The following is a 144,179-nucleotide window of genomic DNA, read 5'->3' on the forward strand; positions in this document are numbered from 1 at the left end:
ACAGCATTAGCCCATGGGAAATAGCTTCTGAAATTACCCCATCTCCCTTAAATGATCTCCCGTAATGCCTCGTGCATTCTGTGTGTAATTCAGCCGCAGCATGCTGCTGCTGCTGCTGCTGCTGCTGCTGCTGCTATATTATGCAGTGAGAGCGGTTGGTTCGTGGAGATGGGTAATTGTGAGAGGTTCCCCCCAGAGTGCAGGCCGCAGTGTTGAGTTAATTGAAAGTGTTAACCATCTAATGGAGTGCACTGTGGCTGATGAATGGGAGAGTCCGCCCCGTCATCTATAAATGGCCTCTAAAGAAAAAGTGCGCTTCGGTTTTTTAACACAGCCTCCATCTTTCCATTAGCTCTCCTCTTTGGTAGCGAGCTGTCACACTGGTTTACTCGCCGGGCTCTCTCAAAAATCCCTGATTTGGTCGAAAGAGAATAGTGGGAGGTAAATAAAAGAGTTCAAACCTTTCTGTGTGTGTGTGTGTGTGTGTGTGTGTGTGTGTGTGTGTGTGTGTGTTTGGAAGAGATGAAGGAAAGGAAACCGCCTCAGCAAAAAAAAACAAAAAAAAAAACACACAAAGTCACAGGGAAGGACAGTGAAAGGCAGGCGGGGAAAAGCAACACAGAGAATAAGATGTGTGGAAGAGAGATAGGTAGTGGTGGGAGAAAGGAGTGTGAGGGAATAAAATGAAGGCGGAAAGATAAGAGGAAAACTGGGGAAAAGGCAGAATTTAAAAAAAGAATAGCCGGGATGTGGAGAGCTGAGGAATGCAGGGAGACTCAAGGGTATCTGTTCTTGCACCGGCATGTGGAAATTGACTGGTCGGTGAGCTATTGTGGTCCAGCAGGGTGCAGAGAAGGGATTGAGTGACTCCAGAAGTACACAACCGGCTGAACCTTATCTCAACTTATCTCAACACAATTCACTTAATGGCTCGTGTGCACTTTCATCTTTTAAGGAACTTCGAGTGACTTCCCCGAGGAAGCTGCTGACCTTAAAAACTGTTCAGATATTTCTGTGTTGTTGTGTGGAAACGGTAACGCTGCCCGTTTAGCGGCTATATCACACATCTCTCTGATTTAATATTTCATAAGCTCATTAGGACTACCACACTGCCGTTTGCTTTAGAGATAACCTTAATGTCCAGAGAGTACTTGGTAGTCTGGATCGGTCTGGAGAGAATACGCCGGAGAATGCTGAAAAATGCAGAGAGCGAATTAAAGCAGCCTTTCTGCTGTGTCTTAGATCCTTAAAGTATCAACACTACAGTGCAAATTTGCAAAAATGTCCTAATTTCAAAATTTTATTCAAGCAACTTTGAAATGTCCAGTGTCCGTTTCTGCTCGTTACATGCAAACAGTGCAACAAAACGACTTGATTAGTTTTAGGAAAACCTGGTGTTTAGGATTAAAATAACTGCGGAAGTGGCATTACTCAAGTAAGTTACGCGACAAATAAATCAATGTTACATTTCTGTTAAGATAAGCTGATATGAGGACTACGGTTTCAATGCCTCGAGTTCGGCATTTAGGCCGTTGCCACCTTGGTTCCTGCAACCAGAAGTGACTCGAGAGGGTGGAGTTAATTCAACCAAATGCTGAAGAGGACATAGGCCGACCAAAATGTTACGATTTACTTTCATGAACTGAAAACACACCGTGAAAGGGTTAAAAGTTGTAAGACAAAAACACGGACAACTCCCAGACCGGACAACACCAAGGTAACCTGTCAATCACAAGGTAGCCCCGCCCTAAAGCATCCCCTGCTTTATGGTCTGTTTGACTCTAAATGAATCATAATTTACTAAATGAACATCATGCTGTATTGAAGAAGACTTGAAACTAGAGATTGAGACCATAAACTCATGTTTACAATGTTTACTGAGGTAATAAATCAAGAGAGACGTAGAGTCATTTTCTCATAGACTTCTATACAACCAGAGGAGTCGCCCCCTGGTGGACACTAGAGAGAGTTTAAGGCCCTTCCACCTTGGCTTCACTTTTCAGAACTGGAGGTTGCCTCTTTGGTAAGAAGAGTATAAGTACCTCAAAGTTGTACAGTACTTGGGTAAATCTACTTAGTTACTTGTACTAACAGCAGCTTATTAAAGCCAGATTTCCCGATCGTCAGTCGGGGGCATTTAACAAAACACTGCACAGTGTACACACAGCTGGCAGGGCAGAATGTGAGGGCGACAGTGTATGAAAGACCTGGCTCACGCTGATGTTTGTGCTGGCTTTGCTCCTCAGGTTTGACTCATGCATACAAACACACACACACACACACACACATACATACATACATACACACACACAGACGATTGTAAAAGAAGCTGTTAGTGAGCCGAGGCGGCGCCATCTGCAGCCGTCATTAGGACGGACGTGAATGCAGATTCATGGGTGAAGCTATTCAGCAACCTGGATGCAATAAAGATGAGGAAGATAAACAGGGTTAAGATGCACATCAATCTTTTTTTTCTTCTTAATTTGCATGAACCGCTTGGTGTGCGTGTGTGGAGACAGAGAAAAAGTACCTTTGCCTGCAGCGTCTTATGTTTATGTGCGAGATAAAGACTGGAAGGAGAAGAGAGGCAGAGCGGCTTCGGGGTTAAGTAAGAGACTGTCAGGCGGAAGATGATGCTAAACCCCTTGTTGCTTTTTCATAATCTGTTTGAACTTTGGCAGCGTCATTAGGAGATAATGCAGGATAACACCAGAGATCCCCATTGATTGGCCATGCCTGCTAGATGAGCCATGATATCGACCCGAGAACAAGGTTATGATGAGCAGTCTTTTCATGCTTCTAATTTATCTGCTTATCTCAAAATAACAAGAATCAGGACAAATCTGGAGTATAAATAGTACGTTTTAATCCATTTCATTGGTTATCATGAGAACGTTTTGCAAGAAAGATGCATTGGTATGCTTATATAAGCTTCATAGAAACTCCACTCAGGGGGCACGTGTGCATGCTGGTCCTCGGTGCCAAACATTTCAGGGCTCTGGACATAATAGGGGTTTTCGGACTAGAGGAACCTGGTCTTAGTTCTACAAACCCTCCTTTTTATTGTGTCCGCATCTCAAGAACTAGCAACGGTTATAGTTCTCAGAACGCTGATTTGACAGACTTTTTTTTTGCTCTTTTTGAACAGCGAGTGACTTAGGTGTATGGTGATTGGTCGAGCCAATTTTTCAAAACTCTTCAGCAATGTAAACAACAGACAACACAAAACAAAAACTACAGTTTCTAACGAAAAAAAGGAAGAAAACACGGATAAATGGATCAACACTAAAGTCTAGAAGTGAACTTGTTTAAGAGCACGCTCCCACTGAGCCAATGGACAAGTAAGAGCTGCTGCTCAGCGAGCTAATCAAGTAGCACAAAGGCTAACTTAGTAGCACAAAGGCTAACCCGGTAGCAGAAAGGCTAACTCGGTAGCACAAATGTGGATCCGGTAGCAGAAATCATGCCCACTGAGCCAAAGAATTCTTCAAAGATTCTTATATTACTAAAAAAAGCTTGTAGCAAACTCACTGGAGGGCTTCCTGTCAGTGGTGTGAATGCAAACAGACAAAAAGCCCTTCAGTATGTAGAGGGCAGTTCCTCTCAGGGAGTCCCCAGAACTGTTTGATCCAAAAACGCCTAATGTCACTGATTGTTTGGAGGGTTGCTGCAAGTGGCTTCAACAAATCTGTAACTTCTGCACAGCAACAGAGGAGAGCTGAAGGTCATTTTCAGCTGTGAATTTGAAAATAAACTAATGAGCGCTGTCCTCGGAACTCACCGAGCTGATCGAAAAAACATCACTCAGCCAGCCAGAAAAGAGGATGTAAAAGAGATGCTATATTCAGTGTGATTGATCGTCTACGGAATGCAGAAACCCGGCAGTGTGGCTTCTTCCGGTGTTTCAGAATAATAACGAAATGAGTGAGTCACATATCAAAGGAGATGAGAGGAACGGGGGAGAGAGAGAGAGAGAGAGAGAGAGAGAGAGAGAGAGAGAGAGAGAGGGGGGCAGGGAGAAAGAGAGAGAAAGGAGGTTGTGTTTTTTACAGGAGACAGTGCTGTGAGGCAATGAAACCATCCATTGATAAGAGAGGACTCTCATATTCAGCTCATCAGAGGAAGTTCAGGTGAAGTGAAGGTCTCTGAGGTGAAGCAGTACAACAGTGGGCGTATTCACCAACAGTTTGCTGCCAAAACAGAATCTCTCTCTTTCTTTCTCCCTCCCGTTTCGCCCTCTCCCCTTTGATCCATCGCACTCACTCTGTCTCCTCCTTCCTCTCCCTCTATGCCTCCTACACTCTCTCACTGAGGGATTTGCCCTCGGCGACCTACTCTGTTGCTTAAACTCTGTGCAGCAGATTTTTAAATATATTTTTAAAAAAGTAAAAGAAGATATGAGCAAAATCTTATTCATGTTATTGATATCTCGGCTGTGGAGAAATGTTTTAGCTAATCCAAAGAGATTTGCAAATGCATCTCCTCAACACGTGAAGGTCAGCGAGGCGCAGATTGTTCTCCGGCTACAGAATCAGCAGCTTAGAGCAAAACTGAATATCTCATGAGCGGAGGAGCACGATGAAAGGAAGAAGAGAGGACACTCTTCAACGGCAAGGAGAACACTTTTTCTACATATTTCAAATAGTTGGCCATCTAGTCGCCCCAGGTTTGAAAGTCGGATCAGTGTGTGGAATAGGTTTGAAAACTTTTCAAGGCTCGTCTTTCAAGAGTGAAAGCAGAACACGTTGTACTTTCATAAAGACTCAGTCTCTGTACAAGTAGCTGTAGCTTTGAAGAGGATTGTTCAAGGGTACAAGTCCAGAGTTCACTGAGAAAATCTCATATCTATGCAAATAAAGAGAGAAAAGTGTTCAGAGTACTCGGAGGTTTAAATATATTTAATGAAGGTGCTGTTTGGTTCAGTCAACAATCTATCCCTCTGATCTCACAAATGCAATATCAGTCAAATTAATCGCAAGTCAATATTTATGTCAAAATTGTTCGGTCGTAACTAAGTTTGTTTTTTACAACTTTCATTGTGGCTTATTTGAATATTTAAAGTCATAAAGACACTTTGAAGATTTGATGCGGAGCTTACAGGGGATTTAACGCTCCCTAAAAATCTTGACGTGTGCTTTAACATCTCATTTTGCTGCAGCGATGCAGAAGTGTACTCCAGGATGTGTCAGTACACGGTGATGTCACTGTTGGGCGTGGTTACAGGTGCAGCGGAGCAACCCGAGTCCAAAGAAATGATGTTACTGTTCAGCTAAACTGCCCTTTCAAATACATTTGGATGGAAATGCGTTTTCTCCCGAATTACGGTCAGGGTCTTAAAGACGTGGTTAACGTTATGAATTGAAACAAAAAAAAAAGCCTTTGATCAGATGTCTGTTTCATCTGATTCATGGTTCATGTTAAGATATGCTGGAACAGCCTGCACCTTCTATTGTTAGCGTGTCATGCAGTGTGGGACGAGCACTGGTCTGGTCTTGGTCATGACTTACACTCTGGTCTTGACTGAAACTCTGCGTCGAACTATTGCTTCAGTGCTCATCACCTGTTTTAGGGTGGAACGTCTTATGAGTGCTGACATGTAACCATTATGTAACATATGTACTTCTGGTAAGGTCATACGGCTTTAGAATGTGCATTTTCTTTCCTTCTTGTTGTTTTTTTATATCTCCTGGGTGATATCGTATCATCTCCTCTTACCTTTTAATCTATATCTTAATTGCTGTCCCTAATGTGCTTTGTTGAAGCACTTTGTAGCTGTAAAAGTCATCATGGCATCCAGAATTCCAACACCATTGTCTCATTTTTCTACCAAAAAAAGAACAACAACCGTATGTCATCAGTGTAATTTTAAGGAAGGTTTAATCACATACAAAATGTAACACTTTGAATGAACTGAATGAACACAAATAATGACTCCAACAAAGACAGGTAACGGATCCAAACAAGGGTTTCCTTTAATGATCATTTGTCATGTAAAGAATATAATACAATGACAGGACTGGAATTCATAAGAGCACACATCAATAAATATGGATAAATACTTGTGGACCACATTCACACAGCCGTCAGACGGACTCGGACGCAGTTGTGTTGTTGTATGTGCGTTCACCGTCGTCATGAACACACAGGCAGCTGCAAACTGAAGTGTTGTGCGAGGAGCAGAGCTGAAGAAGTGATATGAAGTATCACCTCGCTTCTGGCTCTCCCGCAGAGAGTGTTTGTGGACCGGAGTGTGTGAGCAGAAAGGAGAAACCGAAAGGAGGGAGATGTGTTTTAGATCCGCTGAGGCTGTATGAACACGGTCCAGAGAGGCTAAGCAACAAAACACACCCAGAGTCTAAATGGATTTTTAAAAAACAGGAAAAGAGAAAAAAAGCACTCAAGAGTATTTACATCCCAAAGGAGAAGAAATGTTTGTCATCGATTTCTGCTCTGACTTCGTCTCTTTCATCCCTCAATCCTCTCACTGTAACATCTCTCCATTCAACCATCCCAACAGACTGCAGCCCAGAGACATTTGTCTCAACTCGACACCAGCGGCTGCACCTGTGCATTAGACGCTGAACCGTGAAGAAGCTGATGTGGAAGTCCACATCTGGAAAAAACAAGTCTGATGAGAAGAAGAATAACGATGCAAATGATGCAGAAACAGCGGCGAGCTATGACAGTCCGTTTTTTCCATGTCGTTTAGAAAACATCCAGCGGTCACTGGGCTGTCGATGCCATCGACAGACTTAATGGGAACCGAAGACAGACGGCCTAATCGTGAAATCAATAGTCTGTCTGTGCGCAACTGAGGACAACAGCCTCGGCCGCTCTTATCGGGTTGTCATTGCTGACGAGCGCTGCGTTTAAATGCATCAGGTTGACAGCCGCCGACTGTCGGTGCATGTAGGGAACAGAGATTCTCTGTTTGCTTTCCGCATGCTCCCACACACAAAACCTGTTCGAGCAGAAGGTTCATAAGTTCATGTTCACCAAACACAATCGTCATCATCCTAAAAGACATAAAACAACAAAGCAAAAATCTGACTTCAGTCTCTCTTGTATGTAAGCTGAGCAGCTGAACAGGGTCACGTTAGAATGAAATAAGAGTCAAGATTCAGATTCCTTATTATACTTCACAATACTACGGCTAAGAGCAATGCAGTTTATTTATCTCCATGTCTTACCATCACCTGGTGAAGCAGCTAACTGTCGTGTAGCTTTAGCCTCAGTCTTTTAGCATGATGTCGCGCATGTAGCAACACGTTCTCACTCCCAACTCGTCAAATACCGCCGCTTGGACAGCGTCTGATACTGACGCACCGAGGCGACATTTAGCGTCTCTATGGGACTCGCCGGGCTTTTTGAACTAACCCCAATGTGAACCCATCCGCGTCATTATTAGACGGTCAGAGCGACTGATTTAGAACAGGTGCTGATGAGAGGGGAGGTTGGATGAGTCAAGACTTTCACCCAGGAGACCTCTGTTTGTGTCCTGTGTGAAACCATTGACTTATTTTAGCGTCCTTTTGTTACATAACTTTCGTAATTACTTATTTACGGCAGTTACGTAACAAGCGTAGTTACGACCAAACCATAATCTTTTCCAAAACACAAAGTAGCAGAGGTGGCTGAGCCTGAGAAAAGACGTCCAACGGTTTGCCTGCTGCTCTCCCCTCGGGCAGCCGAGCCAAGATACAGCTGGCAGCAACCTCTGTTAAGTCGCTCATCCTCACAATTAAGGCTCACAATCATAAGGCTTCATCTGTGTCTCTCTGCCGGCCCTCAGGGCTTCCACTAGAGAAAAAAGACCAACGAGGGGAAGAGAGAGCTGTGTGAGCCGAGGAGATGAAAAGGAGGAGTCAAAAGCAAAGAGAGGCGAGGGTCAATGCGTCTGAAGTTTGAAGAGGAAGAATGTGTGAAAATGCGTTTTTTGCATGAATTCAATACTAAAAGCCGTTTGTGAGAGTGTCGGAGAGAAGCTGTGAGAAAGTTTGGCACCTTCAAAAAAGAGCGCGAGAGAGAGAGAGAGAGAGAGAGAGAGAGAGAGAGAGAGAGAGAGAGAGAGAGAGAGAGAGAGAGAGAGAGAGAGAAAAGACATACCGTCCCAGAGGACGGGCCAAAAGCAAGCTGTCCCCTTACAGAGACAACACACACACTGACACACACACTGACACACACACACCCCAGGAGGCCATTATTACTTTGGACCGCTCGGAAATCAAACTTCAAAAACAGAGCAGAATTAATATCGGAGGCATATCCAACTCATTATGGATAGACGCACAACTAATATCTGTGTTTTTGTGGTCGCCCTAAAAACCTCTGCAGGAGCGAAGAGGACAGGAAAGAAGAGCTTGTTTGTCGAACCTCAACATAGATGATTTATTAGTATGTAGTTTAACTTTCTCCTACGCTGGGACGAGAGTTAAACAAGGCCGGTGTGAACGCGCCATCTTGTCTCCTCGTGCTCTCAGTTCTCCTCACTTCATCATTTTTTAGAAAGTTTTCTAACTCCTGTCACACAGCTGTAATTACACTGTCTCTGGACATCAACTCTGAATTGAATTACTGAACAGAGGGGCTCCTGGTCTGTCTGCCCTTTCATTCAACCACCCGCACTCGATCCATTCTCCCGGACAGATAGAAGAAGAAGAAGAAGAAGGGGCCCGAGATCTAAGATACGACAGGGGTTTGACGGCTGTGACAGCTCTCTGGGTCTCCTGTCCGTCACCCTAAACCTTCCCCTGGCTGCCCGTCAACCTAACCCCTCCCTTGTCATCGCGGCTCCGCCGTTCTGCAGATAATGCAACTTGTTAATTAGGCATGCAGCAGATTAATTAAACTGATACAGAGGTGTAGGTTCACTTTTCTGCACCGTGCGGAGGACTGTTGTCATTGCCAAGGTGAGAAGAGACAAACAAAGGCAGAGAATTAATGTGCTCAGGACGGATTCTCTCCCCTCATGACTTTAAATAACCTGATTGTACTTTAGTGTTCTTCTTTCATAAAATACGTGAAAGGCTGCTGAGAAACAAAACAAAAAAGAGCTGGTTAGTTGAGGTCCTTCAGTACAGTGACGGTGAAAAGAATGTCCAGTGAGGAAGATAAAGGAGAAGCACTGAAGTGAGAGGTGCTGATGGAAGATAAAGTGAGAAACTAGAGGGGGAAACGAAAAGGATAAAAGTGCTGGAGTCAGCGTTTGGGACATAATCCTAGGAGCTCCAACCTCAAGTGCTGGCTTTAAAACAAACAAACACCGCTTTAACCCGGCAGTAAAAGGGAATGAAAAAGAGAGCAAACCGCTCGTTCTGTCCGTCTCAATCCGCTCTTTAAAGCAGGACACGCAGCGGAGCGAGCACAGGTGTGAGAGTCTGCCCCAGAAATAGGACGCTTTAATCTCTGCTGGCCTCAGCCGCTGTCAACATCCTCAATCATGAACACACAAACACGCCAAGAGAGAGAGAGCTCCACACCTCTGTAGCTTCAGCCTTACAGTCGTCGTCATACCCCCGCGGACAGCTTTGACTCACGATCCAACAGGTCATCAACATTAGTCGCTGCTAGTGTTCAAGCCCGTTCCCCAACTCATTTTGATTCAGGGCCCGTTCACGTGGTCCATTGTTGTCGATGGAGACGCACGAAAGGCGAGAGATAAATTACTGCCACTTCATTATCGTCATCGCAGCTACAGGTGGATGAATGGATGAAAGCGGTGCGGCCGTCGTTTTCCACACGTCTTTAGACGCAACATGTGAACGGCCCCTTTGAGGGCTGGTTCTCTCCACAGAGTGCTATACACTTTTATATATTAACAATGGATCAAATAACAATTTGGTTTGTAAAAGATGATGCTTGTCGTGATCTATACCCACAGAAGACCAAACGTCGTAGCCCCGCTTTAGATTGATGGAGCGTTCAAGCCTCTTTCATCTTGTGGTTTTGGTTCTACGGACCCGACCTTTCATTATTTAGATTCACTCTCACCGCTCTCATCAGGCAGTTTGTGATGAACTGAAGTGAATGTACGCTACCTGTCCTTCACTAAAAAGAGACAGAGACAGTATTCTTTGGACATGAATACAGCACATTCAAAATATATGCGTCTCAATTGGGGTTTTGTTTACGACCGGCTGTGTGCGTTGTACACAAACCGACTAGTCAACAGTTTTCAAGGCTGGTGAGAACAAAGAAAAGCCCAAATATGTGATCGGAAGGAAAAAAAACCAGATCTACTTCTAAACATTCTGAATGACTTGGAGACCAACAGGTTTTAGGATGTGTGCAACCTTTTCATAAAGGCTGGTTGAAGGAATAAATGAAAAAGGGAGGCTGTGTTTGTCGAACATTGTAGCACGGCTGCATGGAAACAGGAATATTAGTTGAATCTTCATATTAATCAGCCATGTAAACAGCTTAGTGTCTTATTGTCTTTTTTGGAATAAGGGCAGAAAGTGGAATTACTTGAGCAGGTAAACATGGTCGGTGTTGTGGGGTACGAAGAGGCCGGAGGTCTGAAAAGGTGAAAAATAATCCAACGTTTAGGTGCGATTACGCTTGTTTTCTCCTCATACATGAGCAGCAAAGTTGGTTATTTGTCAGTTAAATCAAGTTGCTCAATATGGCCACGGCAAATTCATTACTTCCAGCTTTGCTAATGAGAGAGGTCAATCATTATACGATGTATTGTCATTTATTAAAAAGGGCGTGTTTGGCGATTGAACAAAACATCAAAGACACAACCTACAAGAAAAAGGCAAAGCAGACGAGGGATCGCTGCGCTGAGACAAACCCACATCAAAGGATTCCATTAACCCTCCACGATGACAGCGACGGGTGTTTGAGACGCTTTGACTGATGTGTGATGTGATGAAACTGTGACGCCGTGTGTTTTACATTACATCTAAAGTAACTGTCTCACAATGACAAGAAGATACAACGCTAACAATCAAATAATTCAATTACATCCGCCTCTGATTCAAAGAGAATCAATCAAATCTGCTTCAGAATAAGTGGCTTAAAGTACAATGTCTTATAAAAAAGCAAACCAAAAGCAGCGGAGTCAAGAAAATAAACACGTGAGTGTTTGTAAAAAATAATGTGTGTTCAACAGACAAAAGGCTCAAGTCAACAACACGGATGTCTTCCTTGACTCGTCTGATTTCGATGCGCCATTTTCAGTGACGTCGTCCCTATTTGTCGTTTGTACTAAACCACTTCTCTCCGAAGAATGTTCGGCGTGGATCTCTCAAAGTTTTTTTTTTTGTGTTTTTTTAAAAAGAGGTCAGCGTAGCCCCGTGTTTCAGGTCGTCGAGTAGCTGGGTGGAGTTAAGAAGGACGGGCGGGAGACAGACAAGTTAAACAGAGAGAGGAAAGTAAAAAGAGTACAAAGGGACTCGCTGTTGTCCCGGTTGACGCCTGGCAGCACTTCAGCAGGCCTCTGCGTTGACACTATGATACAAGCTGACTCGGGGGAGAGCCAGGGGCGGAGCTAAGGGCGGGGCGGGGCGGGGCAGTGCAGGGAGGAGAGGGAGCCTTGGGCAGAGAGTTTTGAGCTGTAACATGTGAAGTGGTGTTTCGGGGGAAACGGGGGCGAGAGGAAGGGACGACGGGGGAGACAGGCAAACCGCAGTCGGCAGCAGAGGAGAAGAAGGGAAAGAAAGGGGAGTGGTTATTTTTTTTGTATTTTTCTTTTGGTTCAGACGTGGGCGTGGTTGTGGCCCGGCTCTCCTCCGTGGCGCCCCCCCGCTCTGTGGCCGTGCCTCTTGTGCTTCCTGCGCTCCCTCCTGCCCTTGTGGTGGTGGCGCCGGTAGCGGTGGGCTCGTCGGGCTGATGGAGCAAACAGAGCGGAGCAGAGAGAGAGAGACAGTGAGATACAAAGGGAAAAACCGTGGGGGAAAGGAGATTTATTAGAGAAGTCAGAGTGGAACACTGATGTATCGACGAATCACCGACGAGCGTCGGGAGCATTCAGACGGCTAGTCGGAGGTTAAACCCAGCTATGAGACGAGATCAGGTCAGAAAGCTGCATGTTCTCTGTAGAAGGTTTAGCATGTTTCCACCACACTGAGGGAGCCTGGGCGCCTTCAGCAGAGCACACTGAGCGAGCCGCCCACTCACTGCCTCAGTGTGAGCTCCTTTCTGGGGCCAAATTAGGCTGCTCTGTCCCTCTCTGGGCTTTGCCAACAAAGACATGTCATCTGCAAAAAAAACAACTCCGTCCAAAGTTGAAAGGAAAATCTTTTTTTTTTTTATCACTTTCAACAGCGGCTACATTATTTCAGTATTTCATCATTACTGTCACATTGTGAGCGGACTGAAATGAAGTACAAGGCACAGTTTGTTGAATATGTAAATATATATCAACCCCTTTATATCGCCTTTGAAGTAGAAAGAAATTAGGCTGAAACGTTAAGACATTTATTCAGTCCGTTTTTAGGGTTTAGTCCGTTTATTTTAAGGCTCAAGGGAGAAAAGGTGTGTGAAAGTTTGCATAATGAAAGACGTTTATCATTGATTTTAGATGTTAAACTGTGTTAACATAAGAGGCGGCTTCAAAGAGGAATGAAAGATTTCGATGTCATAACTTCTAAAAGCGCTGCTGCAGAGCTCCAAGAGCGACCCATGGTGGAATATCACATGTGTTAAGGTGGAATATCACATGTGTTAAGGTGGAATATCACATGTGTTAAGGTGGAATATCACATGTTTTAAGGTGGAATATCACATGTGTTAAGGTGGAATATCACATGTTTTAAGGTGGAATATCACATGTGTTAAGGTGGAATATCACATGTTTTAAGGTGGAATATCACATGTGTTAAGGTGGAATATCACATGTGTTAAGGTGGAATATCACATGTGTTAAGGTGGAATATCACATGTGTTAAGGTGGAATATCACATGTTTTAAGGTGGAATATCACATGTGTTAAGGTGGAATATCACATGTGTTAAGGTGGAATATCACATGTGTTAAGGTGGAATATCACATGTTTTTCAGACGTTACTCTCTTCCACAAGCTCGGGGCCAGAAAGGGTCCCACGGAGGAGGTGGGCCTGAGCCTGGAGCTCTGCAGCGAGACCCTTCTCACGATTTCACCCTCTACGGGAATCATTATGATAATATTTGCTGCGCTTGCAACTGTTTATTATTTATACACTAAAGCTCATGTATGAAACAGAGTCGAAAGGTCGTATTTCACTTTGGTTTTAAGCTTTTAGTATAAATCCTTTGTATCTAATAATTGGTCAACAAAAAAATTGTTTTGAAAAGTCTGAAAAGAAGACCTCCACCTCAAGCATGAAGCACTTCAAAGGAGACCGTGCCACTTCTTAGTAAGCCCAGGAGATTTCATTCAGTCTGCAACCACAGTAATCTTTTTGCTTGCAATTATTAATAATGAGAGCGGGGATGGCGAGGCTGAATGCACGCGGTGACAGCGGCTCCCGGGGGCAGATAATGCAGTAGGTTCGTGTTAGAGACCTACGGTGGTGTGCATGCTAAAAATAACAAAATGTAAATGTGAAAATGACCCAACAGACGGAAATACTGCTCTAAGTCTTGACGTCTGGCGCCCCGCTGCGTGCAAACCCTGTCGTGTAAAACTTACATTTTATGCAGATGATTTTGGGCCGGTCCCACTTGCCGTTGGCGCGACACTTAGCAGTGGGCACGTGGCGCTGCAGGAAGCCGTCGGCGCACTGGTAGCGAGCTACGGAGTGGATGTCGTAGTGGGAGCGCTTCCGACCAATCAGGAAGGCATTATCCACGGTGGGCGGGGCTCCGCAAAGCACTGTAGAGGGAAGGAAAGACAGCACAACACAGAATATCTGTCATCTAATAATAATGACGTTTACCTGGGCTCGCCTTGTTAGTATGCGTGACTAAAACATTTCAATGTCCCGAATGGTTTCTGCTTTCAGCGTGTATTCAGACTTCTGATTGTAAGGCACACACATCTCTTAGGAAACCACTCACAGCACAAACATCAAAATGTGGATCTCGTGTCCGCAGGACAGCGTGTCTGTCCAAGTCTGTGAGCGAGTGGGCGGCTGTCAGAGTAACACAGCGTCTCAGAAAGAAGTAGAATCAGAAAAATGTTTTCCCAAGCTGACGCGGAGCGAGGATTGACACTCCTTGTCGGAGACTGACAGGACGGAGAAGCCTCGGGGACGCACGGCAACAACTCCACCGATGTTTGAACTCTCCTGTCAGAGGGAGCCAGGCCCTCCGGGGGAGGCAGCGGGTGAATGTGGGAGACCCTCCTTTAACTTTATGTGCACCAAAATCATGGGCAAGTTTCCAGTTTCTTAGTCACCGCTTTGAATTGCTGTTTCATACATGATAATATTTGATTTAAAGACGAGTTAGGTGCACAATGTAGCTGTTATCAGTCGTGACAGTGCACGGATGCTTCACCATTTATCAAATAGTCAGAGCTGGAAGAAGCTCTATAGTTCAATGCACTGCTGAGATTCTAACTGAAAGTTAGGCTTGTAACACTGAGGGTTATAACTTTTTCTGTCATCGTTATCACTAAAACCTCTTTGTGCACCTCTGAATTTTTGTAATTTGGCGTGACTGTCACAAATAGTTCCCTGATTAAAGCACTATTCACATGTCTCGGGATTATACAAAGAAGGCCTATTCGTTTTTAGATGCTTTAGAAACAGGAGGTGTTTGAGTAAATATTTTGTAGCCAAATCAAATAGTTTTACAGGTTATTCAACCTTTGTGTCTTTATAATGCATGCACTACTTGACTCCTTCCTTTAAAGGGCTCGTACGAAGGCAATAAAGTAGTCCATGAATACGAGGTACGAGTTTACAGATAATTACAAACCCTCCTCCGCATTGTGGAGGAGGGTTTGTGGCTTCTTGCCGGTTACACTCGTTGTCTTTTTGATTCTTCACAGTTCATTATGCCGGACGCCCTCTGGCGTTTTAGTGAATGATGCAACGATAAACGCCTCCGTGCACCCTCGGAGCTCGCGTGCCATGTGTGAGAGTAAACAAAGCTTAAGAGCTGGCTGGTAGTCTGAAGGCTTAAAGGTTGTGGAAATGTGTTTGAGTTGGAAAATTAGTGTCGCACGTTGAACTGATACTAGAAACGTATCGCGATACCGTTAAAAACGGTACGATACCACATTTTATTAGCACCGGTACATGTTCTGTCATTTATTATTCAATTCCTTTTCCTGACATTTCAGATTTTTGCCGTGGTATCGTTCCAGTTTTGAGATATTTAGGAACAATATCGCAACAGCGACATCACTAACTTCCATGCTGCCCCCGATCTAAGAAACCAGAAACACCACAGATTCCACCCGTGAATGTGATTTACATACTTCAGTGCTGAGAGCGGTCTAGTGGACTTAATCAGCAATCAGAAAATGTTTACAAACCCTGTTAATTCCCTTGTCCTGCTAATACCTCTTAAAGTCTTAATAAGGGAAAAGCAATGCCATTAACTCTGATGAAAGGTTTAATGCCACATTTACAGTTTAATGTGTTGTGGAAGGAAAGGGGGCAAAAAGCACTTTCCTCCTCACTTGAGACGATCACACACTGGACGACACAAATGGCTAAGAGGTAGTTGTTTTTTTTCAGAACGTATCGAATTAGGGATAAAAGAAAATGTCACTGAACTCAGGAAAAGCGAAAGGAGCCGGGGTTTTATGTGAGAAGCTTTAAGTCAGAAAAGGTCTTTTGTAGAATGAAGCCTGAAGGACGTACGGGGCTGCTGCTGCTGAGAGGGGAACCAGGTTTCTTTTTTTTTTTTTTAAGCCATAAAAATCTTTTAAGCAGCAACTCAACCTTTGAAATAAAAGTGCGTTTGGTAAACCTGACTTTTTAAGACTAAACATTCAGCCGCTCCTGACATCCCTGTGTGTCTGAGAGCGCACGAGTCACTCTCAGACAATAACTCTGCTGAAATGATTAGATCGGCTTATAATATAATATAATATCTACACTCTTCTCTGCTGTGACCGGCTTTGTGTGTAAAGACAGATTTAGAAAAGTTCTCAAGACGGTGGCTATTGTCAAAGCTTCAATAATCAATATTTGTGTCTGTTGAATCACAGTGCTGCTGAGAGTGGGAGTAAGGTTGTTAACTCTGTGTTTGCAAAGCTGAGAGAGAGTAACACACACACACACACACACACACACACACACACACACTACTTGACGTTCACAGTCGTCAGATCACTGTACTGTTCACACGTTGCTGTCTTGTAATCAGGAGTCGTTGTGGATTTCACGCTACACGGCTGACCGGCACCAGTGCGCCACACACTACAAGATCCCCGATGAGTCTCCAAACTACGTGAGAAGTGACACAGTAAATACCACGGCTCAGTGTAGAGCGGGCCGTCCTTCAATTTAGAAGATCAGCGGTTCGATCCCCGGCTGTTGACGTGTCCTTCGTCAAGACACTTAACCGCAAATTGCTCCCGATTGCTGTGTATATGGTGCATGTTTGGGTATGAATGGTGAGTTTTGACGGGCAGGTGGAACCTTGCATGGTGGCCCCTGCCATCACTGTATGAATGGGTATGAATGGGTGAATGATGACATGTAGTGTAAAAGCGCTCTGAGTGGTCGGAGGACTAGAAAAGCACCATTTGTTGATCGTTCCACATGTCTCTTCTTGTTTCCTCCAGGTGCAACAACGACTTTGGTATGTTTTGCAAATGCAACACATACGGTAACGTTCCTGCTGTTAGAGGCGACCCCTCAACTCCTGTCTTGCGCTCTCATTGGCTGCAGCTCGCCACCAGACTCCCACACAGGTCCAGGTATATGTAGCCTGCTAAGATATCTCGGATGTGTCTCCGATGCATCGGCGAGTCTCTCCAGCTTCATGAACAGGTCACATGAGCGCTGATTTGTGAGCGCTCTGATATGCGGCTTTTGTCCGGTAGCATGGCGAGTGGGAAATCAAGGCTAAAGCTGTGAAGAACTCGAAATTAGGATCATAACTAGGACGTTTAAAAAAAAGGGAAGGAATGTAGCTGAAGAGGTGGAAAACAAAGGAGATGGAGACTGAAGAGAAAGAGAAAAGAAGACAGGAAGCTGAAGAGGAGAGGTGATATGTATCCTTATTCAGAATCTAGAACAAAGAATGTACAATAATGTAAAGCTCAGAGATGGCAATTTGCAGCAGCTGATTTAAGGTATTTAAGTTTAGCCGGCATTAAAAGGAAGTTACTCCTGCTTGTGTGTGTGTACTTGAAAGCAGCATGTTTCTAGAGGTAGTGTCTGTCGCTGCGTGGCAGGAGGTAGTCAGTGTGAGTTAGCGGCACGGGGAGAGCTGCAGACAGTTAGATGCTGGTTCCTCTCAGCACTCCTCCATGGCCTCAAAGCATCCGCACTCCTACTGACAACGCTGTTAGAATGAACCACAGACACATCAAAGTGTGTGTGTGTGTGTGTGTGTGTGTGTGTGTGCTTTCGTACTGAAACACCACTGGAGCGAGTCTCACATGGAAACTCCGATAACAAGCTGCAGGCGTTGTTTGTGTGGATGTTTGCTGCACAGACCACCTCGCAGATACAAAAGGCAGTAAATGGGGATGTTTTAGATGCGTGTATACCATGCACCACAGAAATACTATAAGACCACAGTGTGTCTTTACCTTCTGAAGTGCATCAGCAAACAAAAGACATCACCGAGCAATTTGTCACAACAACAAACGCACAGGTGTCGCCATTAACGTTAACAATGGCTCAGTTCCTATTAAATAATTCATTGAGGCAACATGAACAATACCAGAGTCCTGCCAAGATTGCAGCAATTATTAAAATAATAGTAAGACGTTTTGTGAAATAGCCCTTTTCTGCATTAGATGAGAAGATAGTAACTCATGCCTGCGTCAACTATGGAGCTGCAGCTAGGACACGTTAGCTTAGCTTAGCATAAAGACTGGGAACAGGGGAAAAGATCCTGATAGAAAAACCACAATTTCAGCCTTCAGAATAAATCCAGCAGTAGGATTGACAAAAGGTTATCTGCTCGTCCAGCACCTCTGAATAGCAACCCAAGGCTCCAGGACGTCACTACTCCTGTTAGTTGTTCGCCAAGAAAAGTCACTCTTGTTTTTAAACGGAATGAACCGACAAGATAAAGCTTTTATATTCTTGAGCTGTAGAGATTTTTGAATCCACCGAGCAGTTTCCCTCTGCTTTCAATCTTAACGCTAAGCTTTAACGCACTCATAAGAGTGGTATTAATAATCTCCAACACGTCCTCATACCTAAAGGGCAGAATAGGGAATTTGCCAAAACGACACACATGACCGTTCTATTTAACACAGTTTTAAACACGTGGTTAACAGAACTTCTTGGTTAGGTTTGTATCTTAACGTTAGCTTTTTAACGTGTAAGTATCATAAACGTTCGTTTGCCACAGATCTGCAAACTTTTCTGCAATAATTTCCCCCAAAAAAAATCTAAATCCAATGTTAACTTCGTGGTTGCAGATTTATGTGAGCCGGTGAGCAGTAGTGCGCTCAGAGAGCAGCTCCTCGGAGGTCTGGTGGGTCGTGTCCCTGCACACATCTCCCTGTGGAGCATGTTCCAATCTGGAGCAGCCATGTCTACAAAATGCCAAGACAGGGTCCCTGTGGGGGAGCGTGAGGCCGCTCAGCTGGGGTCGGTGAAGCGGACCTTTATCTCCTCTTTGTGACTGCAAGGATTCATCTGCAGCACTAAATATAAATCAATTGGGTAATTCATATAGAAATTTAACAAAAATAACTTTTCCCGTCACTTTCAAAATACATTTGACAGTTTAACGCCACACAATGTGCCTCCTACAATGATTACATGACACACCAACGGACTAATCAACTGCTAAAGGCACTGACGACAGCCTATCATCTCCCACAGCACTCGGAGAGCGCGCTGAGTATGTCACGCAAAATTTCCTGTCTCTGTACATAATAACCCATCAAAATAAATGGAACAATTTCTTAATACTTGCATGTCCTGTTGCGGGTAAATTCCCTCTCGTCCTCGCATGATGTTCATTTGGTACATTATGATCCATTTAGAGGCAAATAGATGATAAAGCAGGGTATGCTTTAGGGCGGGGCTACCTTGTGATTGACAGGTCACTACCAGAGCCGTATAGGACGTCTATACAGTCCTCCTCCCCAGTCCAAATATGGTCACTGGTTGCAAAAAACCACAATGGCGACGGCCAAAACGCTGATCTTGAAGCTTCAAAACCGCAGCGCAAAAAAACCAAAGGGTGACGTCATGACTACGTCCACTTCTTATATACAGTCTGTGAGTTTCACAAGGTTCAACACACGTGTGATTAAGGACTAGAGGCTTGTGTGAGTGGGTTGTACAAACAAAATGTGTGATGAGTCCCGCTCTTCTTCCCCACATATCTGACCGTCGTGTCATCAGATGACAGTCTCCCCTCTCGTCAGTTATTTGACAAAAATATCATCACCACCTGCATCACACATCACCCACGACCGGCCCCAGGGCGACTGATTGAGGTGTCCGATAGGCTCACATGGTGCTGTTATTGTCTAATCAAGACTAAACAGATCAGTTGAGCTGTGGGCTTTAGAAGTCTGGATGGAGAATACTGACAGACTCCACTGATAAGACAAGACATTACATGGGGTTACTTAGAGTGAAAGAAGAGGCTGACGGGGAGGCGGCGGGGAAAAGATGAGAAGAAATGGTGATTGTAGCCGACTGATTAAGGTCAGAGGTGGGCTGGATGCTGGGGACTTGTGACGGTGTGAATCGGAGGCGGTGCAACTTCTTGCTTGTGAGGGAAATACCGTTCCTTTGGTACGGGAATAGAAATGGAGAAGTGCTCCTTGCCGGAGGCTTTAGAAGTACGCTCTCTACGCTTGTGGCTTCTGACGACAAAAGCATCTGTTGAAGCACACATCATTTGTTCAACATAACATGAGGCCCATCAGTAAGGCCTGTGAGGCTTTTATGTTAAAGCTCAGTGACGAAGAGGGAAACTATTTGATCAGTTCTACAAACGTTTAAACACCTCCATAGACTTAGAGGTTAAGATGACAACCATGAACCCAAATGTCATAAACCTACCCAGTAAAGGTTTATTTTATTAGCTGACTAATACCCTCATCTACCGTCAACATCCATGTCCAGATCAAGATGGGATTATTTGAAGAATCCCACATTTATCAAAGTCAGAACTGCTTTAAAGAGTTTGGAGTAAACTAGAAATACTGCCTCGTGGTTGTGTGCCTCCGCCAACCAGTCAAGTTGTACTTTAAAATCTCATCCCTTCATTATTTTATCCTTATACATTTGTGCAAAGAAAATCCCTCAAAGCATTCCTGAGATATCACGAGGATGGGAGGGGCGTGAGGTCACGGGGACCTTTCACTACCTCCTCGAGTCCAAACGGACGTTTGTCCCAAATTTGAAGAGATTGCCTCCAGGCGTTCCTAAGATATCGCGTTTACGAAAATGGGACATGGAAACATTCTGCTTCTGAAAGTGAAACTTTGCACAAACTTTACAGCAGAGCAGCTCACAAGTGATCACGTGATTGATGATGTTGTTAACATATCATTCACAAGGATCAATGATGTTTTGTACATTCACTACAAAACATATCCCAAAAGGTGTGTGCTCACCTCTGCTGCTGCGCTGCAGTCATCTGAGGTCTGTGATTTATAGCTTTTCTTTAAAAGCTTGAGAGTAGAAGTGAAGGATTTTAACACGTCTGCACGCCCACAGCCGAAGCACAGAGCTTGTTCCGTCCAAAGCTCGGGGGAAAGCTTTGGGGATGCAGCCACCGTCGGCGTCTTTGTGTCCCAGTATTTCTTTAAACCTGCCAGCTAAACTCCACCTACGCCACTAACGCGGCTGTCTTTCTCGCCACCGGTCGTAAGTCCAACCTGTATGCAAATCTGTGGCAAAAATAAGCTCCTAATGGGCTCTCAGAGGAGCACGCTGGCGGCCTGACTCCGGCTCTGAGAAGGGGCAGCAGCAACAGGGGACGTGAAAGCGGAGGTGGCGGCACATAAAAGGAACTTAACCAACCAACAAGTTTGCTCACCTCGTTTTGCTGAGTTGAAGTTTCCCGAACATAAAGCACAAAAGCACCTTGTGCCCCCAAGACGTGCTTAACGTAACTAAAACAGAACATTAGGCAGAGGACACGGAGCCGTGATACGAGAGAAGTGCACCGAGAAACTTTATTAAAGTCGTGCTGGAGGACGACGAGAGACAGAAGAAGAGCAGAGAAGAGTAATGAGTGTGAACCTGAAGTACGAGGACTGATTGAAGAGGCTCCAATGTGTGTGAAATGTTAAGTATGACATAGCCAGGGATGCTCATGGAGGCACATGTGCTGTCAGAAAGAGGCTGCAACACTTGTGAGCTTGTGAGTAAAACACTTATAAGAACATTTTGTTCGTCTTTTCTCACTTTGGATTCTCGTCATAGGATTTCAGATTGAAGAACTGACAGCTGAGCGAGGTGGTTTCTCCTCTGTCCGACTCCTCATCGTCTCACTTCTTTAAATCCAGTGTTACCTCACAGCCTCTTCCTCTTTTTCAGTGTTGCTATTTTTCATCCGGCTGCTCTCTGTCTCCTCACCTCTCCGTCAGTCATTTTAATCACCTGTAGAAGTCACTCATTACCACTCTCTCCTCTCCTCTCCTCTCCCCCTCTCCTCTCCTCTCTCCTCTCCTCTCCTCTCCTCTCTCCTCTCCTCTCTCCTCTCCTCTCCCCCTCTCCTCTCCTCTCTCCTCTCCTCTCCTCTCTCCTCTCCTCTCTCCTCTCCTCTCCCCCTCTCCTCTCCCCTCTCCTCTCCTCTCCCCCTCTCCTCTCTCCTCTCCTCTCCCCCTCTCCTCTCTCCTCTCCTCTCCCCCTCTCCTCTCCCCCTCTCCTCTCTCCTCTCCCCCTCTCCTCTCTCCTCTCCTCTCCTCTCCCCCTCTCCTCTCCTCTCTCCTCTCCTCTCCCCCTCTCCTCTCCTCTCCTCTCTCCTCTCCTCTCCTCTCTCCTCTCCTCTCCCCCTCTCCTCTCCTCTCCCCCTCGTTGCTCTCACCTGTTCCCTTCTTGCAGACGTAGGGCAGATTGTAGTTGCAGGGCACGTCATTCCATTTGCCATTCTCGTGAGCGATCATAACCACGCAGTCTTCTCCTCCGGCAAAGAAGTTGTCTGGCTGGTTTTCACGCCAGTTCTCATATTGCTGCACACACACACATGCACAAAAGAAAAAACAGTCACACACTCAGACGAACAACTGTGTCTTTTAAAACATAATTTTCTTGACATCAGAGACTTGTTGCTGATCAAACGTCTACTTTTTACCAATGATCAATTCTGTGCAGAACATTTTCTCCCTTAATTTCATGTTCTCTATTTAACGTGATGTTTTTGTATGTTATGATGGGAAATTAGGAAACAACTAAAGATACAAGACAACATATGTTGTTATTATCTGTAGATAACGCTGTATCACAATGAAGCACTGCTGTGACACTGATTGTATTCAGTTTGTCTGGAGCCTAAACAGACACAGCTTGTTCCTCACCAGGTCCATCTTGTCGGTCCATTGAAAGTCGTCCTCCACCGTACGGTCGTTTAACCCGATCCAGGTGTTGTCATGGCTTAGACCTGAGTAGGAGGTAACAGGAAGTGAATACAGAGAAATTAAAAAGGCACACAGTACAGTACACAACACACGAAAGGTAGTCCGAGAAATAGCACCTGACAATATAATACAAACACAGAAGAAATGACAGTTGAGCATTTTTCATTTAATAGACCAACTTTTCCACTTCAGCCAAGTTTAAAACGTTCATCACTTTTAAAAAATGGTTTATTTGCGGCATTTCCTCTTCGGGTTTTTATGTGTAAATTGACAATGTGCATAAAACTGGTGGAAGTAAACACACGAGCTGTTTTGGATTGCAATAGATTTCCTGATACTGAGTCCAACCATTGAACAGTATAAACTGTCCACTGTAACACAAAAGACACCATGGAAAATAGAGGTTTAATTCCCTCCATGCATTAGAAATGTCTAACACACACATTGAATAAAATCATCCACAAAGCAGAACAGGTGATGTCACAGAGATTAGGGTTAAAATAAGTTCTCGTGTGGGTCGATCTCCAGAAACGCTTCTACACTTCTCAGGATGCAATGAATCGATTTTTTGGCAATACGACAAAAACAACCACAGAAAATGTCGGCATTGCACGTTTCTACAAACCACGGATATGTTGAATGTCCACGTTTCTGAACCAAAAAACAAGTTTTATATCGACCTCGTATCCTGCTTGCAGAGAAACACAATGCCTCGATCCTAACAACTACACTCTAAAAATAACAAGCGCTCATTGATGGTTCATATTGTGCCGTGGGTTATTCTATGTGCAACAGGCTTCATGTGTGTTGCACTTGTCCCTGAACTGTGACCAGCAGCAGCTGAGAGATGTCCCCTCTCTGTGTGCAGATATACTGTTACCGTCTGTGATGCACTGCTGATGACAGTTCTGTTTGTGTGAAAGGAAATATCACTGATGGAGTTTTGGGTTAATCTCATCTGTGTGTTTTTGGGGGGGGGGGGCGCCTGTGTGCACGGTCGTACGGGGGCGCGTGCTCGTGCGTACTCGTGTGAAATGGAATTTCAATCATGGTGTATCTGCTTAACATCATTACTGGGCCCATTAATCTCCCTAATGGCCCTGATCCCCTTATTGCAGGGGTGGAGACGACCATTTTCAAGGCAATTAAACACACTTTTTTGGTAACTGTGCGCGTGTGGAAGAAAGATGAGTGCTCGACGGACGGGCGCCGTCCTGGCATCTGTCCGAGACAGAAGGTGGATCCAACATTACAGAGGGATTACTGTTGGTAATCTGGCTGCGGAGCAAGAATGAAACGCCAAAGAAGGACTGTGTGGATATTTGCAACAAAACGAAAAGAATCAAACAGCATTTGAGCATAATAATTCAGGACAACATGCTTAAAATACCAGGTGGGTGGACTTTGCTACACATGACAACCATTGAATCAATGAGTCTTAAAAACGCTTTTTCTTTAAATACAAGCGTCGAATGGGACAATTTGTTATCACTCTATTTAAATAAAATCAAGTGCCACTTCTGTCTTCCTATTGGTCGTATTCAACCCAGTTCAACATCACTGACACTTGCATTTCCTTCACTGGACATTTTTTCACCAGTTTGGAGACAAATCACATCCTTCGAAAGAATAAGATAGTATATTAAATGCTCTGTCACAGACACTTACATCAGAGCCCGCAGCAACTTTTCCTTGCCACGAAAGGTGATGCACATTTATGTGGCTGAACCGACTCGGCTCCTGAGGGTGTTCTTCAGCGGGGAGCTCAATAAAAACCCTTCAGGGGCCGTTCAGAGCAGATCCAGACAGACATTTATCACTGAGTTATGGAATACACACAAGGCAAGAGCTGCCATTGCCAAGTATGGTAATAATAAAGTAGAAGGGAAGATATAAATCAATAGTAAAAGCAGTGTGTAGCTGGCAGACAGGAGGGGGAGAGATTATGAAGGCCAAGTAATTGCCATTATTTAAATTGACTGGTGACTTGTTTGAATGTGATTGGTGGCCGTGAGATATAATTCTTGAGTTATAGAGCTGTGAAGTAGGGAGAGACGCTGGTTCCATGAGCTTTAAATATCAGTTTGAAAGTTTTTGCTTTTACGTCTGTAGGTTCATGATCTGGTGATCCTGTTCAGGGTCTTTGTTTCTGAGTAATCGTGTTCCTGTTTTTCACCATTTGAATATTGAATTTGAATTCTCATGAATCTCAGCTGCTGTTGCTGCTGAGATAAAGTGAGTCACCTCTAGAGTCAAAACTGCAGCAAATTCAATCCCCACAGGATGAACCCAAACCCCAATCCCCGACTTTTCATCCATCATCAGGTCAAAATGAAATGTGTCCAATAGTTACATGAACAACAACATTTTCAGTCCTGATACCGATACCTGGGAAGTGCTCCAACTAGCAGTTACCTCACATTACAGACAACGAGTGGAACTTATCTGCCTAATTTAAAACTTCCCACCAACACACATTTACGCAGGCTACACTGTCTGTCCTCGTCTCCTCGTCTCCTCCCCTCCCCGACCTCCACCCACCTCTGATGAAGTTCTGCTCGGCCAGGCTGTGGATGCTGGCCAGGTGGCCGCTGTGCTCCCTGCAGTCCTTCTCGGCGTCCTCCCAGGTGTGTCTCCGGCTGAAGTACCTGTAGCAGTGGCCGTGGAACTTCCTCCACGTGTGCTCGCAGCCCTCAGTGTCTGGGGGGTGGGGTGGGGGTAGAAGGGGGATATAATTGAAAAAGACAGTGATTAGTCAATCGGAAATCCATGGGAAGAGAAATGTGGGTTTTTTAAAATTGCTAAACCCCCACAGCCGACAGATGCAGAAGAATCATAGCGCTGCACAGGAAAAGAGTAGGAGGATTTAGGACCATTATTTATGTATTTTCTTTTTTGTATCGGATCACAGCAATGTGTTGCAGCACACAAGATCTAAATACTACTCCCCCCCTCTCTCCCTCTCCTTCCTTTCTTTCCTCTGCCCTATCTTTCTTTTCGTGCCCTCTGTGACTCTCCTCTCCTTCTCCATCCCTCCATTCCTCCATCTCTGCCTCCGTGGCTTTTTCTCTTTGATTTTAGTTGGACTTTTAATCCACAGCAGAGGCAAGCCGGCGGTGAGACAGCTTAGACCAGTGAAAGGGCGTTTTAATCTATTCAAATGACAACAATCCTTAGAAATTGCTTCCAGTGCACAGCGCTCGCTCGGTAATTAAGCCCTGTCACAGTGCTGTCAGCACACCGACTCTCCCTCCCTCCCTCCCCCCCCTCTCCCTTCATCTCTCTCAACTATCGTCCCTCATCTGTCTGGGGGTTAGCTGTGTGACTCGGAGCTGTACATTTAAAATGTTATGTGTGTGTGTGTGTGTGTGTGGGGCTTTTGCGTCCATGCTGGGTTTGTTCACAGATGTGGTTTTGCAAATGTGTACCTAAATATGTGGAAATGTATGTAGGGTTGATGTGAATCTGTCAGCAAAGCCACCTCCGGTTCCCTCCTCATCCTCACCCCCTCCCTCCCTGCGGTGTGGGGATCAGGGAAAAGGCCTCAGCTTTTCCTCCAACAAATGTGAAGCGACACCAGCAAATTGCGTGGTGCAAATTGGGCCGTATGGGGCCCTGCTTAGTATGCAGAGAGATGCAGTTTTGGCCACGAAAAGAAGAGGGGACAGAGGAGAGGAGTCCATTATGAAAGCCCTTCTATACTGTAATATGAAATAAGGGCCTCGAAACCTTCTCACTGCATCGAGGAGTGCTTTTCATAGCGTCCGTTCGCTGTTTGGTTCTGGGCTATTTGAGGTACAATGACGCGAAGTGCAACGACACCATTTCACAACATGCAGTGCGCTGGAATCACAGCGAGACTGCCTCAAAGGGAGGTTTTTGCAAAACTCACTCTGCTTTGAATCAATATATTTGCGTATTTAACACATATTTCCATATCTTCTTTCTCGCAGCTCAACGCGTCAGCTCGCTCAGAAGCTGCACGCAAACGTCTCCAGTGAGTGTGAAAGTGACAAAACGCACTGACTGAGAGCGATGATGAGAAAACCCCCAGTGTGTCTAACCTGCAACAGCAGGTTGAAGTATACTTGTACTGTGTATTTGTGCTCAGCAGGTTTTCTTCGTCATGTCTCATGTACAGTCTCGGGTCTCATGCAGCGACATTAAGCTGACAGGTCCACAACCAGACACAGATGAATGTGTAACCTTTTACGGTGGAAACCTTTTACAGTGATCATGTCTGTCCAGATTATTAGAACCATTTTTATTTCCCCTTTCCATATTTATAATGCAGATTACCATCTAGTCTACACCCGTATGTTCATTAGCTATAGATATAAAGTGATATAAAGATAAAGTAATCGTCAGTGCATCAGTTTTCTGTCTCCGTCTCTAGCAGCCATGACTGTTTCTCGTTGTTTGAGTAAACTACACAAGGAAGGCCGAGGAACTTTCTTTTCCCCCGTCATGATCTCAATGTGCACACAGCAAAGCATCATGGGAGTAACGTTTGTTGTCATGTGTGAAAATATCAAACCTGTCTAGAACTAAACTGCTCTTTCAATTACCTTCTGAGGGAAACGTATTTTCTCCCAGAAAGTTTGAAATTGTGGTTTGGTTTAAAATGATCACAAACTTAAAACAAAACAAGACTACTTGGTTATGTTGAGGAACAAAAGTATTTGGGTCTTCTGGGTGAAACTGTATACAGAAACAAGGTTAATGTACTTTCACACTCGTACTAATGTAATTTAAATTTCAAGCAAATATTTGTTTGACTGGACTCGCCTTGAAAACTCTTTTTTTTGTGTTTTCTACTTTTTCTATGTATTTTTCTATAAATACTTTAGTGATTCATGATTCAAATTTCACTCAAACTCTTATGTATTGTATTTAATATCTAGATATAAAGCTGACTTTATTTTTTCTTCTTTTGGGCGAGTTGTTTCCAAGATAATAGTTTTTTTTCCAGATGATTTGTGTGATTTATGATCTGACTACATTCTGATGTTGATGTCATGTTTATTACATGCTCAATGATTAATATTGATCTTGTTTGTTTGTCCCATGAGGGAGCATCAGACTTACATCCTTCATCTTTTTCGGCCCAACTTGAGAGTAGATTGATTCAAACACGCTGATCACAATCACCCGAGTGATGAATGTGTTTCTTTCTATTTCCCGCTCGTTCTGCTTTGTGAAGGCGAGTTGGTGCCTGACGAAGATCTCTTCGTACACAATTTTTTGAGTTGCACAACTCAAACAGCTGTGAGCTTTTAATACAGCGTGTGGATGTTCTGCTGGATTCTTGACTGGGCTTGATGACTAACGGCTTACTCACAACAATTGCGAAAGAGGCTCAAGACGTGGATCAACTGATATTCACAAATACTTCTTTACATATGAAATAGGGTTTATCACGCCAACACAGACATGCTGAGAACATAAACCCACGTCAGTCACAGAGGAATATGACAAAACAAACATTTAAATACGTGCCTGTCGTTCATCTGACGAAACCCAATTTCCTGAGTACTTATGAACATTATTTGACCAGAATCCATCGTACACACAAACCAATCACCCCCTCAAGTGTTTGCCTTGTGTAGTGCTATTAAAGTGCTACTTTTGGGTCTCTAAAATAACAACACTTGATGATTCGCCCTGTATTTCAATCAAAAATACAGCAAGAGAAACACGAGCGCTCATGCTCTCTGCACAACATAAAAGGTTTAGTGCCCGAGTTCCTCTTGAGCCACTTTACTACTGTTCATACCTGATCTAGTCGTGTCTTCTGACGCTTATTGCAAATGTGGAGGATTGCTTCATTACATCTGTTATTACAGGTAACACTTCAAAACATACAGTATCAGGCTGATGTCACTATGCACTTAAAGCCATCCATAAACCAAGCTGTCTAAGTGCTTCCCTTTTTGATTTCTGCTTTATTATAAGCGTAGACTTTTTTCCAAACTAATTAATTTATCATAAAGCATTATGTAGAATTTGCATCTAACAACCCCAGTGCAATGTGCACTAATGCACTGGTTATCAGTGCTGGTTTCCAAATGTTTATTTCAATATGCAGAAAGTTTCAGGATCCCGAGGCCCTGATTAAGAATGAATGAATTCTTTTTTGTTTCTTGTGTTGTAAATTTGTCACAGCTTCAGAGGAGAGCAGCTGCACTAGAGTCGTACTTCTGAACAGAGAGACTTTAATCAGCATTAGGTAGAATGATGTTACTTCTGTTATCTCTCATTTTATGGTCCCAAAAAAATCTGTTTCCCTGCTGCCCGCTAATGTGCTCCCTCCGTCACCAGACCTGGAAGCTATACCTGCTCAATATGTTTTCCCACATGGCAGCGGGTACATTGTGTTAGCATCGGGAGCGGGTCCAGTTTGGCTCATGGAGGTGGACGATGGGTTATTATCTACAGGAACAGGGACAGGAGAGTCGGGCTGGGTGTCACAGAGACACAAATATATCTATAAATGAAACACGCACACCTCCACTGAACCGACTGCAGTGAGGCTGTACTGTGTGTGTGTAACGCTATGCTGACCACATTTAAACCGGAGACTACAAACTACACACACAAACGCAGACTTGGGATTTACATGAAATAATTCCAAGGAAGACAAAAAAAACAACTAATTGCAGACCAACTAAGTGCATCAAACACACTAAGTTACAGAGTGGGAGGACAGAGGAGAGAGAGAGAGAGAGAGAGAATAAGAAAGTAAAAGAGTCACAGAAACGGAAAGAAAAGATAAAAAGTAAACAGCGTGTTTTCTCCCCCTTCAGATCTTCAACCTATCCTCTGCTGATTTCTTCTCCCACTCGCTGACAGTGACGCTCAAAGCCCGACATCACATCAACCTCTTCAAATATTTAGACATTACTCAAGTCGGCTTCTCTTTTTTCTCGCCCGTTTTCTCTCCGTCAGGCGCGGGGAGAGAGGCAGGGGGTATGTTTCAGCGATTAATATTCCCACAGACTTTAGTGAGCGGCAGTTAGGAAATAAAAGGCGCTCACTTCCAGCTGACTGATTGGCTCGTTTATCCACATCACCGAGTGATATTTAGACTGCTCTGCCTCTTTTTTAGATCTCCTGAATGATGAAATGGGCGCGCGCCTGCACGTGTGCGCTTTGTGCGCTGCCATCATGCCTCCTCCCTGTGTGACTCTACGAACAGGCTGACAGCTCAGTGCGCCATTTGCGAGAGGGCAGATGACAGCAGTCCAGAGAGAGGAAAGTAAGAGAGGGAGAGAGAGAGAAGGGGAGAGAGAGAGAGAGAGAGAGAGAGGGGGGGGAGTCAGATGAGAGGGAATCAAAAGGTGAGAATGTGAGGAGAATGTGAGAGCGGCTGTGGAATTATTAATGGTTGTTACGAGTGCAGTATTGATGAATGGAACATCTTAATAGTGTGATTCTCACAATTAGGAGTAATGGATGTTACAGTGAAACAGCTCCGGAGCGCAGCATGAATGACTGATGTCAGTCTGAAGGCTCATTCTGCGTAATTAGCCCACAGACGTGTCCTCGCACACTGATGGAGGAGGCCGAGGTAAAAGGGAGGGCAGCGGGGAGGCCTGTACAGTAAACGGGCAAAAAGACAGTTCAATCAAAACGTAAACAGTGTGTATCGGTGTAGGTTGGAGACGGCACACACAAGCAACATATCTGTGTATTTACTGCAGCAGTATTGTTCTAAAAGGAACGGGCCGGTAACGTAATGCACACCAACCCAGTCGCCATAAAAAAAACAACCTGGGGAACGATGAACGCCGACGTTTCTGAACCAAAAATGAGTTTTGTGTCATCCTGCAGAAACGCACAATGTCACATGAGACGTTAGGATTAGGCAACAAAACTCCTTGTTTATGGTACAAAACAATATCATGGTTTGTGTTCAAATAATAACTAAAGCGCAACTACATCGCAACCAACTTTCGAGCGAAATATAACGTTAAAATAACGTTACGTAATAAGCGTACGGTCGATGTTCACTTTTGGTTTCATAAGGGACCCGAACAGCGGCCTATTAGCCCCGCCCCTAAAGCATATATTGCTTTGTCGTCTAACTGGCTCTATATGGGACCATTATTTACTAAATGAACTTGAAGAAGACTTGAAGCTAGCGATAACCATAAACTCATGCTGACAATGTTCACTGAGGTAATGAATAGAGCTTAAAGCAGAAGTTCAGACTCTCTTTACTCTCCTTTTCATTCATAATCTCTCTACTATTAATCAGCTGATTAACCAACCAGATTCTGCACAGTTTCCTTTAGCCGATCACACCGTTGCTGTCAAACTCTACAAACGTTCTCCTCTCTGCTGCCGTCAGCTGTCATTTCAGCTCAAATGGTAAAACTTCCTGTGGTGGATTCAGCTGTGGGCTGACGGTAAATGAAAGACAAAAGGAAATGCAAAAGTAGGAGCCAGGCTTCGTAACTTGGCCATCACAGCCTGAGAATATCAGAGGGAGGAAGTTAGAGCGGCGTGCTAAACCTCGAGCCCAGCTCACTGTAGTGTTTTACACCGCTCCATCACAAACCTTCATTAGTGCACAGCAGAGGAATACAGACTCTCCTCTCTCCCTCCATCTCTCTCTCTCTTCATCAATTGAAACACCTGCTCTGGTGCTTCCTCTCTTTTCTCTTCCACTTTCTTTCTTTTCTGCCTGAACTTCCCTCCACACAGGAGAAGAGAATGACAGTTGCTTGAGGAACATTGTCTAATTAATCACCTAGAATGAGAATAAATTAGCCCCCGATCCCTCCAGCTTTCCTGTTGGGAGAGAGAACGGCGTCGAACGCAATGATATGGAGTGAGAGTGACGCCTTGCTGTTATTCCACTTGAATAGCCTCAGCCAGGATTAGCCAGAACTTGTGTGTACCTGCCTGTGTTTGTGTCTCACTGTGAGCGAGGTAAACCAAGAAGCTCCAGGTCTCTCTTCTCAGTGTTGGCACGTGTCCCTCTGGACTTGTTATTAGAATGCATGAATATTCATTAGCATTAGTAGCCTCTACAGAACCGGAGGATACACACAAATAAATTTTGAGCTGCCGAGTCGTCAGGGACGGGAAAAAGTTGGCAAACTCAGACGCCTTCCTTCTCGGTCTCTCTGCCAACTCTGAAAAGCTGATGCTGAGTCAGAAACCCCACCCACTCCAAGAACAATGATATATATATAAATAAATAAAAGGAAATAACAAACAAAAACATCAAACAGCAGCCAGTAGATCACAAGTTCAGGCAAAGTGCTCGGTGTACTGAGGCTTAACAAGAGAGTGCAGAGAGGAGATAAGCTTGGAGTGACGTATCTAATTGACCAATGGGAGTTCATGAATGGACACCTCTGGCCCAGAAGCAACGGCACGATAAGGGCGAAGTGACTGACACTGATGACGGAAGAGAACCTGGTCTGAGCCTCTAGAATCAGTTGAGACTTGTAGCTGTACTTGAAACAAGAGTTCAACAAAAGGACGGCTTTAATGTGGTCAGATCATTCACACGTTTACTTTTCTTTAGCACTCTTAAACTAGTGGCCCTTCTGTAGTCACCTAGTGTCCTATGCTTTCTTATATACATCTATGTTATAATGCTCTCGCTAAGCACTTTGTGACTTATGTCTGTGATAAGCGCCAAATAAATCAATTTTACTTACATACTACGACAGTACAAATTCATTACAAAATGCAAAAAACGTGATTATGACATCCTTACCTCTTTTTGTTCTGACTTTGTTCAGATTTAAATCAGTGCACTTCCCCTTTAAGGTCAGTAAACATTCATCATTAAGGCAAATAAACTATGGTTATAGGGTTAGGCACGTAAAAAACTCGGGTACGGTTGGTTAAATGTTGTGGTGACAGTAATTGCAGCGTTTGCAGGTCTGTAAGTGGATGTCAACTCTGTTTTCCTGCAAAGTCAGATATACGCTACATAAATATACACAACGTTATGCATGAGCAATGAACATTGGCACGGGACGTAAACGGTGACTTGTCCAATGTGGAAGCAGTTCCTAGGGATGTGCTGTTTATGCCTTCAATTTATCGAATGTGCAAATCACTGCAAACATTGCCCCGAAGTAAAATACCTTTGAAATATAAAATGTAAGAGCGTGCACACCGGAGAGAGAAGGTAGAAGGTGAGGTCGGATGAGAGGTTGAGAGTGAATGACAGAGGGACTGCATCTGGAGCTTTGGGTAGCACTTCCCACCGCTGTTAGTGAGCTCAGTCTGCTCTCCTGCTCATTAGTCTCAGTGTGCAGGCCACACACTGTCTGCTGCCTGCCTCCAATCTGCAGCACTGCTGTCGGCGTCGACGTACTCAAAAGTCCTCCTATCTGTCTGCCCCAGATTCACCCGCCGTCCTCTTTGGAGGGGAAGTTGTGCTCCACTTTTCTTCAGGGATCCTGTAACGCTGTCTAGTTGTTTGTTTTACTGTCAAATGACTGCTGTGTGTCTGCGCATAAATGTGTATCGTGTGTGCGTTTGTATAAACTGACCTGCGGCCTCATTACAGAGAAATATCCGGCCTGTCCTGTCTTCACTTAAGTTTCAAAGATAGGAAAAATCATATCATCCTAGAAGTGATTCCTAAAGTCGTGTCTGTGTCCTATCCCGTGTCAGACCTCTGTTATCTTTGGTCGGCTACTCGAGATGTATATATATGCATAATATCAACGGCTCTCACTTCTTAAAGGCTAGCTAACGTGCTATCATGGAGAAGAGAAGACAGGCGTTCAATGTGAGCGACGACGAGTCAGCGGCGTTAATCCTGTCGGTGGAGTAATGGAAATCCCGCTTTTAATCATTTATTATTTATTCATGATATTATCAATCGTTATATGCCGGTGTTCATGTTCCCCATCATCATTGTGCACAGTGCTGCTGCAATTTCTGGCAGTTATTTTGAATTTAGGACAGGGTTGATGCCATCCTAGTTTAGGAGTCCTATTTTGGGATATCCTTGAGCTAGGAGGGTTCTGTAATAGCTAGATTCCTATCCTAAGATAAGATAAGATTTTCTCCTAAATGCAGTTCAGAAACGTGTTTCTGTCGTACCAAAAAATCCTAAATGTCACCTTGAACTCTGTCAGTAAACTCTGTATGCTGCTCAACCATTAGTTCCCAGTCACAGTTGCCAGTAACAGCTGTGCAGCCGACTGGGGGATGTAGCACTTTTCTCCCAAAAAGTCAAATAAAAATGAATAAATATGGATGATTTGACATATGGCAGCAGGGCAACGAGACGAGGCGGTGGAGGAGACGACGGATGGAAGTGCTGATCTTGCCCGCGAGGAACACATTCCTCACATAGAACCAAGCAGCAGCCAGACACCGTGGGATTAATTAGCTACACAATCCTTTTAACGCAAGCTTTCTGTTTCCAATTTGTAGATTGTTAGTTAGGAAACGGAGGAAAAGAGAGAGGATTACTGCTTTATTTAGCGTGTTGTTTTGTAGCCATTTGGAAGGGCACATGGGTCGGTAGAGCTCTGTGTGTTTGTGTGGGCAAATAATGTATCAGTAGTAGTATCGGTTAGTGTGCCACCAAAGCAGAAAAGAAACGCAGCAAATGGGAAACGTGAGTTACTGTAGAGTTTTAGACCGTGAGCAGTGAGGGATGTTTGGGAAAGTGCCGACATTTTGGCGGCACCTCGCATCTTACAAGGGCCAGTGTGTGGCATTAACAGAAATGAAATATAGTATTCATAAACAGTTAAAGGGTATATGTCTAGGGGCTTTTATTGTGAAAGGTAAGAACAGAGGGAGTGGATCTGGTATGCGAGGCTTTTGTCCAGGTTGAAAGGAGCAATAAAGTTTGCCATCTTGGCTCGATCGTCCCTGTTGGTGTTCACTGTAGTGTACGTTATGAATCTGTCTGCGGTGCAGAAGATCAGAATATCGACCCTGTTCCACAAAACAATCGGTTTTTTGCCGCTTTTTTGCCGCTTCGAAGAAATATATTGACTCGTGAATTAATCGCACAAAAAAATGCCCCTGGTGCACGTGTAAAGGCCTTAAGGGTCGGGGTTAAGGCCTTTATTTGTGACTACAGAATGCATTATATCAATGAGGGTCCTCACAAGTACAAACACATGCAAATGTGTCGCTGCGTGAACGCCTGTACGCTGAAAGATCTCTAACTTCACAGCTCTAAGAAATGCTAAAGCATCACACAAACACACACACACACACACACACACACACACACACAGTCACAGAGAACCAGCAGATGTGGTCTGTACAGACGCACTCATACAGCGACACACAAACACACTCGCACAGACTGACAAAAACCTCCTGTGGTGCACCGGAGATGAGAGGCACAGAAAGATGCAAGGACTGCAGGGAGTGACAGCAGAGAGGTATGAAGAGGAAAGAGGAGAAGGAAGCCAACATGAAACAGAGGTGTCTACAGTAGTGGAATAGCAAAGTAAGCCCTCCTACACGTGTACATTATGTCGTCTTTTCTCTCTACCGAGGGAGTCTGAGCGAACGACGGATTAAAAGACAGACTGGAGGAAAGAAGCTGATGAGAAGGAACCGGCTAATGCTTCCTCCGTCACTTTTCCCTTCAGTCAGGCTCGGAGAGATTCGGTTTCTGCCTCCGCTGATTAGGCAGCGAGTCAAAGAAACAGCAGGTTAGACTCCAGAGCGAAACAGCTGACTGATGTCTCTGTTCCTCTAATCGCAAATGTGCAACTTTTCAACAGACCTTACTGATACTGAACCGCTGGAAAAATAATAGCAAGAGTTGTTTTGCAAGACGACAGTGAGCTGAATATTAGAATAATATGAAAAATGCTGAAAGTAGAATGAATTTCTAAAACTCTCAAGCGTCTTTGTTACGGACAAAACATGTAAATATGAACGTCGTCCTCTCTCTCGCTGGAGGACTTCTCACAGTTATTGATTCTAAGATGGGATCACCATGGCAACAGGCCAGCAGCAGACCGGATTTACCCAGAATTCAAGGCTGTGAGGTCACAGCACGTGAACCAGAGGGGGGGGGGGGTGAACCAACGACACGCGGTGGACAGAGAGTCGGGCGTTCTGACTCGACCTGCAGCCACAGCCAGAGATAACCACGATGATGGTTATCTACTTGCTTTGTTGAGAGAGGCTTTCTTCTTCTTCTGCACGCTCTCTGCACGCTCTCGCTGGGCGCCATTTGACTCTCCTACCGCACGGAATGGGCCGATAGCGCGCCGCCTCGAAGAATAAAGAAATATTATTACAGCAAATAAGGTCGGAGGGGGAGACGAATGCCGGCAGACTAATTGTGTATATTTGTATGTGAATATATTCGTTTTACCGCTGAATGCACACTCAATGAGACAGGGCTTTAATTCATTTAGCAAAAGAATACTATCAAATTGTTTATTTGAATCAGTATGAAAATGACTTCACGTCTAATAACAAACCAATGACGAATCAATCTTTAAATCTAAAGTTAAAGACTCATTTTACGGCACGGTGAACATCACACGATAAAGAGGTGAAAACTGAGCAGAGAAAGGTGTGGGCACTTTTATTTTGTAGCCAGCAAGGAACGAAAACACAGCATACCCACCAGCACAGTGCAGGAAGACGAGAACGTGTTGTTTATCAGTTAAAGTGCGGTCTTAGTTAGACGCGTGAAGGTATCAGACAGGGAGCATGAATAGGAATACGAATACTTGAGGAACGGCCACGGACTGTTTGACCGCTCTTGTTTATCGTGCCGGTGAAACTGAAGGATTCGTACTTATGGGTTGCTCGTGTTTTACGTACAATTAGCTGAACAACTGATTTGCGTGAGTAAACGTCATACTGGATAATAATATACTGAACTATTATTGTATGGTACCTATTTCTTTAGAGCCTGCAGAGGCAAATGGCCAAGAACAACCTTTGTGAATAAAATGAAACTGTGTTCTTGCTCAGATTTTCCCGGTCAGAACTTCGTCGTTCGGTGTCATTACTAACGCACGGCTCGACAGGTTTGTCGCGTTCCCTCAGCTGAGAATCTGCATCGCTCGAGTAGAATATTGCCAGAAAACACCCTCTCCCTCCGACTAGAACTTCTGATAACTCTGGTACCAAGGGCCCGGTACGTGTTTTAAAGCTGCTCCTGACCAGGTTCAGCGTGCAGCGTAATGCACGATGGCAATCACGCCCGGTTAAGAGAAAAGACTCTGCATAGTGTTAGGCTCAGCGTACTCTCTTCATGGTACACCCCTCTGGACACGCACAAACACGCACATCACATGCACATTCAAGAAGCACACAGCAAATGAGACGCAGAGAACCGGACCACTTTGGTGAGACAGGGACCAATTGCGTGACATTTAAATGGATGAAAGCCTCGGTGGAACGGATGAGTTCATTTCCAGCGTTCATGTCGCGGTTCTGACCCCCCCCCCCTCCCCAGTGAATATCAAACTGAGATCACAGCGAAATGGCAGAGCGACGCCTGGTGCGAAGTGTACTTTTCACAGCAGAATCCAACATTTCTGCAGAGCGCGGAGAAACGTAAGATGCATGAAGACGGAGACTTTAGATTTTCACAATCAGACCCGCTGCTCCCTATTAGGCGTTAAGGCAGCGACGCAGCAGGAGAGGAGACGTACCCACAGCTCCAGTTCATGTCAAATGAGAGGCACATCCTGGAGATGTGTGTGTGTGTGTGTTTGGGAAGGAGGGGAGGGAAAACACACACTTTATAGGGCGCACATGCAACACCGAAGGCTGGTAGTATCAAAACCCGAGAGACGATCAAGCGGCCTTGATGTAAAGAAGCTGTACATTTAAGATTAAAACTGCCTGAAACACAACACTACGTACTAATTCATGTTCTTTTTATTTTCTTGTTTATGTATGTTGTGCACCACAGGAGGGGCATGAATATTTAAAAAGCAGCCATGACCACAGGGAAATTATAGAAAGCAGATACCAAAGTTAAATTCGGTGAAAGATCAGAAAGTTAACGAGCATTTGGAATACTGTAAGATTAAATAGGAACTCGAACAATTTCCTATTTCACTGGTGGACTCTCCCTCTCTCCACTCAATCCTCTTGTGGCCCCTCGTATTCATCTAATCAAGTGAAGTCTATTTTATTCATAGGGCCAAATATTACAAATCAAAGGGAGTCTATGGCTGAAACTTATTTATGAAATCACCTCTTAAAAGCTTATCAATTAAGTCAAATTGATCGTTGAATGATACAAACACACCTGCAGATTAACAGCACTTCAGTTCACTGTGAAGCTACCGCTGCAAAAGTGCAACATGTCATGTTATGGTCCAGCATTGCATTTGAAGAGACGATGCTAGCCGGTGTGTGTCGGTGGCTGCTGCTGCTTTGCCAAACTACTGCAGTTAGCGAACTAGCGAACTAGCTCGGCACACACGGAGCAAAGTGAAAAGATGATTTGGAAGTTCTGTTAGAGCCAAATGTACTGAAGTTTCTGCAGCATTTTAAATGTCCTGCTTCTCTCTGTATTGATTGCTCCGACCCCGGCAGAGCAGTCAAGAGCAGAGGGAGCCACTGGAAGCCAGACACAGAGAAAGAAACTGATATTCAAAGTAGCAACTCTGCTGAGAGTTGAGGTGAAAGGTCGCTCTACATCGGTAATCTGGCTTGGTTTAATGTGATTCAGAGCAGTGCAGAGTCCTCAAATTATCTCCTGTTCTCCCACTCGTTAAAATCTCCCCCTTTCTTTGTCTCTCCAAATTTCTCTCTTACATTTTTAATTGTTATTTTAAATCTTGTGTTTTAAGAGATTATTTAGTAAAGTTAAAAAGGAAACTCTAAACTCCTACATTTATTGAATTTCTATTGTACCCCTTTACCCTTCTTATCACTTATGTGTGTGTGTGTGTGTGTGTGTGTGTGTGTGTGAGTGTGTGTGTGTGAGTGTGTTCTCTATATATCAGCGTCATTTTGTAAGCTAAAAAAAAAGAAATGTAATCATTTTGGTGAAAATTGGATTTTAAAAATACCTTTTTCAGCTCTATCTTGTATTTAAACCAGTCCATCAGACAATCTGGCTCATAATAAGCAGCTTGTGCACTTCCTCATTTCCCCAATGTCTGCTGCTAAATAACATTTTCTCATAATGTCACAAAACCGTGTTTACTTTCGGGACATAAAATCCGGGTGAAATTGTTTTGAATCAATCAACTCCTTTCAAAGATCTGCGTATTCTTCTGATGAAACACCCCATACGATCAACTCTAATGTATACAGCAGCTGTTTGTTCTCCTCACCGCTGTTTTGCACAAACATGTCGGCCATGTTTTCATGTAACATGCAGTTTGTGAAGAGCCTCCCTCGCGGCCCCCTTCTCACAGGGGAATTACCGTAATGAGAGAAGGGCCCAGCTGGACGCAGGTGTCCTGTATAAACCTGACACATTATTCCAAAGGGCTTCCCACTTCCTCTTCCTCCTCTTTGTCTACATTCATGTCCTCTTCCTCCCACTTCTACCACCTCCTCCGTCTCCATTTACACATCCTCGTTATCTCCATCTTCCTCAACCGCATTGTTTTCTCTCCATTTCTGTCTCCACATCCTGCTCTTCAAGCATCATCATCTTCCTCTACTGTGCTTTACCTCCTCCTACGCCCTTCCCCCCCTCTTTATCTTCATCTTCCACTGTCACCTCGCTTCTCCACCTTCTTTGTCTCATCCCTATCTGCCTTCACTGCCTTGTCTTCCTTCTTTGTCCGATTTTGCCACCTCCTCCTCCTACTCTGAATCATTTCCTCCATCTCCTCATCCTCTCCTTCCTCTATCTCCGCTCTCTGCTTTCACAAAACAAAACACGCCTTTTGTCGGGTGAAAAGCGGAGTTCTGGTCCACATCGTTACCTTTCTCACAGGTGGCTCCTCCGTAGCTGGGCAGACAAAGACACACAAAGGAGTTGATCTCGTCGATGCAGGTTCCTCCGTTCTGGCATGGATTAGACTGGCAGTCATCGATGTCTGAAGGGGGAGAAAAGGGGGAGAGAGAAAGACAGGGGGCGAGTCAGGTTAGATGCAAACACACACACACCAAACGGCTACTTTTTTAAACTACCTGCCATAGCTTTTTACTGAACATACCCCTGGCGAGATCAAACTTGTTGGAGAGATTAGAGGAGTTTCTGAGAAAGTTATAATTAAAGCGAAATTGATTGAACTTCATCAGTGAGCGGTTTGGGATGCACTGAAGCACATGGTGCTAATTTCAATGTGTTTGCAGGACGTGCTGCAGTTCTGCAGGAGCGAGCGAGAGTACAGAGTGGTGTGGAAGGTAGAGAGAGAGAGAGAGAGAGAGAGAGAGAGAGAGCGAGAGAGAGAGAGAGAGAGAGAGAGAGAGGTTAGAGGGGGGGGGGGGGTTTCTTCCTCAACAGCGACGCTCACCAGCCGTGTTGCTAGTAACTACAAAAACAGTGTGCAAATCCATCTTAATGTATGTGCAGAAGCGCCCCAATCAATGTCAGACGGCACCTCTTAGATGCAATATCAACATGAAGTCCAAATGTTTGCGCGCAATGTGCACACTCGCATGCATATTCACACATATTCACACATATTTCGCAGAGGCGTCGCAGGGGTGAGAGTTCCCAATCTGTTGAAAAATGGTAACTGTATTTCTCCGGCTGATCTGTGCCTGGGGGCAAAATCATTAAAACTGCAGCTGGTGATCCGCAACCCTCTGCCATCACAACAACGCAGTGAGTCCCTTGGGGGCTTGGAGAGAGGTCATGGGAGAGGAAGGGAGGGGAAAGTGAAGGGAGAGGAGGGAGAGTGAAGAAGGATTTTTGGGATATAGAGATGCTCAAAAACATCCTGAATGAAGGCGAGGTAATGAAAACATGGGGAGAGGTGATGCCGCGACTACGGGAAGTTGGCTAGTTTCAGGGTTGGATTACAGAGGCTTTGCAGGCAGACAGTGTTCGGGGCGGAGGAGTCTGTTTGGATAAAACAGCATGACAGCTTCATTGCTTGTGCTCTGCTCTGGGCCGGCTGATATTAAAGGCTGGATTTGATGCAGGAGGTAGAGACCCAGCCAGAGGAGTCGGAACGAGACGGCATTCGTGTTTGTTCAGCGTATCGTTGTGTATTTGTCTGTCTGACTCATGATAGGGTGGAAAAATAAAATATATATAAAAAGAGAGTTGACAAACACAGCGTGGGATAGCAAGAGAGTCGCACACATGCCCCTCTACAGAAAATGAGTCTTAAGTCTGGTTCAGATGATCCGACATCCAGCGGAGGGCTGATCCAAATTCGTAAGGGCCAGAAAAAAGCAATACACTGAATGAATGAATTGGCTTTATCTCGCAACTTTCATGCACAGAATGCAGCACAAAGTGGTTTACAATTGATCCTTCGCTAAGCCTCGCCCCCCCCCCCCCCGCTGCTACTCCATCAAGCTGTCAGAGCTACCACGGAGCCCACACTGTCACTAACTGCACTCCCTGAATAAATATGATCTTGTTTCTGTCTGATTTCAGAGAGAAGCAGACAGAAGTGTCTACGTCGTGTTTGAAGGATATATCCAGGATGTAATACTGATTCAGCAGTGGAAACAGGTTAAAGATATAAAGATAGAAGCTAAAGTCAGTTACGGTTGTAAAAGTGAACCATCAGCCACAGACAGACTGAAACACTATTGATAAAGCCAGTGGTAACTGAAGGAAAAGGTAGGGACAGGGTGTAATAACAATGACCTGCATGAGGTGTCCTGTGTCAGACACATCATGGGCCTTTATTACAGCGTAACATAAAGTCATTTGAGATCATTGAAGTTTTAATTCACCATTAAGACTCTGCAATCACCACTGAGTGAAAACATTACTCTGCAGGATTATTGGCCAGTTGTGAACGTTAACCGCCATCCAACAAGAGGCCCCACTCTCTAAAGGCGCTTGGCAGTGAAGAGAGGCCACGCTCGGTTAATGGTGTTAAATGGGGTGGTGTTGAAGGTAAAGGACAAACAGCACAACCGGGCTTCAAGTCATAGAAACCTGTCTGAGGAAATGAAGCCGCCTGCAGGACGTTTCTTTTACAATAAATGTGATACGGACCAACGTAAGTGTTTCCGGTGCATATAACATGTATTGGTGGTCGAAACAGACTAATATGACCCAAAACAATCCATATTAAAAATGACTACATGAACACAGAACCCTGAATGAACCTCTGAGGAACTTCATGTAATTAAAAATAGGATGTATGATGAATAATAGACCCTGAAAATGGCTCCCTCTACACTGCGAACCAACAGATGAGCAGGTTGCCAGAACAGCTACCGGGCCCTGATACGAGCCAGCATCTGGCCTCATTAAGCACGACAGCACCGGGCGAAGGAGCGGAGGAACCCCCTGGATTTTAGGAGCACCGGGGTCAATAAAGTACAACTCTGAACATCAGCTATTAGAGGGGCTACAGTAGGCAGGTGGACATCATCTGTCATTGGAACCAACACAGTGATACTCTAGAGACGCTGCCGTAAACTGACCATCTCGTTTACAGATATGAAGAAAGTCAAGCACAAAGGTGGTCAATGGATACCAATGTGGAACACAACTTGGCAATAAATGGTTCTGATGCATTAGTCCATCACAAATCATGGGACTCTCCCTCCGGAGACCAGTGTTTGTTTAAGTTGCATAGCGGACAACGACTGGCCTCTAAACTAAAATCACGCTCACACGAACACACGTCAATCTCAGGTTTAACCCGAGTACCAACAAGCTAAACATTTCTTGAGCGGAGTGGGGATCCATGCTCATAAATCTGTATTGTTACCCTTGTGTACCATATGGCGGAGACAACACATTGTTCCTCAGTGACGGTCGTGTCGACCTCACCTCGACTCAAGCAGAGCGCAGTGGGCCCGTCCACTCAAAGCCCACTCAACCTCCACTCTGCCCAACTGGCTTAATGAGGGAACCATCCAACTTAATAAGCAGGTGGCAGCGTGTGTGTGTGTGTGTGTGTGTCCACGACTCTCTGGCTCGCTCCCCAGCACAACAAAATCAGGCCCGGGCACTAGTTCAGTCTCCAGGGAGTCAAGGAGAGCAGCGCTCCACTTATCTGCTGGCAGAGCATCGGATGGAGGGATAAACAGGTGCCAGCCACCGTGGTGATAGCCGAAGGACAGCTAAAGCACTAGCGACGCTATCCGGCATTATTCATTTGAATCTGTCGGGTCGAAGGCAGTCAATGAGTGTGAAAAAAAGTTGATGTGGCCAACATAATGGCAGAGGAGACACAAATACCAAATTGGGGATTCAATTTGGTTCACCGCTGATTGAAAAATACATAGTTTGGAAAGGCAATGTTTGATTACAGGATAAATATGTAACCTGCTCTTGTTGTTTATCCCCGCCTCGCTATCTGTGTGTGTGTGTGTGTGTGTGTGTGTGTGTATCCGAGGATAGCTGGCGAGTGTGAGGACGGAGGATGGGGAAATGGAGTTAGAGGAATACGGGGGAGGATAGTGAGACGGCAGTCAGACAAACCGGGGGTGGTGTCGGTTGACAGAGTATCCGGAGGCTTACTGCAGGCATGTGTCGAGACCAGGGTATGAATAATTGAAAAGAGACAGAGAGAGAGCGAGAGAGAGACAGAAGGGTGAGAGAAGGCTCTGGGTCAGCCATCCCCCGTTTCCCTTTTGGGATCAATGTCAGTTCAATAGACCAAATAAAATTTCTATTAACTGTGTTCGTCCAGAGCTCCGTTCAGACCAAGATCAACTCTGTCACCTTCCCCGTCCTCCCCGTCCTCCCCGTCCTCCCCGATGCTCTCGTCCTTCCCTTCCTGACTTTGGTCCTTTTTCTACTTTACAACGGTGAGATTTACACTTTCATTTTATGCCCCAGATGACGCGTTTGAGAACGCTCAGGCCAAATGAAAAGTAAACAGCTCTTTCTCCGTTTTATAAACGAGACCTCAACAGCAATCAGCAATTTCATGGCTATGAATCCTTGTGGGTTTAGCCAGGACGAGTCCAGAGAGAGAGAGAGAGAGAGAGAGAGAGAGAGATGAGAGAGGATGAGAGAGAGAGAGAGAGAGAGAGAGAGAGAGAGAGAGAGAGAGAGAGAGAGAGAGAGAGAGAGAGAGAGAGAGAGAGAGAGAGAGAGAGAGAGAGAGAGAGAGTCCACTCAGAGGGTAATAAAAGCTTGGAGAGAAGAATCGATATTTCAGCCAAGGTCTGGCATGCATTAAAACATGGTACATTATCTTAGAGGTCTAATAACTCTGCCATAAAAAGTAGGTCATGGTTATATACCTGCAAGAGAGGGAATGTCCCAATCCTTCTGCTGGTTGTAGGAAGTAGGATGTGATTTTTTTTGAAAAGGACAAACTTTGTCAACTCTCCAAGATAATAACAAACGAATTACCGACAGTCTATCTGCCTTCACACTGAGGAGGTGGAGAACATCCTGTGCCCAAATAATGAGGCAGGATCCGGACAAGTAGTGGAAGGTTTTCTTCCGGAGGATTTAAGAGGCTTCTTCATCTCCAGATAACACGTATTAACTTTAAATCACATATCAGGACTCTAAGTGAGTATTAGAGAATCCTGAGAGGGCTATGGATTAATTAAAAGACACACTTTAGACACAAATGACAACATAAAAGCACAGCTCAATGGATCTGAAGGCTTTTAAGGTGTCAGCTGAGTAGCATGAGACGTGATGAGATTCTGTCTGCCGAAGAATGAACAAATCTTTTCATTAAAGTTACAACGAGCAGAAATCAATAAATTCCGACGTGACACTGGACTATTAAGATTATTAAGTCTACAGTTGACAGTTTGAAGACACACATTGTTCTTGCATGTTAGTGATCAAGTGAGGACTATCTATAAAGATAAGCCTCGAAAACGTCTTCATCAGCTTCTTACTGTGAGTGATCGGGTCGGCTCTGAGGTTACAATCCGTGCTTGGCGGCACAAATAGTCTCTATTCTCCATTTTAGTAGAAGATCATGGTTTGGCTCAAAATAAGTATGTTTGTTACGTAACAAATTCCGTATGTAATGCTCAACTTTACATTAAAATAAGTCAACACCGGCCTTTTGTTTCATATGGGACACGAATGGCGGTGAAACTTTTCTATTATTTATCCTTAAAGGTACAAAAGTACTGTTCTGTCATTGATTACTATGCTTGTTGTTGATCCTTTTTTATACTTTGTATTTATTGTGATATTTAAAAGAAATCTGAACATTATTGTTTCAGTGAAATTAGGTCCGAGGTCACTGTACGTATCCCAGGAACTTGATGCTACTTGAGTATTTATTTGCAGAGAGAAAGGCTCTTTTTATTTCCCTGATGACAGCCCCAGTCTGAATTGTCTGTGTCCTTATCGGTCCTCCGCAGCTCATTACAATGAACTGAACAACGTCTGACTTCTTTTGGTCATCTTTGTTGATTTCGCAGCAGTGAGTTGTTTTGCAAATTTTCTATTCTCTCCTCCAAACACTCATAAATATTCATCCACAACATCAAATAATAGCACATGTTAGAGCGAGAAGCATTTGAGGTATTTTTTAACTTGGCATTTGTTGGCTTTGACACAAAAATAGCTACAATTTCCTCTGCACGGGTTTTAAGAGGTTCACTCTGACTGTGATATTAAGTATTTGGTGTTCCTGTGTTTAGCTCGAGAGAAAGTACGGATGCCAGCTGCCCATTTTGAATGTCAAAACTACTACGAACATCCACATCAAAGGTCAAGATTGCAGCCGTTTGCCTGACAACGTAATAGCTGTTTATAAGAGCGCTGAGAGCCGTGAAATTCAGCACTACGTGTGACTCTTTTAGAGCTATTTAATATTTGAGGAGAACTGAGAGTCTTGTTTCTGCAAAAGTAACTCAGATGAAATGACTTCGGCAAATTGTGAATAAACCTGATAAAAAGAGCTGCATTAAAGGGCGGGTCCATCATTGCTCGTTCTGGGATTGTATGTATTCAAATCCGACCGTTTGAGTTTTGGTCGACATACGTATGTTTTAGCATCAAAATATGATTTTCAAAAGCCTAAAAACATTCTTGACTTGATGTAGGATTCTGTATGATGATGTTGCTACACACACACATGTATATATATATATAAGTATATATACATATATCCTATTAAATACCAGTGTACTAGTGGTCGGCAAACTCATTTTAGAGAAGTAGACAGGAGTACCACCAAGGAAGATAAGCAATGTACTGTTGTGGATCTGAAAGTCACACAATAACACAAACAAACCAACCGATCAACGCAGCAGTAGACCAGCAACTCCTGTGTTCTGCAAGTTAAAGTCACTTTTTTCTGTCAATGGAGTCTTGTGGCTTTGAAGAGAGCGAGATAGCTGCTTCAGTTCCTGGTCAGAAAGGGCTGAAAGCAAGGTAAAGCGGTGAAAATACTTTAAATAAACAATATACACTGATATTGATTTGCTTGGGCGGGCCTTTCTTTGGTGGTCAAAATACGTTTCTATGACTTCCCTGTCCACGGACGCTTTATCTTGCCGACAGCTCTTTCTGACTGAAGTCGTTATAAATCGTTCTCTTCAAACCCTACACGCTACATTAGCGACGTATGTAATTCTACCTCGCAGAACACGGGAGTATACATACAAACCCACTTCTAAAAATCCAAAGTAACCCTTTTATTTATTCCAAACTTAGCATGCCTAACGTTGACTCAGCTAGTACTAGTGTTCACATTGTTCATAACGCTATTGATTAGCTTACTTTGGTAACTGACGTCTACATGTCAGTGAAGAGATGAAGGGGACAGCAATAATGAATGAAACAATGATTATAGGGAGAAAGAAAGGCATGAAATAGATGCACCATGGTTGCTTTTGATTCATTATGCAACTACACGTGTACAGATACACAGGCAGAGGGTGGATGGTGAGCAAAGGAAGTCTCATTAGTCTCATTAGTATAAGCCGTATATCATCCATCCCCGCCAAACTTCTGTAGGTGGCAGGCACGGTGCATATAAGCCGGCCAGTTTGTCCTAACGGAGCCGGAAAAGCCCATTTTTCTTCTGTAGACTAAATGCCAGCCGTACAGATCAAACAGCAGTCTGATCAATTACACAGAGAACCTTTGAACCAGCAAATGCCACCTGGAGACTTCACATCTGACAGGGTGGTATGGAGGGCATGGAGGGACAACATTAATGCGGCAGAGGAAGACTCTTTTTTTTTTTTGTGAGCTGCAAGGAAGAAAAACGCACATTCATGCAAGCGTACGCTCAATTACTCTCTGTGACACACACACATACAGAAGCACTCCAGCAAACACACTGGGTGGCAGTCTCTCCTCCCCCCCCCCTTATCAACCAACAGCAGTGACAGATCTGGTCACTCTTTTTTCAAAATTCGCCTAATTGCCTCCGAACCACAGCGGACATTATGTAAAAATAAATTGACATGACATCTTGTAAAATGGAGGCTTTGAAATGGAAATGTTTGTCACACAAAGGCTGTTTTTTTTTTTGTTGCTGAAAGGCTCTTTGTGTTTGTCATCTTTCATTGTGCGAGACCCTGGATGATTGACTTCCTTTTTGCTAGCTGAGAGGCATTGACATTTCCATGCCCTTCTACAAAGATGGATACCTTTCTATTGAACCGCCACTCGTCCAAACAGCATGCCCGCTCAATTGACCATGTTGGGTCGTGTCAATAACTATAATGCTGGAGTGTGTACAGCAGCATTAATGAGCATATAATGATTTTTTATTTTTTTTTTGCATGTGTGTGTGTGTGTTTATATGAATGCGTGCATCTGTTTGTGTAAAGACTGTGTGTGTGTGTGTGTGTGTGTGTGTGTGTGTGTGTGTGTGTGAACAGTGCAGGAAAGAAAGAGTTTCTGAATGTCAGATCCACAGCTGCAACCATAAACTTGATGTATGTGTGTGAGTGGTGCTCTTGCCTCCCATCTTCCAACTGTTTTGGTCAAGAGCCTCTTTCTGCCCTTTGGGCCACAATAACTTAAAGCTGCACTAATCAATATGTATGTGTTATTGATGGATCACATGAATATGTGCACCGTGAGAGGGGTCACTTGTAGTGACGAACACACACACAAATTCATCGTCTGACTCCGCAGTTCCCTTTAGCGTCTTTCAGCTCGTTGTGTTGGTTTACCGAACTACCACTTAGATATTCTGGTTCAGTCTCACCACTCTCATCGATGCAAACACAACTGTACGCTACCTGCATGATCTAAACAGAAGGCCAAAAAAAACCAGATATTTTCCTCAGGATTCTGGTGGAACAACAACAACTCACATTCACCACATGGCCAGAAACACAAAGCATACAATGAATGCTAATGTCCAAGTCTGCTGGATGTGTAAACATGTTTTGTCGACACCCCACAGCTTACATTAATAGTGCGACACACTGACATCATGCGCCTACTTGAAGGTCAACGAAGAGAAACATAACAGCAACTCTGAATACATTTAAACTTACAACTACGACAGCTACAGCCTGTAAAACCTGGCAAGACGTCAAGACTGCATTGAAGTCAGGACCATCAAACTGCCCTGAAGCCGTTAGACATCCTTCCCTTCTAGCAGCTGGATAATAATACAGGAGTTCTCCGTGTTTAACTGCCTCGTCCCAACGTTAGCGTCTTCTGCTACCTCGGGAGGAAAGATGTTGGAGCAGCAAAGCATCGGCGCTCTGAGAATTAAGTCCAACAGGTGTTCATTTTCAGATTTTCACTTACAAGTACCTTCCATATGTTACATGATAAATCTTTTGGTTGCAAAGCGTAGGCTTAAGAAACAAAATGGTTCTCTTAAAAGATATGAAAGAGGGGGAACATGCGTTTCGTGCCCATAATAAGTACAGTAGTGCTGTAGCGTAGAATAATGATAGGATTACTATATCTTAAGAGTAGAAACCGTAAAGTGGGCGTCGCAGAGGGATACAAGTCCCTCCATGTTCTTCTTAATCTCCGAGATACTTGAAGATGATCGTGGAACGTGGGTTGAATTCAGTAGTTAGAAACAAATCCTACACAATTCTACCATTTCACCATGCTGGAGCTCCACTTTGGATGGATTTATTTGAAAGAAATGTGATACTTCTGTCTGTGATATGTTTTACATAATATGGTTAGTTGACAACACAATCTCACGTCATTCTATTAGGTAGTTGATCTGGAGCTTCACATCGTGTCACATGATCCTGAGGTGTGAAAGCTCTGGAAGAGCTACTAAATGGACCTTGAGTTGAGGTTGTTGTTCTGTCAGCTGCTGTTTCTTTAAGAACAAGACTAAACTTTCAGTCTCAACTTTAAATGTTGAGACGTTCTTAAAGGGTTTCGGGAAAAATGGAAATTTGAACGCCGATACAATCCGTGATAGCTGTGATGTGATTGAATACGCCACAACAGCTACTACGGCGTTTTTTCAACGTCAACGCACTTAACTTTGTTGAGTGTTTACAAGTGTGGTTAAGTGAATCCAAACTAACTTTTTAAAAACACCAAAGTCGCAACATAACACAAACTAACCAACCAATGGAGGCAGCGGTAGACCAGCAAACTGTGTGTTCTGTGAGGTTAAATTACTGTTTTTGTCAATGGAGTCGTGTGGCTTTAAAAAGCAACGATAACAGCTTCAGAGCTGATTGACAGCAAGGTAGAGAGCTGAAAATATATAAAATGAGGTACACTTAAACTGACTTTTAAGATGGGCCTTTTCTTTTAGGTCTTTAATCTAATATGCTCTACACATTGTACATATCTATTATATTATAGACCTGTGTATCTGTTGGCACCTGTGAACATGTGCGTTGCGTGTTTCTCTATGAACGTGTGTCTCTCTGTGCTTTAGTGTTTGTGTGCCCGGGCCTTCAGCTGTGTTTGGGTGCGGGTGGATTACAAAGGGATCGGGATCAGCGGGGACAAGAGGAAACCGACAGACTACACAGCAGCTGTAGAACAGCCCAAGGCTCTGCGCTGCTCTCCAGAGAGCTCAGAGCGGCGCTGATCAACCCATCACAGCATCCAGCGTCTGGAGAAAAGTCATCTCATCCTGGGGTTTTCTGGTGTAAACAGAGACAATGTTTCATCCCCTTCTTACTTGGCTAAGACGTTAAGATGAGCAAGGACATGCCATACCTCACCACCAGCCCCAGACGCAATTACATCTTGGCGACCCGACGACGTACGGGGAGCCGGCGACGATCCAAATCGTCTGGGTTTACCAGATTGTCTTGTGCGTCGAGAGGGAGCGAGCAAAGTGAGCCGTAACCCCGTCTCAGAGACGTTTGTAAAAGTCACGCAGCGACAAGATTCATCTCAATTCACATGTTACAATGTGGCTGTGTGAGTGTGTCCCTGGTATGTGTGTGTGTGTGTGTGTGTGTGTGTGTGTGTGTGCCCGGAGAATGTTTTCAGACAGGTCCTTCACTTTGGTTGACAGCACTTCTTCAACATTCTTAACAGCCTGGGAAAATGTAATGAGGTAAAGTGTCACAACATCTCACATCGCTCTGCAAGCCCTCAGCTCTGACAGTCTGACTCCACTCACTGACACTGTGTGTGTGTGTGTGTGTGTGTGTGTGTGTGTGTGTGTGTGTGTGTGTGTGTGTGTGTGTATACTCGCTGGCTCCATCTTCAGTGTCTGTTTATACTTGGGGGTGGGGGTGTGGAGGTGTGTTGGGGGGGTGAGGCGGCCATGGAAAAAGAAGCCAGGGACTGGAGAAGCCACCACCAGTATCATACAGCCTCACTGACTACTTGTGTCTCCCTGCAGAAGGAGAACGAAGGAAACTGGAGATAGTGGAAGACTTCTAAAGTAACACGAAATAATGAATCAAAAGCATTTGTAGACATGCTATGATTATTATTTCTCCTCTTCCTCCACAGTCATTTCCTCCTTCCCTCACCGCCTTCTGTACTTCCTTTTCATTAGTCACTTCCGAGCCTCGTCACCTTCTCTTTTCTCTCCCTCCCTCTGGAGCTCTCTAAATGGAAAGTTTATCCTCCTTTGCCCCCCCGTGGTTCTCTTACCGGGCTAATTTCCTTTGAGTCAGGAGGGTTTTACAGGTGTCCCTTTGGGGCTCTCGGTGTTAGCGGCGGCAGCGTCCCTCCGGGGCCGTGTGGGGTTGAGGCCTCTTCCTTGACAACTTTATCTGCCCGAGACGCCCAGGGTGTGATCATTAACACACCTCACCTCAGCTTAGAGGAGCTACACGTCTGCCTCTTGGATGGATTGCTTATGCTACTACTTTCCCTCGCCGTTCCTCCTGTTCTTCCTTCCTATATTCCATTTTTCATGTCTTGCTTCCTTCCTTGCCTCCTTTCTTCCTTCCTTTTCCACCCATCCTCCGACTTTGTTGCTTTCTTCCTCATTTCCATTGCCTTTGACCCTCCATCCTCCCCTTTATACTTCCCCTCCCTCCCTCCTCCTTTCCTTATCTCTTGGTCCTTACTTCTTACTTATACACACTTAAAAAATACAATACCGCTACTCTTAAAGTAGAGCAGTTCCCCAGAGGCGTGAATGACAGGCTATTCTCTGCCTCCTGTCGCTATTTCTGACATACTTAAAGAGGAAATAGTAAAGTGGAATTATCTATTTTTTCCTTAGTGCCGTCAGAATCAATTAATCACTGACAGCGAAATTATATAAGGATGTGTTTCTGAGTAGAGGGAGCTCTGATGTTGAATCTATTTTAATCTATTTCTGAAAAGAAATGGCTCGTGAACCAAACACACACGGCTTCTGATAAATCTTAAGGAAGAATTATTTACTATTTTTCAGCTGATTTGCCTGTTTGACAGTCCATCAGCCTCAGTCCCGGTCAAAGACGTTATCCTCTCAGTCATCTTTGCTCGGCCTCCTTCTCTTTCATCCTTTCTTTCTTCATCTCTCTCTCTCATTGTTGTCTTCTGCTTCTTTTTTTTTTTAATCTCTGGCCCGCTACCATGGAGATTAGAAATAAATAAATAAATAAATCCCTTTTGTACCGTATGTTTAGGTCACTGAAGCGTGTGCAGTACGTGTACATGTGGGTTTATATTCATGGTCTGTTTACACGTGGTCATATAGAATTCGACACATCCTCACAAGGACACGAACACATTTGTCCATTTCCTCGTTCACAAAGAGGATTTCATTTTTCTGCATTGAACCTGCTTCATAGTCAACGTTAGATTCCAGTTTATGGGCTGATATACTGTATTTGATGATTTTGACTGCAATTACTGTCCAATACTAATAATATTTGTGGACAAAATCACAATTACCTTGTTTCTTCATGGAACTATTCTGATGAAAAACAAACGCACATCTATAAAGATATTACATTAGTGGTATAGTTATACATTCAGTTATTAAAGCTAGTACAAAGAGACAGACAGTATGAAACAGACTCAAATGAATAATAAACTCGCAGATACAGCTACTTGGTCAGAGTCCCTACGCTTCAAATTCCGACACTCTACTTTGAATAAACTTCTGTGTTCACAGGATACGAGAATGTTGTGGTTGCTACATGCATACAGTCTCTATTTAAAATAAACTTACAACGTAGGTTTAGCTAGTTTTGAGTTTACTTACATTAAGTTAGTTAACAAAATAGTTGTATAGTTATTATATATTAGTATAATATATATTATTCTAGATTATTAGTTATTATAGAGACAGATTCCCCTCGAAATAACACAAAACAATCTACGGCACACAGACTGGAAGAGACAATGTTTACATACATTGCGCAACATGGATTTACATCAATACAAGCATTTACATTGGTTGCTAAAGCAAAGCTAGCCAACAACTCCAGTTCCACACACATGTGTGCATTCATTGCTGCATGAGTGCATGGGCGCTCTCATACTCTAATGTGAACGAAGCATATTGTGATCCATATTCATACTTGATGATATAAGCGTGTGTCCCCGTGTGCAGGTGTTTGTCTGTAAGTGTGTGTTGTTGTGTGAGTGTTTCTGGAACACTGCCCCCCCCCCCCCTCCTGTGTAAAACCCAGTTCCCCGTCTTCATGGGAAATCAATTTGTCCTGCTTTATATGTGGCCAGCCTTTATATGCTTCACTTCCTCTTACAGATGTCACCCAGTGTATACAGAGCCATCACCTCCATCCAGCACAACACTCACACACACACACACACACACACACACACACACACACACACACACACACACACACACACACACACACACACACACACACACACACACACACACACACACACACACACACACACACATGTCAGCCACATGCATGCATGCATTATCATTCAGTGAACCCGACACTTCAGCTGACGACTAAATTACGAAGACGAGTAGTAAAGATGAGACAACTCAAGGTGGCAAGTGTGTGAATGTGTGTGTGTGTGTGAGAGAGAGAAAGAGATAAAGAGAGAGTGGTGAGCCTTTGCAACTTGGCCAGCAGCTCATTAATCTGTAGGTGTGTTTATACCAGAGAAATACTGCATGCAGCACTCACACACACACACACACACACACACACACACACACACACACACACACACACACACACACACACACACACACACACACACACACACACACACACACACACACACACACACACACACACACACACACACACACCCTGCAGCTCATTCTCATTCAACTCTGCAGCCAGTATGTCCTTTGTTTCTCATTGTCCTGAGGAGTTTGGAGAGGGAAGAGTGTCCCCCGCTGATTGAAAACTGGGAAAATAATCGTCTCCCCGTTTCTTATACAGTGTGAACAGAGTTTAACCGCACACACCTGCAGGTGCTTGAGGTTGAATTTGCATGAGGTTGCGTCTGTGCGCTTCCATGTGTCTGTGTTTGGTTGCTGAATTTCTGTGTCAGATCATGACTGAAATGTGTGCATTGAACGGTTTGAGTGTGTTTGTGTGTCTCTTACTGTGTGCAGGACTGCGTTTGTGAATGAAAACGTCCAAGTATGACTACTGCAGTGAGCTGAACGCCGAGGAGCTGCAATCAGGCAGTGCCGGTGGTGTCGGCGGCACTGTGGTACGAGTATGGGTGGCTGTGGCGGTGGGGGAGGGCACAGCCAATCACGATGCTGATTGAGGAGCCCGATGGCGTGGATGAATTAATGAGGCGTGTGAATACTGGCTGAGCCAGCCAATCAGAGCCCTTTAGGAGCTGCTCAGCTGCCGACAAACTGTGACAAACTGCTGGTCATCAATCACACAAAAGACACATACGTTTGCACACATGCTGTCACATCGAGCCTCGCGCGCGGTTCATCCGAGTCACTGAGTCATGTGTTGTTATCTGGCTGTCAGGATGCTTTAGCTGTTTAGAGAACAGGAATATTTCACCAAAAAATGAGATTAACTACAAAATCTACAACATGGTGTTTTCAGTTTATATATTGAATATGTATGGAATAAATAATAATAAACCTTTAGATGGCAGTTTTTCTTACCTGTGGACAGAGCCTGGCAAGTTTCCCCTGTTTCCATCCTTTATGCTAAGCTAAGCTAACTGGTGGTTGCTGTATATTTACCGTGCAGACAAAATAGTATCGACCTTCACGTCTAACTCTCAGCAAGATGCCGAATAAATGAGGTGTTCTGACACCATTTTGTTTCCTTCCTGATGCCGATTCCATTAGCTGAACTTGCGTAACGGCCGATACCGAGTACTGATCCAATCACGGGAGTCACCGTTGGGTTTAACTGATGGGATTTTCGGGTGTAAAATATTGCAAGTTTGCTGACATTTTGCTAGCTCTGGCTAACGTAACACTCTGCGCTAGGCACCCGCGGTACTGCACACAAGATGGCTCACTCGTAAGCCTCTTCCATCATTGATTTCGGACACAGCAGCCATCTGTTTAATCCAGAGCTGATGATTAAAAGAAGCAAACAAGCAAAGCCATCTGCTTCTTTTTTTCATCTCTATTGATAATTGCATATGCGCGGTACCGATTGGGCAGCATGTACAGATCGGGTATTTCCCATACTGGTATCGGAACAACTCTACGAAATGTGAAACTATTCCTTTAAGCCACATGTTGAGCTGCCTGCAGAGTTTTATGTCTACAGATTTTGCACTTTGCTTCATCGGCACATATTCTAAGTTTTTGGCCACACAGCCGGACTCTGACCTGCCGTTCAAGCAGTTATTAATTGGAATCGATGAACTACCGCAGCTGTAAAGTAGATCCGGGAATATTACTTTTAAAGACGGTTGCATTCTAACGTTAATGAGGTTTAGAGGAGGCGTCTTTACTCAGACACAAAACCTCCGGGTTCCTGGAGGTATTTTACTGAGAGAAAGGAGTAGATTTAGTTAAGAGTTAAGTAAATACCAGAATTTCCATTTCTATTATTCAACCCTCTTATCCTAGTCTGTACTGTTGAGCCTCATGTGAGCAATCAAACTGTTCATAACGGCACATTCTTTCCCCCCTAACATTGCAGGAAAACTAGCAGCCAAGAAATCGCAGTAAAACTCTACAACACATCGACGTAAGCACTAGTTTGGATCCAAACACATGAATCCATTCCATCATTAATGAAGAGCTGAATGTGATGTCCTGTGGGGAGCAGCGCGGCAGCACCGGCCCTATCCATCTGTCTTCCTCTAGATACCCTCGCAACTCACTGAGAATCCATCTATCTGCAGCTCTCCCTCCTTTCTTCGCCTTACACTTGTGTTACACTCTTGGCTGTAAGTCAGCTTTATCGCGCACAATACCTCTTGCTCTAAGCATCCCAGTTTCACTTGTTAAGGGATCAGCTGACAAATATCTCCACCGCCTGTGTGTATCTACAATAAAACCAGCGCTATCCTCAGCCACAGCCTGTCTTTCCCCTTCCATCCTCTTTGACCTCGTCGCTCAGATCTGTGGAGACACCGAGGTGGGTTAGGGGCCGACGATATTAATAGATGCAACCTCATGAATCTTTGTGTGAGGAGAGCGGGTCTCAGAGGATGAATTAGTTAATACAGAAGTCCAGCGGGGGCGTTTCTCTTTAAACATGAGTTATGCATTAGCCCTTCATATAGTCTTAGTACATATTGGTTTTATATAAATGGCCCCAAACAGGTGTGTGTGTGTGTGTGTGTGTGTGTGTGTGTGTGTGTAGTAGGCCAGATCTGTGTGAGATGAAGATATTTATACATACAAAAAAAAAAGAAAGTAAAAAGGAGAATATATTTTGTGCACATCCTTGTGAGCATATTTGACAACATTTGAGTATTCAGGTGAGCGTCAGAGCTTGAATAAGTTTCATTTTATGCATGAGTACAGAGGCATTTCTGTATGAATAATTGTATTGGCCTTTGACAGGGAAATACAGAGCAAGGGAGAGAGAGAGAGAGAGAGAGACGGCTGCACGGAGCCAGAGAGAGAGACGGTGGGAGAGGTTGGGGGGGGTCAGGAAGTGAGGCAGGAAGTGAGGCAGAAAAATGAAGTGTGTTATGTGGGAGAAATGCTGGCGGGCTACTGGCTTGTTTTCACCCCAATCTCTGCACTGCGGAGCAATTTCAATACAGCGCTGTACTCTAAGGAGGAATGTGTTGGAGGAGGGGGGGGGGGAGTCAAAGTGATAGCAGGGTGTCAAGGAAAATTATAGAGACAGTGAAATTTTATAGGAAAAAATTATAGAGGCAGGAAAATGTTGTCATAGAAATAAATGCAAAGAAAGAAAAAAAAGCCCGTTTGATATTTATGTAGAGAGCCGGGAGGGAGAGAGAGGAGGCAAGTGGGAGAGAGAACTCAGATCTAATCACCATGATTGGAAATGAGGCCGGAGAGTGTGGGGAGGTGCAAAATAATACTAATAATAATCATAATGAAAAAAAAGCATCAGGTGGGCTTCCTGTCGAGCAGAAAACCACCTGCAGGACATTGCTGTGTGCACAGAGAGGATGTTGCTATTCAATTTATTTTGCTGAAATTGACCTGAGAGTTGTTCAAACCACCTGTGTCCGACTGAATCTTACGGTAGTTTGTTTAGTGACGGGACAGCGTAGCTGTGTTTGACTCTTTTTGTTCCTCGTGTGTTGTGTTCTTCTCCACCTGCACTCAGTCTCCGGTTGTTGTTTCTGACCGATTTGCTCGAGGAGTTGAGGGAGAAATAAAACGGAAAGGCTGATAAAGAAAGAGAAAGAGTGAGACGGCAGCTCGGGCTCCGTTATCTCCTCTAATTCAACATGCGGGACGGGACGATAGAGAAAACGGAGGAGCTCGAATCCTCACGGGGCCATGAGAAAGATGGACGGAGAGGAAGAGGGACAGGGGTCGAAAGACAGGACGAGATAATAGTGCGATCGGAGTAATTTCCTCCTGTTAAGAGGATCAGTCACCGTCTTGACCTCGCTACACATTCTACATCCGAAATCCAAAAAAAGCACACGTGTACCAGCTTTGATTCGGCTGCAGAGAGCCATGAAGGAAACACCGCGTTCATGTGTCCGTCTCTATTTGTCGGTTAATCCAGATGCACATGAAACGTCTCTCGCAGCGCAAAGTGATTTACCTGCCCGCCGCTCTGATGGGCTGATGGAGGTCTTTCTGAAGAACAAACAGCAGGCGACCAGAAATGATTTAACTAACTCCTGCTCCCGTTAGAGTCAGTGATTTGCTGACCCGTCTTCAGCAATAGGCTGAGACAGGTTAATGCGTTCCCCCCCCCCCAACAACAAATCACATTCCAACTAAACAGAAATAGCTGCTGCCATCAACAAGGAGGAGATTTGATTTCTGAGCGACACAAACAACAACGAGACGGACTCAATATAAATGTAAAACAAGGATGTGACTCAACCTTTAAAACAAACTCAGTCAATACTGGCGGCCTCATCACTCTATTTGTGGGTTCTTGAATCTAAGTGGACTAAAGACTTTGTACCTAACGGCTCTCAACATGGCGACTAACGGTGCTGACAGAACAAACAGAGCTGACAGAGCTAAGCGGTGTGAGTGTAGACCGTCAGCGATCGACATGCGAGTTCTGGATTTTGAATTTAGCACCTTTAAAAACAAATTTTCAAATGTTATATACTGTTACAAAGGGACATGTGGGGGTGTAATGATTGCCTCATTCAGTGGGGAGCGGTGGTATTGAAAGATATGTCGCATATGACGGCCCTCATCAGCAGGCTGGGTTTGCTCCGATGCTATTGAACTGTAAATGTCAAAAAGCCACTCAGAACCTATGAATACGAGGTGTTTCTGCTTGTAGTGAGTAAACAGAAAGATGTAAGATTTATTCAAATGTGTCTACTTTATCTCAACGTTATCAGTGGATGGGCAGAATCCGCTCGAGGTGCATTTTGTTTACGTCTCCGTTTATTTATATCTGTGAACAAATGTTCATTCCAGCTGTGAGGAAGGCAAATACAATTCATTCTTGTATCTCAGCACACGGCCATCAAACAGACAGGCTTTATCGTGCCTCATTAATCACTTAATCTGCGGCAGGAACCAGATTTTAACCCCAAAGTCCTGCTGATCAATGGCACACAATAACCTAAAGCTTGGGTTTTTAAGGGTGCTGCACATTATGGTCCACGAGGCTTTACCGACAGCCCTGAATCAATTTAAATGAAGTTAGGAATACAGATGGAGCGGATGACTTTCTAAAGACGAGGATCCAGTGGAGCTGGAGCGCTAACATTGAGACGTACACAGCTTCTCTCTCTCCCCTTCCCTCATAAATATTAACTACAGACCCACAGTAGAAACATTGGCCATCAATAATGCAGCTCCCCAAAACGCTCCTCAAATAATTGCAGCTACAAGCCAAGTCCTGGAGACAGCCTCCAAGGTGTGTTGCAGCTGTGTTGCCACTGCCTCATTTTGCCTAAATAACCCTTTCACGTGGAGAGCAGAGGCAGAGCAGGGCATGTTGGTTCATGTGCCTCTCTGTGATGGGGCTGTGGTGGATGTATACGAACCGAAGGAGAAAGAAAACGATTCAATAAGATTCAAACGTGAATGATGAAGGCAGAAGAAGCTGTGGATGTGAAACACAGAAATGAAGCAGCGCTTTCCTCGCGGCCTAATTCCTCTCGAACAGCACTGTGTTTAGTTGGTAAAATTGTGGTCAAGCTTTTGCTGTAATAAGCAATTAACCTCGTTGCCTTTGGCCATCATTCCTATTAAAAACATCAGATATGCAGCTGTTTAGCAACATAATCAACAAGGCAACACTTTAGTGACACTGGGAAAGGCAATTAAACACTCCTGAGGAACGGGAGCTAAAGGACAAGTGCAGACGTAATCAGTAAACACCAAATATTCTATGAGTGTGCTAACCTTCCGACATTCATGTTAAAATGGCATAATTTATTCCAAATGCTTCTTAAAAAACAAACAAGTTTTGTCTCATTCAATAACGAACCCAAACCACATCGACTGGAGCGAATCGTTACAACTACATGTGTGTGAAATTCATGCAGTTAACATGCATTTGTCACAAATTATTGACCCAACGGCAGATTGTTGATTGATCTCCAATGGTGTTAATGCGCAGGCACACCTCAATGCTGCATAATATGTGCTTCTGGGTATAAGAATTAAAGGTTATTGATAATCAGGCCCGGGACAATAGGCCTCACATGACCCCTGACCCCTGATCTATGACCTATTTCAGTAAGTAATGACCCGTAAAGCCTCAGCTTGGCTCTGTTGTCTTTGTATGCATGAATATTGGACTCGCAGAGCTCGAGAAGTCTGACTAACAAAGGGTTCAACATGCTTGGTGGTGTTTTCTAATCCAGGAATGATGGTGCTTCTATCTAATTACTGTTAACTCTGAATCCTTAAAGGTTCTTAGTCTGAAATTCAACTATACTATAGCAGCACACAACTATCTAAGCAAAACAAATTGCAATCAATGAAAATAGAGTTGCATCATATATATATAGATGTTTTTTGCGTAATCTACTACAGTTCATCCTAATTCTTCTTCTCTTTATTCTCCTGTTTCCCTCAGCACTTTAACCAGCTGCTCCATCCCTCACTAAACCTGATCATGGCTCCTCTGTGGCCCATGTGTCCTTGCATGTCTCACACACACACACACACACACACACACACACACACACACACACACACACAGTGCACAGCCATTTTCTGACAGCCACACTCTCCCATTACACAGCTGAGAGGAAAGATGAGCTGCCAACTATGGGGCATAAAAGTGAAAACACACAGATTCACAGAAGCACACACACACACACACACACACACACACACACACACACACACACACACACACACACACACACACACACACACACACACACACACACACACACACACACACACACACACACACACACACACACACACACACACACACACACACACACACACACACACACACACACACACACACACACACACACACACACACACACACACACACACAATCAGCAACCTCTGTCACAACTGGCTGACTTGCAGCATTTGGGTATTCCCAGTTCACTTTCAGTCAAGGAGCTTGATCCAAAACCACTGGACCTGACAGGAGAGCTCCTCTTGGATACAGAATGCTGCTAACAAACGAGGAAGCAAAACCCCCAAAACCCAAAGGAAAAACAAAGGCAAACTCGTTGCTGCTTTCGTCTTCAATTCACTGCTTGAGTCGCAAACATCACTAACAGTAAATGTCATGCCAACGTATGCCTGTCTCTCTTTCCCTTAGGCCACAATGACACAGCATTTTTCTGCAGCTGCTGAACTCCGAGGTCTCCCAACAAAATTTTCGTCATACACAGATATGCAGCGATGATTGCTGGGTAATATGTATGTTGACGTTTGATCATGTGACGAGACGATACGTTATCCGGTGGCTAGTTTAGGTGCAGAATCTGTCAAGACTCAGAAGCTGAGCGGGCAGTCATGCCTTTCAAACAAAACCAGTATATACCAGCGTGCACTGGGGCCCTTCGTTACCCCCTTTGGACCCTGGCCCTGACCCGGCAGTGACTCACCGATCTCGCAGCTCTCTCCAGAGAAGCCCTGAGGACAGTAGCAGCTATAGCCGTCACCTTCCTGCAGGCAGCTCCCTCCGTGGAGACAGGGGTTGGTCTGGCACGGGTTATTCTCCCCTGCAAAGACAGACAGAGTGGGAGACACATATGAATTATTTATAATTTATTTTTTCTACGGAGAAAGAGTGCTACGACAGTGCCTCCGATGTTGACAAACTACGACAGGCAGTGAGGCAGCATTACATCCCGTCGCTGCTCTCTGACGGAGACAGAAGAAGAGCAGAGTGGGCAGACAGTGCGTAGACTCGGCCTCTGTGACTTTCCACAAGGTGACGGATTGGCTGTTGTTGCGTCTGCCGTGCCCCTGTTTATCATGACTGATGCTCGCCAGGCGAAGGACAATGTGCTGAGTCGACCCCCTCCTGGCGTCCTCCTGCCTCTCATTCCAGGTCCGACTGATGAGCCGAGGCCCCCATAAATTAGCTGATCATCGCCCAGTCGTGTCATGCATACTGGCGCGGGGCACCTATTTTTACGGCACATTACGGCATTGCAGAGGAGGCAATAAACACATTTTATGCTGCTGGGCTATAACGCCATGCCTCTTCACGGGAAATATTTTGGATGATGAATGGCGGAGATTGAGGAGATTAAGTCGTAATTATTGCTGTTATATTTTAGGATGGGACGGAGGGAGGAGGAGAATTTGACAAGGACGGTTGGACCGCAGAGCAGGCGTCAGGATTTTTTTATTCTGTGTGCAAAGGACTGTAGGGAACCGGCTCGATTAAATGTCTTTTTATTATCCAATCCTGATAGAATTGCAGCCCCTGACACAATCTGTCAGGCCATCTAATACACTGCATCTTCTCCATAATAACAGCCCGGCTCACTTAATGATGCATGAGCCGAGAGAAGCTGTGCAGAACATAGAGTGCAGTTCCCCTGAACGACTGGGAATACCGTCATTTGTATGTGTTTGAGTGCGTTTATGCATCAGTGTGCGTGTGCAAGCACGTGCGAGTGCATTTCTGGATGTTTGTCTGACCCTGACTCATTGCATACTGGTGAGATATAGAGTTACGCAAGTGTGTATTCAATTTCCTGTGAAACGGGGTGATAGACTCCCACTGCTGCGGATTCACAGGGCAGGGGAGATGATGGAAAGTCTGCCTTTGGAAATACATAAAAGTGATTCGCTGAATGAGAAAAACCATTAGAGACTCGTTTCTTAATTCAACAGCAGGGAGGGCAAAAAAACAACACTGTACGTGATTTGAAAACATACATCACTTAAAGGTTAATGGTGTGCTGATGGAGATGGTAAAATCTGAGAGTGCTGAGCAATTAATGACATAAAAATAAGATGAAATGGAAAAAACAGGATATGGTCAATGTGTGAGGGCAGGAAATGAAGAAGGAAAAGAGCTGTTTGAGTCATTATCTATTCATCCATCCATCCAGGGTGGATAATACCAGTGTACATATAATGCACTTAGACCTCTAGTTTGATATATTATATTTTCAAAAGTTTCCAGTAGCATGGCTCGCATGAACAAATGCTAAATCCACATCAATCTAACCCAGACTAGTTAACTGTGCAACGCCTAAATGTGAGTAATAGTAATAGTAGCAGTAGCAGCAATATTTGGTGGTTACTTTCAATAAACATGTAGTGTACCTGTACTTTTTCAAAGTAGCTACCCCAACACTGGGAGTTAAAATAGATAATCTGTTTCCAACAACATAGAAAATACCCAACGTGACCTCCTGTGTTGCTTCTGATTGCTGGCTGTGTGTTGTTTAAACATACCCAAATGATTGGTTTGCTGTTGCTTAAATGATTGGTTTACCACATGCTCTCAACTTGACAATGCGCTCCATTTTGTCGTCAAATCAAGCCAGGGTGGATAAAAGCATCAGAACGGCAGCTTCAGTGTGTTTTCATGAGAGAAGATACGTGACGGTGGGAGATTATCAGCATGAACCTAAATCTACTTTCACTGCTGCTGTCCACAGCAACTCTTCAGTAAATTAGGTGATGTGATGTGGAAAGCTATTTTGACTCAAACTTGGCCAACTCTCGCTCTGTGTGACATATCGAAAATGTCAAAATCCTACAATTTTGGAAAATGAGCTTTTCAAGGTGGCTTCACTTTTATACTAAAACGCCTCCAAGTGTTCGGCTGCTTTCATCCGCTGTGAAATTCAATGTCTTTTTGACACAAAATAATAAAATGCCACCTTCCGGTTGACTAGTTTAAATAGAGTAGGTGTGAGTAGGTGTGTGTGTGTCATTTGAGACACTATATGCACAAGATACAGGACATCATACTGTGGAATAGGCATCAGCCAAACTTAAAATAATGAGATATTTCACTCAAAGCCACAAGAGCCAACCTGGCGATGGCCCTATAAGAATTAAGGGATCACCAAAGTCTGTAGGATTCATCCTCTGGGGAACATGAATGTCTCTACAACATGTCAGTGCCAATCCAACAGATGATAAATGAGATATTTCCCCTGATACGTGAAAACTTTGACCTGTTGGCAACGCCATAGGATCACTAAAGTCATTGGAATGTATCCTCTGGGGACCATGAATATCGGCATTGGTATGTAGCTAAAAACAATGTCACTGTGTTGTTTCTAATCATGATGCTCAACCAGTTAAGCAATGAATACATTAATACGTTAGAATAAATGTTAACCCACTTAATACCTTCCAAGTCCGGTGCAATGCTGCTGCTCAATGTTAAAACCTACAGGTGTCAATGATTGATGTACCTTAAGAAATAAAGTCTCTCTCTGATGAAAATAATGACCTTTTGTTCACAAATGACCCGAAAATAAACATCAGTCTGGTTCCATCAAAAGCAAAAGTCAGATACGCTGACGTAAAGAACAAAGGCAAGAGTTCAGTTCAGCTTTTAAATGCTTATACATTAATTAAAGTTTGTAACATTTGCAACATGTGCTCAACAAACCCCTCCCCCATGCATTAATCTGCCTGAGTCACACTTGTACTGCAAAAGATAAGTCTGACATGCGAGTATCTCTGCATGCGGTTTTGGTATTAAATCTCAGCTTCACAAACGTCTCTTCAATTTGAGTCACAGCTCAGGCGGACATGTATCTGCTGCAGCGGAGAAAGGCAGCGATGCACACAGTGTAACTGACAGCCGAGGGCCGGCTCATCGCGTCGCCTTAGTGAGGAAGGCTTTGGCAGCCGAAAGGCCAAACTTCTTATGACCATTCTTCCGGTCAATCACACCACTGAGGGTAATGCTGCAGCGCTGGCTGGCTGCGACGTCGAAATCGCTGAACTCGAGGCTTCAAAACTGCAGTCCACAAACCAATGTTTGACGCCACAATGACTACGTCCACCTCTTATCTACAGTCTATGGTCCATCCACCGCAAACTTTCTCCCTACAAGGACTTTATACTCCTGTCATAATTACTACGGCTCGTTTATTTTTTGAGCATAGGTAGTGCGTGACAACTGTGTTTATTCATGTGTGTGGACCTGCATGAGTTCAATGGCATAAAAACCCCTCAAAGTCTATTCCTAGTGGCCCATTTTCTTTCACAAAAGAGACCATTCATTAACGTAATTTGACCAGTTCAAGCAAAACTGCCTCAATCATGATGTGAGAAGCACTTTTTCCTCAGCTGCCATCTACTGTACCAGCACTGATGAATGGCGGCTGTGCTGTCGGTGGTTTTACAGACTCAGAGCTGAGCCGTAGCAGAACAGGACATTGATCCAATCTGCGGACAATTAGTAACGACTTATTACACACAAATGAGACTGTGCTCTTCACCATCTGTCCACCAGCAGCAGCCTGCAGTCTTAGCGGTGACATCACGAGTACAGTATGCAGAAATGAGAGAGAAGTTATTGGTTTGTGTGACTAAGGCAGCAATTTAGTGCACAGAAATGTCCTGCACGAATGGATGCACACACACACAGAGCCAGCCCTTAACATGGTAACTAATATGTTAATATGTTAATATGTTAACACACTTAAAATATGACTGTTTAGTGTTTGAACATTCATGTCAGAGCATTAGATGACATTTAACGCTTTTTTATAATTAGGGAGGTTACAAACATGTGAAACTAAAAATATGTGCAAGTGAAAAAAACGGATTAAAAAAGGCATGAGGCAGAGAGAGAAGGATGAGGGAGAGAGAGAAGGATGAGGCAGAGAGAGAAAATGATGAGGGAGAGAGAGAAGGATGAGGCAGAGAGAGAAGGATGAGGAAGAGAGAGAAGGATGAGGCAGATAGAGAAAAGGATGAGGCAGAGAGAGAAGGATGAGGCAGAGAGAGAAGGATGAGGAAGAGAGAGAAGGATGAGGGAGAGAGAGAAGGATGAGGCAGAGAGAGAAGGATGAGGCAGAGAGAGAAAAGGATGAGGCAGAGAGAGAAGGATGAGGGAGAGAGAGAAGGATGAGGCAGAGAGAGAAGGATGAGGAAGAGAGAGAAGGATGAGGGAGAGAGAGAAGGATGAGGCAGAGAGAGAAGGATGAGGAAGAGAGAGAAGGATGAGGGAGAGAGAGAAGGATGAGGCAGAGAGAGAAGGATGAGGCAGAGAGAGAAAAGGATGAGGCAGAGAGAGAAGGATGAGGGAGAGAGAGAAGGATGAGGCAGAGAGAGAAGGATGAGGCAGAGAGAGAAGGATGAGGCAGAGAGAGAAGGATGAGGAAGAGAGAGAAGGATGAGGCAGATAGAGAAAAGGATGAGGCAGAGAGAGAAGGATGAGGCAGAGAGAGAAGGATGAGGAAGAGAGAGAAGGATGAGGAAGAGAGAGAAGGATGAGGCAGAGAGAGAAAAGGATGAGGAAGAGAGAGAAGGATGAGGCAGAGAGAGAAAAGGATGAGGGAGAGAGAAGGATGAGGCAGAGAGAGAAAAGGATGAGGGAGAGAGAAGGACGAGGCAGAGAGAGAAGGATGAGGCAGAGAGAGAAGGATGAGGCAGAGAGAGAAGGATGAGGAAGAGAGAGAAGGATGAGGCAGAGAGAGAAGGATGAGGAAGAGAGAGAAGGATGAGGAAGAGAGAGAAGGATGAGGAAGAGAGAGAAGGATGAGGCAGAGAGAGAAGGATGAGGCAGAGAGAGAAGGATGAGGCAGAGAGAGAAGGATGAGGCAGAGAGAGAAGGATGAGGCAGAGAGAAACCCTGGTCTCTGGGAAAGAGGGAAGGATACAAATTGAGCGCAGAGAAGCACAAATATGAGAGAGAGATTGACTGAGAATGAGAGAGAGAAAGAGAGAGAGAGAAAAAATGTCAGCTAGGGAGGGACAGAAAGTCACAGAGGGAGCTATCATACATTTCCTCCTCTCTTAATGCTTGCTGCTAGCTCATGATTAATTACGCACTGGTCTTAAAATAGGTCGCCTCTTCCACTTCTCCTGTGTGCCTTTTCTGTTTCTGTGCAAAAGACGGAGAGGAAAAGAGAAAGATCGGAAGCCGAAGTCCGAGGAAGAGAAGAGGGAAGAGGACGACAGTCTGGTTTGTGCTATACAGTTTATGAACCAGTCGTACTAATCAAATACATAATGTGAGGTCTTCCTCCCGGACATTGAACCGATACTGCAGCATCTCTTCAATCCTGTGCAGAATTTCTTAAACGATGTTCTTCTGTGTGACATTTTCCTGCTCTGTGGGGTCATGTTTAGTTTGTCCTAAGCCTCTCAGGAGGAGGGAGATTATCTCAGCCCTGTGGCACATTTGGGAAGCTACTCCCCGATGTCAACTCGTACACACACACACACACACACCCGGGGTTTGGAACGGACCATAAAAGAGGATTGCGATAAGGGGAAATGTCTTGCATCCCATGAAGTCCGAAGCTGAGTGCTTTGCAAATTCGACATAATGGAAGCTCGTATTAAAAAATGTTGTGCTGACAGAAACACCGAACTCGGTGCGAGTAAACGTGTGCGACACACACTCTAAAAACTGCACACACACGCACTTACATTTACTGTATATACACCTGCTCATTGCTCGCCGCGTTGCTGTGCTTGGACTCACTGAACCTTATAATAGCTTTGCTGAGAAGGAGATCATACCTTGGCCTGTTCAAGTACCCCCCCCTCCCCCCTCCGCCCCCTCTATGAGCGTGAGAAGCCATCACCTGGGCCCCAGCAAGAGCCGCCCCATTAAGATGTAACGCTTCAGTACATCCCTAAAGGGCAGTGAGGCACACAGAGCAGTTACAGCCATGTGGACAGCTGAGCTAAACTGCATCGTGCGGGCTTCCATACTGTCGTTGTGTGAAATATGCATATTGTCACCAACATGATGGCGACGGTGAACATGTGTTTCATGCGTTTAGTGAGGACACAGAGCAGAAAAAGGCATTTATAATGCAAAAGTGTAAGTGGCTCTGCCAACGATGAATGACGCCTAAGCCTGGTCCAACAACGCATCCTGAGCAAGACTAACTTGTGAATGTTCTGCAGGTAAATTCATAATTATTAATTGGTTGTCATCACTCATGCATATGCTGAAATCTGGAGGCGCAGCAGCACAGTAAAGTCCAAGAGGACAAGAAATGAATGGTGAGATGTCTGTCTTTGTCCACAGGGCTTAATCTCTTTTTTTTTTAAAGATTTCTTTTTTTGGAAATTCTCACCCTCATTGGATAGTTGATAATGTAGACAGACAGACAGCTTGTGTACCAGATGCACATTCTTGTTGGCTCGTCACTTTTTGGGTAAGCTGGCAAAACTGTCAACTAAAAAGTTCTTTATCAAGCTAATCTTTGCCTTAACCCCAAGATCAAGCGTACAGGAGACCTCCCGCCTAATCGTTACTTCAAAGAGAGATGATTATTTTTTTTGTTTGTGATCATTGGATTACAAAAATACACATAGACCTCCACCCGAGGTTGCCGCCTGACCCCAACCTGGGTGTTTATGCTTTTTCTTTAGCAATGCCACCAAGGCATCGACTGCCACTGTTCGCCGAGTCATCTGTACGACCTGTGTGACTCCTGAAGTTTCCATCTCTCCCCTGCCAGGACGGACAGACAGACTCACAAGTAGGAACATGATCCATGTATCAACGTGTCCCCAGACAAGGCAAGTCACTCACTGCAGATGAGCTACAATTACTGCCCCGGCCAGCTGATTACACACCGGGGGGAATATGAAACCTATTTCTGCTGGAATACAGATAACGCCACATCTCTGGCACAAAGATGCAGACCCCAGAGCGGTCTCAGATTACTTCATCGTGATGGATGGACAGAGGTGAGCTACATGAGGGGCAAAGAGGTGGCCGAGGAGAGAGGAAGAGGCGCAGACAGACGGAGGTTACGGCTGTTTGTTGGCGGAGCTGCTCCGGTTGGTGCTGACGATGTCAGCGCCCCGGCAGTCAGCCTGCAGAGTCGGGCAATCTAATGTGTGCAGGGGGCCTGACGGTCTCCAGTGAGGGGGGTATTTCACCAAACTCTTCAGCCATTCAGTCCATGCGGTCATACACACAACGGGGAGGGTCAGTGCGCCTCGCCGCCCCAGCAGCAAGCTTCCACCGCTTTCCTTTTAACCAACTGCACCAGCTGTGAGTCAGCGGCATGAGAGAAAAATCTCACGGATTGAGAATTTACTAACGGGATGGAAAAGACATGTTGTTGTTTTTAGATTTGGCAGAAGGAGTTTAGTCCTAAATTTCTGACACTGAGAATTATGACGCCGGCTGTCTTTAGCAGCTGAGGCTCTAAATTGTCCGTCTGTGGACGTGTCTCACGATTTTTTGATTGACGAGTGTAGTGATCAACTGAATGTGGACATGTGGTTGTTAAGACCACAGAACTACAGCCCTATTAATCCAAGGGGTCACATATGCTATAAAGCCCGCCCGTCGTAAAAGAATGATAATGTAATACTCTATTGATCTCTACCCGCCGCAGGGAGATCGGAGCACCTGGTCGGCTACCGAGCGTTCCCAGGCTGGCAGGAAGTCAGCGCTCAAGGACGACCGACAACTTGGACACTTTGCCGTATCCGGGCTTGAACCCAGCTTGACCACTTGAGAGGCTGCAGACGTCTGCATCCTTTGGGAGTGCGAGAGGGAAGGGTTAGCGGACGGAGCAGGTGCGGCGGTGTGATTACTGTACCGAGCCGGGGCAGAGCGGCCTCTGACAAACCAGGATTGATGAGCACTGCAGGAGGAGGGAGCAGCTATTTCTGTCCGTCTGACCACATGCGGAGCCCCGTGTCTGGCTGCACCTTTGTGTACGTGAGTGTGTGTGTGAAAACAACACTGGATGTCGACCGCAGTCCAAAAAACTCCACATGTAATCCACTTTATACCTTGGAACTGGAAAAATAAAGCACACCTTGTTCTAAGGAATGGATCGAACTCATGGCAAATACGGCCTCATAAGAGTTACTGTGAGCCGAACTGAAAGACTCTGAGTCAAGATTCACTTCAGTGTGAGGTAGCTTCCTCAGATTTATCAGGGGAGGGGGATCATTGGATTGTAATATGTAATAGAAAGCCTTAATGTGTGAAACTTATCCTCATACAATGGTTCGTATGCTATCTTACGAAAAGATTACTCCTCATTTTTCATGCGTTCTCCTGTGAAAGTCCAGCAACACGTGTCAATTTACGCTCTTTATATGCATGCATATCAAATATTTATAGTGATCAACTTAGTTAGGTTTAGGCAACAAAACAACTTAGTTAGGTTTGGGAAAAGATAATGAGTTACTTAGTCAGGTTTAGGTTAGGCTTAAGCAACAAAACTACTTGGTTAGGTTTAGGAAAATGTAGTGAAATGCTTAGCTTGGTTTAGGCAACTAAACCACCTAGTTAGGTTTAGGAAAAGGTCGTGGTTTGGGTAAAAATAACTACGGAAGTGGCGTTACTTAAGTTCTGAAGTTACGTGACAAATAAATGACTTCACGTTTCACACGCAGTACGAAGAGCGTTCTCCTGGTTGAAAAAACGATGTTTGTTTGACACGTCAACCTCCCACCTGCCCTGTGTGGGTTTTTGCGGTCTTTGTACTTCCTGGTTAGTTATTACGTGGATACCTATGAATTTCAGCGGATTATTTTTCATAGGTATATCTAACATACAGCGTTGTACATCATGTGAGGCGCCGTGAGGCGTGAGCTCTCATGCTGCGCTGTTGCGTGAGTTTTGGTTCCTGTTTGCTCTCTGTGTTTGTGTTCGCCGTTACCTGCAGACTGTTTAGTGCTGTGATGCTGCAGGAGGTTGTTGAAGGAAAAATAAAGCTCTTAATGAAACGTGTAACCCCCCCGACAGCGAGGCATTAATTATTACTGAGCACGCTGAAAGCTGCAATCAACACTGGATTACTCAAATGACTAAGACTACCGTGCCAACATATTAAACTGTTCCAAGTTATCATTTATTTACATCGTGCTATGATCAATGTACAGTCACGTCTGCAGGGTGGAAACCAATCCGTGTATCATTTGTTCTTTCCATATTCAGCTGGGAATCCAACATAGGAAAGGAAAAGAACTGAGTTTGATATTTAGTGTGTCTGATTGTTGTGGAGTTACTGACTTCTTTGTGTTGTACTTTAATGAAATGAATAGATAAACCTGACACAATAGTCATCGCTGTAACACAAATCGGACACATTATCAGTCCCAAAATCTATATCAAATTCAGTCCGTGGACTCTTGTTTTTTAGTTCTTATTTACTACTCAAGCATAATATCGAAAGTACCGAAAACAAGCAGATTTGGATTCAGAAATGAATAATGAAATAATGAATTGTTAATTGTCTCGTTTTGGATTCCCTATTGAACATGAAAAGAACGAATGGTAGACAGATTTAAATCAACCCTAAAGGTAGACATGACACAAAAAAAGAGAGGTTGAGAAAAGAAGTCCAATTACACTTATAAGTCAGAATATACTTCCACGTTAAAATTATACGAAAATGCAAAAGTATCAAATTCACAGAGAGTTTCTGATTCTATTTCGATAGAGTCCTCTCCATTTTCAGTTCCACCTCTTTTTAACTGCATGGAATGTTTTCCTCCTCTCTGCACACACACACACACACACACACACACACACACACACACACACACACACACACACACACACACACACACACACACACACACACACACACACACACACACACACACACACACACACACACACACACACACACACACACACACACACACACACACACACACGCGAGCAATTAGCTACAGTGCCAGAAGCCTGAGACAGCAGAAAGCGCTCTCAGTGAGCGCCTCGTGAACCGAGCGTCACACTGAATCAGCCCGGAGAGGGCCGGCGAGGAGTAACACGACCGGCAATTCAATACAAGGCGGGACGGCGAGCCTGACGTAGAAATTGAGGGTCTTTTGTTACGAGAGCGGCACTTGTGGCGTCTCCATTCGTCCTAAATAAATTGCATTATCTGGGCTGTCAGAGTGGAAAGAAAATAATCCATCTTGGCTTATCATCACAAACACATTCTATCCACCTTGGATCCCCCCCCCGCTCGCTTCTCTTCAATGTGTCTGTGCTCTCATTTTCAGGGCTTTGTGAAATGAGAATATTGAATCAACCGCATTCCCCCTTTTCTAAAATTATCCAATAATATTCTACACGCACACGAGACCGAAGCTGTCAGCGATGGACCATGAATTATTCATGTTGAGACTGCGTGATTACTGAACAGAGCATGTTTTGTTACACGTCAAGTGATGCCACAGTGCTGTGAACATGCTCATGTGCTTGATTGGTATCTCTTTAGATGAAGTGAGGGATGTACACACATGTGAGGGCTGAGTTCCTGCTTCATGTACAATTAGACAAGTGGTGCAAGAAGCACGAAGACGATGTATGGAGAGACAGTGAGAGGCGAGGTGAAACAAATACAAGTAGTGCAAGCGGAGGTGTTGGTATATTCTGGTCAACATTAGGTCTGCGTGTCCGACACGTTCTCACTCCTAACTCGTTAAATACTGATGTTTGGTCAGTGGCTTCGCTTCAAACTCTGAAGCTAAATTCAGGTTTGGAACGGCATGTCAAGTTTCCGCTCGTTAAATGCATAGTGTCTTTCCAAAATAACTCTGACTGTGTGACTGTTTCGGTTAAATCTCACAGGGGTGGTTCAGGGCTCTAGCAGTACCTGCACAGAGTAGTTAGTGTGGGTTATTGCGTCCTTATCAGACATTCAATACCCGACAAATGTAAATTCAAAGTACAAAGGGCACATCGTGTGCCTTTGGCAACACATGTGTGGTGCTGTGTGCAAACATCACTATTTCCTTATTTGGAAAAGCTGCTTTGCACTCTTCTCTCCATTTGGTGAGTCACTCTCATCGCGTCCCACTGTGATTGGCACAGCTGCTTAGAAAGTGATGAGGCCAATCATGTGACTTGCTGAGGAGACAATGATTAATCACCAAAACCTCCTGTTGGCATTCTACCGCAGACATAAACAACAACAACAACAGGAATGCTTGGACACACCTTCACTGACGCTGCACACACGACGTAACGTGTTGTGCAGTTTGCTGCGAATATGCAATCGCAAAAGAGCCCAAAGTCAAAAAGGAGAAGCAGGAAACACACACACACACACACACAGATGGGGGATCTCATACTCCCTCGCCTGCATGTTCGTAGTCCACTGTGGTTACTATCAAGAAGTTGTTCTGACAGCAGAGCAGCACTGTTTGCAAAAGCAAGCTGTGGGCAGGAGGCTCTGCCTGGAGACCTGCTTAAAACTCAACAAAGAAGAACTACTTCACATGACCTCACAGCGACCCTGCCAGCAGAAACTCTGACAAGACGCTTGCTTCTCAAAATTCCTCCAAGCCTCCATTGCAACTTGCAAACACACCATCAGCAGACTCTGTAATTTACACCTTCATATCCACCACTCCCTGAAGACACCTTCCTCCCCTGGAGCCTGTTAAAGGGATAGTTTGGATGTTTTGAAGCGGGCTTGTATGAGGTACTTATTCATAGTCAGTGTGTTACTAACAATAGACGACGGTCGGCACCCCACCAGTCTGGAGAAACAGACAGGAGTTACTGCACAGAAGCACAGCAATGTACTGCTGTGGACGGGGATGTCAGCAACACGTATTGTAGCCAACAAATATCCTCAAATAGATTTATAGTTTAGGTGTAAGCTTTTAGAATATTTCAGCCAGTTTCATTTGCCATGAGACAGCTTTACAGTCGATATATGTTCCCATCAGGGATCTGAAACAGTTACTACCTCAATACCTCTTGTCTGTTTCACCAAACTTGGTGCGAGCCGACCGTCACCTACTGCAGGCAACACTGGTAAGAACCTCACACAACCCCACTTTTAAAACATCCAAACGCTCCCCTTAATTATTTCCCTGCCTATGAATCCCCCCCCCCCCCCGCTGGGACGGATCTGTGGGTGTGTCTGACATGCCCTACATGAGGAGACCCTGCAACCCTTCCACCCCGCTGTGGGCTGGGCTGGCTGCCGCATGATGCGTTGTGACTGACGCCGGCAGCCAAACACACCCCTCCCTGGCTGCCACCGCGAGTGTGGAGAGGGAGTGAAGTCAGTCAGGCAATCTGGCAGCTCGAAAAACTCCAGCTGGGTGCACTCTTCCTCTCTGTCGCCAGTCCTCCGTAGCTAGAAAAATACCTCAATTTGAAATCATGCATTTCGATGTTAACCTTGGCTTTCTCCGACGCCGTGTGCTCGCATGTGAGACCGGCTGAGTCTGCCTGCAAATGGGGAATGAGAACGCAAAAGGAGCATCTCAGGGACGCCGCTGTTCAAATCCTGTTGGGCGTGCTACAAGCATCATAGAGCCCCCATTTCTGCTGAGCAGCTTCACATCACAATACATCTAAATTCAGATCCCTCTTGTTTTTGAGGTAATAAAAGCAGAGTGCTTCACCGTGCTGCTAGTCTGTCTTCCTTCTTTGACCTCTGAGAGGACAGACCTGTTAGATACAGATAGAGAAGTGAAACATCCTCTCAGTGAGAGGAAGCAGGTTCCTGACATCTAATCTGATAGCGCCTGAATGCTCCATTGTAACGGTTACCCACATAACCACCGCCGGGTGAGTCTCATCCCGCTCTGCACAGCCACACAATGACTCCACACAGAGAGGATCGTATTCCTTCTGACAGCGCCCTGCCAAGCTCTCCGTCTCCATCCATCCCTCCCATCATTTCCCATTTGGTGGCACACAGAGCTGATGTTGTTCCTTTCTTTATTAAACTCTACGCACCCGCAGGGGCCCTGAGGGGCCTGCCAATAAAAACTCAAGATAGGGATTCATCGTGGAAGAAGAACTCTTCTCAGTGAATCCCTGTCTGTGTTTTTAATGGGCTGACATGTGGCTCTGCAGAGGTCTTCTCTTATCGGGTTTACAGATGCGGCGAAATGAAAATGACTCCAATAAAATCAGAGGAGATGGCGACGCCCCCGAATGCTCCAACAAGCGATTGATGGTTTCATCTGCTGCGCGGCTGTTTGTTTTACTTTTATCTCCTCATCGGGTTTGTTCGGTCACCCCGTTTGGCTGTTATGGGAATAGCACCGATTATTGTAAACCCTTCCAATCCAAATATGCAAAGTTATGGAAAGTCGAACGTTAAAAAACCGAGACCACAAATTCTCTCGGAACATTGCTTCGTGCATACGTGAGCGTAATGCGCCGCACTAACCAAACAAATACGTGATTAAAGAACATGTGTTGTGTACTACCGAAGTTAACGTAGCGCATTTGGTCGGCCACCCGACTGATCTTTAGAGGGCTGTGATGTGAGAGAATATTCATAAAAAAACACCAACAAAACTGGTTTTGCAGCTCTGCCACCAGTACGAGTCAAGAGATCCAGTCATTCATCCGCCATAATGGGAGCTGTGGGTCATGTGAGCTAGAAAATAAAATACAGCTGCCTGTGATGGGGCTGCTAGAGTCTGAATAATCACCAGGTTTTGTTGTGGCAGCACAGATAATAAAGCATGTTTATGACGCCATAAAAAAGGCCCGTTTAAGACAGCTTCCCTGTTCTTTTTTTCAGGCTCACAGCAAAAGAATTAAACCCAAAATGTTGTTGGTGCATGAGCTTTACAAACATAGCTGTTTGTTTCATTGATTTTTTACATTTATAAATCAACACTTTCTACTCCCCAACATTCACCAGTATTTTTGCCTGCTGCACATAAAAACCCCTCTCTGAATTATTTAGTCACTGTTTCCGTTTAACGGTTGGAGAACCGACAGCACTTTGCGAAACGGCAAATATTTGCCTTTCATATCGCAGCTTGCTGTGATGTTCAACAACTTTTCCAGGCACAGCACTTGACTCGGTCCACGGAGAGACTCCAGAGCTGCCGCGCTCACACACACACACACACACACACACACACAGATGTGTTGACAACACTTCTTGAATGCTGAAAAGCTTACGTGAGAACAAATTAAACAAGTCAGATTCGACATGATGTACGACCTCGCAGCGCACGTTTTGACTGATGACTTCTACGCGCTCCCTCCCTCCTCCATATTCACTTTAAATCCCCTCACTCTTCTTTACACTTCTGTCCTTATCGACTGTTGTTCCCTCGGTGCTTAGTCGACATCATATCACTTTTGTTACCTGTCACTTTCAAAAACAATCTCAGCGTCAGAGGGGTTGTCTTTGTTGCGTTCCCGGTTAGTTTAGCTTCTAGCTTCTAGCCGAGCCCAGTTAGTTAGTTAGCCTCTCGTCATCCGCAGGTAAAGAAGCCACGCTTTTGTAGAGAGACGTGTCAGTAAATTGGACCAGCTTGTCTCTGCTGAAGTTACTTTAGATGTTACAGGCACCCGAATTGAAAGCAGGCATGTTAGTGATAGTGAAAGTTCTGTGGCGGGGGAAGGCTTTTGTAGCAGTGAATAAAGACCTACACGTAGTGTAGCAGCGGGTGGGGGTGGGGGGGGGGGGGGCTAAGCGAAGGGTCAATTAGGGTCCTGTTATATTTAGTGAGTCACAGACGTTCCAGTGAGCCAGCATGTACTTTACCAGGGCACTGGCCCAGCTAAATGGAACGGGGCCATAATTAATGTTATTAATTACAGCTGTGTTTACCTGTCAAAATGGCTGCTCTTAAAGGAACCCATCCATATTTGATGGCAGCCCCTGTTGCCCCAGGGTTACACAACACACTCTAGTTATAGGGAACTCCATTACCCACAGTATGAGATGAGCATCACCAGCCACAGTACACTGTTCACCCCCCGGCCACAGCTTCTGGTCCAGAGGGTGATCTGAAGGGGCTGGTGTTGCGTGGGGAGAATCAGGGAACACAACACTACTAGCTTTAGCAACATCGTCATCCATGATGGCACCGATGACGTGAAGATTAAGCCGTCTGAGGTCGCAGAGGAAAGCTGTCTAGGACATCTGATGCTGCCAGTGAGCTGAGCGAGAGATGAGGCACTGATTACTTTCCTCTGCTCTCGTTTTATGTAATAAAGGGTTTGCTTTTTATAACTGGCCTTCTATCTTGAGCAGCGCTGAACCTGCACATCAAAACTGATTAATCGATTATCAAAATAGTTGGCGATTAATTCATTTTTAGTCACTGCATTATCAACAGTCGTACCACAGAAAGGCTCAGTTTGACGCCTCACCACGGTGCACTTAAGCTCATTTCCAACACTTGGTTAACAGGATACAAAGAGCCCGCGCTCAGTCAGCACAGAGTGCTGTGTAAACGCTGTGTAACGCCGTTTCATCCCACACCACGACGGAGCCCAGTGTCCCTCAAGGCTGTTCTTTAACAAATCCCATTCATTTAATATGCAGCAGCCAATAGCGGAGGATTAGCTTCAGCAGGAGGGTCGATTTGGAAAAATGCAGGAATTACACCATGAAAAGAAAGAAGAAGAGGAACTTGGAGACGAGAAGCAGATAGCAGGACGACAGATTAGGCGGCGGATGGATTTAAGGGAGGCGACACTTTCTTTTTTTTTAAACGGCAGCGACGAGGATCCTGCTGAGGATGAGGATCTCACGGGGGAAAGATTCGGTTAGACGACAATTGACTGCCCAGTGTCGTACCACACCGGAGTTCAAGAGGCTATCGAAACATTATGCCAGCGAGAGTCATAACAGTGACCGGAGGAGTAATAAAAGACATAAAGTCAGGGAGACGGGGAAGTGGGGGAGAGCGAGAGTAAAAAGAGAGAGAGAGAAAGATAGAGGGGAAAAAAGGTGGGAGAAAAATCGATAGACTTCTATATGCAGCAGTGAGAATGTGGCCTCTCGCTCCAGACGGCCGAGCCAAGGACTCCAACAGCCAGCAGACAGACTGAACATCCATCCACACACACAAACTGATAATGTGCCACCGCAGCCTGTCCCCGTCTCCATTCATCTCCGTCTTTCCTCCTCCGTCCACACACACACACACACACACACACACACTTCAACCTACTGTCTCCTCTCCTCCAAATGTAACAGTCTAATTTGGTTGAGGGCTGGCTGCCGTGTTATTGATGTCTCCAGAGGTCTGATCCATCTCAGGGCCCGGGACAAGGCTTTATTCAAGAAGGGGGGGGGGGGGGGGGGGGGGGGTAACTCAGAGGCATCCTGTTCTCTGTTTGGCAGAGAATCAAACTGCAGTTGGTAATTTAAAGGCTGGACAGACAGCTCACGTTACCGTGTCGGCCCACGTTGCTTCGTCACACCGCTCTGAGACACATTTCCACGCCTGTTTGGGATTCTCTGGACTAAGAAGCCACTTCTGTAACTTTTCTTGTGGTGTTACAAACTTTCAGAAAGACTGACTTTAGGATTATACAATATGGAAATGAAGATATGAGTTATTAAAAAAGGAATAAAAGGAGACTTGTTTACTTTCTCACAGTGAAAGGATTAAGACATATTCAGAGTGTGTGTGTGTTGGTGGATTATCGAGGTTTACTCCTGAGCGAGCTTGGCATGCTGGTGCTTCTTCACATACATTTAGTCTTTATGCGCGTATGTCCACCCATCTGTGTGGGTTTAGCTGGAGGCCAGAGCGAGGGGGAATCGGGAAGCTGGATGTGTTGTGTTTTCTTAACCAGTGTCTTATCACTGTGCTATATGGCCAAATAGCACACAGAGGGGCTGGAACTGGCCTGATAACCAACAACAGATGAGGATTGGAAGAAATGTAAAGAAAGAAAGAAATAAGGAAAGGAAGAGGAGCGAAGGGAGCAGCGGACTCTCTGGACGCCTGTGGGAATGTGTTAGTGTAGCTTCTGATCATTGATTAAAGAGGTTTATGTACTCCCACCTACAGCAGAGGAGAGGACACACTCACCCCCCCTCTCTCTCTCTCCCCCCATTCCTCTTTCCCAGAGCTGTCCATCCACCTGCCCTTCCCCTCCTCTGTCTCTCTCTCGCTCTGCTATAATGGGCCGACAACCATTGCTGTAATTTTCTCTGTACTATAACTGACAACTACAGAAGGTCAGTGGGAGGGAGGGGTCTCCTGCTTCTAATCACTCAACCAGAGCAGGTCCGTCCAAATGTCACCACAGCAGAAATACCGATACAGACGACCAGTGTACTAATAAACATACTACCATTCAATCTCCCTACAGCTGAGATTACAGAAACAAAAATCTTGCTTTTCTGGCTAAAATCTGAATTATATGTTCACGTCATTAATTGATAGGGTCATGGTCATGTTTAACCCAGTTGTCATTATATTTGTATTTTCATAATTACGTTCAATCACGCTTGAAGAAACGTGAGGCAATCGTTTAGGTTTAGTTTAGGCAGCTAAACTACTGGGATAAAATGAGTTAAGAGATCAAGGTATGTTTAAAAAACGTAATGTAACAACGTGACGGAACAACTGCCCTTTGCGGACTTTCTAATGTAACGTAACAGTTTAAAGTAACAAATTAACGTGACAGCACAACATAACAACCGTAATGTAACAACTGTAACAATGTAACTAGATATCAAACGCCATGAGCAGACTTTCTTACGTAACTTGACAAACGTAGCAACTTTCCCTAACAATCGTACTGATGTTTATTTTTAGCTTCACACAGGACAGAAACAACGGTCTCCTGGTTTGTTGGACCCATTCACAACACCTTCCTTTACTGGACTTTGTCGCTTGTGTAACTCGTTATTGTACCACGCAACTTTCAATAACGCTCACTTGATATTCTACTTCACTTTATTGGCTTTGACCGAATGCAAAAACGTTGACATTTAACATAATTTAATCCTACACTGCCAACGTTTGTTTTTCCCAGGCGACCGGCCTGTCGTGCTCCGCATTAAACATTCAACACAGCAGTTTCAGATTTGCCGCTGACTTTTCAACTGCAAGCTCAGTTTTACAGCAATATTCTCTTTCTGCTGTTGGAAGAAGTCCCCCACTTCATAATCTCCCGTAAATTAGAACACATCACTTGACCAGAGATGGTTCCCCTGGGACAGACACACACTGCTCAGACAATGGTCAGTGGGAAAGTGTTCGTAAATGACCCAACAATGGAGGCAATCAGGTGGAGAATCTCCCCCGGAGAAGATCTTTGACGGAAGTCAAGTTGATGTAATTTCTATGGACAGAATAGAGAGGTGTGAACATGAGGTGCGTGTATTCATTATAAGTGGCATAAAAAGCCTCATGTAAATGCAGCCAATGGATCCCTACCAGTTCTGACCTCTACATGCGATGACTTGTGAAGAAAAGTTTGAGAAACAAACTTTCCTGAGCAGGACGACTAATGATCCAAGTCAGGGTTTTGAAAATGTATTCTCAAAACCCTGAAACTCCCAAACACACTGCTGAGGATGAATGAGTGGCATTAGTGTGGCAGCGACACGCGATAAATAATGCATTCATTCCAGACAGACACATCAAACATAAGCAAACACATTTTGGTTGATTGCAAATTCAGACGAGGGCGAGAAGAATATAGCGTTGTTGTCGCTGTTGTGTTTCTTCTACTCTGTGGTTTTCTGCCACAGTACCAGGTCCATTAACTATCAAGAGAAATCAATGCGAGTGAGCTGAGGCGAACAGCGCGGACAATGCTATTATTGTGAAGTTTGGGGAGAGAGTGCGAGAGCAGAAAGTTGAGCCGAGAGAGAGAGAGAGAGAGAGAGAGAGAGAGAGAGAGAGAGAGAGAGAGAGAGAGAGAGAGAGAGAGAAGTCATGGACAAACTTGAAAAGGAGAAAGGAGAAGCGACCGCAGTCAATTACAAGTCCCATCTTGTAGTTTGTGTCTGCATTGATTTGTTTGGGGACCAGGGTCTCGGCCTCTCGCCAGTTCACCTAATTGCACTCGCTCTGACCCGCTAATTACTTCACTAAGACCTAGTCGGCCTCACCTCGGTGCGCTGCCTCGCTGTCGGGAGCTGTCTCTCTAAACCAACGCGGGAGAGCAGAGAACAGGCCCGGATTAAGAATGCATGATGCGTGTCAGAGCAGCAGAGGGAAGGGGGAGATGTAGAACGAAACAACAAGAGACAGGCACAGTGAGGACGTGGGGGTGTGTGTACTTCAGGTGGTCTGCGGAGGCTGTGAACTCGGGTGGAGGGCGTACAGCAGCGTTAACATACCGCTGGTAATGTACCGCACGCCAACCTCAAGACAGCGACGACGCGAGTGATGTTCCCCGCTGAGCTGAGCTGCATACATAATTAAATAAATCGCTACCAACTAGAGAATCGGTCACGATCGTGAAGATAATGTTGACAGTGAAGTTCGTTCATCGGGGGAGCTCACATACCTGATGGGATGAGCCCGAAGGCCCAGTTGGGTACGAGGATCCCGAAAGGGTCTTTGCTGTCTTTCGACGCCGGAGCTTTGTGTTCCTCCGACTTCGGGCTCGCGCTTTTGAAAGGAGTCCACCGGCTTCCAACCACGAAGGAGTCAGACACCGCGGACCTGGATTCCATTTCTGTGGCGCCGACGTTGGAGCCCGACGAGAAGGTGGTCATCCGGATGGCACCCGCGGTGGTTTGAGATCCGTCGCCGGGTGCTGGAGTAGCTGAGAGGTCGGGCGTTGTTTTCTCCCGCTCTTCCTGAAGCCATGAAATGGAAATAGACGACTCCTCGGTGGTGGCGCTCCCTGAGGAGTTTTCCGTGGCGGTTGTTGTGGTGGTAGGATCCGTCCTCTGAGCGTCTCTGGTCGTCAGAAGCTCCACTGTGGTCACTTCGGAGGTTGTCAGCATCTCTGTGAGGGCTCCGGGTGTGGAGGTGGCCGCCTCATTTCTGCTGGTACCTTTGCTGTGCTTCGTAAAAGGAGAAGTGAAACCTGAATTTGAGCTGCTTTCTCCTCTCCGTGAGGAAGCCGAGGAGAGGTCGTCAGTGGGCCTGCGGACGTAGAGGATCCCTCCCCTGGCTTCCTCTGCTGTGTCGGGCTCCTGGGAGCCCCGAGGTGGGGTGGTGGGCTGTTGCACCAGCTGCCACCGGGACAGAGTGGTGAGGTCTCCCACAGTCACGAGCTCAGTCTGGCTTTGGCCGAGTGAAGACTTAGTTTCAGGACTGCTTTTGGCTTTCAATGCAAACCCGCCAGGAAAGCTGCTCCCGTCACTGCTCCCCTCCATCTCCTTCTCCTCCCCCGATGCAGCTCTGGCAGCCGATGGAGGGTTAGCATCCTCCCCTTCCTGGTCCTTCCCCTGGCCTGAATAGTTTTCCGGGTTGTCTTGTCGAAGGGAAGTGGGCAGGGTCATCACCTCGAGCGGCCCCGCTTTGGCTTCCATGGGCCCCCAAGTGGGACGTTTGCCCACGTAGGGCACATTCCCAGGGGGGCCTAGTTTAGAGCCACGCATGGATTTGATGGCCCACCAAAAGTGGCTGCTGGGGGCGGGAGCCAAAGCCGGGCCTCGTCTGGGACCCTGAGGACCGGATACGTTGATATGTTCGCCGGGTGGGGATGTCTCGTTGGGACCCGAAGCAGCGAATCCTAACGGGAACAAAGAGACAGAACAGACTAATTAATACCATTCCATTATGGGGGCGGAGAGGACGGGGGTGGATTTAATTTTATGCATGTGGAATTAGCAATTAAAACTAAAGCCTGCATGGCTTACATGAGCCCCCTGTAACCGTTACAGGGAGCTCAGTGTGCCAGGATCAGCGGTGCGAGCACTGCCCGGTCATGTGTGGACCACGTCACCACGTTTTTATTGCATATTTTCTTCTTTTCCGTGTCCACAGTACAAACTATTTCTATTTGGGATAGTGAAGTAAACAGACTCATGTCTGTGTAGAAAGTGTGTAGAAACTTAAAGTGGGAATAGACAACTTCTCAACTCCAAGTTCCAAGCGGGATTATATTTGGCACAGCAGGCGCAAAGACAACAGCTCGCCGTTGTCCTGAAAGAATACTAGTGGCAACAAATTTAGCAATTTATTCAAACAAACAGGGAAAAAGAAAGAAATATATTCCGTTATATTATACTGTTCATTCTGTGTGTTCGTTGCACTGGATCTCTCCCTCTCCCCTCCTCTCCCTCACTGCAACCGACACAAATACTAAGCTTTATGCAAATGAATGCGCAAGGACTTCGACGTTATGCAAATGAGCGCATGACTTTTGGAGATGGTGCTAGCGCTGCGTTTCGTTTTTAAATGGAGACTCAATTCCCGGGAGGTCGTACCTGGTGGCAGACAGAACTGCACAGTGAAAGAGAGGCGTATAGGGTGACCATTCTATAGCATATCCAACATCTCATATCACTTCTGTTTTCACCATCAAATAATCCCATTAAGAACCAATTATACCAACTAAACTCAATTGGTCCTGAACCCCAACAATACAACTTTCTTGCAGATACCTCATCACATGTGAAACTTTTTATTTTTGTCCCAAAGCTCTCTTGCTGCACAACAACCTCCAAAAATCTGTTGCATTTTTTATTCATTCCGGTGAATAATTAATTTTGACATTGTTTTACATGCAGAAACTGTCACATTCATAAATCGGATCATATATTCATTTTTAAATTCAACTTTCTCTTCTCAAAAGGAGCTATAGCGACCTTCTATGTATTACAACTTCAAATATCCCAACAGCCCTTTTTATACTAAGTGTCTAACACACTCCAATATGTGCTTTTTGAAGTGTGCTGAAGATGTAAATATGCAAATACAGTATAAAGACCTTTAAATGTAACGGGGAGTTAGGTTCCATTTCTCTTCTATCCCTCCGTGTTTTTGGGCTGTAGACTTTTTGATGAAATAAAAGTAGCAGTTAACTGTAATTCACTGTAAGTTGGATGTGTTGGGCTTCTTTCCTCACCAGTGGAGCTCATCAGTGCGGCTACCAAAGCTGCTGGAGTTTTTAGACAAAGATGGGAGCCGACCCTCGTAGGAAGCCCACAAACACCAGAAGGATGGAAGGATGTATTCAAAGTAATTTCACACTTCTCTTCTCTGTCCCCGTTTTCTTATTCCCTGTGGATTCTTTTCCCCCAAACACACTTTCCTGCGGCGAGAGAAGCCATGTGGAAAAACGCAGGAGCTGCTGCAACGCGATGACTAAATGACTTTCACCACGACAAGCTCCCATCTCGACCTGTTTATTTAGATGAAGTGGCCCACTGTACCTTATCAGCTTACGGCCTTACACCAGACACTGTCTCTACACCTTCAATAATTCATTCTGTCTGCATGTGTGACTCACGGCTGGTGTGTGTGTGTGTGTGTGTGTGTGTGTGTGTGTGTGTGTGTGTGTGTGTGTGTGTGTGTGTGTGTGTGTTTTGGGCTGCAGTGCAGTCGTGTCACTGAGAGGCCTCAGCTAGTGTCGCTACCATCATCATCGCTCAGCTCGGTTTGGCCGTCTTCAGTACCGTGTCTGCAAAGCACAGCAATGCTGCAGGAGGGGGAGGGGGGGGGGGGGGGGGGACGCGACCCAGCACAACAAATTACCACGAGAGGGTAGAACATACACAAATATGTCCATGCATGAAATATTAAACTGTGTTAATTATTCAGAGGGTCCGCTGTTGCCTTATGCCCAAGCGAGGTTTATGAGCCCGAGGTTCATCTCCATAAGAACCATGTAGACCGGCGTAATTGTCGTATTAATAACCCAAATAGCTAATTACATACTTTCACTACACACTCCGAGGAAAGTGAGAATAATTAAACACATTAATCTGGTGTGATCATCTACGTAATGACCCATGTAATAAATAAAATGAGACAATTAGGCGTGGGTTTGGATGACTTGAGCGCGGTTTAAGTCCAGCCCACTGACACCGCGGATCTGTCGGTGGGAAAGCTCCACGCAGAAAACGTGGCAAAACAAAGTTACAGTAAAGCGACGGTAATTGTGTGCTTCCACTGTGAGTGGTTCTGCTGCCTTGACTCCACTTTACTGGAGTAAACAGGCTGAGAGAATCCCCCGGGTCAGGCGGACATGATATTAAATTGTGAGAGTGGAGGCTGACAATGAGAGAGAGGCGCAGAGCGAGAGCTGGCACCGATGCCACCTCATCTGCAGATATGGCATCTAATAAATAAAATGAAATAATCAAAAAAGACTGAGGAGAAGTTATTGCATGGCCATGTGAATCATGTCGGGAGCATCTACATTGAGCACACGATCTTCTATCACATAAGGTCCGGTCGGGTCTTGCATGTCGAGCTTATTCAAATCCCACCTCCGTTTATTGGAGGCCGATCGCTCCACCAGGAGCTTAATATCATTCAATAAAAAGACTCAAAATATTGTGATCATTCAAGTCATCGCTCTACATTCAGAGGACTTTTTTCCAAATTTTTAAGTTAATTTGATTCAATATTTAAATTGAGATGTTTCTTGGATGTGTGCCCCCCCCCCCCCCCCCTCAATCAAAGAGGCAACGTGGCATCATCAGTTACTGAGGAGCGTTGAGATCCAAGGGAAGGCCTGCAGCGAGCAATAACAGAGTAAACTCAGCTCACTGATGCTAGTTTAAGAAGAGACGTCAGCTGGGCAGCTTTCCATCACGGCAACATTAAAAGACAGAAAAACCACTCATCCTCGCCACCCCATTTCCCCCCCCCTCCTTTTCCTACCCCTTTCCTCGCGTCGCTCGTCCTCGCCGCGGTGATCATTACTGCCTATGCCTTCAGAGAGCCAGGGCTTAATTGGCAGAGACGTAGACGGAGGTGAGAGCGGACGGCGGCGCGGCCCAACCTCCGCGTTAATTGGATGAGGTGGTGAATAATGCATGCGGAGTAAAGCTTGGATTTTCATTAATACCCTGGTGGTTGGCATCGGATTCCAGGTAGCACAGCAGTGAGTATTTTAATGGATAAAGTCGGCATCCGGTAGGTGAGAGAAGCCCATCACCTTTATTGAATCATCCTTCTGGATGTCTGCGGGAGACTCTTAAGTCTTTCATTGTACCCCCCCCCCCCCTCCCCTTAAGCTGCTGCCAAGGATGTGTTATTTGTGGTGGCCATTAAAAACAGAGCTGCATTCTTCCACCCAAGGCTGTGGTACACTTTCTTCTTCCGCTCCTATCCGGTAAATTTGATCTACTTTTGGCCGATGATCAGTTTGTGAGCTGGAGTTTGGCTTTACCTCGCCCCGGTGGTTATCGGTCCAGCAACCTTACAGTCGGGAGCCGTTCCTCTAATCTGTAGTGTATCTTTATCGTCGTAGTTACGATCGAGAGGAAGTGATCTGGCATTTGGTGCCAGGGTGCTTTCAAGAAGACATGAGCGGTGGCCTCGTGATCTTTTCTACCCCACACACACACACACACACACGCACACACATACACACACACACACACACACACTAACACTGGACTCGTGCATTCTCCACTGAGCATTTCTCTCTTTGTGTCTGAAGCAAGCAGCAACCTCTAGGTCAGAGAAATGAAACCAACCAAAGACTGCAGTTCCTCTAATGGCCACTAGATGTCGGCTCCCGAAAGCAAGTCAATCCTCATAGACCTCTATGTTAAAATGCCCAACTTTAGAGCAGAAATAAACATGTTTACAGCCTGGTACAAAAAAACTGTTTTGGTCTCTATGGCCAATACTCCTATTTATGACAAGTGTACAGGGTGAATATTAAAATAACACAAAATCAAGGGGCGAGGCTGCTTTTTGTGTCTCAGATTGCTAATTGCTAGCTGTCTGCTCTGCTGCGTCATCCAGGCCCGCCTCCGCTCCCCTGATGATCCACCTCTTTCTGGATTAGCTGGGAGTTAGACGGAGTCGGCAGGATCCGCCCCCTCTGAGCTTCACAACGGCTCTTCTATGGTCTGAACGCAGACTTCTTAAATTGTCCATCCATGTGTAATTTATTCTCCACAGCTAACACCGGCCGTTGTTTTAGTTCTTAAAAAGAAGCTGTAATTTGTGATGAAGGTCTGCTTTGTTTTAGACAAACATTACGTATGCAAGCAAACCTTTTACTGCAAAGTAGATTCAAATTGGAGCTTCGCTCGTACTCTTTCTGACAGCCTGTACTGTAAACAAAGCACTCTGTCGACGTATGAATATGAGAATGAAGTCTCCACTCCAACATGTTGCTGTATGAGGCATGCCCCTTTTGTTTGTTTGCAATTACTGTTTAATTAAATCTACAGCGCTACTTCAAATTGCCCTGCAGAGGAATAATTTATGGCATGCTCGAGGGAAAAGCGGAGGGAGTGCAGCAGAGAGACAGAGACTGTTTAAAAAGCACGACATGAACGGATCCTATAATTCCCAGCGACATTTACGGTAAATGCATCAGGCCTCGATTTGAAATGCAACCGTTTCCATTTACCCTCATTTCTATTTCAATTTCATACTCGGTTATTAGTTTAAAGGTGAATTCAAACACACACACAGATAAAATAAATATTGAGCTCATACCGTTGGATGGAGGATTGTCGGCCGACGCGCTGGAGGCTCGTTCTCCTGGCTGAGTGGAGGAGTCACTTTGCCCTGTGCTCTGGACTGCAGGCACTAATCGAATTAGTGGCGTCACCTCTTTCTCCTGCTCGGACAGACCTTCCTCTGGATTCTGTAGTGCGCTGGTAGGAGTCCTGAAGGAGGAACTGCCACTCCTGTGCTCCATGATGGCATTGTCCACGCTGCCCTTGTCCCCACTTGGTTTTGGTAAACTCAGGTTTCTGCTGGATGCTTCTCCCTGCGTCCGGTTCTCTCCTGCTTTGTCCTCGGCAGCCGACGGCCCCTTTTCTGTCTCCTCCACCTCCTCGCCTCCTCTCCAGTACCTGAAGGGCTTCATCAGAGTGTTAACAAACTCAGCCAACACACTGTTGCTAGTCTGAGACTGGGGAGTGGAAGAGGCTACGGATGATAATGTCGGGGACGATCCAAAATAGCCGCCGTCTTCTTCTTCATGAGCTGAACCTCCATGGCTCTCCAGGCTCTCGAGGTCAGTGAGGCCTATGGTGTTGCTGCTCTCCGTGCCATCAGACTCTTCCTGTTTTTCCCCCCAGCCCTCCTCTGGCCTGAGGTGGATGATGACGTGCTCTTCAGAGATCTCGGAGGAGTTGTCGATTCCGGCGTTGTCCAAGTCAACCAAGCCGGCCCAGTCGGACGTCTTGGGAAAAGCGTCGCTGCGCTGGGCTTCGGGGACTGAGGAGAGGGGCTCTGCTGCCGGGTCGGGGGCCTGGTACAGAACCTGCGTCTCTGCAGCCTGGACCCCCGCTGGCTGGTGGGCTGCAACGCACATAAAGTCACATTTCACCAAAAGCATTTCACTTTTTTTTCCACTTGACCTGCTTTATCTACTGCCGCTGCACAATACAGAACCTCACTTTCTCTCTCTCCTCCCGCTGCACTGAACCTGTTACTGCTACTCCAACAAGATTAAATTCAGGGCATGCTGCTCGGCGATAGACTGACAACACGTGGCTCGGATTTGTCAACCACAAAATCCAATCGTTTTCAAATGAACAAACACGCAGCTATTGTGTTCATGCCATATTAATGAGATTACATCGACAGAATTATCTACATGAGCCAAATTCACGCTATAAAACAAAACATATTATCGTTTTTATCAACATTTAGCTATCTGAAAGACATCATTTGTTTTAAATATTAATCAGTCAACGTGCATACAGCTTCGTTCGTGCAATGTGGAGGTTTTGAGAAGTGCTCCGCTGCTCTGCTCCCATGCTGTTCTTGTTGACTTAAAAGGATTGGGTTATGTAGATGTTTCGCCTCAATGAAAATTTAATAAACCGACATTGTGAGGGATAAAAACGTCAGGTTTCTTTCCCCCCCCGTGTGTGGAAATACAATCGTCAACCATCAGTCAGTAGTGTGCTACAATCAACAGAAGCCAGAAAAAATAAAAACAAGCTCCACAAGAAGAATCATAGGCTGCATAATCTACGAATAACACCCAATATCAGTGAACAGAGTGTGCTGTAAAGTCAATCCAAAGTGAAGATGAAACTAACTTATTCCAGTCTCAGTTGGCTCATGATAGAAGACAAGGTCAGACACAGAGTCACTGCAAAACCCCAGTTGGACTAATTCATACTAATTCATGCTCTTTCTCTCTCTCTCTCTCTCTCTCTCTCTCTCTCTCTCTCTCTCTCTCTCTCTCTCTCTCTCTCTCTCTCTCTCTCTCTCAAGCTTCATTTCACACAACATACAAGCCCTTAAACCCATCAGGGGGACACACAAATGTCACACAATCTCTTCGCAACTACTTCATGTGTGACACAAACATAATTAGAAAACCAGAACGAGAGCCCCTCTGTCCCCTCTGTCGTTGCTGTGGCAATTACCACAATGACGGTGCACCGAGTTCATCATCGCTGAGAGTACCTCGGTAGCAGTAGGCGTCGTACAGGGCCGTGGTGTCGGGGAAGCCGGTGCGGTTGGGGTTGTTGTAGACCGTCCGCACCCCGGGCTCGTCCCCGCCGCAGTTCTTCCGCGGGACGTTGATGGGGTAGCGGGCGCTGCCGTCGGCGAGCCAGCCGGGGTCGCACTGGTCCAGGCCGGCCTGCCAGGCGAGGTAGAGCTGCCCGACGGTGGCCAGCTGGGCTCCCAGGGAGTGGCAGTGGGTGGAGGCCGTAGCCAGGCTCAACTTGTCCGCCACTGAGGAGTGGAAGACTTCACCTGCGGGAGAAGAAGGAGAGGAGAGACAAGGAGTTCAGTTTGACAGCACGGCTGAGAGACTAGAGGCATTTAAGCCTTTGTCTTTGTGGAGTTGTGAATGTAGGTTTTCCAGAGTTTGTTTTGCGGTTTGTTTGGTTGAACAACGTGATGAAGCTACATTTGATTTTATGCATTCTGTGTGTACGCGAGTCTGTCTGGGTCTTCTTTTACTTTAAAGACAATTAGTTCTAGACAGTTTGCTCTTTTTCTTTGTCAACTTTGCCAAAGCAATAAGAGATGCAGTCTTCAAGTAGTGTGATAAAAGAAAAGTTTTTACTTGCCATGCATAAGAATGATTTATTTTTTGCATAAAAGTAATAAAAATACATCAGTGATTCAAAGAATGGACTATACAAAGGCAGTTCTTTCAATTCAAAGCAGTTGCAAAGAGGGATCTAAGAGGAAGACAAGTACACAGACTGTGACTGAAGGAGAAGAAGAAAGGAGAGGTGGGGTTGATGTGGTTAAAATAGTGACGCAAAAACAAGGCCTGAGCAAGCCAGACAGAGAGAGTTCAAGAGGACCACTAGTGTCTGCGCAGCACAAACACAATGATACGATCGGAGGATCCACTGGCAGTTCAGTGTGTGGTGAAATAAATATGAGCTGGAGGAGTGGACAGTGGGAATGAGTTCGATGTGAGGATCCAGAAGATTTATACCAAAAGCACAGAATAGAGTTGCTGATTTATTGAACAGGGTCGGGAAGGTAAAGAAAGAATATGAGAGGCAGAATGGTTTTAGGGCAGACTTCATATAAGAAGTGGACGTAGTCGCCGCGACGTCACCCATTGGTTTGTGGACTGCAGTTTTGAAGCATCGAGTTCGGCATTTTGTCTCTCGCCATCTTGTTTTTTTGTTATCAAAAGTGACACGAGAGGAATACTAAGAACAACCTGACGAAGGCATTTTTTACGACCAAAATGTTACAATTAACGCATGACCTGAAAACTCAATGTCTAAGGGTTCCAAGAAGAAAACATGGAGAACTGTCAGACCGTACAATGCCATTCACCGTGTAGCCCTAAAGCATCCCCTGCTTTATGGTCTGTTTGACTCTAAATGGATCATAATTTACTAAATGAACATCATGCTGTATTGAAGAAGACTTGAAACTAGAGATTGAGACCATAAACTCATGTTTACAATGTTTACTGAGGTAATAAATCAAGAGAGAAGTAGAGTCATTTTCTCATAGACTTCTATACAACCAGAGGAGTTGCCCCCTGATGGTCATTAGAGATAATGCAAGTTTAAAGCACTTCTGCATTGGCTTCGTTATTCAAAGCTTGAGGTTGCTGACTGGGATGACATGAAGAGTTTGTTTATTGGGAAACTGGTGAAAAGTTGCTAAATATTACGGATTTATGATGGAATAAAAAATAAATTATGACAGGGTAAAAAACCTCAACTCATAATGTTTGTGCTTACTGTATTACTAATTCTCTAAGAATGTTCCTTCCCTTTTATTTTACTATGAACTTACTGAGATTTTAACTAAATGAAACACTTCTGATACAGTCAACCAAACCATGCTGAAATCCATGCAGAGACAGAGACAAAGGCACGTGGGTTTGTATTGATCAACAGAGATAATTCATGTAGCTTTTACTTGTTATTATTTATTTTTACGGAATAAGAGATAAAACACCAGCTCTGTGTCAGCTAGTAATTTGACTTTGATTAAAGACAATTATCTGTTGATTGTTTCAATCAGGTTGGTAATTTCCCTGAATGAAATTGTCAACTGCTGGATACAAAGTCTACAGGTGGTCATGCAATCTTCTCTGCTCGGCAACTCAGTCACATGTGGGGTGTTCGGGCCTACAATAGATCTGGCACTGTAACACTACTATTATGCTTAATAACAGTTGTGGACGTACCGGCTCACAGCAAGCGACCCAGAAAGCCTAACCCCTGCGGTGCGTCTGATTGTGCTCAAAAAGCCTGCTGCGCTTATGATTGTTCACTGGAATATGCAAATATCACAAACCCAGAGCAGTATTTCAGTTTGTTCACTGCCGCGGTCTTGATTATAATGTGAACGCAGAATACGTGCAGCGCTGATATCTGGCGTTTGGTCTATGACACCCCCATAAGGGGCAAAAGCTCAACACAGCAGGATGTCGGGAGTGATGAGAATACTTTTCCCCCCCGGGAACTTAAAACCTGAGTCTGCAGGTGCATGCTGGGGGCAGAGGTTGGGTTTATGAGGTGCTACAGTATAAGAACATCAGTGGCGGGAGTGACAGCAGATGGCCATAATAGAAAGGGGGCATTGGATATACTAGTGCAGGGCCTGTTGGGGACGTGGAAGTTTGATTGGCCCCTGGTATTGCTGCTTGCCGCCCTGTTGGTGGGTGGGCCCGTTCAGAGCTTGTGCCCGTTCTCAAGAACCACTAATTGCCCGTCTACCCCACGGAGGTGAAGAAGAGATTGGTTGTAATGTTAGTAGTTCAATCACCCAGTCAGCAAACAGGAACTGCAGTCAATGAGCCACGTCTTGTAAATGCCCGATGCGGATGTGGATGCGGATGCGGATGCAACGCTCCGCCCTGAAGCCCTGCCCCCCCCCCCCCCCACCCCCCCCCACACAGCGCTATCCCGTTGTGTGTCTAAATTGCGGCATCTTTAACACTGCACGTCCTCGAGGTCCACAGCAATACACCAGCCTAGTGCGAAGTGGATCGAATGAACGGTTCTCGAGATATGCGAAGGACACACACACACACACACACACACATAAAGGCAGAGACTCCTTGCTTTACAGTGGAGATTATGTCATGTATGAGTGACAGAGGAGTTAGCTTGAAGGGTTCGCTTCATTATACCTACAGAGAGTAGCACAAGCCAAACAGAAACTTCAGTCCACCCTGGAATATATCTATATATATTATAAGAATAAACAGTGAAACACTACATGGAGGAACGAAGGCCTCCAGTTATGTGGACGTTGATAAGATTAACTAAAACTTTCCATCTTCCTTAACCAGAAGTAGTTTTAAATCCATAACCTCCCAAAAAGGTTCAACATCATTTAGATTTAGTGGCGTTAAAATGGATCTGACTGCTGTGCCTGTCGAGTTTTCCCCTCCAGCACAGCGGTTTATAATGACAGTGGTGATGTACCACTTTAGAAACAATGGACATCGTGCTCAAAGAAAGAGGCTAAAGCTACATGTCCCAGGTAAGCAGTCAGCCTCCTCATCAGTTGGTGATCCATGAAGGAGACGTGGAAATGAAGGACCAGCTAGTTAGCCGGACAAGCTAACGTTTGCAGCTTACAGTACGTTCGTGGTACAGCGAAAGTAACGTTTTAGGATACCTACCTTGAAGCTGCTTAGCAAAGCAGTAGACATCGAACAGCTCGTCAGGGGACCTATCGCCGTAGTTACGGACTCCAGGTGAGTCCTCGCGATCGCCATAGCAACCGGGCCGAGGCGACTGGATGGGATACCTTTAAGGAGAGGAGGACAGGGAGTGTGAGAGGGAGGGAGACAGAAAGGGAGACAGAAAGGGAGATTAATATAGACCGGCCATGAAAAAAAGGCAGCCGCAGACAAACTCAGCTCCCTGTGGACAGGTCTGTGCTCACACACACACATACACACACACACACACACACACACACACACACACACACACACACACACACACACACACACACACACGCAAAAGAAGATGAAAACTGAGCTACACTTTTATCATCTCCTGCCCTGAATACAATGAGGTTAAGTATGTCTCCCTCCCAGAGATTACCCAAAGAATAACAAGAATAAACACACAGATTCCAGCCCGGAAATTGGGCAAAAATGCTAAATTGAGTTATACTGTAACATTCATTAACTGTCACAACAACCTCGGGACAACATTTGGGAAGCACTTCAATAGATACGATATCTGCCCAAAGTGCGAGTTTCAGGGAGAGAAATGACCCTATTGTTTCACTTGAAATTGTTTCGAAATGTGTTTAATGGCAATATAAGAATTCCAGTAGAGAAAGAAAGAGAGAGAGAGGGAGGTGGAGGTAGGAAGTCAAGGAATGGTTAAAAGAATCAGGAATTCCTTCGGTGGCTTGGCGAGCCTGTTGGGGCGGAGAAAACAGCGATCTATATTCCGGCTCCAACTGAGCAATTATTCCACGAGAACATTGATTCAAGCAGCACCGGGGCACAGGCAAAGAGGCTGATTAAAAGATTACGCTGGGCACACAGGGACTTGCTAGGAACAGACACAATACACAAATGCAGACAGAATCAAAAGGTACATGCAGAAGACGCTCATCAGGCCTGCACATAACCATCAACCTGCAGCGTCTTTCCTCCTGCAGCGACCTGGTTTCAGTCAAACAAGAGAACGGAGTCTTGTAATGTCCCCGGCCTCAGCCTCTTTGTTTCTGCTCGGCGGGCTGATGAAGCGACGGCTGATGCCTGTATTTTTTCCCCACCGCATTAATTGGACCCTTTCCTCCTGGCTGATGTGCAGCCGGGGCCCTCCTTGATCTGGACCAATTAGATAACTCCCGAGCGGAAAACAACACGAGCGTAGGACGGAAGGAAGTAAACGAAACGGGAGAAGGAAGCGACGCCGCGAGAAGGTTGTGAAAAAACGGGCAGGAAGAAAACAATTCAATCTGCGGTTTGAAATTAGAAATGTAGATGTAGGAGAACACTGAGCGCTCACTGGTAATGTTACCAGGGACTTTATGGAAGGTGGCAGAACAAAGCACACGCAGCAGCCTGACAGACAGCTCCGAGGGGGCAGCATGTAGTTAACTGCCTTTCCAGTGTGCAAACAAGCAATTAGGCCCAATTATGTTGCACAGTTTTGTGTTCATAAAAACTGCAAACAGATCTACATGTGTTGCACGTTGCCGTACTTCATACTTCTACGGAGCACGTTCTCCGGTTTTAGACGGCTTTTTAGTAGCAGAGTGCATTTATTTTCGTTACGATGTTTGATCATGTGGCAAATTGTAAAAAATATCAGGCTGAAACAACTGTCTGATAGAGATTTTAAAAGAGCAGCCCGGTCCAACAAACAAGAGCTGCCAGCAAACCTTGCTGCTGTCAGCCCACGACTGCTAATTGCCATCTAGAGCAGGCTATACTGAGATGCTGCTGCGATGTATGTGATAATAAAGGGACTATAGAATGAATGTTCTGCCCCTGGATCTCAGATTGTGTTGCCTTCTCAGCTATAATTGAATCTAAAGGAGTAGTAGCCATAGTGGCAGTAAAGAGTGTCCTCCCAGCTAGCTGTTGGACGTGATACCGTGTAAGTATGCACAGTTGAAGAACCTCACCGTACAGTCTGGTCAGACAGCCAGCCGGCATCGCAGTTGTCATATCCATCGGCGAAGGTGGCCTGCAGCTGGTCCGGCGTCGCGATGACGGCCGAGTTCTCCAAACACACTCTCCTGGCGTCGGCGAAGGACAGGGCGTAGCGGTCATGGGGGGCCCGGTAGTGAAACACCACACCTGGAGAGAAGAGATGAGGGTGGAGGAAACTAACCATATTGAATATACGACCTGCAAACCTTCTGGGTCACAGGAATATTTATGAATTGCTAAAACATGAGCACGTACACGCTCATAGACGCGTACTCGTGTACCGACATTGTTCCATCTGTGTAGGAGGGAAAAGACAGCATTCAGGTTCAGCAACCTGCGAGCGTGAATCCCATTTCAGTCGGTTCGGCTTATCGTGAGAGAAAAAGAGATGTTGCCCTTGGATACAGTGTCTGACAAACGGCGGCGATGTTTATTTTACTGCTTTAACAGTGCACACACAATGTCACCCTGCTGCCGCCGCACTCATGATGAGGAGACAAAGAAGGTGGAAATAGAGATACGCCGCATTCAAGGAGATGCATGTATTATATGCTTCACGTATTGGACCGCGGAGACAGAAGGAGAGGCTGATAGGTAGACAGGAACGCAAAAAAAAGTGAGCGGGAGAAAAAATTGGAAGTAGCAAAAGAGACAAAATAAATCACCTGGCAACAAAGTGAGACACAATTCTCTTTGCAGTGAAAGAGGCATATATTTCACTGAAATGGGACAGGATTAGCTTCAGAAGTGTCCGTCTAACGCTCCCTCACCTCCCACCTCCGCCTGCCATTCACGCGGTCGCTGCTCCCCATGAGGAGCATCCAGCGACGATGAAAGCCGGTGGGCGGCCGGCCACTAACACGGGTCCTTTATCTTCGCTGGCTTTGTCTGGGAGAGTGACAGAGATTCCTGCGAGATGCGAGGCCTGCATGGCAATTTGAGCATTAGCACTCCGGGCTCCCACAATCCCAGCAGTCCATCTAGCCGTTCTGTCATCGTGGTCTTATTCTCCTCTTCACTAAAATGTGGAGCAGAAATCCTCTTTTTTTTCTCCTTGGAGGCTGTGGAATCTTGTCCAAACAGAGATGCAAAGCTCGCCGGCTAATACGTACACTAGAGAGACAAATGGGTCTCATCTCAGTTTGGGGAACCCAGTGTTATTCCACATGAGGGTTGAGTACCTTATGCCTCTATTTTTACCCTCTGCATCCTCACACGTTCCCACTCACGGTCTCCAGAGGGAAGAACCGGAAGGCACCATTTGTGGGTAGATGCTCCATGACTGTATGCTGCCCCCATTGTAGCACTGTTGAGCAGTTGGTGTCCCTGGGCAATATTGGTTAGTCCACTACACTGATATAGTATAAACTTTACTTTGTTTAGAGTCAAACTGAAATTTGAATTCTCCTCACGTTTTGCGTATTACAGTATAACAATTATGATACTTTAGATATTGCGTGTATTTCTCCATTTTTCAAAAGCAGGCATGTTTATAATTGGATTTGTGGAAATATTTGCTGTGTCTCAATTTGTGTTCTTCAATACTGAAGCTGAACTGAAGCTACTTGTATAAGTGCATTTACACTGACAGGTATGGCAAAATACGGAGCACTTTGAGTACCTGGAGGGTGTATTTTCCACCACGCATTAAACAGGGGGCACAGACAATCAAGTAAACGCAATCACGTTCACTTTTATTCAGTTTTAATATGATTGTTAAGTGAGCAAACAAGCTGGGAGATATTTTTGCAGGCGACAATCGCAGTCAAACGGCGGTAAAGCTCTGTCAGGATGCAATTTACCATTAAAAAGAAGAAGAAGAAGAAGAAGAAGAAGAAGAAGTGGAAGAAAGAGGAGAAGAAAAAGAAGAAGAAGAAGTGGTCAAATGCTGCGATCGTCATTTGGAACTAGCATTTCACGTCCACTGGAGAACACTAGGGGGCGCTGGCAAAGAAAGATAAATTAAGTGCTAAAATTATCTTGTGCTAAAGTTGTTTTAACGATTGCAATATGCTTTCCACCCTGCCCAGGGCTGATATACCATCTATATGTCCTCACACCAGTTAATGGTGGGCGGACATATCTCACCACAGACAACGGCTCAAACGGCTATCAAAGGCGCGGTCAATATGTGCCACGAGAAAGAAAGAAAATGGAGACTAAACAGGAAGCGAGTAAGACAGAGGCAGCGGGGGAGAAATTAGCAAAGAGATGGCAAGGGAGGAAGGACATCTCATCGAGGCTTAGGCACACACAAATTGCTCTATGAGAAGAGCCGTGTGGATTAATATAATATTGATATATCCGAGCAGTATCAATACCTGCTAATTAATACTTTAAGCACTCAGTAGAATCAGTGTGAGGAAGGCTGTGGTCTGCCGTCTGGCGTGACTGCCAATTAAGACTAAGCCCTGGAGATGGCAAGTCCTCGCCAGCTATGTAATTGGTTTCTCTCTGAAGGAGTGGTTTTCATAGCGCGTTAATCGATTGGCCATGAGGGGGAGGATGCAGGGTCTCCATAGCATCATGACAGGGGTCCCTGCTGACTAAAATGCAGACCGCCATTATGGAGAAGGATGAGGTGCTCCGCTTACTTAAGAAAATTAGACAGCGTCCTTGTTGAAATACTGAATTTATTAAGACATAGTTCCCACACGCATATGCGCGCCTGCATCTGTGCTATATGCAAGCAAAGACTATCTGGGTTACTCTTAGTGACAGACGATTTATCTATTGTAGAGTGTAAAATAATAAGGCCACTGGGCCTTCAGAGCTGATGTTAGCACTTAGCATGGATTTGTGCATAGTGTACGGCGGCTAATGCCTTGCGTCATCCCCGAGAGTCATTATAATAATAGCTTATTATCAAAAAATAGTGAGTGACCTGGAAAGAATCTGATGAAAGCGCTGCAGCTCAAATACCCTGACAAAGTAATCACGGTTCTACTACAGTGAGATACCTCCAGGTCGTCTGGTTATTCCACAAATACGGTTGTCCTGGACACAGACGATGCAGTAAGTGGTTTGCCCATTTAGTTAAGCCACCAAGAGCCACACAAAGAGCTCTGAGTTAACACTCTTTGACAATAGCGTACACTGCTGGGTTCCTACCTTATTGGCTTCATTAGGCTTTCAGTGCATGAACAGCACCTGAGGTCAATGATGTTTAATGTGTTCTATAGTTCCCTCACCTTTCTCCACATCATCCTACACTCTACACGGACAGTAAACAACCCTGGGTGTAATGGATGTATTAGCCTAACATGGAAAACAGGGTCATTATTATTCATAGTGGCAGACATTGAGAGCACCGGGAGATCTGTACACAACCAAAGACTGTTAATTCCGGACAATAAATTATGGAGGTAAAAACATGCATAATGCCTGGGATGAAATAAACAGTGTTAATTACTTTGTATATCATGTCTCATCATCAATTGATGGTGATATTATATTTGAGATGATATTACCATCTCGTCGCACAGCAATAATGAGTTTGCGATGGTGGTAGCACATTCTTGCTTGCTCAACCTTTCTCTCTCTCTCTCTCTCTCTCTCTCTCTCTCTCTCTCTGTTCCAATAACGCTTTAGTGGTGTGACTGTCCAGTGTTAATATTACTGTCCAACACATTACAAATTAAAAACAAGTAATACAAGCAAGTGGATTCACCTTTCATTAATTCAGGACCCTTCTTGGTCATTGTTACTGTTATTGTCCCTCAGCTCACATATGGAAAGGCTTGGCTAGCGATAGCGATACCTCCACGAGGAATATTTAAAATGTTCTCTATTAGCAGGCGTTTTTCAAGTGTTTTCTGTTTAATTAAACCACTTAAATGCAACTCAAATTCATAGTTTGGTTTTAATTTGAATATTATCTTTTATGGTAACTGTTCACGACTGTGTTGGTGTATTTAGATGCACCTTTTACCTCTTAGTAAAGCTTTAGCTTCTGCAATTTTATGCTTACCACAAGTGATGTTTAGCACTGCAAAAGTTAACCTTTATGACCTGAAGGCAGGTTGAATAGTTGTAGTTATCTTCATCATTTAGTTAGAAATTACATAATAATTCTAAAGAAAAACTCTAAGGAAGTTAGCAAGTGTGCTAGCTTGTAGTGGCTAGCTACTTAAGTTAGTTACGTGAGCTAGCTACCTGACTACTAATAGCCTGTTTCCTCAAAATATGAAGAAAAAGTATATACATATATATATATATATATATATATATCTCCAGGTCTGTGAAATAAATAAAGTTTTAATACATTGGGCAACACTTCCTTTTGTTTGTTTAGTGCGACTAGCATAAAGCTAAGTTTGTTCTAGCATGACATTTAGCCCGACAAGTGTGGCTTCAATTCAAAATGGCTGCCTTACTGTCAGCCCAAACTATCATTTTATTCACCTGTGACCTCCAGGGGAACTGTGTCCTGCTCGTCACTGATGCCCACCACGACCTCACAGCGGTACAGCCCAGAGTCGCTGGAACGTAGCCCCGACAGAGCCAGACTGGCGTTGTAGCGGTTGACGTTGTAACCGGGCAGCGTCACACGACCCTGGAAGGCCTTCTTCACCTGAGGGAAGAGTAAGAACGACAGACGGAGACAATTTGTGTTTCTCCTAAAGACGCTCGACACCAAATATTTCCCAGTGGTGGTCCACCACATTATTTATTGTACCTTGACCACGTTGTCTTTGGCCACCAGGACCGACTGTTCCTTCTGCAGGCCGTCAGAGCCTCTCTGGCCCCAGACCTTGGTCCACTTGACCCTGGGGGGCTCATGGGATGAACTGGCACCGGGGCGGAGGGTGAAGAGGCAGGGCAGGAGAACGGTTTTGGACAGCTCCTCGCTAATGGTCTGATGGGTCACCTTCCGCATATTCACCACAGTGTCAGCGTTGGCTCCGCCTGACGGGAGCAGAGGAGAGGAGAACACGATCAATGCCATCTTGTAAATTAAGCCACGGGACGCGATTTCTCATTACACTGAAAAGACGTTAGGTAATTGCTTCTTGTTGCGGAAAACACGCTCTCCTTTAGGGTTCCTTTGTTCCGTCAGATCCTCCTGGTTGTGGAGCAAAGGAGAAAGAACAAAGGCTCATTGTGGTTCTGTGATTGTATGTCATCGATCCAGCAAACCATTAATGTACAACCTGAACAGTGTGAGTCTCAATTTTAATGAATGCAAGAAAACGATTCACAAATGTATTCCGGGATTTATACATAAATGACTTCCTCCACAAAGATATGTTTTCAATGCACACAAAAATATATAATTATATATATATGTAAACAAAATCCACATACAAACATCCAAATGTTTTTGATGAAAACTTTAAATCCTTTTAAAAACATGAATTTGTGATTTTTCTTATATTTATTTAGAAAAGGGTAACATCCGTGTGTGCATCAGAAATACATTTGTGAATCTTATTTTTTTTTAGTAGATTTTGTTCACATTTCAATGTAATAATAACTACCTTTGTGTGCATTGAAACATGTTTTTGTAGAGAGAGTCGTTCATATATAAATCACAAAATGCATTTGCGAATCCTTCTGTGTGCATAGTGGCAGGACTGGACTGTGGAGCGAAGATATCAAAAGTGCTTTCACAAGCCATACATCAAACCTAGATGTGCATTATGGGATCAATATCAGCCACCTCTGTGCTGCTTAAAGCACCGCCGCCGCCATAGAGATACAAATATTACTTTCATCAAAACAATTGATGACAGAGCGAAAGGGCATTATCGTAAGAAATTCAGAGTGCGGTGCGTTTAGAAGACATCAGTCGTTTTGTTTCACAATATTGCACCGCATTTTTGTTTGTTTGTCTTTTGGCCCACCGACTCATGTTACACTGGGAGAGTCACATCATGCATTATCATTAGACTCTAATCCTGTGTCACCTTGCCTGAAAAGACAGAGGTGGCTCATTTACATTGCAGAGGTAGATGTGAATTCCACTCTCACAAAACAGCGATACAGGTTATCATCCCTGAGCTCTATCTGCTTCTGTTTATCCAGTGTGCACATGTGTGCCAATGAGGTTTACCTGTAAAGTCTTCAACCCGATCAGATTATTTTCTAGCTCCCTTATCAGTCACTTTTCCCTTTCTTCTCCCTACTGGGAACGCTGGCAAAACATGTCACTCTATCTAATCTAATTTGCTCCAAAAGTCCAAAATCAGCTATCCACTTTTTAGCCACACTAACATCGCGGCTCCAGGCATAACAAAAGGGACTGCCAGGAGATTGGTGATCCCCAGAGGATGAATCCCAATGACTTTGGTGATCCCCTGACTTCTCCTGTTGTGCAACCATGAGGTGGACATTTGTGGTTTTGAGGGAAGCCACATAAGACAAAGAGAGGAGAGAGATCAAAATGAAAGAACACAAAGAAGCCCTCCCTCGGTGGGCGGAACGGTTGAACAGTGGAGAAAATGGGCTTATTGATTTCTTTTCATTAGTGTCGGCTTCCATCGCCCACTTTGTGTGTTCATCCTGCTCATGTCCTGTTTGATTGGGTGTATGTTAAAGCGCTACAGGACGCCTCCCGTCTGTAATTAAACGGCAGATCGGTGGAACAACGTTTTTTTCCATCGGTCACAAGCTCAGCGCTGTGCGAGTACCTCAACCTCTCCATCCTTCTGCCTGCTCTGTCATTTTCCCCCCCTTATGTCCGGCCATTTTTGTTCTCCTCTTACTCCCCCGCAGTGCGACCACCCGCCAGCTTTCAGATGAGCATTTTAGTTCTTCACTTATTTTTCACCTGGCAATCTTATTTCGGTTTTATCTGCAGCCTATAGATAGAGATATGCTGTGTTTTTGTTAGACTTTCAGGATTAGATTTATTTCGCCTCGAGTCATGCGGAGAAAGTTCCCTTCATGATTCAGATCAACTTTTAATCAGTTGCCTCATCTCTGATTGTCAATTTCGCAGCGCCGGAAATTCCATGTGGGCGAAAATTGCCTCGGGCGTCACTTAAGCAAGGGTGGCGAAATGTGGGAAAACTATACACGAGTAACCAATAGCAGGAGCTGGAGTCTCGCCAGGCTAAACATTCTGTAAGCACAAAGAAGTGCTGAGGAATGCGTCAATAGCTGCACACGCCTCCCTATCCCGCCTCCCACCCCCAGCTATCACGAGCCAATAGTAGTCTGGCCTACTGACACCACGTTCGATCGCTTGAGAAAAAACAAATGCAACGTGAGAATAATAAAGCAGCGTGTCTGAACGGCCGAAATTATCTGAATGAAAAAAAAAAAGGAGACAATTGAAGGAACGAGTACTCCAAAGTTATATTGATGCGCCTTCAAGTCAAGTAACACGGAACGATTAGCATTAGTCGCTAGCACGACTAATGCTAATGCCGTTGCCCCAAAGGGAGGAGAGGCAGCGGGTGCTCAGATGTCAGAGGTGAAGGTCGTTTCAGTTGATGAAGGAACTTGCGTGCGCACATGAGAAAGTGGTGTGACAGTTCAGCTCTGGTATATTCCTCCGTTTGAGGAGCTGAAATTGGATTATTTGAAAATAGATATACATGAGGCTGTCAAGAACTTGGAACCAGGTTATTGGGAGTTATTATGCAGAATTGTTTGGTGTGTTATTCGTATACGGATCAGCGATATTACTTTATTCTTCAATATTCACCGTGAGCACACTAGCGTTGCTGTATGCTTGGTGTGTATGGAATATTGCTGTTTGTGTGCCGTTGCTGGTGGGGTAAGCGTGATTGTTTTTCATCTAGAGAGGAGGAAGTGCATGTGCTGGTCCTGCAATTTAGCTTTGCCAACAGTGTATGTACTGTGTAAGGGTATGTGTTTATGTGTGAGTGTGTGTGTGTGTGTGTGTGTGTGTGTGTGTGTGTGTGTGTGTGTGTGTGTGCACTTGAATGCTCTCACAAGTAAAAACATCTCATCTGTCATTCATGGAGCACCGTATGCAGACCCTACACACACACACACACACACACACACACACACACACACACACACACACACACACACACACACACACACACACACACACACACACACACACAGGCATCTTTGAAGCCATCATTTTTCATTCCTTACTGGATGGTTAATGTGACTTTGAGCACACACAAATAGCAGACTCGTGGATTGCTGTCATTGCTCATTCCAGCAGCCATTACACTGTTGCAGTTGCTCAAGCTAAGAGGCTGAGAGCCTCCACCCTGATAGCTTAACATCAGCCCTCCCATCACATTTCCTCCTCCCCGCCGGCGCATGAACACACATAAATACCCACTTCTTCCTCTCTTCTCCCAGCGACATCGTCTTAGACAAGTGCTGCTTGTCTAACTCCCCTCACCGACTGATCTGTGGTGCTCTGCATGGCGGCATCAAAACAGGATTTGTGCTCTGAAAATGGCCTCTCGTTTCGAGTTGAGCCCGTGGAGCGAGGCGACCTGCGAAATGAAATGCATGGGGCTTACACAGGCGGAGGGATGAGATGAGACGAGCAGGGGAGGTGCAGAATAAACAAGTAAAACAGTGTGGGCCGCAAACCATCATCTTTAAGGAATAGTTCAACAATTTGTGAAACGCGTTTATTCAGGTGGAAAGTTAAACGAGAAGATTGATATCACTTCCATATCTGTCCATTACACATGAGGTTACATTCAGGAAGCAGGGCTTTGTCTCCAGGGCGTAGCTTTCGTTTCCGAGCGTCAAACGCTTCCTGCACTCTGGTGAATGTCTCTGCATCAATTTATGGTGGAAATAATTTTATTTATGTGGAGGAAAACACAAAATTCAGGAGCCAGGTGACAAGGCACGATTCACTCTTCATTCATTATGCTAAGCTAAGATGGCTCCCCGCTGTAGCTTCATATAGAGCGCTGCAGGAATGAGTCCTAAAACCAGGAAATGCACTTTTTGCACTTCCGCTTCCCTTGTGTCGAAGTCAATGTCGTTTTATGTGAGATGCATCAAATGTGGTGTGTGGTTAACACAAGCTTTAGAGACTTTGATGTTTTGTTCTACGATAGGAAATACGTCAGTAAATGTTGAGGTCGATGCTAACTTTCAGATTGGCCGACAAAAACATGTCATCCCTGCACCACTCTGTGTATCATACAAACACGAGAGGGGTATCAATTTTCTCAAGAAAACAAATTAGCTAATTTCCCAAACTTCAAATTCAAGACAACTTCATTAATCCCACCAATGGTCAATTAGTTACGAGCAGCTTGTACACAGAGACACACAGTAACAAACAAAAACCACATACAAGCCAACAAACACACAGAGGAGCTAAAATGTGGAATAAAGTCTATAAATAATGTCGGTAAAATAAACCTTTGGAGCATCTAAAAGTCGGATAGCAGAGGGGATGAATGGTTTTAAATGGCGGTTAGTTTTACAAGCAGGTAAAACACAACAATGCTCTGACGGCTGCAGAGAGAATTCACAGGAACACGACCTGAGGAAGCCACGTACTGGCTGTTTTCCGCAGGATTAGTTGGTCGCGGAGAGAATTCGGGTCTCTGTGTTTCACTCCCATGATAAATGTTGAACTACGCTTCGCAAAGAATCATTATTTCTTTTGATATTACGTAACCTAGCATTTTTTCACAGAGTAGATGCAAGTCCAATAATGGTACAGGTACTCAAATGTACCGTTTTATTAACGAAAGCACTCCAAAAGCTTCAGCGACTGCCGGTTAAAATGCCAATGTTGTGATTTACATTTGTCGATCAAAGCGGCTTTTTACAGTTTGTGGTCCACAAACTGCGCAGTAGGAGTGGGTGTAGAGGAAAATAGATTCACTGTTTGAATTTGTCTTACTTGCTAGAAGCAGCAATGTTCTTTTCACACTGACAGAGGGGGAAAAACAGAAGCTACGGAAGAGATGAACAAGCACAATTCACTCCGGCATAACGGAGTGCTAGATAGTGAGCGGCGGCCGCGAGGAGAAATACATGATAAATAAAAATGTAAAAAGCTGGAGGTATGTGCATCGGGCAAGTTGGAGTGATGTGATGTGGAAAAAGGAGTCAAGAGGGTGTGATGGGAAAAGTAGAGATGCACTTTTTGTGATTCAGCGGGAGGTGGACTGACATAGCGTCACATTCGTTCTCACACAGACACAAACTCACTCAGAGAACACATCCTTCATAGGAGGCTTTCAGCTTCCACTCCCTGCTGTCACTCTCTTTGCTCGATCCCCCTCGAGGATGTGGCACTCATCTTTGTTTACCACACACTCTCGCGTGTGGGCCTCTTCCCTTCAAGCACACACACACACACACACACACACACACACACACACAAACAAACAAACACACACGGAGTAATGTGCGGTCCCAGAAGACAATCAAACTGCAATTTCTGAACCACCTTGCCGAGAGCTTGCTAGAAACAAAAACAGGCAAATGTATTCTAAGAGGCATCAATATTGTTTAATCTGCTTGCCAGTTCCTTGCCAGGTTCCACCTGGATAAGCACCATTTGGGTGACATTAAGCTACTTATGTTGCCAATGGCGAGACAGTGCCACAAATGAAGCCAACCAAGCTTCACAATCACAATCAACACAATCCCTTCACTCTTTCTGTCCACTTTATTTGGACAAATGTTTATCTTTGTTTCCCTGCCGGTGCTGCAATTTGCTGCAACACAAAATAAAATTAAATCAATTGCAGATCCCGTCTTGAAAAGCCTAAATTACAGCGTGAAGGAGAGCAGGTGAAAATAATAAATAGAAGGAAAAAAACAACACATTGTTCTCATCCTTTGTGGTCATGAATGTAAACTAGCGAGGGGCCCCGATGCCACTGCTATATCAAATCTGCATTTAGATGGAAATGTTATCACAAGCTTAACCCCCGAGAAGCTTTCCTTTGTTCGATATCTATCTGTGTTCCATATTGCTCTTTGTCACCCTTTTCTCTAAACAAGGCTGATAAAAAGGAGAAGGACTAATGAAGCTGGATGTCAATACTAAATGGTGCAGAAGTAAAGACTGTGTGCTAAGTTAAACTCATTGACTAGTCCGGACTTTGTTAAATGTTAACGGGCGATCTTTCATTGACCTCGTCCTGTGTCTTTGTGTGGAGAAGGGCAGCGTGTTCCTCCTGGAAGCTCCACTTCCAACGTCTCCGCACACAGAGCTCGGATTTTCTTTTTCCCGGAGGTCCACGGCGGCGTCTGTGTGCTCGTCACCTGTCGGCCTATCCGTCTTCACGCTCTCGAAATGACTAAACACCGTTGGAGAGCCTTTATGGTGCTGGCACAGAGCTGCACACCGACACGGGGTGGGCGGTAATGGCATTCTCACTGTAATAGAACACAAGTGCAAACATCATTTCTCGTTCCCTCCCTCTCTTCCTCATTCTTTTTATTCCGAGGAGCGTGCACCGGGTTTTCCGATGATAAAAGCCCCTTTTCTCTCCGACTTGTCCACATCAGACCCGTCAGTCAAGAGCTACCGGGACTGATGGAGTGCATCCTCTGCTGTCGTCGTCACCGCACCACTCCTGCTGCCTGCGTGTCAGCTGATTATGTGTGTGTGTGTGTGCAGAACTGTGTGTGTGTGTGTGTGTCACAAATCATGACGGATGAGCTGTCTGACAGAGGCGCGCCGCTATTGGTTGATCACTGTGTTATGAAATGACAGCTGATGCCACACAAACAACTGGACTGCTTTTGTTGTTCTCTTGGTTTTAATCTGGAGCGTGATGGATGTGGTTTAATGCAGGAGAATGTGGACTCAATGGCAATGCTTTTACAGGTCAATAGTTGCTTTATAACTTCCTAGAACGTCTCCTGGAAAGAACTATGTGAGTGAGTAGAGAGAAAACAGGGACAAAGTTTGTTTGCTTCGTACTCCTCCTTCACTTCAGTAAAAGTAGTAAAACTACAGTAAACAAATACGCTGTTAGATAGTTAAAAGTGTTGCTTTCCCAATTTCACGGAGCTTTATACGGAATTCAGAGCGAGTCTATGATTGAAGGTGCTCCTCCTACACACGTCTGTCAACATGGTGATGGCTGAGCCGACGGCTAGCAGCTAATGGTGCTAACAGCGCAAACAACAGCAACAGCGCAGACAGAACCGTGTTTTACGTGGGGAAACGGGCGCTAACCGCCGTATGAGTCAGAGTTATATTATATTATTACCATGGTGTTGTTTTCACATTGTGAGTCTGTGTGTGTCATCAACGTGGTCCTGGAGACACCTACTGTATCGGGAAAAATGTGGTGGAGTTGAAGTATAAAGTAGAATGAAACAGAGGTTTCTTAGTTACCACTGCTTTCCAGAAACATTCCCATGAATGTAAAGTCAAATATCAGCTTCTTTCTAAGAAATGATTCTGGCTTCAACTCAAAAACAAGATTTACATTCACACTACTGTACTTAGCAATTTAGATACACGGGTAAGATGATCTCATTCTATCACCTAAAGGGAATATTACAAACCAAAGATGGTTCCTGTTGAAATATAAACACAGAACAAACTTTTTGGGACGAGTGGGAAGAAGTTGAATCCTTTCTGCCTTCTGATATGAATAAAACATCTCAAGGAAAGCGGCAGCGAGTGTGGGTTTGTTTGTGTGCGATCGGACGGTCTGACAAAACTGCTCGTTCGTCTTTATTGTTTCTGATGCGGGATGCGGAGAAATTCATCCTTTTAACAAGACCTTGGATGACGCACAGAGACACAAACGGAGAAAACGAGCGACACGGAGAGAAGTAACACGACGAAAGTGGCGGCGGCTCCTACAAACCGATACGTTATCGTTTGGGAAGACGGGAAGGATGCTGAGACTGCCCCCACCGAGCCCCAAGACAGGATAACCATGGCAACAGAGGCACCACGTATGGGGAAAAAAAAGGAAGGAGCTTCTGATCAGGGCAGGAAACACACACACACACACATTTAACTGTGTGCTTTGAGGGTGGCCTCTTCAAAGAGCACATCGGAGGTTATGTACTGTATAATGTAATGAGGAGGCGATGGTTTCCTCCTTGTTTCTCCACTGTGTTTCATCACTGGTCTGTGTTTCACTGCAGCACACACACACACACACACACAGTCAAATATGCAAAGATACACACACTCTCCAATGAAGACATTGTACACAACACACTCCTCACTGAAGTTCCCTGTGTGTGTGTTTGTCTATATTTGTCCACGTTGCCCGTCTAAACACAGCAGGTCTGCGGGGCGGACATCACGCAGGGTTTGGAAATGATGTCTCCTCGCTGACATTCTCCCCGAAACATCCCTCCCAACCCTCTGCGGCTCCCTCCTCTTTCTCTTGTGCTCTACTCCTCCTCTCCATACAGTCCTCTCTTTTCTCGTCGTTCTTGCTCTCAGGCTTTGTCTCACGCTAGTAGCCTTTGAAAACTGTCATGAAACGTCTCACATAATGACCTGCCTGCCCCTGCAGAACTAAGCATGAAAGGGCAGCTCCATTAGATATTCAGTAGCTTCCCCGTGGTGTTCCTTAAGTATGTATGTTTGAGAGTCAAAATGCTATTCTCCTGAGCCCTTCCATAAGAGTTTTTCCATACAAACACACTTCTAAAAACCCTGAAATAACCCTTTATTTCAAACTTTCCAAACTTAGCACAGCTAACATTGACGCAGCTAATGCTAGCGTTCACATTAGTCCCAACATTGTTGATTAGCTTTCTGTGGTGACCTACTTCACTGCTTTCTGCTGAGGTGGCAGGAAAAAAAGCACAGACGGAGTTGACCTTTCAGATAACGTTAATGTGAAGGACTGTGAATGTGGATATAATAATAATATATGTAACCTGCGGTAAATGTTTGATTGATGTATAAATAATCAGGTCTAGGTATTGTATGATAAGTCAAAAATGTAAAAGTTATCAAGATCATGTCAGTATCGCGTACGATCAGCCCGTCACGTAATCGTTGTGACAGGCCTACGCTGCAACCATCCCTTTGTGACTGCCTCCTCTAGTCTCCTCCTCTCTAGTCTCCTCCTCTCTAGTCTCCTCTGTGTGACGAATATGAACCATGTCCCTGCAGTCTGAGCTGACTCCTACCAGGCCATGTCAGGCTTCACAGGAACTCCCCGCAGGCTGCTGCCGTGACTCATTTTGCGCCCTCTGAAGCATAATGGTACGTTTATCTCGCACGGCACGCAGCCAACATCTTCAAATTCACAAACACACGTACACGAGCGCTTGTACACAAAAGTGCAGGCATGCTCACGCTATCATCAACACACACACAGACACACACACACACACACACACACACACACACACACACACGTGCAAAAAGCTCACCCCTAATCTGTCCCCCCCCCCACATCCCACCTCTCTTTCCAATCTCTGGGCTGTCAAGCAGTGTGTCACGGGGTGAGCTTTAGTGCCAGCCCTCCCTGTGGTCCTCCACCTCCCATCGACTGTTTCCAGAGTCACTCAGCCGAAAAAGCTAACACAAAATGCGGGAACGGAGGGAAAAGACATCGAGAACAGGAGACGGTAATGCCCTCAAAAAACTAAACTCCTCCAGAGCAGAGTGTGTTATCGGGCTCCTCAGAGATAATCTGTGTGTGTGTGTGTGTGTGTGTGTGTGTGTGTGTGTGTGTGTGTGCGTGTGTGGGCCAGAGTGCGAGCTGCTCTGCGAGTTGGCTGCATAAACTACCTGGCAGACGTAACCTGAGGGTTTCCGCGCAAACACATACGCACACGGAGGAGTTGGCTCCATTTTCATCATCTCTCGGCTGGCGAATCTGAGCCCCGAGTCACAGAAAGGACCCCGTGCCAGGTGCTTTGACTTTTCTATTTTTTATTTTTTGTTACCTCCACAGAAGGCAGAAACAATACGTTAGAGCGAGGAGCAGGCGGTCAGGGAGGTCACTGAGAGCACTGAGGGGGCATGAGGTCTGTACATACAAACACATGCAGATACAAAAGAACTACACAGCAGGGCAGTACGAGGAGAGTGTAGAGAGGCCGAAGAAGGATGTGAATGCTTGTATTGCATCCTCTCTCCTGCACGGCTCTGCAGAACAGACAAATAAAACTGCCAAACAGGGAGGATGTTGAGCGACCAGAACAGACGTACAGATAGATAAATGACTCAGAGTTTCGCACTATGACACCGAAGCCTCCGTTTCTCTCTTTTCTTAAAACCCCGCTTTATGTTTCCCTCTCACGCTGTCCTTCCCTCAGCTCAGTCGAGCGGTTTAAAAAATTCAGTCAAATTATCATCCAAACAGATGCAAAACGTCAAGTCTCTCTCGCAAGAGTTTGTGAGACCTGCTGACTCATAATGAGAGGATTAAGATCCCAAACTTCCAGCTTTGCAGCCGAGTAGAAGCTAATTTTTAATGAGCTCTGCAAACGTATATTAGAAATAAAAATCTCGGAGATTTAACAAAATATCAAAATGATCTTTCCTTCTCTTAGAAATGGCTAAGAGGATTACTGTGAGCTTTTTGACATCCCAGATTTGTTTTTCTTCTTTACATCTCATCCTCGCGCCCCGTCTCTGGAGTGCTGTTTTTGTAAATCATGAGCAGATGAAACGGGAGAAATAAGTGAGCTGGTAGCTGAGCTGTGAAGGTCTGCCAAGCGCTCAAGATACCAACACACGAGACACGGGAAGGAATGGACCGACCGACAGACCAAGGAGATGTCAACGCGACAGAGGAGATGTAACGAGTCATCCTCACAACACCTCAACCATCACATATCGGGACCGTTCATTCGTGGGTAGGCGGGACATTCATTTTGCTAACCTGGCTGTCACTCGCTCATGAATGCCCCTTTGTGTCCACGCGGTGTTGACCAGTGTGAGTTGTGATTTTGCCAGTGAACAAACCAGAAGCAGGCATGAGGGAAGCTTACAGAAGTGGCTTATTTGCAGCTGTCTACTTTACTTAAAGCTGGGGGAGGCAGGTTTATTTTGGGCATCATACGATCCATAAGAAGCCAATAGGAACGTCCCGTCTCTGAGATGACCTGTGATTGGTCAAAGCATCGCATCACAAGCTGGATTTTCAAGTCAAGAGACGGCGCAGAAATCTGGTTCTCCAACACGTTCTTCATACTAGACGTGCTGGAGAGGTTTTCACCCCCGAGGACCGAACAGAAAATATAATAGTTTGAGCCATTTGAGCTACGCTTTTACAAAATCCTATGCTAATGGTTTCATTCTTGAAAGGTTCTTGGCTGAGAGTTTAAAATTGTGTGATTATATGCTATTTGGCGTTGGAGGTGATGTGGGTTTTGTTTATCTTTGACTGGAAGGACATGCTGGATTATCTGTATCACACATCATTCTGGCTCTCCCCCAGTCCCCCTGCTTCCCTCCGTGCTCTACAACCAGGTTTTTAAGCAGATGTATTCATCCCCCTATAATTGCACCGGGGACATCATTTATCACATCCTGTACATGGAAGTTGGTGTGGTGACAGGAGCTGGATCCAAACTCACAGTGTCGACTTATGGAGGAGTATTCTGAAAATCAACGCTCGGTTTTGCAGGATGGTTGCGCAAGTAGTCTATCAAATATATGATGTATTTTTTATTTTCACGAGTATTAATGATAACTATGAATCATGTGGCAGATTGAGTGCACAAAGAATCTGATATATCAGAGGTAACAAGACCATGAAGTATTCATAGGCTCCATTTCTACCGGTAAAAGGAATGAGAGAGGCTGTACATGGCTGTATAGTATGCAGCATATTAATGTACTGCATACTATATACTCATTCAGTATGTATTGCATACGGACTACTAAATGAACGATTTATTCAGGCGTTAACCTCCCGTTCTGAAAAGTGAAGCCAAGGTGGAAGTGCCTTAAACATTCTCTCTCGTGGCCATCAGGGGGCGGCTCCTCTGGTTGTATAGAAGTCTATGAGAAAATGACTCTACTTCTCTCTTGATTTATTACCTCAGTAAACATTGTAAACATGAGTTTATGGTCTCAATCTCTAGTTTCAAGTCTTCTTCAATACAGCATGATGTTCATTTAGTAACTTATGGTCCATTTAGAGTCAACTAGACCATAAAGCAGGGGATGCTTTAGGGCGGGGCTACCTTATGATTGACAGGTCGCTACTAATACCAGAGCCGTACTCCTCTGCTGTCCAAATATGGTCACTTCCGTTCCCTGGTTGCAAAAAACAAAGATGGCTCGAACTCGAAGCTTCAAAACCGCAATTCACAACCCAATGGGTGATGTCACGATGACTACATCCACTTCTCATATACAGTCTATGTATTTTACCAAGCAGACTGGTTTTAACTTAATGAAATGACACATTAAAACCTTTATCCTGGCTCAAAATCTCACAAGACTAACAGATGGTCTCAAGGCCCCGAGACGCAATGCATTGTGGGGCAGTTGAGCATGTGCAGTAAGCTCATGACTCAAATTCTTGCTAATGCAGTATGAACCCGGGCATTTCTCAAAATCCACACACCTCGCAGTGTGAACTCACAACATATTACATTTTACGTGTTTTTTTTACATTTTGCATGCACAGAGGGTCGGGAGACGGGGACCGCCCAGAGTTTAATGAAGACTCACCACAGCCCGCGGTCTGGAGCAGAAGGAGGGCCAGCAGGGGCTGCAGTCCACACACAGGCAGGACGCCCTGCATCCTGCTGCACCTGGAGACACAGATGAGGAGAGGGAGAGAGAGGGGGGGGGGGGGGTGGGGGGGGGGTGAGTGCACAGAGGAACAAACCCAAAGCAACACATTGCCCTTGTGAGGCTCTTCTAATACACACTGCATGCTCGGATGAGTCACCGGTTGCAATTTCCTTTTCATAGGATTTTTTTTTTCTTCTTTTTCACACAGCGAGGGCCTTAGGATAGAGGGCAATCAATTCATTCTTCATTCTCATTTAATGTTTCATAATGTGGGGGTGATGAAGTCTTCTGGAGCACTTTGAGACCAGCTGTGATTAAAGGCTTTTAACGGCTATACAAATAAACTTCGCTTAATGTGACCGTGGCGTTTCATCTTTTTCAAGTATGACAAAGACATAATCTTTACACTTCACACAAGTATTGCCCCTAATGATATTAAAAAAAGGTCTCATTCATTTATTGTCTTTACCCTTTTATTTCTATTCAGGGTCACAGGGTGGTTAAACCAATCCCAGCATGCACTGGGCAGAAGGCAGTGCAGTGGTAGGCTGGCAACTTTCCCAGTGTGTTTTATAAACGCAGATGCTCAGTTCATACCTCTGCTCTGAAAAACCACCTGGCTCGCATGTCTTCGGACTGAAATCTACACTAACACGGAAGTCAGCAGCGCTATACACCGAAGCACCGACGTCACAGTTATCCAGGTGAAAAAATCGTTTAAATGTTCTTGAATAAAATGTTGAATGTCGTTATAAAGGTTGGACTTTGGATAAGAGCTGTTTCCTTCAAAGTGTGAGAGAAAATCTGTGGAAAAAGAGAAATCTTTATTCAGTTTACTTTGTAAATAAAAGCTTGTTTGTTGAAATGCGGCGTGGGATTAACGGAGCGTACTCAGCTGTGTGCAGAATAACAATAGATTTTTTTTGGGGGGGGGGGGGGGGGGGCAAAAAAAAACACGGCACAACAGAGAAAGATACTAATGCATTTTAACAACAGAAACAGCAAAAGAGCCAAATCCAACTTGATGGACCTCTGCGTTCCCTTGCTGCACACGGCACGCTGAAAACTCTGCCGAGCAGAAGAAATATCAAAGCGGCGTCGACGCTGTCACAATAAATATAGAAAAATATCTATTTGAGAGCCCAGGTTGACAGGAACAGGTTGATGTGTATGGTATGTCTGCATTATGTGGACAGATTTGGGGTCTTTTTGGGAGGTAACTGGGGAATTTTGTTCAAGTCGTACAAACACACACACGCATGGTTTTCCCTTTAATTCTTCAAGGGAAGCGAGTTCAGTTTTATCTGCGTAGCTGTCTGAGTGCTGACAGCAGCCAAGAGCAAGCAAACAGGCAGAAGATGTCACACATTTAAAATCGGTGCGTTTATTTACGTATATTTGACTCTAATATGTTGTGTGTCTGGTGACTGAGGCCAAATGAGGGAGGTCAGCCCCTGCCGTGGGGCCTGAGAAACCATGTGTGTGTAAATAATGAATGTAGTGTCTCTGGGGGCCTGAGGAGGGCTGGGGGGGGGGGGGGTCAGTGGAGATGCTGGACAGATAGCCGGTGTCGGTTACAGCAGCGTTGGACTCAAACCTCAAAGGTACAGCCAAGGACAAACACACTGGCCTCATAGCAAACACCTCTGCTGTGCCGCAGCTCAGTGGAAGCTTATTTATGAGTCTCTGGGCATTTGGAGTGTGGTCTCACGTTGTTTGTGACCGATAAAAGTCACATAGTTTAACAAATCATTCAGTCCTTTTAATGCACTACATAAACAACTACAACTGGTTCACTTTAATAGTGTGATTTGTTCATTTGCTTTTTGAGTACATTTTGAAATAAATAAAGAAATGCTGGTCAGCACTTTAGAAGGCATCTACAATTGGACAGAAATTGGAAGGTAGGTAGTAGTTTGTAGTGTACGTGGTTGCACAAAGGGTTAAACATCGACCCTTTAAGGGTATCCGGTAACAGTCTTCGCACTTCAGAGCCTAAATACGGGTACGTATGGGGAAACTGTTTGAATAGTTTGCTTGTACAAAGCTTCTGTAGAATTGCTTTAAGCTTATTTTAGGACAAGACTACATTTGTAAGTTACATCTGTTGTATTGCTTTGTGGTGGGGAACAGAATGTGGGGGGGGGGGGGCTCTGACAAATGATTCACATTATCAAATTCATAGGGCAGCCCTAATTAGTGAGGAGATGCAGAACAGACTTGATATCACACTAGAAAGTAAAATCTGGTTTATTAAAAATGAAGCGAAATTACATTTTGGGTATTGCAACTGCAACTTTCATGAATCAACATGTATAACTAATTAGATGTGCCAGCTTAATGATCGTATTAGTCAGTCTGAATCTGCCTTTTCTTCCCCTGTCATCGTCTCTCTCTCTTCAGGTCATCAACAGCAGCTACTCATGTGCTCTCCAAGGCCAGTTTACTGTGACCATGCTATTACATGTCTCCCTTTTATTTTCTGCTCCCATCATCTCTCTAACACACTTACTCTGCTATTGATTGCTCCTTCTCCTTTATTTCCCGGTGCTTTGTTTGGCCTTCTCTTACATTTACTGTACTGAACAGAACACTAAATGTTTTTTTTTTTTTTTTGCCTCCTCTTACCAAAGCACCAGGAAAAGTATAACAGTAGAATAAGCAGAGCAAAGTACAGTCTTACAATATCAGTGTTTTAGAGATGGAGACAAAAATATTGCTAATAGTTTAGCTTCTGCTAACCACACTAAAAGGCTCACGGCTGTGGCTACGCTTAGCAGAATGCTAAACTATTAGCAAAATATTTTATCCATCGCTCTTATTGTTTAGCCCTCTGCGTGACGAAGCAGCCGTGATGACTACGGTTAGCAGAAGGCTAAGCTAAACTATTAGCAACATTTTCCCTCCATTTCTCTAATTGTTTAGTTCGGCGTGATGAAGCAGCCGTGATGACTGCGGTTAGCAGGAGGCTAAGCTAAACTATTAGCAACATTTTCCCTCCATTTCTCTAATTGTTTAGTTCGGCGTGATGAAGCAGCCGTGATGACTACGGTTAGCAGAAGGCTAAGCTAAACTATTAGCAACATTTTCCCTCCATTTCTCTAATTGTTTAGTTCGGCGTGATGAAGCAGCCGTGATGACTGCGGTTAGCAGGAGGCTAAGCTAAACTATTAGCAACATCTTCCCTCCATTTCTCTAATTGTTTAGTTCTGCGTGACGAAGCAGCCGTGATGACTGCGGTTAGCAGGATGCTAAGCTAAACTATTTTTGTGTTTGACTGCAGTCTTTTCTTCGTTTTGCCTCCAGCTAACACTGTGATGTAATCATGACGCCGGCACGAGAAGGGTCTACGGGAAGAATTCTAGGACAAAGTTTCATTGTGCGTGTGTCTCATGGCATGGGACAGGACACATGCTGTGAGTGTCCTTTCAAGACATCAGCTCACTCGAGTCAGACACACCCACGCATGAGTCTAAATTCAGCTGCTGTGACACAATAGCCTGTACATCCACAGTTTGCCGAATGCATTTCCCATGAATGCACACAGTATGGATGTGCTTTAACGTTCACTAAACCCTGAACAGCAATTTGACAGAAATTTGGAACCAATCTCAATCTCATTGTCATGCGAGAACAAGCAAGCAACAGTCAATTTTCATTGAATTCACACCTTTAAAAGCTGTTTTATAGATAAACTCCCCCGGCTGCACCTGAGTGATCTCCGACTGAAATTCAGCATGAGCACTCCTGTGTGTAATACCAGCAAACATCCAGTCAGATCTGTTCCCTTTTCCAGCCTGTCACAGATCCTGCAGATGTGGCAGATCCACTGGGTGACAGACAGTGAGAAGGTTACGGACAGACAGATATGTGCTAAAAATATGTACCGACTTAAAGTCACCTTTACAGAGCCCAGCCCTCAGCCTGGGATAAATCTGGTCCAACCAGATCTGTCATCTCATCTTAATCTCACTTTTTACCTCATTCTCTCTATCTGTATTTGGGAAAATGTAGCTGCCAATCTGCCGCCGTCTGTGTCGATGACTCGCGATGACTCGCGATCCGTTGTGCGTTTGTTCTTCCCTCTCCTTTTCTTTGCTCCTCTCAAATTGTCCCGTCACTCTTTCCTCACCGTGGTACATTATTAAGAGGGCTCATTAATCACTCAGGCTGCCTGTCTGTCACTCCATCACCGCACACTGCTGTTGTTCCTGCAGCACATGCACACACACACACACACACACTTTTCCTACACACAATAGTGCTGGTTTCACAGGGGGGGTTAGTCCCATCAATGTCTGTGTAAAAGTCCCTTAGAGTGAGAAATGAGGCCACCCCTTCGAGTGACAAAAGACTGTTTTCCTTAGCGGGAGCATATTACTAAGGTTTTAGAACCTGTCACACTGTGTTACACATAAATGGATTTCGCGGTTCACTTTTTCTGCACTAACAGGGTCGCTTCTGTGTTCGCACCTGTCTTACAGCACGCATCGTCCTTGGGTGGCTTCTTTTTGTTGTGCAGTATAAAAAAGCACTTAAAATGAAAACAAGGGATGAGTGGGCGGCTATATTCCAGCTTATAAAACCTGTATGAGGACGGAACAGCAGGACACCAGCAGTTTATAAAAAAGGAAAAACCCGGGTACTGTGGGCCAGAACACAACATGTTGTGCAAGAGACAGTTAAAGATGAGTCACTGATAACTCTCTAAATGAGTCAATTACAATCTAAACAGAGGGAGGCATGAAGAGGGGCCAGAGATGTGAGACGGAGAGAGACGGTGAGAGGAAGACAGGTGGTGGGATGTTGACAGAAAGAGGAAGTAAAGGCAAAGAGACGATACGGAGAAAAGCCAAAGCTTATTTCAGCCCCACTCAATTGCCAAGCCTGACTGGGTGATGGAGGGGGGGGGGGACTTGAATCCTAAGCAGCCATAAATTTCCCCTGATGCTGTGCAAGGCCCGACGCTCTATATGTACGCTTGGAAGGGAATGGGAGCTGGTAGAACCAATGAGAGGGGAATATGGAGAGGCTCCCAAAAAGAGAAAAGAAAAGAGAGGAAATTGCCATCAGAGTCAGAGCCCACCATACGGGCTCAAACACACAGCGTGAGCCAGAGACAGTGTCATTCCATCACACACATGCACACGCAACAGTGCACGTTCAGGAAATAGCATTTTGTCCTACTAAATGACATTCCCATACAAATGAACTGTATTGTACGCAACGCTTGTTCTCCCGGATTACACACGTGGTTAACTTTCTAAGTTGACAAAAGAAAAATGCAACACAATTACTTGGCAACAAAACGAATTGGTTAGTGTTCGTAAAACATCATAGGTGTGGTTTGGCTTAAAATAAGTACATTTGTTACATTATTTAATTTGCAGGTGTAAATTAAAATAAATCAACGTGGACGTTTGGTTGTTAACGAGACACAAACAGCGTTCTCCTGGGTGAAAGTCCTGTGTTGTTGTTTTTTAACAACCCACCCCGACCTCCTGTCTTCGCAGACTTCCATGGACGATGATTAAAATTGTGATACATCAAAGACAAATGTGACCCGGGAGAAAAACACATCAAAAGCATAAGCGACGATGCAGTTTCTTTGTGTGGGAACGTCAGAGGAGGAGCTGTTGGAGGAGAACTTCCAACAGTACCGGTGTTTTAATGAAGTCTACTACGTATATTAGGAAAACTGAATATGCAACGTACAGTGTGAATGATATGGGCAGATGCTCCTGTGAGCGTTGAGCACGCACACATGCACATGACACAGAGCCATCAGTGCACACATCTGTGCATACATCTCAACTCAAGACGCACTGGAAAGCTTTTTGCAGACAATTTGTACTAACTTAGAGTGCTTTTATCCCACGGGATTTGGGCTCTACTTTATTGTTATTGTATTATAATTCTCTCATTGTTGCATGGCCATTGATGCATTTCATTTTATGCAAAGCACTTGGTAATTGTTATATTGAAAGGTGCTATAGAAATGATTTTTAATATGCTCGGCTGTACGCGACTGAGGAGCTGCTCGTGCTCACATGAAAAGGTGCAGTTAATCAGGAGCGAGGCAAAGAGGGATGGAGGGATGAAAGGAAGGAGGGAAGAGGGGATAAGACTAAGGATGAGTCTGTGCTTGTTCCAGCGTTATCGCCACGGAGCTGAAAAGTGCTGTCAATTACAGTGAAGGGTTTCGCTGCGCAGCCTGCATGCACAGTTGCACACCCAAACCCACACGCGGTGCATTTATTAAGTGCTTGCGGTGTGGACTACATGTGTGTGTATTCAGATGCTTTAATTCTTCAATTTTAAATAAACACGGTGGTCCAAATGGCAAAGGTGGGAGAGAGAGAGAGAGAGAGAGAGAGAGAGAGAGAGAGAGAGAGAGAGAGAGAGACTGTGTATACCATGCAGCACAGTGCTGACCAAGCTCCACAACACAAAAGTGGGGGTGACACTGCTGAGCACCCTGATGGTGCAGAGTGGGAATGAGCTTCAGGGCTGCCCAGAACTATACAGAAAGCCATTACTTTTCAGCTGAAAGCCACCCAGGTCTCCCCTATTCATGCAACGCCCACCAGCCAGAAGCCAGCGCAGCCGGGCGCCCTGCTAAAAGAGGAGGATCGCCCCATTGCTATCTGTAAAACACATTACCTCGCTCGCTGTGGCCAGAAAGGATGAGCTCGTCCTGTACATGTGAATAAAGATAAAGAGGAGGATATGGAGAAAGAGTAAGATACTGAGAAAAGAGAAAGGGGAGGGGGGGGGCTGTAAAAGGGTGAGAGAGAGAGAGAGAGAGAGAGAGAGAGAGAGGGAGGGACGGAGGGAGAGACTCCTCTGACAGAAAGCTTTTTACGTGCAGGAAGGGTGGCCAGGCAATTTTCAAATGTCTGAGGCCTCTCATTTGCCGAGGCTGCAAAGCCACTTTACGCGGTGGCAAATGTTAAACTTGTTCTGGGCACATCAAGGTCCCCTTGGCCGCCTGCTTGTCGTCGTCAGGAATATAAATGTGGCTCGAGACGAGGGTACGGGGGGGTGGGGGGGTTTCGACAGATTGTACACAAGAGTTTAAAAAAGCAGAGTGGAGAATACCTTCAGGGTTCACAGGGGCTGACTTAGTCTACGCATATGTTTACGTGGGTCTGGATGAAAGACAAATGTCTGAAGGAAGCACATGTTTGATGGTTAAATGATTCAGGGCTACAACTGATGATTTTTGTTCCAATCAATTCATTCTATCAAGCAAGTCTTTAATACGTGAATTCATTATTTAATCTATGAAATATTCATTCGAAGTTTCCAGAGTTTAAGGTCTTTCAGCTGCTCTTACCTGGAATTCCTCACATTTTCTAAGCTGGAACGTTTCGACATTTTTGGTTTAAAAGGTTTCGTCCATTACTCGTTTAATAGACTCGTCTTTTCCGCACTAAAACATTTTTTTTAAATTTGAATGACTGAAACTGTCTTCTGAATCAATGAACGCAGGATGAGTCTGAGAAAAAAAACACCGCATGGGATGTTAATTTAATGATGCTGTAAAAATCATATAAAATGATGTAAAGACAGTAAACAGAGACGATAACTAAATATTGTCAAATCCAGCTCGTCCATGGGTGTTAAAGCTGGACTGATACAATTACAAGGGGCGTGACAACCCTAAGATATATTGGTACGGTCTCTGTCGGGGTTGTTTCTTAATCAATACCTCACACACACACACACACACACACACACACACACACACACCAGGAGAGACACAACGAAGCATGAAGCCATTACATAATGATCTCTCCTGTGACCGCCCGTGGCCACTCAACACACTCAAACATACACTGTTTACAGATGTACACAGTTGTGGTGAGCGGATGTTATCGGTACATTACAGGAGGTGTGGGTGCAGGATGTTTCACTGGGAACGCTGCCAGGTTGTTCCACTCCACACTCCTGTCATCTCTCCTCTACAATGTCTCTACGTTTCCACTCCATCTCCCCGTGCTTTACCGTCTCCCCCGGTCCTTTTTGTCTGTCGGCAGGATCCGGGGACGAACGGGGATGCCGTAAATCCTGGCCGCACGCTGCGAAGACTCCTCCGTTAATCAAAGTCAGCTGTGCGGGGACACTGAATCATGCAGGGGCAAAGGCCCAGGTATGGTCAGTAAACCTGCACCATCGTCCCCACACCAGATCCCCCATCAGAATAAATAGAGTGGCAGCCTATAGATCAGCGGGATCGCACCATATGTGCAGCGTCACGAGTTCACTCGAGCTTGGCTTTTGACCTGCAGCCACACAGGCCTGCTGTGCTTCAGTAAGTACAGAGAGGGGTGGAGACCGTGCTATATGATTCATTGTTCATTTTAATGGTATCACATCACCATGACATGCTCGTTTTCTGTTCTCATGTTATAACATTTCGATGTGCAAATTCATGATGTTGGGCAAATTATAATAAAAAGAACAAAACATGTTATTTGAAGATCTGAGAAATTTCTGCAGACTTTGCCTGTGGGAACAACCCACAATTCATAGCATTGTGAGGTTAAACGCCGGATTATCAGGGGAAGCCTGGAGGCTTATTCAAGTTCTTTTGACAAAAAGAAACAGTAAATAGATTGAATGATTACCTCTCATATCGTAAGGCAAGAGCCTGGAAGACATTCAAACCACGCCATAAAAACATAAAAGCCCCCCACAATTTACATAACATATTACATTGTCAAGGTAACGTGATATGTTGCAGCAAAGTGCTGACCCGTACGTATTTATGCCATTTCAAGCCCTCGCATTCTCTCCCACTCAACCATGTTCCAGGTTACGTCGGTTAACCCAGCGAGAGTCCAGGGCTGACGGCCTCAGAGGGGATGTTGGGATTGGACCATAGTGGTGCTCAAAGCTAAATGCTAACGTCAGCTTGCTAACATGCTCACACCGATAACGTTAGCATGATGTTTAGCAAGTATCCGGGTTTCTGGTCCGACGGCGAAGTGTCTTTTTAATTCCTCCCCCAATACTCAGAGCCTGAGCCGCTGCTGCGGCTAACTTTGTTGCGAAGACACTTAAAAATACACAATTCCCAACGCCGGGCTTGAAATACTCTGGCGGCCTATAATGTTTACCTTGTTCCCCATGTTAGCTTAGCCTGTATGCATCGCAAAATGTGTTAAATCAGCACAAAGTACAGCTAAGGCTGATGGGAAGGTCATTCGTTTTGCAGGTTGGATTTTGATCTAATGATGACGCGAGAGGAAAAGTCAGAGGATAATCAAAGGTATTACAATTCATTCTGAAGCGACCATGAACGTATGTGCACTGGTAGAAAAGTCAGAGTCTCACCAAAGACTGCTGGCTTCATCCTCTGGGGAGCATGAATATGTGTTCTTTCACAGCAATCCATCCAATTTTTGAGATATTCCAGATATTAAGTGGTGGATCGACCGTCTCTAGAGCTTTACCGCTGGTATTGTGTTTTCAATCCTTTAATACGTGCAGGATGATTCATGATGGATTCATGAACCCAGAGCAGAAAAGTTAACTATCTATCACAGCCATGTCTGATGTGCACGTCAAGTCACACAGCCATCGGATGAGAACATATCATGCACAAACTAAAAAAAAAGAAGCAAATACGTCCTTCCTCCTTTCTGCCACATCCCATTCCCACTCACACTGCAGCCACACTGAGACACCAGACTAATTAACAGAGGGATGAGAGCTGCCTGTCGTTTAGGGAACTCATCAAATCTTCTCTCGCATTTTCCCCAAATATAATAAGAAGCAGCGTGGGAGGAGAGGGAAGAGCGACTGGAGGGTCAAAAAAGAGAGAGATGGATAGTATGTTGAAAACTTGAAAGATATGCATTTAGAGATACACCCAGGCAGTGTGTGTGTGTGTGTGTGTGTGTGTGTGTGTGTGTGTGTGTCTTTTTCCTCTCCCGTCCAATATCTCAGCTCTTCAAGGTCCAAATTCCGTCTGATCGACTTATATCGCTCATTAAATCATCTCACAAACAGACGACACACTGGGAAGCATATGTGTCTGTGGCCTCGGTGTCCTTAACACAACCAACAGCCATCCCATGATATTTAGCAGACATAATGTTTATCCATGGAGTGTATATAAGAAGTGGACGGAGTCATGGTGGGTAGTGAGATGTGACTGAAGGAGTTCAGGGCTGTAAAGGTAGAATGGAGGTACTCTCAGTCTACAGATGGAGCTAAGGAGGAGAGTACGGACTTAACAGGTAGAGAGAGAGAAGAGCGACGGCGAGATGTGATCAGACGTTAACAATGCATCAGCTTTGACAAAAAGTACCAGACTGAGGATACGAGGGGGGGATGGCATGTAAGGAGCTGGACTTTGGAGAAAGTAAAAAAAAAAAAAGAGGTTTTAAAACTGATGAGACAGAGATGAGGAATGTCAAACAAGGATAAATTGAGAAAAAAAGAAAATGTGATTTTGACAGGGGGAGACGGAGAGTGTGAGAAAGACACTGCTCTACGAGAATCGGAGTGTGAAGAATGAAAGAGGAGGAAATCAAACGCCCAAAGCGCTGAGAAAAGAAACGCCGCCGGGGGGGGGGGGGGGGAGGGTGAACAGAGAGCAAGCACACTGATAGTGCCGGTAGCTTCAGTGTGCTTTCTGCTTAATAAATAATCACACTTAGAATGGCTGATGAGTCAGGACAGTGTGCAGATGTTTTCCAGTATCCGTGTGAGCTGCAAAACAGAGAGCTGCTTTAAGTGTAGATACGGAGGCAGAGGAAGGTGGTGGTGGTGAGTGCAGCCATGGGAGATGCAGAGAAGAGGAACGACTGCCGGGAGAGTTAACACACCTCGGTGAGAAAGAAGATAAGTGATAGAGAGCAAGAGAGGCTGGATGGGGGGGGCTCGGTGGTGCAGCCGGGCTATTTCCAGCTTTTATTGGAAAGAGCCGCGCTCCGGTCTCAGTCCGAGCACGATGCCTTGGTGTGATATGGAGACGGACCGGGGTCCCCTCGGTGTGTATCGATTCTCAGGCACGCTCATTTGGGAGAAATCAGAATGGATGAAACCTGCCTCGGCCCAAGGTTTATTTACTTATTCAGCCCGGTGCCCCGCTCTGGCCCTGGCCCTATCTGTCTGGATAGATGGGGCTACCTGCTGGGGCCCAGCAGCTCGCAATGTCCAGGCATGGCAACTCATTTGAAGGTGTGTGTGTGTGTGTGTGTGTGAGAGAGAAAGAGGGATAGACACTGAGCATGCAGCCGGCCTCCACCGGCACCATAAATCAGGACGAGGCAGCCAACACAAATTGACAGCTCACAGAGGGGCGTAGTTTAATCTGAGGTGCACTTGATTGGTAGTTTTAGGCTGTTCTTGCGATGTCATTTGGAGTCAGTCAGACTGCTACCGGAGGGATCAATTTAAAACAAGCTACTTGCTTTACTCCCTGCTGCAAAGTTTACAGTCTTTAAATTGCGCCCTGTCATTTTCTTTCAGTTTTTAATCAACAATGGAGACTTCCAGAGGCTTCTTCTCACTTCTCACACCAATCCCAGTACACTTTGACACCGTGCCGCTAATTTTAAGTGTGAAAACAATTCACGGTTCAGGGGGGGGGGGGGGGGGGGATTATAGGCCAGACTATTACTCAGCTGGGAACAGGAAGGGAATTGTAGTTTTTTTGTATGGATTAAACAAACGAGACATACCGTGTTAATTACTTTGCTTTAGAAGCGCTGGTGGGTGGATTTTGAGCTGTTTCTGCCTGTTTCAGTCTTCATGGTGACGCTAAACTTACTGGATTTATGTGTTGACATCAGAGTGCTATCAGTCTTCCCCTTGAACTCCCTGCCAGGAAGCGAATACGTGTATTTCCCCCAAAAATGTGGAACTATTAGCTTGAAGCGTCGGCGTTTATCTGGTGACTAGAAAGCCAAGTAAACCGTGGCCCCCCCCCCGTTCAACGCACGAGCGCGTTTCTAAGCATCGTGTATAAACGTTTTCTATCAATGAAAGTCCTCATATCTCACAGACAGACAGTGTGTTTTCCCCACGACTTCGCTATCTCTCTCTCAGCCCTCCCAATCCTCCTCCCCACCCTTCGTCGCCGCCCCCCCCAATCTTGTAAGCTACACACACTGCCTGATAATTGGATTTGAACAGACAGTTGAAAAAAGCAGCGTAACACAATTAGCGACAAACCTCGGCATCAATCCCAGGCGTGGCGATCGTCTCCTTGGCCTGCCAGGCCGCTTTCTAGGGAACGCGATGAAGAAAAAGCAAAAACGCATGATGCGCAGTTTAGAAGATCTTCGTGCACCTGCGTGACGGACGTTTGGCGCGAGAGTCACTGAGCATCGTCGCGCGAGGATGAGTGAGTCTACACGTACGTGTTCGTGAGTGCGAGTGAGGTTAGGGTGCATTCAAGATATGTTTGCTTTCTGATCTGGACAAATATATACGTGTGTGTGTGTAGGTAGTGATGAGAAGCCCTTTGAGTGTGAACGAGATGTAGCAGAGCATCGATACCCCCCCATCCCTTGAGACAGGAACAAAGAGGCCAGACTACATCAGGCAGGCCTTTGATCAGCTCAGCGCTATCGTGTTCCTATCAGTAATTGACAGCCCTTTGGATCGCGGACGCTTCCTCTGCAATGTGCACACATGAAAAGTCTCCACGTGCTCCGAGATATCGTACGGCCTTTTGTGTTTCCTGTAGCAACAACAGGCTAATCCCTTTCATCGCATTAACTCCGGTGACCGCGAGCTGCTCGCAAAAACACGTCCATGTAGCTGCGAGAGTTTTCGCTGCTCTCCATTAATCTCCCTACCGGCCCTTGAGCACTTGAGCTAACACTTGACCAAGAAAAATTAGAGCCCGCCATAAAATGCGTATTCATCTGCACTGAATCCACCTCCAGAGGAAAAGTCAGGGGGGAAAAAGAAAATGAAGGCGCCCCAGCCTGAATGTGAAGTAATAAAGTGATTTAGTTTCTACTGCTGCTTCAGTGGAAGCAAATTAACCTGCTTTACGGGGGAGAACAGCGTTAGCAGCCTGCAAATTTGATCGTATTTATTATATTTCGCCCGACTCAAGAGAAGAAGAAGAAGAAGAAGAAGAAGAAGAAGAAGAAGAAGAAGTTTATAGTTTTTACTCTGCGAGCTGACTAAATGAGAATGTGTTCACCATCGCGGAGCTAACGCATTTCACTCAGAACTGCTGTTTCTTCTCGATGAGTCAACAGTGTCGGTGTGTTTTCCCAATAACACTTCACACCATACGAACACACACACACACACACACACACACACACACACAGCTATACAATGAGAAGCGCACACATAAGAAAGAAACCTGTGTTGATTGTGCGTTAGTCACTCATTTTGAATTCTGCTTTATGACAAGCTGTCAATTATGCTCAAATGTGACTTGTTCTTCTAATCTTTGTTTGATAAAAAGCTTAAATGGTCCTCATTGTTGTTTCGCGGCATTGTTGCCGGAGAGCCGCGCTATTAGCCCGTCATATATCAAGCCCTCGGTGGCATGTGTAATGGCTAAGTGTTTTGAACCAACTCGCTCATGGCGGCATGAATCTTCCTGAGGGCTGGTGATTATTAATGACAGTGGCAGCGCGGAGCAGCCACCTTCAATCACACTGCAAGTAAATCCTCCAACAAAAGGCGACGGCGGGGAAGCGCCCTTTAATTCCTTTTTTGCCGGAATTAATCAGCCAGGTTTTTAATTTCTCACCCGAGCGATGTTAATGCCTGTCCCGTGTGATACTCTAAATAAGAGATTAGACGGCACGCACGCATGCGCACACACCATCGAACTGATGACAAACGAGGATGCAGCCGCTCATTTGAATATCAGAGAGAAAGAGAGCCGGCGTGCCGACGTAACCTCCTCCAAGCCCGTACGGTAATTACTCCGTGCTGCAACACAAGAGGAAACACGAGGGTTTATGAGGCATCAGAGGAGGCAGGTTTGAAGACAATGAGGGCAGCCGAGTGGAGAGCAGAATGAGGAAGAGGACACGAGTGGACTAAAGAAGGAGTCGAAGAGAAGTCAAGAAAGTTGGAGGTGATTTAGGAGGAGAGGCGGCATGTAATGCTAGCACCATCTTTCTCCTCTTTATCGGGCCGACCCGATGGGACAGAGATGCAGGGCAGTTTCCTCCGACCATCTGTTACATGGAGTCCCAGTTGTATACAACGGTCGTAGAGGGATAGCCGAGGAGCAGCCGATTTCTCTGCATGACGCCGTGCTTATTGGGTTGTTTAAACTAACCATTCCTCCTCGTCCTTCTCTTATCTGTGTTTCCTCCCCTGAATATCTTCACAAGCATTAAACTCAAATGTCCCTTAATTCACCGTCCTCTTTATACCTTTATGTCTGCTCCTCATCATTGCCCGTCAACATCGTCAAAATAGGTAATTGCCTCCCAAAATGGCCCATAAGAGCGATTCTGAGCAGCCTTTGTTGATTATACGTCGTAAAGATATTTGGCACCTGTTTCTCTAGCAAACATGATGGAGGGAGGATTCCTCAAGCATGTCAGTGGTTTTCTTTAAAGGTGCTCAATATGAAATGCAATACATATCTACGATTGAGGGATTGACTCCACACAGCTCTCATCATGGAGACGGCTGACAGTGAAAACAGTGCTGACAGAGCTAACGGTGCTTACCTGAGGGGGAACAAAGGGTTTTCCTGCTGTTTATGCTTACGAATTAGACCAGCACAACTATATAAATATTTAAACATAATATATTTGAATGCTTTTCCATCGGCACGATTGTGAAACTTTTAGTGCAGAATAACAGTCCCATTAGATCCGAGTACGGCACTTTTATTATATCTAGTTTATATCATGTGTGGTTCTGCTGGTTTCTGTGGTTCTTTGTCTTTATCTTGACCATTTTCTTTCATCCACATCTCTCTCTCTCTTTTCAATTTCCTGGCCGTTCCTCCCTCTCTGTGGGAGCACTGATGAGAGCAGACCCAGCGAAGGTCTCACTCCAGGGGACTGTCAGAGTTTTCTTCAAGGGCCACACACACACACACACACACACACACACACACACACACACACACACACACCTTCACACATCTTATTTCGTGAGCACAATTAAATATGATCCATTGTTTACGTACAGTTTTTAACGGTCAATACTTCCCTTCCCTCCCTTCCTCTCTCTCTCTCTCTCTCTCTCTCTGTGCGACTCTCCCGGAGACCCTGCAGGTGTCGGCTCTCGCTTCCCTCTCAACACTTTAATGACTAAATTGGAGCAATTAATTACCCTGATCGGTGACGCTAACCTCCACCTCTTCCACCTGGACTCTTGGCGGTGCAAACAAACCGGACCATTCATACTGCAGCCGTGCACCCGGCTTGCGATTCATCCTCGATACTCGATACTTTCCAAGAGCTGCTGATCCAAACGTAACGAGCACATAGCCTGAATCGTGCAAAAAGGAAGAGTATAAGTGTATACAAGGAGAGAGATGGTTCAGATATCGGTTGAGAGAGAGATGAAACAATTAATGATATTTGCACAAAACTGGATCCACCTTGAATCTGCGGCTCCTCTCCCCTGACCTCTCTCTCTCTTGGCTCGTTGCCCTTCATCTCTCCTGCACCTGCAGCAGTTTGTCAGGCTGCTTTGGCTAATTACACATCTCATCACCAGCACACACAGCCAGAGGCTCTCAGCAGTCCTCCTGCATTACCGCCGTAGTGGGACTTGATTCCGACGGAGGGGTCGGGAATCAAATAAGAGGTCCCAAAGCAACAACTGAGGCAAATTACAGACATGGTCCGTAATTACCTCCAGGAAAAAAACGACCCGCTTCTCGTATTTCACGAGCAATGATGGGTTAACTATCGGTGTGATATGTGTGAGTGTGTGTTTCCCGGCTGAGCCTGCTCTCTCCGTGGGCTCGTACCCGGTTAACCTGCCGTCGCCCATCAAGCCCTGATGGATGCTGTCCTGTCAGTGCAGACAACTGGTTGAGTGATGATTTCCTCTCTTTCCCCGGATGCAGTGCTGGCAGCTCAGGGTTACATTCTGATTTTAATAGCTTTGCATGTAAAAAATGCTTATTAATTAAGGTTATAGAATACCTACTTTGGATGGCTAAATATCTGTAAGACCAAACAGAAAGTTTAGACCTGCCTTTGAATTGTTGCATTTCCAGACATTTCTATTTAAAGTGTTCTCTCCTCTCTCCGGTTTGCTTCTCCTTCCTCGCCTGCGGCTGCACCGGCGTCACCGTTTGGTGAGCGATGGCAGCTGAATTGGTGGGTGGGACTCAAAGGGAGAGGCAAAAGCCCAAAGGAGTGAAGGATGCATTGGAAAAAAAAGTCCCAGAGAAAGGGGACATGTTTTCCAGCCTGTGGTGCGGGTGATGAGTTCCTGATAGCGGTCCAATCTCAGTACCGTCTGCAGACTCTTCACACACGATAAGTAACGGTTAACAGAGAGAGGGGGGGAGGGAGCGGTTTGGCACAATATCAAAGTGTCACAATGTTGAGAGACACAAGTGGAAGTAGAGGGAAGGAAGAGCTGTGAAAGGTATTTAAAGGATAATTCAACATTTTAGGGAAATAGACTTCTTGGCTTTCTTGAGGAGATTGATACCACACTCAATATCTGTCCGTTCTCTTTATTCTCTATTTACCTCAATGGGCAGAGGGAGGTCTTTATTTGGATCTTGTATTAGAGACAGGCGTCTACTCCTCATTTCACCTGCTTCCAAAACGTCCTCCATGTTTGCCTGTTGTCTTGATGAATTCAGTATTATGTACCATTCCACAGCACTAATCCCACTGTACAACGACGGAGTCGTGTCCAAACAGAAAGGCCGTCTTCATTCGCCCATTTAATCCAGTTGTTTCACTTTCCTCTTTCTAACGCTGCAGATTGTAGACATTAAAAGTGTTCCAGACATTATTGGTAGGCTAACGGAAACACTGGAATGAATAGGTGGATGAAACTCAGGGCAGCAGAGAGCTGAGGATAACACGACTCTGTTGTTTCTCTCAGGCTGACTGTTTCCCCATTGTTGGTCTTTATGCTAAGCTAAGCTAAGTGGCTGCTGCTAGCTTCATATTTAGTGTAAGGACATGTTAGTGGCATCGATCTTCTCACCCAACTCTCATCGTGACGTAAAAAGAAGTGTTTCTCAACAAGTTGTAATGTTGTTTGAAGACCCATACCATAAAGCACATAATGGGAATTTGGAGTCTTTGTGATATGCTAATCTTGTTATCAATACTTAACATGATTTGGCGTCAAAGCAAAAGCGCAGACAGGCAGCAATCCAACGATACAGATCAATGGAAGCTCTCTACACATATAGAGCGCCACCAACAAATATCTTTTCTTGTAAAATGTCCGGTATGAAGCGATAATACTGGTGTCCTCACATGCCTCATCCGGATATGGGCTGGATATGTTCTACCTAAGAGTATGCTTCTCCTCCTCCGCTGTGACAGCTACAGCACCACAGAAGAAGAACACCTGCCGTCGCCTGACAAGAGAAGAAGGGAAGGTGCAGCCGCTGCATGTGTGCCGCGGGGCAAGGAAAGTACTTCTCCTCTGAGACACGCACAGAGGAGAACGGGTGTGAACGCTGGTGCAAAGTGCTGTGGTGCAGTGTGCTGGATTTGAGATTTTGGGGAAAGGACTGGAGGAGACACAGATGGGATGGGGGGGGGTGGGGGGGTTATAGATATTTCCCTGGCGCTATTGTTAAAACCCCCTTTTTGTTTGATGTGATATTTGTGAGAAATAAAAGCTTTTGTTTGTAATGTCTTGTTGTTATTTTACAGACTCCCCCAAGGCGTGAAAAGACACTCAAACGAAGGAACAAGGAGCGGTGGGCAAAAGCCGAGCAGCGCGAGGTTCCCATGCTAACGGCACGGCATCCTTACATGCTCATATTTGAACGTGGGCGTTGTATAATTAATGACAACAAACATGAAAGCCCTGGTTGCTCCAATGTAATGAGTCACAGAAGCAGCGAGGCTACATCCAGACCATGAGAGATTTTAAATGGTACCCAAGGAAAAATAAAAACATCCAGTGAGGCCGAGAACTGACGCATGAACAGCCTTTATCTATTATTTGCTCATTTAAATGAGAGCCTGACCGTGACGTTCATAAATGAATCCAAAGTCTTGATGTTCAAGCTAGTGTGTCATATTCATTTTTTTTATTTTTAGACCCCTCCAGTTACATTGTTCTTTCCATAAGGAATTAGTTTTAGTTTCGCCGATGCCTCCTCCATCGGCGAAACTAATTCAACTCATCAAACAATGTTTACCGGGAGAGGAAAAAAAACCTGCCGCTAATTCAAAATGCACTTCCACGCAGAGGCTGAGCGGAGTGACGGGGGGGCCGGAGGGAGGTTTGTTAAGTAAATGATGAGCCGCAAGGTTTAATTGAAAGGAACGGAAGAGTGTGTGTGGTGTGTGGGTGGGTGGGTGGAGGGTTGATGTAGCACGGAGAAGTAAAAGAATATAAAACATCTGTTAAGTGAGGGAGACGTGCTGAAGGAGGATGTTGGCGCAACAAGGAGATCTCTCGCATTCCCCCTAAAAGAGGCTCACTAGCGCAGTAGATTTCTCCCAAACCCAAACGTTTTTGGCGTTATGTATTTTCATATTTCTTTTCCTTTGTGTGTTGAAATGCAGTTGATATTGAAGATAGATTGGGAACGCTGGTGGAGACCTTTGTTGCCGTCAGCTCTCTACTGTTAAAGGGCCAAAAATGGCCCTAAAAAAAAGTCATAAAGTCTGGGGTTTGCCTTAACCTCCCGGCTACATCACACTGATTATCACACTGTCAATCCACTTTGACTTCCTTTCAGTAAACACACATTTTATTCCTTCTACTTTATTACTAATTACCAGACTTTGCCACATAGCTTTCAACCCTTAATGTCCTCATGTCCGTCCAATCGTTGCAGAGACATTTCACTCAAAACCAAAGATGTCACCCTTGTGGTTGCGCTAGAGTGAAAGTCAGAGGATCACCAAAGTCATCGGGGCCAATTGTCTTTTGTGCTAAATCTTCAATTAGAAGTTGAGATATTTCACCGTATAAAGGAAGACTTTGAGGTGCTGGTGCTCTAAAAGAAAAGTCAAGGGATCACCAAAAATCATGAGAATCATGGACTGACCATCAAACATATCCACCAAAGAGCCATGCTGCTATAAATTACAGTTATTTAGGGCACCGATAATCAGTTTCCTGAAGCATACCGTAGTTATTTCCAACCTTTTTTCAATTCATGTAAGAGTGAAAGTCTGTCTCATAAACGTTTCTCTCTGCTTAGTCATTTGTGTCAAAGCCAAAATCTGAGAACTGGCAGACAAAAAAGCACCAAAATCAGGAAACCATGTTCCAGGAGACAAATTATCCCAAAATTGTTGTGAGAGCGATACTTTTTGCCACAATTTTGGTAGTTTTGAATTGAACACCTTTGTAGAGATTTGGCACAAATCCTCTCCTCCCATACATGCACACAGGTCTCAAAACTCCAATAACATTTCACAAAAAGAGGGTAATTGGACTAAAGACTAAGTTGAAACCAGTTGCTGTGGGGAATCCATCTCCATACTTGCGGCCGGCTTTGGGAAACGGTTGGCAGTGAGCCAAAGCATACATGATTCGTGGTTAACGGGCTAACACATTCGGAACTACTGGTCCCTTTAAAGCGCCGAGTTCCGAGCTCACTTTCCCCAGCGAAGCCACCTGTGCTGACCTTCTGAAAGGCAACCGCTCTGCCAAAGAAAAGCAAACACCTCGTTTATCTGGCGGCCAATGCAAAGAGCAGCTGCCGCGGGGGGCCTCGGGAGCTGGCAGTCGGATCCGCGGCGGTGACAAGATGAGCAGCCCGAGCTCCCGGCTTTGGGAAGAAAAAAAAAGGCAATAGCCGGTGCTGGATGGTGCGCAGGTGGGCAGTTTGAACAAAGCTCAGCACCAGACATAAAAGCAGTCAGGGCACACAGTGCCTCCATCTAAAAAAAAACACCATCTAAACGACACTTATAGTCAAATCGCAATCTTGAGAATTCATTCACAGTGCTACTTTTAGTCTGCTTTTTTCCCCTTAAAAGAGCTGTTAATCCCGAGCAGCATCTTCAGCGGCAGCAGCAGCGAGGGGGTCGAGGGAGAAGCGGCAGCCAATTAAGGCTGTTTGTATTAATACACTCGAAACGACAAAACGCCGTGATTGCTGCGATGTGAGGTGATGGGATGAAGACGCTGTCCTGTCTGAGATCCTGATTAAGAATAAACAGCGCAATCAAGGATCGTGATTGCGGGATTGGCTTCTCCAAAAGTTCGATTGTGACCTTGATGCGTGCGGAGGGATGCAAGAGAGGAGGAAGAAGGAGGCAGAGGAGGGAAGACGGAACGAGGCGGAGACTTTCCGCCACCACACACGGACGCATGTTCTTGAGCACAGAATTCAGTGAAGAGAATCTTTAGCAATCCACTGAGAATCTCCACCGGGCACTTTGAATCCACTCCAAATTGCTCTCCTGCCACCTCAGCATCTATAGGTTCGGAGGCAGCGGAGTGAAGGTGGGCGGTCTGAAGAAATGTTTTCCTAATAAATCACAAGGGAGCTTTTTAAAAACAGTGCGCTGTGCGGGGGGTGGGGGGGGGGGGGGGGGGGGGGCAGTGTTTCAGAACACCTGAAGCACACACGAAGCTCGACTGCTAATGGCTCGGTGGTAAATCACGTCTCCTGCAGTGGAGCCAACTAGCCATTTGGACCGTGTTGCAATTCTCGGGTGCCGGTCTTGCACAAAAAAAACAAAAATGCATGTACAGTGGAGCGTGCACAAACCCAGAGACTAGCCACTGAGGTGAAAACATCCACGCCACGGCTTTCAGACAGCTCTGACCCTTTTGGAAGCAGCTTGTTCACACATGCCTCATCCACCGCTGAGCCCGGGGGTTTGACATGGGGAGAGAAGGGGAGAGGAGAGGAGAGGAGAGAAAAGGAGAGGAGAGGAGAGGAGAGGAGAGGAGAGGAGAGGAGGGGAGAGGAGGGGAGAGAAAAGGAGAGGAGAGGAGAGGAGGGGAGAAGAGAGGAGATAACCTCAGCTTTGGAGTGTCTCCCTCTTATCCCCGCTCTGTCAAAACAATGAAGGTCACGCTAAGACGAGGCCCAATTAGGGCTCGGCCTCAAACGCCTGAGGTGTCTGCAGCCCTGCGAGCTTAGAAGAGCCTTGTGTTTTTCTCTGTGCATGTGTGTGTGTGTGTGTGTGTGTGTTTCTAGAGTTTGGAGGCGCATGTGCACATGGCAAAATCAGCGAGCAAGTGGGCAGCGGAGCATTATGAGAGCACACGTCGCAGCGTACATTAAAGTGAAGAAAAGGGCATCAGCAGAGAGAGGCATTTTACTGCAATTACGTCAAATAAAAATAAATAATCTTTTTTTTTCGCTGCTGCTCTCCACTGAGGCGATGGGGCACTAATGTAACCGCTGGACGGAGCGACACAGATAAGAAGAGTCGGAGTAAAACAATGATTATCTATTAATGAACGCACTCGCACGGTGCAGCTACAGTAGGCCCCCCCCCCCCCCCCCCCCCCCTTACACGGGGACAGACAGTGGTCAGTGATCAACAGCTAAGCCAATAGTCCAGTGCAGAGAATAATCCATCACAGACAGCAGTCCCCAATCAATTCGAGCACAGAGCTGGACCGCTGGGGATAGCAGTGCTCTCCGACGAAGCCATAACACAAACACACACACAGAGAGAGAGAGAGAGAGAGTGAGAGAGAGAGAGAGCGAGAGAGACACAGACAGAGAGACAGAGAGAGAGAGAGAGAGAGAGAGAGAGAGAGACAGAGACAGAGAGACAGAGATTTTTTGATTTTTAGAAAACCTTTATTTTGTTTGAACAACATCTTTCTTTATCATTTTAAACAGTTAACCAAATAAAGTCCAACAAACATAAATGTGTCTTTGATTGTCAGATCTGACTCTCACTGAGCTCCATCTTTGTTCAGTTCTTTGTCCACTTTGTGAACTATCTTCTTCAGTCTGAAGCCTTCCTGCTGAGTGAGACCTCCTCTGTCCTTGCTCCTCATGTGAGCTCTGGCAGAGCTGGAGAGCTTCTCTTTGTCAGAGAGGTAGTCCTCCACTTTGGCTCCTCTCACGTTCTTACTCCTCCTCAGATACTCCTTTATTATCTCCACGCTGTAGTCTCTAGAGCTCCTACAGCTGCCAGCACCGCGTTTAGAGGGCTCACTGTCAGCAGCAGCGCCCTCCTCCTGACTGGACTCAGAGTCCTCCCAACTTGATTCAGAGTCCTCTTCCATACTGGACTCAGAGTCTTCCTCAAGACTGGACTCACACTCTGCTGCTCCTCCACTTTCTTTCGTTGCCACTTTCTTCGCCTGCGAGCTTCCGCTGTCTCCTCTCTGTTTCCTCTTCAGCTGAGGGGCTTTGAGCTGCTCCTCGTCTGCTTCCATGTCCACCTCCCTACCTGTCTCCACCTGTCCTCCAGCACTCTCCCTCACCTGCTGGACCTCACTTGCCCCGTCCTTCACCACCTCCTGTGTCTCACTTGTTTCCTCCACCCTAACCTCCTGTGTCTCACTTGTTTCCTCCACCCTCACCTCCTGTGTCTCACTTGTTTCCTCCACCCTAACCTCCTGTGTCTCACTTGTTTCCTCCACCCTCACCTCCTTTAACCCGCTCGTCCCCTCCTCCCTGCTCTGTTGGACCCCATCTGGCCCGTCCTGTCCGTCTTGCTTGTCCCCTCTGCCCTCTTCAGTACCCATCTGGTTCTGGTTCCGGTCCTTATGAGAGCTGTTTTTCTCAGGACACGTTCTGCTCTGATGACCCACTTTTCCACAGCTAAAACATTTAAAGTCATCAGTTGTTGCATAGATCATGTAGTCAAAGTCGTCTAGTCTCACATTGAACACTAGGTTGAGTCCCTTGCTCCTGTTATTCGGGATCAAGCGCAGCTGTCTCCTGTGAGACACCACGTGCTTCAGGAGAGGAGACTTGCACCCAGAGGACACCTTCTTCACCCCAGACACTATCCTCCCGTGTCTCGATAGTTCTCTGGTTATGTCTTCATCTCTGATGAACGGTGGGACGTTGGACACTGTTACCTTCACAGCCGGTGTGCAGAGAGGGTACACGGGGAAGAAGTTATCGCCCACCTCGATCCCGTTGTCAATCACCACTTCCGCATTTCTGATGGTGTCTAAAAAGATGACCACGGCATTGTTCATTCGGGCAGCGGACTTCACGCTGCTGTGGCCAACAAGTTCACCCACAGCTAGGCTGCATTCCTCCACTGACACCGGGAACGTCGGCGGGATCTTTATGCCGTGTTTCCTCGTTAATCCGGTCATGTCCATGGTGGCGTTCAGCAGCCGACAGCTCGCGCTGCTCGACTGCAACCACTCACAAAGACCCTAAAACCAGCTAAATGTTCACACAAACACCGTGAGATACACTATCACATCCAACGTTAACTAGTGACGGAAAAATACCGGAAAAATCAGTGTTAACCGCTCTCAGACACGCTCCGTCAACTCCGTGCTCCTTCCACTCAGAGAGAGAGAGAGACAGAGAGAGAGAGAGAGAGAGACAGAGAGAGAGATATTATGCTTCAATCTGCGTCGTCCGATCAGGCCAGGACTGTCGAGTCCGTACGCTCCGAGATCGGATCTTCGGGATCCGATCAGCCAGACCTCCTGCCAAGGTGGCCTGGCTCGCATTGCGTCTGGATCTCCGTGGGGAGTGGACAGCGTGTGGTGTACAATTTATCAAACTTAGTTCTCCATCATCTTCGCCCCACACGGGAGTTCCTCTCCCGAGGAGAGCAAAGGGAACAGAATCCTGTTCCGTTAGAGCTGATTTAAACCCCAAAATGTTCTGATTTTACTGTTACACAAGAAACCCTGTTAAATAACAACATATCAGGGGACTTTGTATGTGAAGAATATCTACGAAAATTATTTTATCTAAGCTTTGTTAGCCGATATCCTTGACTTTAAAAGTCAACTAATACTGCGGGGAGAAAGAGTAAGCACCAAACATAACAGGGGACTTTCACTATGGAGAATTTATAGGAAATTAAATGTGTTTATCCAGCGTTTTACAGCCACTACTTTGACCACAAATATATCCGATCACTATTCGATCAGGCAGGTTTGCATTGAAGTGTCGAGTGTGGACACATGCGGACACAGATGACTTCTGATCTGGTGCATGTGATCACAAAAGTCCCGTTGAAAAGACAAGTGTAACTACAGCCAAAGAGTTCTTGGAGCAAACCAGAGCTCTACTCACCAAGGGGAGTTACCAGGACAGACAGACGGACAGACAACCTCACTAATTACAGCTGAGGGGAAAAGCCCAGAGAAGGTGGGCAGAGAAAAGGACACAAGGGGACATAAGGTTCGTCGTGTTTTAACCTTACAAAGAGGTCTAGGGAGGCGAGAGAGGAAGCAGAATCAGGACGAAAGCAGATGTGAGCACAGAGAAGCAGAGAACACACACACACACACTCACACACAACACAGCGGCTGATTAATATCATTGTTGACTGACTCATGATTGACTGACTGCGGCGACGTCTCTTCATTTTCTGCATTTTCCACAACTTATTTTCTTCTCCATTAATTTTGCAGCGTGACACTTAATTACAAATCAGAGCTGGTAACCACCTCTGCAGTTCATTTTGAATTTGCCAGAGCAGAGCAGAGACGCTGTGCTGTAACCAGCGAGGGGGGAATTTGTCTGCGGAGCGCCTGCAAAAAGCCCCAAAAATGGTCATTGTTTAGCAGCTTGGTACATAAAAATGTGCGACCACAGAAAGTGACCTCCGTATTCAGGCGGGCTTTAGGCTGACCGGGTGGCTGACTTGGGTTTTCTCCTGATTTGGAAAGCAAACAATTGGGTTTTTTATTCCTTTGCTTGCTCAGTGTTGTCAAAACGCAGCGAAAGCAATTTGAATAGAAATTAGTCTTTCAAAATGCAATTTTCCTGTAAACAATGCGAGAAACACTGGCAAAATAAATGTCCATTCTCTTCGTAAATTGTTGCCATTTATGAACTAAAGTCCCACATTAGGCACGGGCCTCGAGTAAAAGTTCCAAGCCCTTAGTTGCTCACACATACACACCTGCACCCCCCTCCCACACACGCACACGCACACACACACACACACACACACACACACACACACACACACACACACACACCTCTACCATCGACTCTAATGCCTCTGAGCTTTGAAGGCAGCACGCTTCACAGCTCCATGTAAAAACCACTTTGGGGGAGCATTGGCAATCTTATTACGGACTGCAAAACGACCAGCGACTCTACTGGCAGGACATCTGACCCACTATGAGCCTCGCCAATTCCATATTAGAATCAATTTGATGGTGTCCCCAGTTTTTCATCCCGCACCCCGAGGCTGGGCGGAGGAGACGAAGGGAAATTTCAGTGAGGAATTAAAGTCTGGTTGGGACTGGCTAACACAAAAATGATTTCACTGCCGCTTATTGTAAAGAGACAGACGAATAGATAGAAACTCAAACAGTTAGGAATCAAGAGGGTGGGTGGATGGATGGATGGGTGGGTGGATGGATGGATGGATGGATGAATGGGTGGGTGGATGGATGGATGGATGGATGGACAGAAACATTTATGGATGGATGGATGGATGGATGGATAGATGGATGGATGGATGGACGGACGGTTGGTTGGATGGATGGATGGGTGGATGGTTGGACAGATAAATGGATGGATGGTTGGACAGAAAAATGGATGGATGGATGGATGGATAGATGGATGGGTGGATGGCTGGTTGGATGGATGGATAGATGGATGGATGATCGATCTGTCAACCAGACTGAAACATCTCAACAGCTTTGAGCCATTTCAGTTCATTCATACATTCATGGTCCCCAGGGGAAGAATCCTAATGTCTTTAGTGATCCTGACTTTTCCTCCAGCGCCACCATGAGGTTGAAATTTTCGGTTTTCAGTGATAACTATTGGACGTGTTTGCCTGCAACTGTTTTATTAGAATGTAAGAAGCGGCATGATCATGAAATGCAATTAAGTGATGTGACAAACATTAAAAGGCAGTATTACCACAACAATCAGAAGCTTTAAGAAAAATATGATTCAGCGCTCTGCGCCTACAGGGAGACAGACGGGAGGATTAGAGGAACCACTTTTTTCTGGTTGGTATATGAAATAAAAAAGCACAACAGATTTTTGTTTTTTACAAACAACGAAATACACCAACAACAAACCTTTCGAAGCCAGAAATTACAGAAATGATGCACTGAGGCATTCTGCGCGTAAAGCTCTTTCGGCGTTCGCCATTCAGTATTTGCTTGAAATACACAAAGGAGGGAAAGTCACATTGTGACTAAAATTATTAACCAATATCAATGACAACAAAAATCAAATACTGCACTCACGCACATAAACATGACATGAAATAGGAGGCAATCAACCCGACCTGGGTGCCAGGGACCTGGATGAAATTAATTATACAACTTTAATATTCTATCCCGTAAATCCATGTGATTGGTTTAGGCAACCCCAGAGCTAGATCTCTGATTAGCGAGCGGAGCTTTATAAGTATCACACTGGTGCCTCAGCTTCACACCAAGCCCCGCTGTGTTGAATCCAGGCAGGTAGAGGAAGACGTGCAGAAATCCCTCTCAGTAACAATGGCTTACATTTCTCTTCTTCTACCCACTTGTGTCGTAATTTCCTTTAGCCTTAGTTCCCATTTTTCTCAGACCCGCAGGATTCCTTTTGTACCTCTACAAATTAAAATGGAACACACAGCATTGTGAGCTTCTCCTTTGGGGGACCGAGGCACACGAGGGTGGAAAACGTTTGGCCATCTGTGGGCTTCTCAAGCCCTCAGAGTCTGTAGAACAGTGATGCCAACGTTTACTTGATATCCGTGAGCGATGCATCTCTGAGTCCTTCACCGTGTTTCTAAAAATGGGCCCTGTCGAGTTCTGTAAAAAAAACTATGAGACTTACGAAACAGGCAACGCGTCTGGAGCTGTCCGGTGCTGAAACCACATAAAGGCCCCACAGGGAGCTTTCCTTCGACTGAGGATTAACTCAGACAGGAAAACACTAGACTAGCGTCATGTTAAAACAAACAGCCGTGCTCCTTCGGGGTGTTTGAGGAGGTGACTAATAGAGACGCAATCCAATTCAGATCTGCTGACATGCTGCCTGACTTTAACAAAGGAAGCGTTGCAACCAACTGGAGAGACAAAGGAAAGGCCGGCAGAGGAAAGGTAGCTGAAAGGACCCCCCCGCCCCCCCCCCCCCCTCCTCCAATCACGGGAAGATACTCCATCGTGTCATTAATTCAGCAGACAAAAACTGTTACCAGATGTCGTTATTTATTTATAGTATTTAATAGGGAAAATGCTTCCTTTGAATAATACATTTGGTGGGAGAGGGGTGCAGAGCTGGGTTTGGGGGTGTGGGGGGGCTTTGATGAATATTCACGAGCTGCGTCTGGAGGGATTGTGGTAAACTACCTTTTTCTTTTTTTTCTCCTGCCTCTGTGCCTCCTGGGCTTTGTCTGCTCTGACACCGGCCATGATGGCACAGCTGCGCTGCTCATTTGCTTGGCTCTAGGTGCTCTGGCTAGCTCAATATGGCTAATGCCAGACTATTAAATTATTAGCCAAGGCAAAGCTAGCAGCGGCCCACTTAGGCCCGGCTCCATCTGCTCGGTGGTGCGTCGGGTTTGGAGGAGTGGAAGGAGGACGCGGGGGCCTGTCGATCAAGAAGATTGACATCCTCTGGTAGGCAAAGGTACAGCCTTCATTAAGCCGATGAAACGGCCCTGTGACCGGGGGAGGGGGGGGCAAGTGGAACCCAGCCTAAAAGATGAACTACAGGCTCCACTGCCTCATACATGTGCACAGTGGAACCTGGACTTAAACAGACAGTAAAAAGCACCCCCTTCCTCATTCATACAAACAGAGCTGAATGTGTGTACAGGCTGGTGTGAGTGTTTTCCCTGCTTAATTGGATCAGGGTTATCTAAGTCTGTGAATTAGTCTCTCTCTGCAGGAGTCTTCCAGCATCCCTCCTACTCCTTCTTCCACTACAGCCAGAAGAAGCTACAGATATTTGTAACACATACAGCGAGCCGTCGGCGCTGAACTTTCAGCAAAGACACACAGAAAAACACGCCATTATAAATATCTCTTCTTCCACTGTAGAATTAGGAGGATTAAAGCCATTAGCCGAAGCGGCACAACTGACTCATAGCACCACACGCTTCCAACTATGGGATTTGTAGCTGGAGGCCCTCGACCAGTCAAACAGCCGAACTGAAGCCCAGAGATCCTGCGTACTGATACTGTGCAGTCGCTTGGCTGCTCTCCCTCGTTTCATCTCGAGCCAGGGTGACTGTGTTTGTTTTAAGCGTGGCAGAAGGTCCGTTGCAGGAATATTAATGTCTTACCTTTGCAAAACACACAGTTTCCAATTCCCTTTGCTTGGACACTGCTCAAGTGCAAAAATTGAATTCTCGCCCATTCGCGTCTTCCGCTACAAGTGTCTGCTCTAAGCTGAGAGCAGCCGGGCAGAAAAGGCGCATTATTGAAATATGTGACGACACAACCTTGTGCAAAGACCAGATAATTCTGTAAAATCATTCCAGCCTGTTACATCCCTCTCTCTCTCTCTCTCTCTCTCTCTCTCTCTTTCTTTCATCCTTCTTTCATTCTGTCTTTCTCCGGAGGTTTCCAAGCCACTTTTGGCCTTGACCACAGTTGGAGTAGAGCCACCGTGAAGCAGTGAACCTCGCTCTAAAGGCACATTGTTCGCCCATTGTGATGCCTCATCACACAGAGGATGTGAAAATGAGGGACAGTGAACTGGTAATAGCGCAGAAAGGAACACCTCTTCAGAGAACAATGCCGTTAACAGCAGACCCCATGCCGGATCCGGCGCAGGAGTGACGGAGTCCAAGCGGAGCGAGATGGGAGAGAGAAAACAGACGGACAAGAAGGGGGGAGACAGTCGGAGAGACAAACACAGAGACTTTCTGCAATATGCATGAGGGAGCAGAAGGCTGCAGAATGACTTAAAAGAGGAGTTAAATGTGGAGCAACAGGAGCTGATAGTTCACCAACACAATACAGCAAGTGGCAGCACAGGTGACCAGCAGCTCTCACACACACACACACACACGCACATAAATAAAGGCAAACACATGGCTGCTCAGCCAGTGAGAAGGGAACACTGAATGAAAATGAAGCTGATGGGGGTTTTCTGATCTCTGTGTGTGTTGGGAAACAGAAGCTCCTGATCCACCAGCCAGCCGGTCTGCAGGTTCTGGCTTGGCCTTGCACATTATTCATCGCTCTGCCAACACTAAGGCCAGGTCCAGGATCGCACCGGTGTGGGACGACGGGAGGCTGGGAGGGATGATGTAGCAGAGAAGAGGAGCGTGGCATCAACTCTGCCAAACACAGCTTTGCAGATATGTAAGACTGCGTGACACATGCATTGAGAGCAGCACAGAATGAGAGGCTAACAGGAAGGGAGGGAGGGAGAGAGAGAGAGAGAGAGAGAGAGAGAGAGAGAGAGACTGGTAACCATTTCACAAAATGCTTGGCCGAATCTCTGCTTAATTTCCCAGGGGGTCATGAGCAACTCTGCTCCTGCCCTCCGCTGCCATCCTCTAACTGACACCCTGCCATAGACTCGGAAAATGAAGACGAGCAGACGAGAAGCAGAGTCGGACGTTGTTTTCTTTTCCACCCTCGCCAACATCCCTCATTGGGAGATATCGCCCGCTAAACACAGCCCATCGGACCTCGGTTTGAGGAGCAGTTGCGAGGCAGCAAAGTCCCCCCCCAGCAGAAATAATTGAGGGACCCATTTGAGCGTTAGTGCCATCAAAGATAATGTCTCGGGCTTCCCTCTCTGGTCCGCTGACAGCCCTGTCAGCCCCCGGCTGCGTCGCCTGTATCGACTTTCTCCCTCTGTCCCTATCTGCCTCACCTGGAGGCTTAAAGCGGGAGGACAAGGGGGGTTTACTACGAGAGGTGGAATGATGGTCACACAGATGCAGATCCTGCAGTGACCTTGTTGAATATCTTTTATGAAGTTGCTCAACATTAGTAGCTTTAAAAGTGGGCAAAAAGGGAGATGATACTTTAGCCTGCATGTATTACTTGTTCACATGCAGCATAATTGGACGTTCATGACATCATGCAAACAGACAGGAAAAATGACAAAAGAGGAACACCATGGCAAGACAATCGTAGATTTTATGTTTCCTATAGAAACCCTTATTTCCTTGAAATAGGAGGAATTTGGTTGCAAAAGAATCACGAATTTAAAAAAAAACTAAGGTTTCTTATAAAATCTAAATATATTTGCAACATGGCAAAACGGTTCATCTTTAAAAAAAAAACAATCAGCCTGATGTAAGCATTAACCAGAGCAAAATAAAGTGCATTTAGGAGTGAATGAATCATACTATTACAATAGCCACACTCCTGTCTTTTATCGTGCACCTGTAATTCTGATCACAGCCGCGGATCTTTGTCTTTGAACAGTATTGACAAGCTCATCTCCAATTCATCCCCGACTGTAGAGAACAGAAGCTGTAAACCACCTTTTTTTTAGCGACGTTAAATGGACTTTGTCTGCAAATGTTTAAGTCAAAATGCCAAAAAAAAAAGGAGCAACTTGAAGAACTCGCCCTCACCTGAGAGTGAGGTCCAGTCCTCAGGAATGTAGAGCGATGCGGGAGCCTCAGAGCACGAGCGTCGGTCTGATGCGGTGCAGGTGGAGTAGCGCCAAAGACGAGAGGCGCTTCAACCGCCCACCGCCGCGTGGGGGAGAAAAAAAAGAAAAGATTCCTGCAAGAGCGGGTGAAAACGGAGCAGTTGTGGGTGTCAAGGTGGTCGGGAGTCGGGAGTCGGGAGTCGAGAGAGCGCGAGGCACGGTTATCGCTTTTTGCACGCGGTGGTTCACGAGCGGTGTCTTTCGGTGAGAAGAGCAGCAGCAGCCGCGACGAGTGGAGAAGCGCCCGAATGGTGCTCACCTCTCCAGCAGCTGAGCGCTACTGAACAAAAGAGTGCTCCGCAGGCTCTCTATTCAAATAGCTGGAGAGGGATGGGGGGGGCGAGGGGAGGAGGAGGAGGAGGGGTGCTTTTGGTCCTGAGGTTGACATAAAGACCACAAGTTTCTGCATCTAACAACATCGAATACCAAAAAAACTTCATTAGAAAACCACCTCGTGGCTGTAACTAAATTAATGGGCTCTAATCTGACTGATGACCCGCTGACCTGTCACTGTTTGTTCAGCGTGATAAATGATCTGAGGTGGAACACAACACCCGCACAGCCATTAGTCTGGATCCCCACTGCTGTAATTTATGACACAGGAATGAAGGGAGAGGGTTTGTTTAGAACTTGATTTGGCATCAACCGTAGGGTCCATAATCCCGTTTTTGCTTTTGTCTGAGCGCCACGATTAACAACCTGAGGGATAGAATTACATTGTTTGGCTTTGTAGCGTTGACCTGAGGTTTACTTGCTGTAGCTTAGAGTATCAAATTAGATTAGCCGAATGCTCAAATTGCCAAGGATTTAGTTGGCAGGCTTTGAGCAGCAAACGTTGAATCAGGCATGAAGGCCTGCTTGGTGAGCCTATAGTTGGTCTTTGCGTGGCAGTTAACATAAAAATCATTATGGTCCGTGTAAAAAAACGCAGTTGCAGCGTGATGCCTACAGTCATTTAAAAGATGCTGGTATACATCCATAGGCAGTGTGAGCGACCCACCGCTTTGTTGCAGATAAAGAATAATGACCCCCCACGAGACGGCGAGCCGCGCACACAGAGATTAGCGCTTTGTTCAGCAGAGTTGTGTGTTTTAAGCACAGCTCGGGCTGCTTGTATTATTTTTTGTTGGCGTAACAGAAAAATACATTGTTTTCTTAATGCAGTGTATTTTTTTTTTTTACCATAAGCCAGCATACTTTGTATAACTTCAGAGTATGGATTGACTACTGAAGAGGCCTACTGGACACAGGCCAAGGGGCCCGAAGTGCCAGGGGCCCCGCTGGCCCTCACCTCCAAAATGTCACTCAAGGACACACATATCAACCAGAACGAGACTCAAAATGACCACAAATAAACATAAAATGACTACAAAGAGACACAAAACAGCTGCAAAGAGATTAAGAGACCACAAATAGACTCCCAACAACTATGAAAAGGTGCAAAACAACCACAAAGAGACACAAAACAACTTTAAAGGGACACAAAATTACTACAAAAACACACCAGATGGCTGCAAAGAGACACAAAACCACCACAAAGACACATATTGATTACAAAGAGACAGACAAAATCCACAAAGGGACACAAAAAGACTATGCAAAGGGACAACAGAAGACACAAAACATTCACAAAGCCATGCCAA

The 144,179-nt window shown here is 45.4% G+C and overlaps 1 protein-coding gene across 1 annotated transcript; it reads right to left on the minus strand.

Annotated features, from left to right (window-relative positions):
* Positions 1-11,460: 11,460 nt before the first annotated feature.
* On the minus strand, positions 11,461-99,008 carry ncanb (neurocan b). The gene is made up of 14 exons (XM_076087292.1): positions 98,739-99,008; positions 98,465-98,633; positions 94,033-94,207; positions 92,057-92,184; positions 88,396-88,689; positions 86,461-87,273; positions 80,381-81,559; positions 60,618-60,734; positions 39,499-39,612; positions 25,160-25,318; positions 22,559-22,641; positions 22,069-22,213; positions 13,616-13,798; positions 11,461-11,832 (listed from the first exon to the last, which is right to left on the minus strand). The coding sequence occupies exons 1-14, from the start codon at positions 99,006-99,008 to the stop codon at positions 11,702-11,704; spliced, it is 3,960 nt and encodes a 1,319-aa protein (XP_075943407.1). The 3' UTR covers positions 11,461-11,701.
* Positions 99,009-144,179: the final 45,171 nt, after the last annotated feature.

The sequence above is a fragment of the Anarhichas minor genome, unplaced genomic scaffold (assembly GCF_050575085.1).
Source record: "Anarhichas minor isolate MPS153535 unplaced genomic scaffold, ASM5057508v1 ptg000010l, whole genome shotgun sequence".
NCBI lineage: Eukaryota > Metazoa > Chordata > Actinopteri > Perciformes > Anarhichadidae > Anarhichas > Anarhichas minor.

What these genes read in the sequence shown, in the direction of transcription:
- ncanb (XM_076087292.1), bottom strand. Translation starts at nt 99,008, where the DNA reads ATGGCATTGATCGTGTTCTCCTCTCCTCTGCTCCCGTCAGGCGGAGCC. An exon ending in AGTTCCCCTGGAGGTCACAG is followed by an intron (nt 94,208 to 98,464) that starts GTGAATAAAATG and finishes TCTTCTCTCCAG; the next exon opens with GTGTGGTGTTTCACTACCGG. An exon ending in CGAGCAGAACTTCATCAGAG is followed by an intron (nt 22,642 to 25,159) that starts GTGGGTGGAGGT and finishes CCTCCTACTCAG; the next exon opens with GTCTAAGCCATGACAACACC.